The 142,279-nt window shown below is 40.0% G+C and overlaps 9 protein-coding genes across 10 annotated transcripts in view; 7 read left to right on the top strand and 2 right to left on the bottom strand.

Moving 5' to 3' along the window:
• The window catches only part of slc35e1 (solute carrier family 35 member E1), a 13,851-nt gene extending 8,428 nt beyond the window's left edge, over nt 1–5,423 (top strand). The window contains exons 4-6 of the mRNA XM_022192533.2: nt 1–23; nt 131–376; nt 904–5,423. The exon at nt 1–23 is cut by the window's left edge and continues 103 nt beyond it. Coding sequence (XP_022048225.1) covers nt 1–23; nt 131–376; nt 904–1,131 — 497 coding nt within the window. The 3' untranslated portion in view covers nt 1,132–5,423. The remainder of the gene's footprint in view (nt 24–130; nt 377–903) is intronic.
• Nucleotides 5,424–8,419: 2,996 nt separating this feature from the next.
• Nucleotides 8,420–12,038, bottom strand: LOC110950098 (prostaglandin E2 receptor EP4 subtype-like). The gene is made up of 2 exons (XM_022192501.2): nt 10,741–12,038; nt 8,420–9,615 (listed from the first exon to the last, which is right to left on the bottom strand). The coding sequence occupies exons 1-2, from the start codon at nt 11,869–11,871 to the stop codon at nt 9,283–9,285; spliced, it is 1,464 nt and encodes a 487-aa protein (XP_022048193.2). The 5' UTR covers nt 11,872–12,038; the 3' UTR covers nt 8,420–9,282.
• Nucleotides 12,039–21,248: 9,210 nt separating this feature from the next.
• LOC110950099 (disabled homolog 1-like) lies at nt 21,249–39,865 on the top strand. Its single transcript, XM_022192502.2, has 10 exons — nt 21,249–23,888; nt 24,047–24,190; nt 29,987–30,126; nt 32,849–32,947; nt 33,687–33,818; nt 34,565–34,672; nt 34,767–34,814; nt 34,962–35,024; nt 35,309–35,417; nt 38,673–39,865. Exons 2-10 carry the CDS (start codon nt 24,115–24,117, stop codon nt 38,993–38,995), a joined length of 1,098 nt encoding a protein of 365 aa, XP_022048194.2. The 5' UTR covers nt 21,249–23,888; nt 24,047–24,114; the 3' UTR covers nt 38,996–39,865.
• A 1,187-nt stretch (nt 39,866–41,052) lies between these two features.
• si:ch73-40i7.2 (FYN-binding protein 1) lies at nt 41,053–66,091 on the top strand. The gene is made up of 16 exons (XM_022192535.2): nt 41,053–41,177; nt 48,018–48,618; nt 49,304–49,415; nt 50,209–50,264; nt 50,433–50,470; nt 50,843–50,874; nt 51,442–51,574; nt 51,694–51,856; nt 61,140–61,290; nt 61,438–61,454; nt 62,386–62,446; nt 62,693–62,735; nt 63,003–63,165; nt 64,627–64,660; nt 65,214–65,251; nt 65,394–66,091. The coding sequence occupies exons 1-16, from the start codon at nt 41,175–41,177 to the stop codon at nt 65,420–65,422; spliced, it is 1,674 nt and encodes a 557-aa protein (XP_022048227.2). The 5' UTR covers nt 41,053–41,174; the 3' UTR covers nt 65,423–66,091.
• A 1,597-nt stretch (nt 66,092–67,688) lies between these two features.
• On the top strand, nt 67,689–72,126 carry pex11g (peroxisomal biogenesis factor 11 gamma). Its single transcript, XM_022192537.2, has 5 exons — nt 67,689–67,903; nt 69,183–69,380; nt 69,738–69,916; nt 70,474–70,542; nt 70,657–72,126. Exons 1-5 carry the CDS (start codon nt 67,841–67,843, stop codon nt 70,868–70,870), a joined length of 723 nt encoding a protein of 240 aa, XP_022048229.1. The 5' UTR covers nt 67,689–67,840; the 3' UTR covers nt 70,871–72,126.
• Nucleotides 72,127–72,765: 639 nt separating this feature from the next.
• Nucleotides 72,766–83,449, top strand: si:ch73-40i7.5 (amyloid-beta A4 precursor protein-binding family A member 3). Its single transcript, XM_022192536.2, has 11 exons — nt 72,766–73,149; nt 74,215–75,316; nt 76,197–76,227; nt 76,332–76,477; nt 76,700–76,786; nt 79,237–79,392; nt 80,079–80,258; nt 80,992–81,204; nt 82,019–82,138; nt 82,410–82,550; nt 82,691–83,449. The coding sequence occupies exons 2-11, from the start codon at nt 74,312–74,314 to the stop codon at nt 82,760–82,762; spliced, it is 2,151 nt and encodes a 716-aa protein (XP_022048228.1). The 5' UTR covers nt 72,766–73,149; nt 74,215–74,311; the 3' UTR covers nt 82,763–83,449.
• Nucleotides 83,450–83,920: 471 nt separating this feature from the next.
• abca7 (ATP-binding cassette, sub-family A (ABC1), member 7) lies at nt 83,921–117,391 on the top strand. 2 transcript variants are annotated; one of them, XM_051946888.1, is made up of 50 exons: nt 83,921–84,056; nt 85,220–85,318; nt 85,565–85,658; nt 86,307–86,448; nt 87,381–87,505; nt 88,852–88,970; nt 89,738–89,935; nt 90,078–90,170; nt 90,486–90,723; nt 91,026–91,165; nt 92,045–92,161; nt 92,282–92,479; nt 93,312–93,517; nt 94,834–95,010; nt 96,024–96,246; nt 96,467–96,688; nt 96,881–97,085; nt 97,597–97,710; nt 98,250–98,421; nt 98,757–98,888; nt 100,010–100,149; nt 100,269–100,406; nt 101,295–101,539; nt 101,736–101,793; nt 102,844–103,046; nt 104,748–104,874; nt 104,985–105,008; nt 105,416–105,561; nt 105,761–105,885; nt 106,068–106,175; nt 106,525–106,717; nt 106,999–107,093; nt 107,348–107,380; nt 107,518–107,623; nt 107,724–107,798; nt 108,018–108,187; nt 108,585–108,762; nt 108,883–108,998; nt 109,435–109,579; nt 109,867–109,990; nt 110,254–110,383; nt 110,535–110,661; nt 111,163–111,225; nt 111,677–111,783; nt 111,876–112,017; nt 112,769–112,903; nt 113,048–113,151; nt 113,367–113,459; nt 113,783–114,032; nt 115,345–117,391. In XM_051946888.1, the coding sequence occupies exons 2-50, from the start codon at nt 85,253–85,255 to the stop codon at nt 115,816–115,818; spliced, it is 7,155 nt and encodes a 2,384-aa protein (XP_051802848.1). In that variant the 5' UTR covers nt 83,921–84,056; nt 85,220–85,252; the 3' UTR covers nt 115,819–117,391. The 2 variants fall into 2 exon arrangements, with proteins under 2 accessions (XP_051802848.1, XP_051802849.1); XM_051946889.1 differs by lacking the exon at nt 104,985–105,008.
• Nucleotides 117,392–117,422: 31 nt separating this feature from the next.
• On the bottom strand, nt 117,423–121,396 carry LOC110950126 (uncharacterized). The gene is made up of 3 exons (XM_022192539.2): nt 120,592–121,396; nt 119,453–119,661; nt 117,423–117,584 (listed from the first exon to the last, which is right to left on the bottom strand). The coding sequence occupies exons 1-3, from the start codon at nt 121,237–121,239 to the stop codon at nt 117,446–117,448; spliced, it is 996 nt and encodes a 331-aa protein (XP_022048231.2). The 5' UTR covers nt 121,240–121,396; the 3' UTR covers nt 117,423–117,445.
• A 2,115-nt stretch (nt 121,397–123,511) lies between these two features.
• On the top strand, nt 123,512–133,597 carry r3hdm4 (R3H domain containing 4). Its single transcript, XM_022192541.2, has 8 exons — nt 123,512–123,740; nt 126,058–126,215; nt 126,611–126,732; nt 127,350–127,467; nt 127,545–127,630; nt 128,128–128,213; nt 129,478–129,533; nt 130,987–133,597. Exons 1-8 carry the CDS (start codon nt 123,697–123,699, stop codon nt 131,088–131,090), a joined length of 774 nt encoding a protein of 257 aa, XP_022048233.1. The 5' UTR covers nt 123,512–123,696; the 3' UTR covers nt 131,091–133,597.
• The last annotated feature ends 8,682 nt before the right edge of the window (nt 133,598–142,279 follow it).

Genomic DNA, 142,279 nt, shown 5'->3' with positions numbered 1-142,279 from the left:
TGTTTCTCGTGAATGGAGACCTGGTGAGTAACAGTGAAAGCCCTGTAGCAGACTTTTGCATTTACACCAACTGTCCAGCAGCATCTCGTTTGTTTTCTGGCCATGAGCAATGCCACTGCTGTCCTTTCAGTCGGACGTCTCAGAATGGACGGGTACGTTTGTCCTCCTGCTCATCAGCGGCTTCTGCAATTTCGCCCAAAACGTCATCGCCTTCAGTGTTCTTAACCTCGTCAGCCCTCTCAGCTACGCCGTCGCCAACGCCACCAAGAGGATCATGGTGATCAGCATCTCGCTGTTCATGCTGCGCAACCCGGTCACCCTCACTAACCTCATGGGTATGATGACGGCCATTGTTGGAGTCTTCCTTTACAACAAGGTGAGTCTCGTAGAGCCCCTTAAGAGTCAGCTGAGAGGGGGAAAAACAAGCTTTGTGTGAATTTGGAAGAAGAATGTGGAGAGGTGGTAGAGAACATATCCAGAAGTCATCTGTTGTTCCTCGAGATAAAAGCAGCACTGTTGACACTGCTGCAGTATGAATGTGAGGATCTCATTCTGTGTTTATCAGCCATTTCTTTACCTGAAGTTGGAGGCATCCGCGTTTAAAAATGTGTTTTAAATGTGAACATTCCTCTTAAACGGCACAAGACAGACCTCTGTACTTAATCTAGATGGCTGTGATCAGATTCTTTACACCCCCACTGACCGTTTACACTCGTGCTTATTTTCATGATCTGTACACTGCTTTATCTCCACCTGATGCCCTCTTTTATGACTTTATTTTTCCACTTGTGGAACATCAGACCCACCCAAACTATTTAGGATCAGTGGGCAGCCACAGTGCAGTGCCAACATTTAAGACACCCAATCATTTAAAATCCATTCGCCCTTCTCTTCCACCATCAGGCCAAGTATGACGCTAACAAGCAGAAGAAGCTGTTGCTGACCTCCACACAGGACCTGATGTCCTTTGACAACCCGGCGCTGGAGAAGCTCCAGACCAACGGGTCAGTGCCTTTCTCCCACGGCTCAGAGCAGCAGCACAGCTGGAACAACGTGTTGACCGACCACTTCCAGTACAGCCGGCAGACCTACACGACAAACTACAGCAGCAACCACCAGTACGTTGTGTAGAGGAGGAGTGTGTCCTCGCTCTGGGTAGCTGTCATAGACATTACTGTGTGTAGCCGCCCTCCCAGCAGCGGGTCCTCACCGCCCGCTCCAAACTCAAGACTGAAGGCAAGTGCTGTTTGTTCTGGATATTAGGAATGAGATGTGTTGGTCAGAAAAGGCCTGAGATGTGACCTCTCCCTCACCACTCCCTGTCTAAACGTCATTTTGTGGACAGCTTTGCTGTAGGTCATCATTTATTTATTACTTAAGTACCGACTGTACAGGGTGGTTTGAGAGAAAACTTTAATCAGTCGTTTTCAGACGTGTTGGTGACAGATTAAGCCATGTTATTCTGACACATAAATGTGCCACAGCAGGTGTGGGAGGTAGTTGAAGAATGATTTCTTTGTGACTGTCTGGAAATGTTTGAGTTTTGTTTTCACGACCAGCCATATTTTTGTTTGAGGTTATTTTGTTCACTTTGAAAGGAAAGCATGTCATCTGTAGCCATTTACTGTGAACGTTAACTTGCACAGAGTCAGGAGACTGTCATGTTACCTTGTGTAGCAAACGGAGTTACACAGAAGGTCTGTAGAGTTTTGGTTTAGGGCATTTCATGTATATGATTGTCATTTTTCTTCACGAGGCACTTGTCAAATTGTGGGAACAAACAAACCACTCAGTCTGTCCTCGGTGATAAAATCTTGGTCCTTGTCAGTAAAGTTTAGTACATTTGGACTGATGGGTCTTATTTGATCATAGTCAGTTTTAGCTGTGGCGGCACAGCGGCTGAAAGAGGTCACTATTTTGGTCCAAAATGACACATATCAAAAACCTGCCTGAAAACTTGGTACACACATTCTCATCTCATATCTGAATTCTATTAACTTTGGTGATCACGTGACTTTTCATCAATGACGAACATCATGTCAAAGTTTTCCTTCATCGTATGCTTTGGTTTGTGACTATCTATGAAACACGTTCAGCTGTTCTTTAAGGGCTAAGCATGCTCACCAACATGGGGAACATGGTGATTGTACCAGGCAGTCTTCAACATGTTCATAGTCATTGTGAGCACGCTAGCATTTAACTCAAAGTTCTGCTGTGCTGAACTGGATCCTCACAGAACCTCTGGCATGGCAGCAGACTGTAGACTTAGGATGCCACTGTAGATATAAATTAGACTGCTGTAGTTCTATTTTTGCACTCACTTTACCAGGTAGTTCAAAAATACAAGTTCCTGATGAAGAAAAATGCCTAAATTACAAAAACAAATGGATTCCTTTTGTCTGTCAAACATTTTGCATGTGCAGATCAATAATACTTAAGTTACCACGTGTTTTTAACAGCCATTGATAAAAACACACACAAAATGTCCACGTCTTTAAACCAAGAGTGAGACCAGTTCTGTTGTCCAGAGAGGTCAGTGACCTCTTCCAAATCTGCCCTTTTCACCAAGGAAACCCAAACGTTTCTACTTGTTATCATGAGGTGTAAATGTAAAAAGTTAGCTTGAAATTAGAATCACAAAAACAAAGCATCTTTACAATGTGGAGTACAACAGCTGTGTATTGTAGAAATGCCCTTTGTTTCATTTGTTAGACAGTCTAACCATGTAAAATGCAATAGAGATGTTGAATTTACTTGTTTTTGTTGTCACAGTTTGGAGTTAATGAATTCATTTAAAATAATGCATAGTTTTTTTTTAATTGATTATTTGGTATTTATTGATCTGTGAAGCTTCTCAGGCAGTGAGGGTTTCTCTCCTGTCAGGCAATTTTTCCGCCTGAACCAAAGCTGCTCTGTCATGTTTCTGTTTTTTTTCTAAACAGAGGCTTGTGTTGAGTTTGCACATCACGAAACAGCTAAATGCGTTATACAGACAGTGGGCGTCTGTCGCTTGACTTTGTTGTCCGCTGTTTAATTTCAGCAACAGTTTCAGCGTCGTCTGTGTCAGAAAGCCACTGGAAAGACTTGATTGAAAATGAGACATGCATGAAATCCAAGGTTTGGTTTGTGCAATTAAAGATTCAACTTTAATTTCAGGTGGACTTCATCATCATTATTGATTGCAATGTCTGCAAAACTGATAACTGATAATCATTTGTATTTTTAAAAGCATTTTTTTTTTTACAGCTCGAGGAACTATTTAACGTAGGAAACGCCGGCCTCTTGTGCTTCTCCCTGCAGGATAGCTTGTGCTCACTGATGCTCTCATCGTCTCACTACAGCAATATAAAGTCTCTACCTGCTTTTTTTTGTGGCTCAGATGCTTCAGCATCAAGTTGTAGCCTGTGAGCTGCTTTTTTTTCAGCTGTAGTCTCTAGTAGATGCAGATTAGGGGATAGCATGGTTAAACTTTAATAATACGGCTTTTTGTGTGCTTTTTGACACTTGAAACACTGTCATAGTATTTAGTCTGAAGAATAACTCCGAAATAATCTGCGAGGAGCTCTGAGGGATCAGTGGGCTTCTTCGAGACAAACTAGTGTCTCTTTATGGATTCATGGGGAAAATTTAACTGCTGACAAATGAGCGAATGAATTAAGTCGAAACTCCTGTTCTGAAATAATTACTACCTTCCTCAAATGCCTTTTTTTTAAAGTTAAGACTCCCGCTGCAGTGGGTGGGTTGATTGTTCACATTGAGGCTGTGTTTTCTTGGTGTCATTAAACTGGATAAAATATCTTTTACAACACCACAAACTGCAGCCTCAGAACTAACAAAGGAGATGAATTGAAATCCTCTTTGACTCAACACCAGCATCGATTGAAGTTTCATGAAAGTGGCATTGATCTACTGGAATATTTTAGTTTTGTAACCGTCCTGGAAACCTCAACATTTACTTGCATTACAGCAGAGAACTGTGCAGCTGAATGCTTTTACAGATGCATGTGTCCTGTAGCTTTTAAGTGTCATCTGCTCTCATCAGCTTAACTTAAAGCACCTGCGATGAACACCATATGCTACCTTCCCTGCACCAGTCACACTGAGGGACTGGAGGATAACGTAGAGCATTCAGTAGATAAAGAGTCTGATATTTCTAGGGAGGTTTTGGAGGGGAAAACAGAGCTTAGAAATGAGCAGAAGTCATCAGAGGGAAGGAAACCTATTTATTATGTCACTACAGCATCCTACTAGTTCCTGCTTTGGTTATATAAAGATTCAGATCTGTGATTATCTAAAGTATTCCCATACACGAGGAGATGCACACACACCACTTTGACTTTAAATCACATGTATTTCCATATTGTTTTATCAGGTTTGTTCGTGTATTTCAACCAGCAGCACGTGGAGCTTTGATGACATCAAACATTTTCATACTGTTGCCTCTTGAGAAACTACTTTTGCAAATATCAAGAGGGAAACCATCACTGTTAGTGCAACAGATGCTTTTGTTTTAGCGATTTCAAGTCATAAATTTGCTCAAATAAAACGTGCTCTTCAGCTCCATATCAGATTGGTGCAATACCGCACGTAAAATGCGACAGTTTGCACTCCCATGGGCGATTAGATAAACATTTTATGAGAAGAGTTAAAAAAAATAATACATTGAAGCAAATCAATGTTTAACAGCAGTCTGACAACGACGGTATGCAACCAAAACTGAAACTACTTTAAGAAGAAATGAGCCAATCAAATCAAGGATTTATTTTAAAACATCCATGTGTAGTCTGTATATTTCAGTGTTCAAGTTCTGCAGTAAGATGCAGGTTTTTGGATGTCGTAATGTGAAGCCACTGGACTTTAATCAGCCTTAGAGAGCAGTCAGTAATAGTCACATTTAAAGTGTTCATGATCCATCACACTGCCTACTGCTGAAGTTTTTAGACTCTCTGTAGTTTCTTCATGTGTTTCTTCATGTCCTTCCTCGTGTTGCCAAAAGCAGAGTGTCACGCTTCTGATGCACCACAGGATAGAGGCCTTGTTTTCAGAAAGACGAGATGTGGGACGCGTGAAGGGTTCTTCAGTGTCCTGGTTTCTGTGCACTGAGCTGACTGGGAGAACGTTTAGAGAACGGTTGATTTAGATGCTGGCTCTCTGTTGTTAAGCTTTTCACTGGGATGTAAATGTCAATGAGCGGAGAACGGGGAGAAGACTTTGTAAAACTTGTATAATCATTATTTTTGTGTGTCTTTCATGGATCTTGAGACAAAATTTTTACTTAACCGATGTTTATAGATTTTTATTTATGGTGTCGAGGTACAAAGATGTTGTACAGCCGTGCAGCTATGCACAGTCTTGTCTGCTTATGTTCAGTAAATGCTATTTTTAAATGTTGGGGGGAAATAAATGCATTATGGAATCCTGAACTTCCTGAATGTCTTTTCTGTTGACTAATAGATGTTACATATAAATATAAGTTAAGGTTATCACTACAACCATGTAGAATATGCAAAGTGAAGCATAAAAAGCTAATGTTTTATGTTCATTATGATCATGTCTTTACAAATTCCATAATTATTTATTATGGACACAATCAGTTATTAATAAAAAATGACTCTATGTCACTAAAATGTCAACTAAATAACTGTCCAAATTTACTAACAGCCACTTTCTAATTAGCTAAACAAGAATTAAATGAGCTCATTCAAAAATAGTTGATTGTGTTCTTTTTATTAAGTTGAGATCATCATGACAGATACTTCTTTTTTGGCAATATCTCAAATTTTGTATGGAAAATACCAAACTGTATTTGTGTCTGAAAAACCACTTCAACTAAGTTACCCATTACAAAAACACCTCAAAAGGAAGTGTGTTAGTTCCAGATCACATGACCTGCCCCACATGATGTCATTTCCTCCTGAAGAAAAGACCGGCAAGACTCCAAGGCTTTCTGACTTATTTAATATAAAGTATTGAGTGAGTCAAGTGTGGATTTATCACATGTCAACAGGTTTACTACTGTATCTTTTAAATAACTTTCAATTTCAATTTTACTCAATTAAATTAAAATTTTAGAAGAGTCTTTCTCTGAAAATGTCATGTGGTGTTTGGTTATAGGTGGTCATGTTGATTTTAGGCCTGAAAACAGCAAAAATGTCAACTATGATACAAAAAGTCCCACAATTATATTTTGAACAATGCCGTCTTCAAATGCTGAATTATCCTTAATTCAATAGTCTTAAAAGTATCAAAAGTAATTTTGTTGCACACATGGTGAAGGGTTTTATTATTAGCTATAACATTATAGCCAACTGAGATGGAACTAGATTTATACACAGCTACAATAAGTAAGTCCAGTGGTTCCCAACCATAGACTGTATACATAGTGGACGAAGCATCTGGCTCCAGAATTGAAGCCCACCCGGAAGTGTCAAAAACTTGCAATATCACGCCGTCCGCTAGGGTTGACTCCAAAAAGCTTTTTCTACATAGACCCCAATTCATTTTTGGAAAAAATAAATTTTGATAGACTGATTTTCTACAGCTCAGGATTTTTTTCCCGTTAGTTTTCATGGTCAAAATGAGAGATCAGGTGGCCGATCTCAGAATAAATCAATACTGAATTTTAAATAAATCGTTAAAGTTGGTGGAGCCAGGGGGCGTGGCTATACTTGATAGACAGCAACAGAAGCCTCTGCGGTAAAATGTGGGCGGGATAAGAGAGTCCTCAGCCAATCCTGCCCCTAGTTGTTCTCCGGTCCAGCCTGTTTGATGACGCTTTTTACGTCACTGGCTCCAAAAAATCCAAAACGGCGACCAGGAAGTAGCAAAATCCGGGCTTCATTTTCTCAGCGTTGAAACCAACGGGTGACGTCACGGTTAGTTTACGCCTGTTCCCAACCTAGGGGTCGGGGCCCTTCCCAGGAGGTCAAAGATAAATCTGTGGAGTTATGACAAGTTTGATCAAGTAGGACAAAACCAAAACAACTCTTTCTTCCCTTTCTTAAAAAAATATTTTCTCATATTGTCACTTTCTTGTGAAATGTTGCATTATTTTGTCTCCAGCTTTTCATTCTAAAGAACACACCTGGGGAGTTTAAAAAGCAAAATGTAACTGTGCTGGAACTGAAAACAACTCTGACATCTGAAAGCAGACAAGGGACCTAACTGCTCTGTTTTCATTAAAGCACATTGTACCGCTTGTTTAATCTGAACAATGTTGTTGTGTTTTAAGTATAACTTGTAATCATAGCTGTCAGGTACATGTTGCTATGTTAATCAGTACAAGAACTACAATAATTGCTTTTAAACTGTCGCATTGCCGAAGTTTAAGAAGACATGAAGTTCTTAAATTGCACTCTTGGTGTGGTTCTTCTGTAAATATGCTCAGGTACTTTCAGCACTAACCAGATGCTTTTTGTAAGTGAGCTGTAGAGGTTGTAAAGATTGTGAAAGTCACAGCTGCAGAAGTACTTTATCGCATTTTTACAGTCACATAAACACGACACACTGTGTGCAAATTCAATAAGAAGCCTGTAAAATGAAGTTGTATCTATCTGACTCCATTTTACCTCAAAACAAAACACTTGACTGTCATTTTATTTTCAAAACAATCATAGTAATGTGTGGTAGCTTTCTTCTTCCATTACACGCAGTGCTTTGACATTTTATTAGGAGATGGGAGACAATATCAGAACTAAAAACCCTCTTCACTGTTAAGTTTCAGTTTTTCTGCCCCCTAGTGGCACAAATTGATAAATGTAAGTATTTCTCAGATGGGTGTCGAGTGGTGAATGCCAGCATATTACTTTTTTGGTTTGTCGGGACTTTTGTGCAAACTTGATCCTGTTTAGTTTTCACATCTCCTGTCAAGATGTTTCATTTTCTCGTTTTAATGTTTTATGAACAGAAATTTTGCATGTGCTGCGTCGTTTATATAATCTTACAGGGCAGGACATTCATCTGCTAAATGTCAGTGGTGGATTTAGAGAACATTCTGCAAAGCTGACCACTCCTGAACGAATGCTACTCCGACTTTGACAGATTTTTTAAAACACAGGCATGTTCAGAAGTGACAATGTAGAGGAGATGTTTGATGCGTTATTTATTCTTCATTGATTTAAATGTATCTGTTTCAGCTTAAATGTCCACACACAGCTGAAACTGCTTCCACGTGGTTTGGAAAAGGGCCACTGCTAAGAGTTCAGTAAAAAAAAAAATAAAAAGAGGTTATAGAGCAACACTGTGAGAAACAAACTGAGCTGTGCAAAAGTCGTGACCACTGCAGCCGAGTATTCTCAGATCAGACATAACACAGAAACTCTCACCACGTAAAAATGAGGTCAACACTAACAGAGACCAGAGCAGCACGAGTTCAATGCAAGACAAAAACAGTTTACCAAATAACGGAGGACACGCTCAGATTTATTGCAAATATAAATCTTTAATACAAACAGGCACCAGCAGCATATCTTAGTCAGTGTTTTATAAAGTTTGTGTTTCAAAATGACTCCTGCAATTCAAAAATAACTCCCAGGGAGTTTCCATAGACTTGCATGTATACAGTCAAGCCCAAAATTATTCATACCCCTAGAAAATTTTGATTTAGCCTTCCTGTTGTCCTCAACTACGGGTGCTAAAAAATATTGCTTTCTTGTCTGAAAAAAAATCCAAAAGATAATAAGATGAATTACAAGAAGCATCACTGTGGAAAAAATAATTTATCAGCTTTTATTTACATTTAAAAGTAACTTTAAGTCAAAATTTGCATAATTTTGAATCATTTTGGGCTTGACTGTAACTAAGCAAGAAAGAGTCTGGATCACCTGCCCACCACAGGGAGCATTTCCTAAAAACTGCATAAAAAATGACTAAATGTCACTGGTCAGTTGGACATAAAGTGTAGGACTGACTGGTCTGGAGGAAGGAGCTGTAGAGGTGGGCTTCATGACCGGGAGAAATAACTAGAAGATAAGGGTTAGTGTGGCGGTGAGCAGAAGTCAGGAGTCCAGGGTGGATAACACTAAAAAGACACAAAAAGATAAGTTCAGTCTTGTCTTGTTATTGCACTTCAGTAGTGATATCTGAGTCAAACAGATTTTCTCGTCAGTGTTGCTGCTTCGTTCTCACTCAATAAATAATCCTGCCGCAGCTGTGAGCTCCTGTCCAGCTGTGAGTTCATACAATCATCACCATTATTCCGTCTCACAGCTCTAAAACAGAGTCTGCGGCCCACACGAAGCTGCGAAAAGAAAGACGTCCAACATGTGCTCAGTTTGCAGCGTTTTAAGTCTGGGGGAGGCTCTCTGCATCGCGCGGAGTGAATTTGACAGCAGTGGGCAGCTGAGAGATGATGTTTGCGTTGCACATCAGCTGGGTGAACACGTGGCTGTCCCTCATGATATCCGGATAAAACACATTCCTCTGCGGTGATGGAGGAGCACTGCTGCGAATGCTGCTGTTTTTCCTGGATAAGCTGAGTAGCCGTCGAAACAGGGACCTCCTGAGCAGGATGTAGATCCACGGATCCAGGATGGGGTTCACCGAGGCGATCCTGATGGCAGCCCGGTCTGCTGTGGGGTCAGGTTTCAGCATGAAGTGGTTGGCAAACACCCGCACCTTAAAGAGAGAAACAAGTCAGTCCAACACACATCTTCATGTTGTTGATAAAACTCCTCTGGTTAATCTGTGATTTTGTGTGCAGTCAAAAATGTTTCTGTCAGAATCATTCAGTGAATTATCAGCTATTTGAAGCATTAACAAGAAAAAAATAATCATTAAAGGAATGACAGTAGAATAACAATACCAGTGATTTTAATGAAGAAATAATAAGTCTGCATCATGACAATGAGAGGGAGATATCTGATGAACCATGAAATGAAGCTAAGTCTCACTTATGTCAATTTGTCATACACAGACACAGTGTTGGTAAAATGTATTAAATATTATCTTAATAGTTAACTGCTGGCAGAAGATTTCAGCAGTAAGCTGTTTTTTTATTCAATGTATTACGCAAATAGATCTTATTCTGTTTTTTTTCTTGAATTGATCCTGGACTGTCTGGTTGAGAGATTGAAGGAAAAATGGTCTAATTAAGCAAGTTTGTATTTAGATTATGCAGAATTCAGTTGAAAATATTTTATCTAAAAGCCTGTAGTCTGTAACTAAAAATGATTTTAGCTCTGGTTAAGATCACATAAAAGTATTCCTGTTTATTATTGGTGGAAAGTAACTCAGTTCACTTAATGGAGTACACTTAAAAATAGTTTTAAGTTACAAATGTTAGAGGCTACTATTTCTTCCTCCATGTGTTTACACTCAGTGAAACTTCAGTCTAAAACAGGGGAACATTATTAAACAAATGTCATTGTTCTTGTACAGATTTTTCGTGTTTTATTGAATTCCAGATTATCTCTGGCAAAATCACAGGAAAATAGCATTAATTATTGTTGACTGTTGGGGGCTTAACAGACAGAAACTACTTAGTTTCGACATCAAAATCTGTATTTTTACAAATACTAATTTGTGTCTCATAAGGCTAAACTTTTTTGTTTGTTTTACAGTTTTTAAACGTTCCAGTTTTTCTGGCACACCTGCACCTGCATTACAGGTAAACACTGAGACAAAACAGCACGAAACCAAAAGCTTCCTGATGCTTAATAACTGCTGCTGCATCTATTTGTGGAGGAAAACAGAAATCCAATCAAACCAATTACTGTTTACATCATTAATGTCTGGACTCACCATCAGCGGGGCTGAACAGGCCAGAACCACCACGGAGGTCATCACCAGCACTGCTATCATCTGCGTCTCTGCTGCGGAGGACAGAGCCCTCCATCTGTCCCGGACGCTGGCCCTGGTGATGTGCCGCTGCACCGTCCTCTGCCTCATCAGCAGCAGCGACCCGCACACCGCCAGGTTGAGCAGGATGGTGCCCAGGATGAGCAGCAGGCTGACGACGCCGTACAGGATGGAGTAGGCGGTGGCCACAGGCTCGTGTGTCTTCATGTCGATGAAGCACCAGGTCTGGGACGTCTGCAGGATGCTCTCCGCCATGCCCATCATCGGCAGGCAGCAGAAGAAAATGTTCGTGATGTAAATGAAGAAGAGGAACTTTTGCGCAAAGCGTTTGTCCACCCCCCACCGCTGGTAGGTGTAGGGGCAGCAAATAGCCAAGTACCGCTCCCCTGCCATGGCGCATATGATGCTCAGTCCGGTTAAACCGAAGAACAGCAACAAAAAGGAGTGAAACTCGCAGATATGTTGGTCCTCCAGCACCGTCCGTTTCAGGTAGGTGGCTATGGTGAGCGGGCTGGCCAGGCAGGTGCCCAGCAGGTCTGTCACCGCCAGACCGCGCACCAGCGTGAAGAAAGCGGAAGATTTCCTTTCCTGACGTGACACTGAAAGGACGATTATTGCAATTAAATTTCCAATTGCGCCTCCAGCAAACATGAAAATCGGTAAAGCTATTTCTGTGTCGTTATTGGTTGCTTGCGTGGCGTTTATGGAAACAGATCCGCGCGTAAAGTTCGGGCTTTCCATCGCCAAATGCACCCACTGGCTGGCGTTTGTTAGAGATGCTTCCTTTGGTCTGCCGTGGATGTTAGAACGCATTTCCTCTTTAAGCTCCTGCAGGAGAAGATAAGGAGTGAGCAGGGGTCCGTTCACTGGTAGTCTCATCCCCTCTCCTTTCCAGTAACCCACAAGTAAAGGCAGGGGTCGTTGCGCACAGCTGAAGGGTGGGAGGTGGGTTGTCTCTGATATACTGAACCACTCAGCAGGCTGACAGCTGGATGGGACGGATGGTCTGAGCGAGACAAGCAGAAAAAAACACGTTCGTTGCTTACAGTTTTTCTTCCACTTGTCAGGCATCATCACAGATGCGTGATGCTTGCAGCAGCCTATCAGGAAGTCAGGCTGTAGAGAAAAAACAGAGACGACTATGAGACAGAAGAGGCTTCAGCAGATTTTTCTCATTCATTTGGACGAGAGTCTTATTTGCAGACACACATCTAAAGGTCTAGTGCAGTCCCATTAGGTTAAATAAACTCCTATCACATCCCTCTAAAGGTGGTGAAAGCAATCAAATGATGATTAGTCACTGAAAAAAATCTTCAGTACTCTGCTGGAAAGTTGATCAAGTTCAAGATAAGAGTTTGCAGTTCAACAGGTGTCAACAAATAACAGTCTGAGCTTTATTTGGTTTTATTTGGTCAGAACTTGAGTCATCTGTCATTAAATCTGTGTCAACACTCGAGGAAAATGATGAATGGAATTCATATAGCACTGGCACATTTAATGTAAACAAATGCAGCAACAACATGTGTTGCCCGTTTATTCTTGATAATCCATAAATATTACTGTGAGCAGTTTTTGCTACTTTGCACAAGCATTGTTTTCTGTTGAATTACTCTAAATGAGAGGGTGCATTCTTGCTGTGAAAGCCCCAGAAGTAGTTATTAAATTGCAACTATTTGCTGCCAGATATGTCGCAACTTTAGTGAGCTCCTATGCAGTGATGCTGAAAACTCCATAGAAATCTCCAATAATGTTTAATAAATTGCATCACTAAATCACTCACTAACTGTTTCAAATGAACAGATGACAAACAAACTGTTAAAACAATAAAATACAGTAATCAAATTCATCATGTGCATTTGACAGTAATAGCTCTCCTCTATTTGTTTTTCTTTTTGGAGGCTTTGCTCTTTGGCTCCTTCTGAGTCTGGGGGATTTCTCTTACCAGAAAAGTAGCTTCTAATTTGTTTCATGTGTGTTTTAATGATTTCCAGTGAATGAGGGCAGGAAGTGGAATTATATCAGGAAAGCTGGCTCACTACAACTAAGGAACTAAGAAACAACGTGAAAACACACAAATCCCGAACAAATGAGCTGCAGGTTTGCGTTGATTTTATTGGTAATGACATCACATCAATCTTTCTTGAATAACTCAGTGATGAAGTTTCTGTTTTCTCTAAGTTGCTCTTTTTAATTGGCTCAACCTCCTCTACATGGAATGTTACACAAGTGGAAAGCTCATTAAATGTTCCAGTGCATTGTTGTGGCTGAAATTTTCCCAGTGACAGACCTCACAGAGATGACTGTAAATGGTTGTGAGGAACAACAGAGGCCCGATGGACAGCGAGAACACACGGGACGTCAGTGCACTTAGCCGTCGCCGACTCTCCAGCCATCACACATTCATTACAGGCTGACTTATGTTTACAGTGAGGAGCAGCGGAGAAGCCTCTGTCTGCAGCCGGCCTTAAAAGACAAAACGCAACACCTCACTGAGAGGTAAACCACCGCTGCTCATCTCTGCTGCAGACAAAAAGGAGCTGGCAGACTGTAAAAACAACAAACCGCTTAAGTGATGCCAAAGTCTGGAAAGTCCACGCCATCCTTCAGTTCACGGTGAATCACGGGACGTTCAAGCATTCACTGCGGGGTTCATGAAGTTCTTGAATGTCGTAAAGGTAATGCATTTATCGCCAATGTGCTTTATCATCTCTGTCTGTGGTCTTGAGCTATTAAAGGGTATATGAGTAATCAGCCCGAAAGAATGGGGAGCAAAATACCCCTAGAAGGTCACTATGAAGGTATTATTGTGTCTATAAACCTGTTGCTGCCCTCATCTCACTGATGAATCAGCACTATTCCTTCAGACAATAAATACTGATAACATTTTTGCTTCATTAGAGACCATTTGAACAGTGTTGTTACAGTTAGTTCAGCTAAAACAAACCTTGTTCCCGACAGTGGTGACACCAGGGCAGCTCTAAATACAGCTGTTGTTTAGAGGTCTCCGTACAGATGTTAATGCAGCCTAAATTCACTGAGAGCATTCAAGTCATCTTGAAAGCTGTTTTTATTATTGATTAGTTGTGCACTGTCTTAAATGTCCAAAAACTGTGAAATTCATCTTTCCTAACTTCCCATAATTCCCATGTTTTGTCCAATCAACAGTCCAATATGGGATAATATTCAGAGAGAACCTGCAGTTCTTCTGGTCCACTCGTTACCTCATTGTGTGTCTTCTGAGTGATGGATGTACAGTGGTATTCAGTACACAACAGAAGTGAGTACACCCCTGTGCAAAATCCCTTGAATGTTGAATGAATTCAAACTGTGTCACATCTTTATAATTGTTGTTTTTTTAAAGTCAGCAAGTGGAGTATTTGCGCTTAAGAACAATCAAAAACAGATACAGAAGAGCATATTTAAAATACAGCCCCCAGGAGAGAAACTCAATGCAGCAAAATTGAATCCATCTCTAGTTCATGAGGACACAATTTAGAAAACCTGTGATCCCTGAAAAACAAAATGAAGTACATCTGTGAAACGGGCCAGGACGACCACAGTGAACGCATAAGCCTGACAGTGAAGCACAGACGTGGGAGTGTGATGACATGGAGCTGTATGAGTGCAAAAGGAGTTGAGGAGATGGCATTTATAGATGCACCATGAATGCATGCGGATATACCAAAATATTGGAAGGTGACTTTCAGTCTGCAAAGCAAACCGCAAAAACCACACAAGAGATTCTAAAGCAGAAAACAGGAGAAAGCTGTGACCTGGCCAAGTAGGTCACATGAAATGAATCCAACAAAACCCCTTTTGGGTAATTTAAAGAGAATTGTTACACAACACAGCATTTCCAGCAAAGAGCAGATGGAAAAAATAGTCCCTGAAGAATGGCAGAGCTTCTCGTCAGAGATTTGGGATCCTTCATGCCAAAGAGGTAAGAATCTGTCTTCAGCAATAAAAGAAATTTAAAATGAGCATTGAAAGGCGCGCTGACTTTTGTTGCATTGGATTTCTACAATAGAAACCATGTTTTTAATGTAGCTAGTCTAGTTTGTTAGTTTTTAAGTGTTCAACGGATCAATAATGAAAATACTGTGAGGTTATATAATTTCTAATCATCCGACATCAAAGTGTTAGTGCTGAAGAATGTACGTTTTTCTGTTGCATACCGTAAAACAACAAATCCTGTCTTCTTGTCATGTGAGAGGCCTGATCCAGCATACGGGTGGTAGTCTTGTGCATTTTGCCGTTATTAGACAGTATCAGTGGTGTTACAGAGAGGAAATAAGAGAGAGGGAAACATGCAAATAAGGTATAAAAAGTCAGGCATTGCTGTTATATGGTATGTTCCAATCCCCACAGGATGTTATGCACCAATTCAAACCTCCACAGTAACATTATCATTCATTAGGACTCACTTCTGAGGGAAATATCTGACTATCTGGCTGCTGAAGAATGCTCCTCTGTTTTCACCAGCCAGCTGCTAGCTGTTTCTGTATGCGGTTTGGTTGATTTGGGAATTTGTCTCTGTGATAATAACTGCTGGCTGCAGCTCAAAATGGCCATATGAGAGCAGTAAGTTGTGAACTACAATAAGCTGTCGCCAGATGGATAAAAAGTTCGTTCTTGAACCCGCTAATGGATTTAGTGACTCATGATGTCACCCAATGGCAGGGTTTTGTGAGTGTGAAGTTTTTAATATCAGCCCAGTGCGTCATTTAATCAGCCTAACAGTGAAGTTACAGAAACAATAGGACATAATGTTCTAAATTAAAATCTATTAGAAGAAGAATCAACCCTACTTGGTTTTTAGAATGAATTGTCTCTCTGTTGTTCTTCTGCCTGTGATGCTGATCAGCAGTAAAGAACTTCATGTGATTAACCTTTGGGAAAACTATTTGTGTGACCACTGGTAAGTTGCATAGATATCTATTACAAATAAAAATACTTTGAGATTTTGCAGTCGTGTATGAACTGTGCATCAAGTCGGTGATCATTGTGATCTCATCAAACAGATCAGTCAGCTGTATGCACATCAGCACTGCAGTCGTTTTGTGTCTTTTTGTTCGGTGTAACAGCTGTCGCACTTTATTACTGTTGAAATCAAAAGTGAAATTTAATCACAAGTGATCCTTTGAGACGCCAGCGAAAGTCTAAACGCGGTCTCTATGATGCAACAGCTGGTGGTCACTGACATGTCAACAAATACGTGCCAAATGAATTTTTACCCTAAGTTATTTATTTAATTTTCTTTTCCCCCACACATATTCACAGGCGTTTAGTGTGAATGGAGTTTTGTAATTGGAAAGAGAAGGGAAACTTTACCCTGCTGTTTCTTAGAAGTGAGTCATGTTGATCTCTCAGGTCCTCAAAACCTCAAGAGAATCCAAAGTCAAGTGTTAGTTGGGGCTTACATAAACAAAGTTGGACTGATGTCGACCACAGTTAGGGCAGAGTCTGATCGACAGCATACGTGGAGAGATTATAGTGGCCACATTACTGTTGCTTAAAGAAGCAAATTAAAATTAAGAAGAAATACAATAAATCTCAGCGGGGAAAGTCCAAACACACTTACACAGATGGATAGTTTTGTTGCAGTAAGGGGCAACAAAAACACAGAGCAGCATTAGTGATTATTACAAGAGCAAAGGAGTCAGGAGATGCTGTAGAGCTGCAAAGTCTGCTGAAAAGAGAGGAGGTCAGGGTGGATCAATGGGTCAACAAAACACTGGGATTAACACAGGAGAATCATTTCTGGGTTGTTTTATTTTTTTTTAAATAACCACAATCATTCCATGCTCACTTATATAGAATTAAACCTACATGTAACGCAATTATTGCTGTTATTGAAATAAATAAAAACCGATCAGACCCAAAGCCTTTCACAGTCCAGCTTAGACTTTCACACTGCTCTATACAGTGTATTGTCGCTCCATTTAAGGCTTTGTTTATGGTCAGAAGGACATACAGAGCGTTTGGCGTTCAGCTACACTGTTGCTGTTCACCATCTTCCACCGTGGCACTTTTACATGGAAATCTGTTTGCTCATGTAACATATCTGCAAACTGAGCATAAGATGTATTGTAAATACTTTTAAATCACATTTACAGTCTTTTTATGACCTTGTAATGGACACAAAGTAAAGTGCAGCATTACTGCAGGAACATATTGATAATACAAATCATGGATGTATTCAGATCATAGCAGAAATCTACATACATTTAATCCTGTGGGCCTGTTTGTTCGGGTAAAAACCTCCAGCAGTCTAACTTCTGAGAAAGTCGGCCTCGTGTTTGACTTGATTACGGAACATTTTTTAGTTCATCCAGTGAGGTTTAGAATCTATTTCTTCTGCTGAAGAGGTCATACGGTTTCCAAACACACAGAAGAACATGTAATCCTTCAGTTTAAGTTTGAACGTGAAACACGCAACCACAGCAGATTTGTTGGCCGTTGTTGTATGAAGTGGGATCTGGGAAACACTTGACCGCAACGGCTGAAGGACTCTGACTGAGACTCAGAGGGAAGAAAGCTGCTGATGCGTTTGCTGAAATCATTTTAGAGCTCATGAGGTCATCGTCCATTCCTCTGGGCGTAATATTCCTGCATGTGTACTGTACATACATGATCATCATTACAGGATATCACAGGTCACATTATGAACACTGATGCCCCAGAGGAACTGTGTCACAGCATGACAAATGTCTTAGTATGGCCAACAAATATTCAATCCCAAGTGATTCGCTGAGTCAGTGCCGTTGATTCCTGATGCATTTTTAGTACAAGAGGGTAAAGTGTAAGTTTCTTTGAGCCAATTATGGCTGTTAAGTTCAGGGCTAGCTTTAGCAAACCGGTCCAACACTGACTGAATTTGGACTGAGAATCAGTCCTGACAGCACAGTGGAGCTAGCCTAGCCGCGCTAGACCCATGTTTCTGAAGGCACAAGGGTCTAGGGAAGCTCGACAGGGAGGGAGGCGGGCTAAAAGGTTGTCTTTCAAATCACTCTGCAGCAATTGGGTAGGTATACAACCAATCAGCTCAACGAATAGGCTGACGGAGTTCCTAGAGCACCTGCGGATTGTGGCTAAGTCCCATTAGCTTCCCAACCAGTGGAGCCAACTGGTATATTAAGGATTTGCCATATCCCGTTGACATAAGTCCAAATACGTCTTTCTTCTCAATGAAACACTTCAGTGCCGTCCTTTGTTTATCTTTCAAGTTGAATTTTAGCTTCAAATCTTTAAGGGCTGTGGCCAAAGCCGAGTCGAAAGATAACTGTTTATTGTGTGCTGGTTGTTTCTGTCTGAATCGTGCGCCTCTGTCGTCACTTCGTTACGCCCGCCTTCTGACTCTACACTTCATGGTGATTGGTCCGGCCAGTTTTAGGAGAATCCAGCCTCGAGCCTTATGGAGGGTAACTAGACCCACCCTGGCAGAGAATTAAATTCGTTGCCGTGGGTTGTCTAGCGCGGCTAGGCTACAGTGGAGCAGCTATGAGCACTGTGAGCTGACAGCAAGCAGGTCTGGAGTTTGAACCTGCAGGTCGACAGTGATGAGGCCTTTCTGTGTGGAGCTTGCATGTCCTAACTGTGTCTGCGTGGGTTCATCCCTCCCACAGTCCAAAGACAAGCATGATGTAACGAGTGTGGATACAGGCATACATGGTTATGTGTGTGATTTTTTTGTGTGTTAACCTTGTTGTGAATTCTCAGATTATCTAGACTGGACCCCACCTGTTTCATGCCTTTTTTCTCATTATTTGTCATTTTCTCTCTTGCTTTTGCAATTTTGTGTCTCATTTTTGTAATATTCTGTCTTGATTTTGTTTTTTCTTGTCTTTTTTGAAGTAAAATACTACATCATTCAGTTCCAGATGCCTGTGACTAAATGTTTTGTGCCTTTATAGATACTCTGTGATCTGTAAGTTGTAATGTTTAAATAATCAACTGAGGCATAATGTTGTTGAAATTGAATTTATTTTTCTTAACAAATTTTAGTTTGTTCATAATGTTTTGTAAAAAGATAATTCCTTCAATATGAACATGCTCAGAATGTACTTTTTTGCACTAAAACTAAAACAAAAGGAAAATTTGGGAGTAATCGTTATTTATTGATTATTTTTCGCTGATTTTACTGGTGCTTCTCACTGGAGATCAAATTGGGCTTTATGTGGCCCCTAGACTAAAATGAGTTTGACACCCTGCTGTAGAGGATGAAGTGGGGATAGCTGACTGAAAGATGGACACTTCAGCTCCAGTTAGCATCACTTGGGCTAAATTTGGACGAATGTCTGGCTGCTGACGATAAACCTGGCATGAGTTTAAAAATCTCACATTTAAGTAGATTTTTACCACCAAATGTGGGTCCTCCATATTACATTTTTAAGAATAATGTGAGTTTTACAAGCTTGAGGGATGATACAGTTCAGAAAGTTCTTGTGACAGGTATTTTATAAACTCATATTTTTAGACTCAGTTTGTTTAAATGGGACTACTTTTAGCATAAAAAGTAAAAGAGAATTCATCTTCCTACTGTACAAGATGTACCTCCAGCTAAATGTCTTGGCTTCAAAATCAGGCAGCTGAAGACAAAGCGACCAACACTAAATAAATCTCAGTCACAGCTCAGTCCTGCTGCTGCTGTTTGTGTGTCTTGAATATCCTCTGACTTCTTCCCTGTCACTGTTGGGAAATGTGAGCATAGCTGTTATTCTACTCTTGTTGTTGTTCTTGTTAAAAAGGAAACCTAAAACCCCCTCAGTGTTTTGACGACAGCAGTCATGACCTTGTCCTCTCTTTTGTGTTTGCTGCAGATGCTGATAAAAGTGATAAAATCTGGTATTCAATGTCCCCGGGTTACTAAAAGCTTCGACCAGTCTGCCAATTCTGCCATTCTGACCTAAATATTCTGAGTCTGTATATTATTTGGGCTTTAAATGAATCCTCTCATTTAGAAGAGATCTTGGGAAAGTTGTGCCTAATCTCATATAAAACTCTTCCTGTTTTAAGGGTTTTGAGCAAATTAGTCTCGCTCTCTGAGAAAATGTTTCTGCATGTAGTAAAGCCTCTTTGCTAACCTAAATACTTCATCCCAAGTGGTTTGAATCATAAATATTTGTTTGAGAAAGTGCATCAGTTGCATTTTGAACCCTTACAGCAGGAGGCGGCTGGCGAGAAAGCACTGTGACTGAGATTTCTAAGGTTTCCTCTCTTTGCTTTGCACAATAAAAAGGCAGGAGTAAACAGAAAATGCATCTGGATCACTATAATCAATGCAATAATGTGCAATCGCAATTATAATGTGATAAAAATACAATGAAGTGCAGACATGTTGTAAGTAACAAGTACTGCACATGAGTAAAGGTTCAGATTTACACTCTGCTAGGAGTTGTCCACTTTAAAGAATAGTTCCTCCAAGAGAGTCTACTTCCTATCAAATGCTTCCAAGTGTAGAGATGTTTTAAGAATTGATGACACATTTTTAGATTTTAGAGATTAGATATTTTAAATTCAATAACATCTATAAAACATTGTATCATCAAACTGATGCAAGGAGCTCCTGAGAAGTTATGAGTCACTGCTGAGAGTCCGGACAGTCAGTTGTGCTTTAAACGCATCTTACTCATCGAGCGTCGCACTACTCAGCCTGTGAAAACACTTGTATGTATATATAATATCCCCCTGTGAGTCTGGAGAGTGTCCAGGCTGAGAAAATACCCCAAATGATGTCACAGTGGTGTCATCAACATTGTCTTTGGCTTCAGTTTAAGGCCTAAACTCATCCCTCATCTACTACTCCCTATATATACCCCACCATATTGTATACTTAATTCCATAGAAAACTGATATGAGACCAGAACCGGAAATTAATTTCCCATAATCCCAAGATGCTCACAGGCTGAACGTCACTGCTCGACAGGAGAGATCAGAGGTCGCAGCTAATTCAGACGTGGCCAGAATAGAGAGGAGTAACACTGTGAAAATATAACTTTAAATGTTAGAGTTGGTGAGTTTTATGAGCTGTGATTTCTTCCTTCAGCTGAAACCATTGTAGTTTATTTCTCCGAGAATGTGGAAAGTAACCCCCGAGAACATGCTTTATTTATCCAGAAAGACAGATGAAAGAAATGCTAAAAACAGAGGCTAGACTGGATATTGTGTTGACATGATTCCTGCCTCCAGTTGTCTTCATCCATGTTCTGCATGCTGTGGGTTTAAGGTCTTACCCAGCTGGATGCCAGCCAGTGTCTCCCTAAATAAACTCACTGACCACACTGTAATTCCTACAGCACTACATTACAGTTTTCCCTGAGGAGATTGTCCTATGTTCACATTTCTACTTTTGTTTTTGTTTTTTTCTTTGTGCTATTGTAGCACTCACTCTGCAATAGTTCACTCTGTAATAGTTCATTGTTGGCCATCAAGAATCCCAACATGAACAGACACCTGCCAGTCACAATCACTCACAATCACTCACAGTCAGTCACTTCCTTATTACTGGACCTCCTCACTGTCAGTCACAACACCTGAAGCAATCACCAGCAGTCTCTCTCCCACCTGAAATCCACTCCATTCCTTTGTTTGAAGCACATCAGCTTCATTCAGTGACACACAGCAGTGACTTGAACAATGGGATCATCCCACAACACTCATTCAGGTTTTCACAAGCCTGGAAACCTGAAAATCACACCATCAAAGAGGAAGGGAGTTCAAACTCTTGCTAAGCATGCTGAAAGATGGTTGATCTCATTTCTAGTGCTTTTTCTAATACTCATGCTAATGCTAACAGGCCTTCAACTGCTTTTGGATTTCTGGATGCCACCCACCTGAACCAACATTGTTCTGAACGTTGGTGAGCAACTAATGGAAAATGTGATGAGCGACTGATGATAATAATGAAGCCTGTCTGCTGAACAGGTTAGGCTCCTGTGGATGATTTGAATTGATGGTGAGCTACCCTCGAAAGGACTGGAACAGTCTGAAAGATTCACCCCTTCAACACCCCACTCATTGGGAGGCCTCACAGCTTCATCCCTTCCCAATGGTGTGGTAGGACTTGGTTAGATTTGTTCCACCTTGTTTGGAATTGTTTGGATTTGTTTTATGGATTGATAACTTTGATCAGCACCCCACTGGCAACAGTGGACCAACATTCACCTGAAATTAAGAACTGTCGATGCGTTATTGACACTGACCATAGCACATAGTCACGTTAAATTGTTTGAAGTGTAGCTGCTTATTGTGATTTGAATTGATTGAAGGACAGGTGAAGGTTTGATTTTCTGATTCTGCTTTTCGGTTATTGTTTTGTGTTTTTCCATTATTATTTTGATCATTGTTTTGCCTTGATGCATTCAAGTGTTTTCTGCTGTTATTTCTAACAGATTACAGTAACATAATTTCTGTGTGCCTTGTCTTCATTAATCTCACACAGCTCCCGGAGCCGTACCTTTAAATAGCCAAGCCCCTAGCCCCCCTAATGGTAGCATATTTCCATTACAGATACTACACTATGCAGTGCTGTTTTCCTTCTGTGTCTCAATGATGTGGTCCGTCAACGAATTACAACACAAACAGGAAAAGCGTGAATGTGAATCTTGTCCAGTCTCTTGCAATCAATCTCCCACATACACTAAGGTGTAACTTTCAATTTACAGCAATTGTCATCAAAATTTCAGTCATAGTTTACATCAGAACATCCCTCCAGAGTACACTGTTACAATGACAACACGACTGAGCAATCTGTCTTATCCACACACAGAGACTCAAGGACTTGTTATTCTGATGCCACTGACATGTTCACTGACACAAATATTTACTTTTGAGAGCTGAACTTAGGATTTTGAGCAAGAGGCTGGCTTTTGCAGGTAATCCATGGTGTTTTACTATTTATACGAATTGTTTTGAGAAATGCACTTACTGTTTTACAAATGTCGAGAATGATTCAAGAAATGTACCAAAGCGACTGAGGAAAAACTGTAAAAGAGAACCAGCATTATAAATTCAAGATGACATTTAGTAGTTTGTGGGATCTATCCAATAAAATACAAAGCTGCATCATGAGAACAGAGTTTTTATTGTTAACTAAGGAATTTTATTAATAGGAAAGCATGAGAGTCTACTCAGAAATGTTTGAACTACTGGACAAGTTTCCATTAAAATGAATACAAATATTCATGTTCTGAAGAAGATAGCTTTGCTGATCCCGTGACATTTACTGTAGCAGCCGTTCAACTTTTTTTCTTTTAATTTAGTGACATTTTTATCTACCAGGTGAATTTGCAGGACCTTTTGATTTGCAAAGGACTTACACTGACTTCAACCCCAGTTATTTTGAGTGAAATACCTCAACAAATAGAGGTCACTATGAAATGTAATACCTACATTCATGTCTCCTTCAGATGATTATTAAGCACCTTGATCATCAAACCTGCCACTGTTGTCCTAATGAACAGATGCTAGCATAGATCTGCTGTACGATGAAAATAGTAAACATAAGATATGCTAAATATCAACGTGTCTGTATTATCCTTGTGAAAATTTCACTTAATTGATGTCCCAAAGATATCAACAATCCTATTTATCGTGGTAGACATGAAGCAGGACAGAACATCATCATCAAGTGCAGTTATTTCTGGAAGATGTCTGTCTCTCTGGAGTGTTTATGAAGCGGTATGCCTCAAAATCCTTAGAAATCTTATTTTTTTAAAGGGCTTTTCAGCATTTATTATTTTGTGGTTTCCTTTAACCATCTTTCCTGCAGAGGTTTTCAGCGAGCTTGGAATTTTTGGCAGCATGACACATTTAGTTTGGTTGTTATTTTTAGGAAAAAAAACATTCACCCAAAGTTTGCCCTTGAGGGAAATGCATGACCTTAAATTTATCATTTGTGAGGGAAAGCCCCCTTTGCCGTCTGTCCATCCTACTGAAGCCTCTTCACTCCTCTAAAAGCGTTCCCATGTCTTTTTTTCCTCCCAGCGGATGTTAATATATCACCAGTAAGTCTGCAGCCTGACCTTTGGCTGAGACGTTTGGCTTTGAGGCGATCTTAGTGCAGGGTCAGAGCCGAGGCAGACTCCCAGCAGGTGAGATGGATCAAATATTCTCTCTGCTGCTTTTTGAAGAGCAAAGATGCAAATTAATATCAGAACTTTTAATGCTTTTTTTTCTTGCATTTTAACTAAATTCTAATATCCTTTGATTTTCTCTACCTGCTCATCTGCTGCTGTGTGATCCTTTGCAGCCAACAGGTGACGGCTTCATTTTTTCACGGGATCGCTGGCCCTGAGTTTCCAAACAGACGTTGCCACGATGGAGCAAATGGCTGGAAGTTGTCCTGCACCGACCCAAACTTCTGTCAAAACCTGGCTTCCCTCCAGCACAAGAGGTATGAATTCTTGGCCGCTGTTGACTGTTAGAGTTTACTCTTCAAAAAAAAGCCCAAGTTCAGAATCATCGTACTAACGTCATTAGGAAAAGTTCCCTCCAAAACAGAGCTAAATCAAGAGAAAGGGCAAAAAATTAAATGTAGGATCCAGTGTCAAACAAGAGACTAAAGATGTGTTCAGATAGAACGAATTATTTCTTATTCTTATTTGCCCTGAACTCACCGGTTATTTCACTTCAGCTTCTTCCCTTTCTCTTCTCAACTCTGCATATTTGACATCGACTGTGCATAGAGTCCCAGCAAACAGAAACTTTTCACCCAAGTTGAAACTTTTTCATCTCAAGTCATCAGCTTCTCTTCCCAATTACATAAAATTTCAAGAAAAGTGGGTATTTCTTGAGTTCTGCTTCCTTGACTTGGACCTTTTATTTATTTATTTTTAAAAAATGTGCCTCATATGAGTCCACAAGCTATGTTTTACTTTATATAAACTATTGGTTTATTAGCTGAATAGCTGAAGATATTGTCGTTTTTTGTTTTTTTTTTACATCAGAATATTCATTCTGTAAAGTCCCACCATTTATTTTAACTTCATGCGGATAAATGACGGTTTATTCCAAATGGAAATACTGGAAATTGTTCTGATAAAACGCAGTGTGTCCGTTAATCCGCTCTGGGACACTAAGTTAATATCTGATGGGAAATTCTGCATTTTCAGGTGAAACTGTTTGTTTTGTTCTTCTTCCTTGTTCCCCCTTCACTCACCACTGGAAGGCGTCCAGCTGTTCCAGTTGTTGAAGGCACACAGTTGATGTCACTTGTTGAGTTACACAGTGGCGTCTTACTGGAAACACTTTAGACGACCAACCTCCAGAAGCTTTTGTGTCAGCTGGATAAATGTCTGTTAGTCAGCTGTAAATAGCAGCGCTTTTTAGATGTGCAGAAACAGCAACTTTATCAACAAAGTGATAAACTGTCAGTGTAAACGTAAGTGTACAGCTTACATAATCCTTTTTATACACATCTCTGATGTTAACCATTAGCTACTGTGAGCAGTGATGGTTTTATGAGAATATGGTCGCTTCATTTTGTAATTCTTTGCCTATAAAACCCAAAGTGCACCTGAAGGAGGCAATTTTATGACAAAGTACTGAACTAAGCATTTTAAGAGCAAGTACAGTTCAGAATCTTCTGCTGTCTTCTTGCTTAGGCTGTTTTTTGAGTTTAAAGTTATTTTTATCGACAAGTCTGTCCTCTAGAAAATTGTCTGGACAACTAAATAGCAAATTTTACAGTGATGTAGTCTGTTAACAATGAGGGAATATTAGAAATTTGCTACAGAACAAAGAGTTGGATCCTGAACATGCCAGTAATTCATTCACAGATAGTGTTTTTCTTCTTCTGCCAAAATATCAAATCTTTTTGTGCAATATGCAATCGTCATGACTACAGCATTGTTGAACCTTTTTATGTAACTCACAGCACTTGATTTAAAGTCTCTAAAGTCATCGATTTCATCCATAAAGCTCATCTCCATGCATCAAAATTGCAACAAAAATAACTACGGGGGGAGAACATCCACTAAAACAATCTCGAGCTGGCTTAAAATGGCTAGAATAATGATTAGGCGTTTAGATTTGTTTCTTATGAAACTCTGAGAGGAATGTGAAGGCATCATGAGACGGTCTGGACCAGCTGTCAGGGATCTAGAGACGTCTGCTGCCTCAGCCAAGTCAAACTGCTGTATTTATACCACCTGATCTTATCAAACTCTCTTTTTATTCTGCCATAGCTACTCAGCACTGGTATTTTCTCATAGTTTCGGTGGAAAATTTGAGGGACTGCTTTGTTTTCTGCTTTATTTTTGACTTAATGACAACATCTTAGGCTATTTGTAAAGTACAACTTATCAGGCTTTTTCTAAGATAGAATGATAAAGTTTATCCCCTATGGAGATGCTGAGAGGCATTTTACATCTATCCAAAAACACACAACGAAGAAAAACAATACCATGATCTGTGTTAGACCAAAAATTAGAATGTTGCCTTAGCCCGTGGTTCACGTCTCCACCGAGTTTTTATGTAATTCAGTCTGTTAGACAGGAAGACCAATCAACTACACTGAAAACATACCTCAGTTCTTGCTCAGTTGTGGGAAAAATATGAAACTGAACCATTTGCCTGATTTTATTCAAGGTTCAGGGGAGATCTTTTGAACTTGCTGTACCAGACGAAGCGTTCATTTGTGCTCAAGATGTTGTCGTTTTTCTCAGATAATGAAATGGTGTTACATTTTCCTGGAAGGCAGAAATCCTTCTGTCTGAGGTGTAAACAATGAAGCTAGAAGGAAAATAAAAAAGCAATTCAGTGTGATGTCCTCATGGATGAATCGGGGCTTTCATTGTTGTGTGTTTTGACAGCTCGGTCCTCTCCAGAGAATATTCAAATTACAGGAATGTAAATTTGTTTGATGGCCATCTGAAAGTAAACACCCAAGTCAACAGGAACTAGGGAGAATGGTGGGAATTTTGTTCAGGCCTGATGGAAAACCTAATGATGAGAATTCATGGAGTGATCCAGTCAGTCATCAGATTACAGTAGCACTATGCTGCCACCTGTTTGGTGCTTTTCTGGTTTCCTCCTCACCTTCAAAGAAATGATGGCAAATAATTGAGTTTTTGTGTACAATGACAAAAGGCTTGATAATTTACAGATATTCACCACAATGGAGTTACGCCTCTTGTTTCCAGGTGAAGCTGAGAACTTTTATATGTACAGAGGTGATATGTTTGAAATCATTCCTTGTTCGCCTTCTTGTTTCCAGTCATCAGTTCCTGGCACCTGGTTTCACAGGTTTTGAAAGGCGAGCTATGATTGGTCGATGATCAACATGTAGTCTATTGTGTCTTGTCCAAGTTAAGGCAAATCTTTATGATTTTATACTCACCTGACTTCCCACAATCTTATCAGGTGCTATTTAGTCTGACTATTGTAGTCTGAAGTATTAAAGATCCACCATGGAGTGAAAGCAGCAACAGCTCCAGGTATCTATACAGGATCTAGGGTCGCAAAAAATTTGAATCTTCGCTTGCATCCTTTTATGTTTGAATCACTTGTATCCCTGTTTGTTTTTTGGTGTAAGTCAAAAACTCATACTCTCTACATGTCCTCTGTGTTTAACATAGTGGTAAAATCACAATCTAGGAGATACAAGCACTGCATGAAAACAAAACAGTCTTCCTCTTATAGCGCGGCGTGACGACGTATTCATCCGCTCCGCTCGCCAATTAGTTCCATGTATCCAGTTTAAAAAACTGGTTTACTTTCATTTTTGTAAATGCAGTTGTTTTTAATTTGACTAATACCTTCATATATTCAACATTTTCAAAGTTTCTGTATTTCTATTGCATAAATGTGATTTCCTGTTTTAAGTTTTGTTTTATTACCATTCAGTTTTTCTGTAAAATATGTTGGTCATGTTCAGCCAGGCTGGTACAAGGAATTTGTTACAAGATTCAAAAAGTAACAACTGTAAATAAGATGGTTCAATATACACACGTGGACAAAATTGTTGGTACCCCTCAGTTAAAGAAGGAAAAACCCACAATTCTCACTGAAATCACTTGAAACTCACAAAAGTAACAAATAAAAATTTATTGAAAATTAAATAATCAAAATCAGCCATTACTTTTGAATTGTTGATTAACATAATTATTTAAAAAAACAAACTAATGAAACAGGCCTGGACAAAAATGATGGTACCTCTATAAAAGATTGAAAACTATTTGACCAGAGTGACATGATTAACTCAGGTGTGTCATTTAATTGACATCACAGGTGTTTCCAAACTCATAATCAGTCAGTCTGCCTATTTAAAGGGAGACAAGTAGTCACCCTGCTGTTTGGTGAAAAGGTGTGTACCACACTGAACATGGACAACAGAAAGCGAAGGAGAGAATTGTCCCAGGACATCCGAAAAAAAATTATAGACAAACATCTTAAAGGTAAAGGCTATAAGACCATCTCTAAACAGCTTGAAGTTCCTGTGACAACAGTGGCTCATATTATTCAGAAGTTCAAGACCCACGGGACAGTAGCCAACCTCCCTGGACGTGGCCGCAAGAGGAAAATTGATGACAAATTGAAGAGACGGATCGTTGGAATTGTATCCAAAGAGCCCAGAGCAACCTCCAAAGAAATTAAAGGTGAACTCCAAGGCCAAGGTACATCAGTGTCAGATCGCACCATTCGTCGTTGTTTGAGCCAAAGTGGACTTCATGGGAGACGACCAAGGAGGACACCACTGCTGAAAAAAACTCATAAAAAAGCCAGACTGGAATTTGCAAAAAATCTGAAGACTATCAAGGCATTCTGGAGAGAAATGTGCTGCCTAGTGTCAGAAAGCTTGGTCTCAGTCGCAGGTCATGGGTCTTCCAACAGGACAACCATCCAAAACACACAGCCAAAAACACCCAAGAATGGCTGAGAGAAAAGCGTTGGACTATTCTAAAGTGGCCTTCTATGAGCCCAGATCTGAATCCCATTGAACATATGTGGAAGGAGCTGAAACATGCCATTTGGAGAAGACACCCATCAAACCTGAGACAACTGGAGCTGTTTGCTCATGAGGAGTGGGCCAAAATACCTGTTGACAGCTGCAGAACGCTCATTGACAAATACAGAAATCGCTTAATTGCAGTGATTGCCTCAAAAGGTTGTGCAACAAAATATTAAGTTATGGGTACCATCATTTTTGTCCAGCCCTATTTCATTAGTTTGTTTTTTTAAATAATTATGTTAATCAACAATTCAAAAGTGATGGCTGATTTTGATTATTTAATTTTCAATAAATTTTTATTTATTGTTACTTTTGTGAGTTTCAAGTGATTTCAGTGAGAATTGTGGGTTTTTCCTTCTTTAACTGAGGGGTACCAACAATTTTGTCCACGTGTGTAGTTAAAACGTCTGTACGGTGCTCACATCTCTAACTTGCCTATCTAACATACAATGTACCTTTTATAGTTTTAATTTTATTTATGTACTTTTTCTGCTTTTTTTTGCATATGTATGGTTATTTGCAAGATTAAATAATTTTCTAAAAAGCATGTATGATTAAAAAGAATAATCCTTTGATAATAAAGTATGCAAACATAACCAAATACCCTACATGTTTATGGTAATGAATATCTGCCCTGACCCACATCTGAGGACCTTTTTCAGATGTTCAGTGGATGTTTAGCTTGTTACTGTACAATGCTAGCTCGTTGTGTGCTGGATTATCTAACACAGACTTGTATTTGTGCTCACTGTTAAACTAAACAGTGACTGAAAGCCAGTAAACTGCTGCATGATGCTAGTGAAGCTGTTTAAGAGGCGACCTTTGCTACAATAACACACAGACATTTCCATAATCACTGAATTACCGTCATTCCAGGAAATGAGATGAAACATTGACTAAGGATCAGTGATACACTCGTTCTGCAATTTGCTTACACACAGAAAACACATATAAACACACACATGCTTGTGCTGACGTGTCCTTTAGAAACATCAACACAAATATTTACTCGTATTAAAACACAAAACACACTGCACGCTGTGCAAATACAGACACGCAAACAAAGGCATAACAATAAAAGTTGTGCAAACATATTTAAAGCTTAAAAACATAAATTGTACTTTAATTCAATTATGGCATGAAGACAAACTAATCAACCCAAATATACACACATTTCCTTGCTGTCACACAGATTTGTCCTCATAGTTCGACCCTTTTTCTCCTTTCGTTGTTTCCCAGGAGCTATCATAGCACCCAGCTACATCACATCCCGTTTCCATGGAGACGGGGTTCGCTACAAGGCCAAGCTGATCGGGATGGACACGGTACCGGACGTCCAGGGGGAGAAGATGTGCTATGAGTCCATGATGAAACTGAAGGTAGTCTGTCTTCCACCGCCAAAATATGCTCACCTCAGTCTACTTTTAATTAAAGCAGATTCAATTTCTGTGAAACTGATCTCAGTGGTCATTTGACCCGAGAGGAAATTAAAGATAAATGCCAGATGTCTGATATCAAATGACAAGTGGAATTCAGATTTGTCATCAGTCGAGTTTATTGCCTGAAGTGGCTCAATATTACATTCCAGCTGTCACAGTGAAATGCTGTGTTATCAAAAGCAGTCAAAAGCTAGTCACAAGGTAGCCCCTCCATAAAACATAACCAGCTATGTCTTTTATTTTGACTCTAAACGGGAGCGTAATTCACCAAATGAACATCATTCCTGATTTAGGGAGATTTGAAATTAGCAAATGAGACCATAAACTTGTCAGAAAATGTTTAATGAAGTTAAAAAATGTTGAACGAGTTTCCTCACAGACTTCTATATGATTTGTTTTTGCAGCCAATGATGTCGCCCCCTGCTGGTTGTTAGAAAGAATGCAATACATCATCTGTTTCCATAGTCTGTAAACAAAGATCATCATGCCTGGGTTGTTAATGTGAACAATAACCTTTACTTATCCATTTGGGAGTTCTCTAACTGATTGTAACAACTTATTGGATCAAGCTGGAGCAGGTGTGGACCAGTCGGCACTGACAGCAGATAAAATCCTACAGTGGATGATGCTGAAAGATTCCAGTCTTAAGTCTTAGATCCAGTTTCTGCTGCTTGTAGTTTGTCACTAAGTTTTCTCTTCACTCCCTTCCTCCTTTTTTGGCCTTTTTGTTGCAAATTGCTCTTTATAAACGATGCATAAAAAGCTGCTGGTTGCCCTCCGTGTTTTTCTGGTAAAAAAGAAACATGTGAACCTAGCATTCTTGCAGGATGACAGAGCTCCAGTTATTAACGTATAGATGTTCAGTGTTGCCCCTTCAAGGCTGTCAAACACTATAAATCAATGAAAGCTGATGGAAAGAACATTTATGAGCGGTTTGTCGGTCTTTAAAGGTTTCTACAGCTGGTCTTCAGGGTTAAAGTTTTGTTCTTAAACATAAACAAATCACATAAACGGCAGATAAACAGCTGCCAGCTTGGAGTATTTCAATAAAAAATGAGAAAAAAATGATGAGATAATACCAGCAACAGCCAGAAATGACCCTTGTTGAACACTGATTGCTTCCATCAAAACATTTACCTGAATCATTGCTACTTTTCCCTAGAATTGGCGCTTTGGTGAGCAATTTGGTTCCTGCAGTTCAAAATGCAGTTGTGGGAAAATTCCTGCGGCGGAAAACCGACTCCAAATACTTCTGACATCCTGCTGACTCCTGACATGTCAATGTGACTTCAGAGCCTCTAATCTCACAGGACTTTTCCTGATCCACTGAGAGTTTGTTATCTAGGAATTTGAAACGGCTTTAAATGGAGACAAATTAAACAAATAAATGGCAAATCATCACCAGCATCATCCACAGGGGCTGAAGACTTCTCAGAGGGAGGTCAGCCATGTCTTTGAAAGAATTAGAATTAGAGTTTTTTTAACCCTCCTGTTTTTCTCATTTACAGGCACAAAAGATATTGTTTCCTTGTCGGAAAAAAATCCAAAAATTCAGCCAAAAAATTCCCCAAATTTCTGAAAATTTGCAAAACTTTCAGGTAGAAAACTCCAATAATTCCTTAAAAGTTTACCTTAAAAGTTTTATTTTTAAAAAAATCCCCCAAATTTGGTAAGAAAATTCTTGTAAATATTTTAATAAAATGAGTAAAAATCTTCCCAAAGAATACTAAAAATATCTAAAGTGATTGCATACATATCAGTAAAATTTCTAATATTTTCTTTAAGAACATCCACAAAAAAAGATTTTTATGTGACTGTTACTAAGAAACACTTTTAACATTTCTTTTTTTCCACCAAAAAATCTTCAAAGATTTCCCAAAAATGTTAAAAATGTGGACATCAGAAGTTTCACTGTGAAAATATTTCTTTTTTCCACATTTTCAACTTTCAAACGGGTCAATTCTGACCCGCAGGACAACACGAGGGTTAAACATTAAACAACATCAGCATGAATTCATGACCACTGTAAGTGTTATATTTATATGAATATTCCACATTTTGTGTATGACAGGAGTTTTTATTGGAAACTGAATAAACGGTAACATGATTGCCACCTTAAACAACACCACACAATTAGACCAGCTGTCATTTTTAAAATGGAGGAGTACAGTAAAGATTAGGTGTTGGACTAACTTTATTGGTCCTCTTGCCAGGACAAAACAACACAGCAACAGCTAAAGATAAAGAAAAGCCTTGTTGAAAGTCATATTCACGGCAAGTACAGTAACAGGTCTGTAGTCTGTATTAAGCTACAGTTCTGCTGTCTACGGACACTGTAGTTGCACATGAGAGATACAGGATGGTAGACTGTGTCACTAGTGATCATCTGTTCCATCAAACGCTACATGAAAGATTGAAAAATGTGACCGAAATGCTCATGAATTGTCATCAGTATAACAAGAATTGCAGTTTCGGATATGGCTGCTTTGTTTCACCTCACTGTGAACTCTGCTCTTCTGACTCTGCTCCTTCTTTAAACCAACCAGATGTTTTCATCCCATCTGGTCCCACAAGAGCTGCTTTGACATATTTCAGCTGCTTCCTAGAATGAAACGGCTTTAATTTCATGGTTGCTTCATATTTCTGTGTGTGTGTGTTGAAGGGCTTGGAGGAAGCAGCTAGGAAACAGGGGAAACACAAGCAGAGAGTTTTGCTGAAAATTTCCTACGGCGGCTTGAAAATAGTGGATGAGAAGACCGGGGTGAGTCTCAGCTTCCTCTGTCCTCATTGTGCCATCCTGAAGTTGTAGCGCCTCCCTCAGACGGTCCGTAAGCTTCTAAAGTTTCTGATCATTGTGTGTAAACACAACAACCACTGTGGTTTATAAGTAAACACTTTCCTGCCTGGATCAATGCCAGAGTGTGTCCTGTTCTTTTTCTTTTATCCAGAGTTGGACAATTCTTAGGATTTCTTTGGGAGGTGAAACTGATATTCCTCCACCGTACAGAGCTGGTTTAGTCCACTAATGTAATCTAATATAAAGTAAATAGCATCATGTAATTCAATGTGTTTTTCTTCTAATAAAACTCTGTGACACATTTTTTAAAAGTGCTGGTGAACCGAAAGGGGAAGCAGTGCTCCCCATATGATATTAATGCAGCACTTTTTGTGGAAGTTGGTGTTTAAAGGTTTGGTTTCACATCTTTCTCCGTTTTGCTCCCATTTCTAAATCAGTTGCTGGATGTAGTAACGCAGGAACGCTCTCAAACACTGCAGACTTTTGCTTTCACTGAACACTTCTGTGTTCTCCTGTCACATCCAGCAAGTTCGAGCTCTGCAAATTCATCCAAACCGATATTTATAGGACTTATAATCAACTTCAAGACTCAATAATCATAATGGTGAAGGACAAAAGACACAGAACCACAATCTACTCCAGCTCCATAGATACGGTGCAACATTATTTAAAGCTAAAATTCTCCTCATTCTACCATTTTCAGGCTGTTGTTCACGACCACGAGAAGAGTAAGATCAATTATTTGACAAAAGATGAGTCTGACCCCAGAGCGCTGGCCTACATCTACCAGTATACAGACGTCTCCATGCTCTTCTACATCAGGATGGCCTCCCTGGTAACAGCACACACTACTTGAGTGGAATCTCATCGGTTGTTTGTGCCTTAATAGCATATGAGTGGTGCTCTCAGTTCATATTAATAATGATTCATTGGCCATACTTCACATTATCTTCCCGTATTTACCTTTTATGAACGGGCTGCACAGTGGAGTAGTGGTTAGCACTTTCACCTTGCAGCAAGAAGATCCCTGGTTCAAATCCCTGGGTGGGCCTGGGATCTTTCTGCATGGAGTTTGCATGTTCTCCCTGTGCATGCGTGCATTATGGCACTTGGCTTTTTTTTTTAACACATAATCAGTTGTGTGACTGCCTTAGAGAAGAAAAACCCTGCACACACTTCCTGTAATTACATCCTATATTTTGTGTTGGGCTTTAGTATTTTCTCAAAGCTAATATCTGTGGAGAGGAGAGTCGGTGCAGATCTGCTGTGGCAGGAAAAGTTTAGAAAGCTTCTGTTTATTTCCAGCAGCAACAACATGCCGTGAAATGCTGAACAACCACCATGTTTCGTGGATGTGTAGATTTATTACTTCAGTGTTTAGCTGCTGGATGGAGCACAAACTGTAAAGTCAGAGAGGGAACAAGTCCAGTGTCTCTGAGTTCAACTTAAACATGGAGAGTGGAGCTGAAAGACCCTTACTATACTGTAAAGTCAGTCTAATATAAAATCGTGGCTGTCATTGTGTCGCTCTGCACTTAGTGTGTTTCATGTTCAGTGTGATGCTTTATTTGTGTCTTTCAGGCGGCTCCGGTCCTGATTGACATCATGGAGATTTGTCAGAGTGTAGACCAGGAGACGCCACAGAAACCTGTGGAGACGCCACAGGAACCTGTAGAGACACCAAAACAAGTCAGAGAAACCTTCATGAGTCTTTGTCAGTCGGGTTTTGGCTTGTTTACTTGTTTGTTTATTTGCTGTCTAATCTGTTTGTTTCTTTTTACAGAACATTCCCTTGCTGGTTATAAATGAGGGTTTAGCCACTCCGGCCGAGGTAATAAAAGAAGAATAAAGAGGCTCATTTTTAATCATAAATGTTGAAGAAATCTTTAGGAAACTTGCTTTGTTGAGGATCATCATTGTATATGTTGTTCTTTTTTTGATGAGTGGTGGAAGTCAAGTGTCACCTGTTATGTTTAAGGAACTGGATCCTGAGAGTGTGTTCAGTCCACGACCAGAAACTCCACCAGAGCCATCAGACCAGGTAGAACAAAACATATATTCATCATGTGCATGTTTCATGAAGATAAATGAAGTTCGTCTGCTAAGATCAGGAACTATGCTAATAAATTTGAGTGACAGTATTTGTATTTAAATTAGATTTCCATATATTGTTTGTACATATTTAAAATTTGTCATTCATGCTGTTATCCAGTCAGTTTCAATGGGAGCACAATAATTAAGCTCCTGCCACAAGAATAGCACCTTACTACTGGCTAAATTGTAGATTAAAAATTGAAATGCATCCGCTTGTTTTTCTCTCTGTAGACCTCCTCCACGAATGAGCTGATGGAAGTGTTTGCCCCCCCGATGAAGGAGCCGATAGTCCCCACCCAGATGTTGGAGCCTCCGGCATCCCAAGAGATCAGCGAACCAGGTTAGTGCTGATGCTGGACAAAGACAATACATTGATTATGTTGTTTTTTTTATGCTAAGCCAAGTCAATCAGATTGTCTTCCTAAAACAGCTGAGTTGAGTTAACTTTACTGCCATTAAAACAAATTGTCTTGCTGAGCTCACAGTGCAGCAGGGCAGAAATGACGACATTTAATGCAACTTACCAATTACAAAATCACAACATACATAAAAACACAAAGGATGAGATGATAACCTTGTGCCTTAAAGAGCAAGGGGTTTACAAATCAGAACTCAAATGGCACAAATATAAAGATACAGAAATAAAATACAATATTGTCATTAAAAAAAACAAACACTAAAACTTACCTTCAAGTGCCAAAGTTGACCTCAGAAGATTTAAGTTGATGAGTTTTAAACAGCTCAGATTTAAACCAGAGTTGGGTAAACAGCCCCCCAAAGAACATTTCTTCAAGCTATTAGATGAAAACAGTATTTTGTTATACTGTTAGGCTAGTTAGCTAGCTAGTTAGGACATAACTGAACCTAAGTGGAAGTGATACCTGTTAGTCAAATCTCAAGGCAAAACACAACAATTTCTTGCTTGGTTTCTCCGGCCTTGCCTTTTTTTGTTGTACATAATTTATGACAAGATGGCAGCTTTGTGACAGAGGTTTTCACAGACAGCAAAGCTGATTATACAGAAACGTTCCTAAATGTTGTGCGTTTTCGTTCTTCTTTGTGTCATTTTGCAATAAATTGTGATAAACTACAGTATACAGCAAATGTTCAGAACAAACCTTTAGTATTGTGAATGAAGAAGAGGGTAGTTTTATTGAGGTAGCATTTATTTTGAGTGATTTGAAATGATAGATGATGGTTTGAGAGTGTTTTTAACTTGATTAAATTGTGATTTGCAAGACCAGACACAAAAAATGGAGCTGCAGCTCAGAGTCCATCTGTTTGATGTCTTTCATGCAAATCAATAAGTTTAAAAACGTCAGAGCATCAGCACCTTGACAACACCCACAGCACTGGATTACTCACTATTTTACATTAAAACCCATTATTCTCACGTTTCATCACTGTTATACAAAATTATTAGGTCAAAGGAGGTGTGGTGACTACTCTGAAAAACACTAGAATGCGTCTTGATCAATTGAAACTATCAGCAACAAGTTCGGTCACTTAATTCATGTAGAAGCCTGATTCCACATCTGCTCTGAAAGTGACCTTTGATGTTTTACAATATGCTATTTTCCCAGGAGGCAGAAATGTTCATATGTTCCCATGATCACTCTGTAAGTTCCTGACCTTTTAAATGCATATTCTGGTCACAAAACCAAACAATAATTCCCATGATGGTGCTGTTAAAGAGTCCAGTTCCAGTCATGTTTTGATATTTTATATAATAAGTAAAAGAGTCAGTGACCATGAGTGCCTCGCAGAAGTCATTCCCTGACCTCAGTCATGTGGTTTTATTTTGGAACTTTATTATGCAAAAGGATTTTTGGCCTCATTTTATAATGTTCAAACAGCGCAACACACTGCAGCTGTCATACACGACAATGAGGGCAAACAACAAGAGTGTGGCATAAATAACGACCGTCATTAAAAAAACACCTAAAAGCAGTTTCTTTAGAAAAATGTAGAAAATAAAAAAGATGAGAGGAGGACTCCTGTACTTGATCAACCCTAACCACATATTAACCACTTAAAAATGTGTCAAAAACACTTAAAAATATATTACCATGAGCACGAGTTGTAACTAATATTTGTACTTAGTTACTGAGTCATTGTTTTTCCAGTGATTCATTTTTACTTTTAGAAATGTCAGAAAAAAATTAAAAAACACACTTTCAGCTTCTTCTAAGATTCTAATAATCACATCCTTTAGATTTCTTTTATTCATTTATTTTCAGTTTCTTGCCAAGAATGAGATTTAACCAATCTGACTGTTGTATCTTTTCATAAAACATAAAACCAGAGCTTGAGTTTATCAATCACCTATCAGCACCCCGAAAGCCATAAAACACACTGTATAATTTATATTTCATCTGAAGAGAATTCAGCGTAAAATGTGAAAACAGCATGTTGGGGTGTTGCAGGGAGTTTTGTGCTGGAACAGTTCCTGTGCAATGAGGAGTGACCTGATGGAGTTTTGTGGTCACTGTGAGGTTAACACATCTCTAGTCTAACCCACCAAAAGCAGACTGTGAATAAATGTGACCCAGCAGAAAACTACACATTGAAATTGGAAAGTTTAGCTAAAGATTTGGATTGTGCATCAAGGCCGCCCTGCTTCGCTTCTTTGGCAAATTATCTGTTTTAATGACACTGTTCCCCACACTAATGTGCAAGAAGGCTGTTTCTTCATACTAGTCTCATCACCTAAGATGAATAGGATTGATTTAAAGACAAACAAATAAGCCAGAGTGCTTTTGTTCTTCCACACAGCAGAATGTTTGAGGCGCAGTCAGACCGTTCTTCAGCACTGTGGAGACAAATCTGATGATATTAGAGGAGCTGACAAGTAACTAGCTAACTAACTGCAGGACATGTTGCAGCAACTTTCTAATTGACGAAACAATTAACAGACTCATTGCTATGGTTTTGTTTTGTGGCAAATATAGCTTCTGGCAAAAGTTTTAGGCACCAAAACAAAAATGAGAATACGTTCCAATGAAATGCCTTGATTAGATGTTTATTTAACTTTTAACTTCAAAGGAAAAGCTTAAACACTTGAGTGGCCACTCTGTTTAAAAAATAGCTTTTAAAACCAATTCTTCTTTGTACAGTTTTGCAGTTTTTCATAGCCCCGTCTTCTTTAAATTCTGTTCCTGTACAACTAAACTGCTTTCTCACATTTTCAGGCGGATTATGTCTGTTTGTGACGAATCACAAATACATGACTTTGGTGCCTAAACTTAACCAAGTTTCTAACAAGTAGTTATGGTTGTGTGCCAATGACATCATGATATAGACATTTAGTTTTGGTGCCCAAACCAATTCAAACAGCAAGAGATGACTGAAAGTCAACAGTGAGTGAAAAGGAAACGTAAGTCTAGGAATGATGTTCACATATGGGATGTTAAGTTGAGTCTCCTGGACTTTTTGGCTCTTTCAAAGTATATTTTAGTGCAAAATCATGTTTCTTTCAAAAACATAATAGAGGATGCCATTATTTGGGCAACAAGGTGCTTAAAAGTTGGATTTTTTTTGTAGTTTCAGATGTAAAGACTCACTTTATTTCATTTATCGTCTTGTTTTCTCTCAGAGTCTCCCCAGCCGATGCTCTCCAACTCTCAGATTCTCTCCATTTTCCAAACACAGCCAGTGGGGGGCTCTCCATACGTCTCCCCCCAATACTCTCCCACCACTGTGCCCTGGGCCCAGCAGGGGCCTCTGGGAAACCAGTGGGCCCAACCATATCCCGGCAGTATGTCAGCGTGGGCACCACCAGGCGTCGCAGCGCCCCCTGCAGGTAGTCAAGCTCAGACTCTCAGTGCAGTGACCCCTCAGCCAGGGATCATGATGGGAGGGAACATGGCGGGTTGCCCCACTCCACCCTCCCCCTTCATGGGCACCCCGTCCCTGTAAACTCCCTCCACACTCCTGCTGGAACTACAGGCCCTCCACAGTCAGCGTCCCCCACCTCCAACAAACCCTCTGATGGCGGCTTTTTTGACTGGGATGTGTTCAACATGAATGGGAATGTCTGAATTTATGCTTCTTTTTCTGTATATCATTCAGCTGTGGTTCGTCCTGCAAATGTGTTTCTAACAAGCTTGTAATTTCATTTACGGCCACTAAAAATTTGCGATTCTGATTAGCTGGAAGATCACAAACAGAACTAGACAACTGTGATGCCTTTCCCAAGTAACACATGTAACGTTGCTATACTTTAGTACTGCATGAGGTAAAAACAGCAGCAGTGAGGTTCAACTTGCACTCTTGGAGGTTGTCATGTCAAAAACAAACAGATGCTGCTCATTGAGAATTTAATTTCACATGTTTTGAATTTGCATGAATCCAGACATTCATTCTTATTTACAGTCAGATATTTCTGCTGCTTTCAAAGGAAAGAAACATTTACTGTCTTATTAAACTGGAAATTATATGGATTTGATCATTTTACAATAGAATAAAGCTACAGTTTATTATTACTTTACAACTGTATAGTAATATTAATTAAAAAAAAAACAGATGATAATAATTAGATTTCATTTCTCCGGATCACTTACACTTAAGGAGTTTGCTCATTTTTACTTCCGTCACAGGTACTCTTTGAAATGACTTCTCTTTATTAGGTTCCTGCATATTTTTATATTTGACAATACTGAATCAATTACAGTTTGTACTATTTTCTAAAAGTTGGCTCAAATACTGTATTGTGTTTTACAAGACTTTTTTTGATCTAAATAAAAGTTCTGAAAGAAAAATCATGAAGCCCCCTATGCAAGATTACAATTTGTGATGTTTTTTGTGTCCTTGCAAAATCTAGTTTTTAAAAAAAAACATAATTATGTGTCTCCAGTGAGTTAAAAGAACCACAAAATATGAGGAAAAAACACATCCATGTTTGTTTCCATGGTCCATAGATCAGAAAGTGTTTCTCTGAATGAGCTGTTCAGGTTTGCAGCCTGTTGTGATGTCACTTCAGGATAAGCCCCGCCCCCACATGGCTCCTCCTCCTCTCGGACCCAATCTGTCACTCACTAGTAGTATCCCTTCCTCCACAGTCCCAGATCTACTGACATTGAAGCATGTTTCTTGTTAGTATTGTATGTGAGGATTTCTGAGAGAACTACCCACAGATTACCAAGAAACTGGGGACATGTAAACATATTTGTCCGGCACTCACCAAAATGTACACAAACTAAGCATGAGTGCATCAAGGAAGAAGTACACCGAGAAGTTTATCGGCACTAACAGCAACCGGCTGCCCATTTTTATTTATTGGATGTTTGTAGAGTTGTTTCTATTTTCAGTAAAACATGAAACAGGATTTCCATACATTGGCAGCAGCAGCTCAGTCACATTTAAAGCTACAAACTCTGAGACAGCCCATTTGGACTAAAACTAGAGATACTGTAGGTGTTGCAAAATATCAATCTGTGGAGTATTTTAAGCTGACACACATTCTGTAGACATATGTGGCTCACATTAACTTGTTAAAAATTAGTGTAACATGGGACCTTTAAAGAGAATTGAATTAATTTGACTTATAGAGGTAAAATAAATTGCCCAGTGTATGAGAACCCCCACGTTTAATTCACTTCTCTTCATTTGTTCATATTCCATCCGATTTGTATCGTCTTCTCTTTTCTGAGTGAAATTATTTTAATCTCCTTTGCTCCTTTTTTATTTTTCTTTACTCGATGCAAACAGGCAGTAAAACAACCAGAAGAGAACATCAGTGAATGCCTACTCTGTCAATGACACTAATCACATATTGCTTTGGAAGCCACTTGAAATGAGCCCTTTTCTCTTATCTGGATACATTTTGTGTACATTATCAGACACATCATGAAAAAAGCTGACTTTTAAAGAGGAAATGAAACAAACTGATATCATGCCAATGTTTCTGAATCCCTCATTGTGTCTCTCTCAGTCCCCGTTTTGCCCACGCTGAACTACTGAGCATTTCCTCATTTGCAGTAAGTTTAGTGACACAGGTCATGTAGCTGTCGTTGCTGCAGCAGCATCAGCCTGGATACTGACTAACTGCTGGACATGGAGCACTTTATCCATCAATAAACCATCACCAAAGACAATCATGGTAAGACTTTATTGTTTACAATGTTATTTCGAAGGTTTTGTTGTTAGTTTTTAATGTATCAATCTGATCAGCAACTCTGCTTCACCTTTCACACTTCTGTTTCTTTGTAAACCAGAGTATCGTCTATGAATAACCTGACTTTTGTAGAAAGACTTAAAAGATTCACCGAGTGTCAAACCTCAGCTTCATTTTGTCCTGTGGCTATAAGAGAGTCACTGAACCACTTTTAAAACTTAAGCTGGTTTACAAAAGCTGACTAACAGTACATCCATACATCCAGTAAAACGTCAGTATGTTTAGTTACAGTTGTTCTGTAAAGAATTTGAGTAATTTTCACACAATAAAGGGGGAAATTAGTTTGAAAAAAAAGGAATGTTGATGCAGCCGTTGATGAAAGAGAGCTTTATTACAGAGCTATCTCTGGTTAATGATTCACAGTTCGCTGCTGCTTCTCCACTTATCAGTTTATCTACTGTGTAGAGAGAAGGTCCTAGGTATTTCCCACTATTCATCCTGAATTACACATGTAAATTACATTTTAAGACTCCTCAATACATAGAAAGGTGTCAAAGAGAGCAAACATTCTGTTTTTGAACTGGAAAAAGAGATTTTCATCTGCTTCTTTTCGATAGAGTGTGTACAACTTAGATCATTTTGACTCTGGGGCATCACTCAAGATAAAAATACATTTTTAGATTTTCTGCTGCTCAATGATATTACTTTATTAACTACATCAAATGTGTGTACAGATGCCGTAAATGTGACTGAAAAGCTGATTTAGGAAAGTACAGTTAGTAGTTACTCAGCATTACAGTGATACAATAATCCAGACAATGCCAATTTTAACACAGCAGACATACTCTTAAAAAATAATTCTGACTTGAAATAACTTGTATTTTATTTGAGTCTGTCAATAGTTGTTATATGTTTTGTCAGGTCCTCTCTGTAGCACACCTGCACAGTCTGTGGTGGGACCGTTTTTAAAACCATCTGAGAAAGGAGGCAGCACACACACACACACACACACACACACACACACACACACACACACACACACACACACACACACACACACACACACACACACACACACACACACACACACGCACGCACACATATTATGTTTTTCTATCATTGTGGGGACTTACCATTGACTCCCATTCATATCTAACCCCTAACCCTTACCCTAACCCTAACCTTAACCAAACCCTTACCCTAACCAAAACAATGCCTAACCCTAAAGAAACGTTTTTGCATTTTTACTTTTTTCAGTAACAACAACATGGCCAAGAAAACACTGTTTAAACTTGTGGGGCCCGAAATGAGGTCCCCACAAGTGACATAGTTTTCGGTTTTCCTACAGTTGTGGGGACATTTGGTCCCCCACAATGTAGCAAAAGCTAGAACACACACACACACACACACACACACATGTTTGTCTTTCTATCATTGCAGGGACATACCATTGACTCCCATTGAAATGTAGCCCCTAACCCTGAGCCTAACCCTAACCTTAACCATCACCAAATCAAGGCCTATCCCTTAAGAAACGTTTTTGCACTTTAACATTTTTTATTAACAACAATATGGCCAAGAAAACAGTGTTGCCACCCGTGGGGACCTCATTTTAGGTCCCCACCGTAAGACGAGTCCCCACCGTCTATGCACAGTGTCAGGTTGACGTCCCTACCGGTATAGATAAACAAGTCCACACACACACACACACACACACACACACACACACACACACACACACACACACACACACACACACACACGCACACACGCACAGGCATGTACATATGCACACACACTGTTTCCCTCACTGACTGAAAGTGGAACCCTGTGCGTTTGCGTGTGCAGCTTCTGTGGTGCAGAGAAAAAGTTTGTGACTGCTTCCTCTGTTCCCTGTAATAAAAGAGCAGCGAGCAGCGCTTGCAGCTTATTGGTGCAAGGGCGACATCAGACGGCGTTACTATGGTAACCAGTGCAGGATGCTGCCTGAGGTACAGAGGTGTGTGGTTGTGACACTTCCTGCTCTTCACCCCTCGTCTGACTTTGAAAAGGTTACAACTTTAGATCTTCAATAGATGGTGTGATTCCCTGACTGTCTTCATTTTGTCAACAGAGTTTCTGAGATTTTCACTCATTCATTTTGTTCTACAAATGTCTCCCAGTTCTCTACCTGCTAAAACATTTTAAATGTCAGCTAACAAGAGCTCTGGAAAACTGCCTCCATCTGTTGAATCTCATGTAAACTCATGTAAACCTCATGTAAATGAGGATATTTCTGTCAGTGAACTGTAGTCGTTTTCTTTCATAAAACCAGTCCGAACGCTTCATTCAAACTCTCTTCGCTCTATTGGTTCGACATTCAAACCAAATAATGTCACAAAAATATAAATTTTAATTACAGTTTTAGTTGTGACATAAAGACAGAGCTGGTAAGTGTATTCCTGTAAAACACTCTATGGTAAATACATTTTAAAACTTTGGTGACAAGTGCTTTTTTTGATATATTTGACTTCAAGGACGATGCAAATTAATTACTGATTCAGAAGTCTGGATGATTTTCAATTTCACTATTTTATACCAGTGAAGAGAAGGTTGAAAATTACACACAGAGAACAGTCTGCCATGAAGACAGCATGCCGACAAGCTAAACGTACTGAAGACAGTCCAGTCAACATCAAATGGCAAAATATTAGTTCAGTCAAACAGCAACCTTATCCACAATAAGACACATGTAGCAACGCAGGCATGGAAACAAAGCTGATCGACACTGATTATAACCACTGTGGGCACACACTCACAGACATAAACCGAGGAGTTCCAGTTAGTTGTGAGAAATCAAACAGGAAATAACATCTGACATCCAGTTCAATAAGACTGAAGAGGCCGATGTCAGTGTTTGATCACCAACTGAAACCACATGAGTTGTGATGTACTGTAAACACAAAATACAACAGAACCCTGTGCAATATCACCTAAATACCAAAGTACCATCTTACAGTAACTGTGTTGTTTCTAAGTTTAGCTTAACTGTATTAAAAGCACAGGCCTTGCAGTAGAAATTCAGTTTAAGATAAGTCAGAACACCTTTCATAATACTGAATACTGGAGTATGCTATTTCTTAATTCTTTGTCCATCTTTAATTTTGAGGACAAAAATCCTCCTTGACAAAGAAGATTCTACTTGATACGTGTCTTAAAAAATACCAAAAGGTTTTCTGCTGTCTCCCGGTCAGGTTACTTACTTGGCCAGGTCAATGGTTTCATGTTGACATGAAAACAAACTCTTGAATGATGTTGTGCTTTGGATCATTGTGTTGATGGAATAATCCTTTTCTGCCAAACTTCTGCAGACTGAGAGTCAACTTTTCAGGCAGTATTTTGGTGTATGTACATCTTTTCATGGTGCCACCTGTAAATGCCATCTCCCAAACGCTCTCCGCACTTCGCCCCATATCACACTCCCACCTCGGGACTATCCCTTCATATCAAACCCCACCTGAGCCGAATCTGAGGGTTTCATCTGACCTCGAAATGTTCCTCCAGCATTCATCAGGTATCTTTTCATGTTCTACAGTTTCATCTTGTAGTTTTGCTCCAAACAGGAAGCTTTTTTTTCTTCGGTGCTGTCCGTAGAGACTGATATTATGCAGTGTCCTTCACATTGTCACAGAAACTCTAATATCCAGGTCCTGTGTAAAGCCTGACAGAAGCCTGGCTGTTATTCCTTCAGAGTTAGGCTGTCAGAAAACACACTGTCTGTGGTGTCATTTTAGGAGGACAGCCACTGCAACTCTGATTAGTGGCACTGTGGCTTGGTCTAAACTCCTGATTACAGCTGTGACTGTGTTGTTGACTGATGGTTAGTGGCTCACAGAGTCCTTGTTTCATTTTCCTTCTGGAATTTCATTTCCCTGTGGAGTCATGATGCAGACATGCAGATAGACACAGGCCATGTTTCCAGAACTGAGAAAGTTCTGGTGTTCACAGCTCATTTTAAAACCCTATTCATGCAGTTAGACCAATTTGAAATCACAGATTCAGTTTGGTTGCTTTGAATTTCTACTTTGGGGCCCTTATTTAGCATCCAGTCTTCCTAAAGGCATTTCTTTCTAGGTGTTCATACTACTTCGCTTGACTTAAAATCCTGCAGTTACTGAGATAAAATTTGTAATTATTTGCCATTTAAGTTATATTTCACAGGGACATACTCACTTTCTAATAAAATGTGGGTACAGAACTGTTTTCCTGAGCATTTTCACCATCATGTCATGTGACTGTTGTTATAGACTCTGCTTTGCATGTTGTTGACATAATGATCTTAAATGACCTAAATATAAAAGAGCGCATCTCTCGCTGTGACTCCTCTTTAAAACCCACCCTTAATTATCAGAAAACGCATCCACCGAGTTATCAAAGTCAGGAATCATCCATTTTAGCTTCAAACCATAAATGGCATGAAACTAAACAAAACACAGTTTGTTAAATGGTGTTATGTGAATTGTCTGCTCCAAAAGTACATGGACAATCAGTTGCTGCTGTTTAGAAACAAACACACACGACAGAATTAATGAAGAACAGAATAAACAGATGACAAGAAAGCAGCAGCAACATAATATTCTAATGTTTCCATGTTTGATTGTTAATAATTGATAGACTGCTGGGTGTTGGCCTCTACAGCAACCTGCAATCTTTAGATGTTACTACATAAAATCCTGACTGACTTAAAGTCCCTCGTCCAGCAGTCGTCTTGTGGTTCTTCTGGTATCTTGAGTGTTTTATCTCTGTGCAATAAATATTTTAACCCATAAGAACCCAGACCCATTTTTCCTTAAAGGACTTGAGTTAAGATCAGACATAAAGCTTTACAAGGAAGAGACTGGGGCACTCAAAGTGCTTGTTACACTAGTGTCACCGTGGGTTCTTATGGGTTAAGTGGAGGGGGAACGTTGGCTCATTAGTCTGTTTATCTAAAATTTGAAGACTGTGAAATGTGTCGAGTTTCTGATCTGGAACGTTAAACGCTTCATTTGGTCAAATCAAGTTTTGATTTTTGTGTTGGGATTTTTTTAAAACCTTTTTGTCACGTCAATGCGATGTTTCTATATGTTGGAAGACATCTCATGGTGGATTTTGACCTTGAAAACACAGGAAAAACATGTACTCCGAGAGCGAGGGTTTCATGTGTAAGAAACTTGAGAAACCAATGGGGCTTTTTGGGTCATTTTAAGGGAGAAAGTGACTGTTTTCATAGTAGAATCTCTCAGAGTTAAATACACAAAGAGTATTTTTTTTTTTTTACCAGAGCCAGGCTTTGACATGGAGCATGTTTACGTACAATTTAAATAGCATCACTGTAGAATTATTAACCTGTAAATGTCATGACCATTGTATTTATGTATATCACAGCTATTTCACTGACTTTCTTTCATTCTAAGCTACTTTCTAATCAATGTAAAAACAAAGAAGTTGAATTGACATGCCTACTTCTGTACAGGACTTCTAAAGTAGAGCTTGGAATCAGCCCAGAAGCCCTCATATTTAAACTCAGTCAGAACTTTAAATTTTTTCCTGAATATCGTTATATCTGGCTCTGAAGTGGTACATGGTCATTTTTAAAGGTACACATCATCGATTATGGTTACATTTAGCTTGAAACATGACTAATTTAGTCATGTTTTATCATATTTCCATTCTTGTGGCTTTGCACAATCATGGAAATATATGACTGTATCATTGGCATGTCGTCGGATTTTTAAATAAGCACAAAGAGAGGACAGAAACTAAATAATGGGGGTCTGAGTATAGCTCCAGTCTGGGACACACAGGATCTATGATTATAATGGATTTAAGATTATTAATCTTTCCATCTTCCTTTTAAATATGATTCCATTCGTTTAGAGAAATTGAGTGAAAAATTAAAGAAAGTACTTTATTTTCAGGTAGCCCGTCTATGTCTAGTGGTAAATCTTTTGTTTGCTGTGTCTTACTAAGGCCAGGGGAAATATTTAATACACAGTATGCGTTCAGGAAATGAACGGTGACCTGCTGAACTATTAACCTCACAAGTAAGTTCGGTCCTGAACTGAAACTAACAGCAATGACCTCTACTGTGATTGAAAACTGAACAAACTGCATAGTTAGAGATATTTGAAGTGTACCAAACTGGACTGAATCAAACAGTTTGAATCAGCGCAGTAATCTGTAATTGTCATAGTTTTCTAAATAAGTGGAAATCAAGCTTTAGTCTACAGTGGACTGTATTTGCAAAATGTCCAGTGGGTTTCAGCTCTGATTCTGGCATTGTTATGTTAGTTGGGTCATAATGTGACTCTTTCAGTTTCTTTTTCAAAACCAGATCATATGCTAAATCATAGTATCTTCTAATGCCAGTTCTGATGCTATGATTTAGCATATGATTTTCATAAAACTCCCCGATAAAACATCTTTTATTACCTGTTTTAACAATAAAAGAAGACATTTAATGTATCATTTAGTATAGCCTAATTAGTTTTTTTTGTGATTAACATCTATTTATAGATTTACATATGCAATTTCTTCTTGCTGCTTTTGTTTTTCTTGCCATTTTGACTGCACTGGGGAAGTTTGCGTGCTGCAAAAAGACTTATCAGCTCCGTAAAGATCAAAACAACCAGGAAACTGTTGTTGCACGGTGCATTCTCACTTTGTAAAGATAGCGTAGGGGTTTGACAAGCGGTGAGTGTTGTGAGCGTGGGGGTCATGCTTTGCTATGTGCTGAGCTGCTAACATCCTGCTTCAGAAACAGAGCAGCTGCAGCTAAACTTGTGCTCCTGTGTTGTTCTTCAGGAGGAGAGCGTTGATGTAAAGGCTCTGAGGGCCAGGTTCAACAGCAAGACCAGCACCTCGGACACCAACAGCAGCCGGGACAGCGGCTCACCGAAGTCTCCACGACCTGGAAATGTAAGACTGACGCTGCCGGGGATCGCACCCACAGTTCCTCCTCCTTTGGCCGGCCTGGGCCCGGCAAGGCCTCCGAGGGCAGAACCATTGGCAGCACCCATCCCCTCCAGACCTGCTTCCTTCCCTCGGCCGCCTCCCAGTTCGGTGGTCAGAGCACCCATTCAGCCAGACTTCAGTAACGTCAAGCAGAAAGGGGAGATGCTGCAGAACATGATGCTGAGGCACCAAAAGCCTCCAGCCACCAATCCGCCTCCAGCTCAGGCTCCAGCTCAGGCTCCAGCTCCAGCTCCAGCTCCCACCTGTAGCCCTCTTCCACTCCAACAGAAGCCCCGACAAAAGAGCTCAGGGGACGTGACCCCTCTGAGGAGGCCCCTGCCGCCTGAAGGACCCCTACCTCTGAAACCCAAACGGCCTCCCTATGTCAACCTGGAGCTCTTCAAGAGGACCAGGCAAGGACCAGCCCTCCCTGCCCCGAGGAATAGCAACGGTAAGTCGTACCCGAACATGAGCCAGTATTGGACAAACTAGTTTATTTCTTGTTTTGCCATTATATTAACACATAACATTAAGAAAACAAGGCATCACTAGTAATATTAGTCATGTCTGAGATTTTTTTAGTTGCTTGATTTTAGGGTTTCTGGTGTTGTTCAGGCTGCGTCACTGTCACATCAACATTGGTTTTGAGACTATGACAAATAAGAATGCCTGCAATGTAAAAGGCCAATTAAATTATACATGTTACCATTTTTTCCATGTAGAAAAGAATTTTTAATATGTTATTGAATTAACTGATCAATAATCGCAGGTGCAGTTTTTATGGAAATATTTTTTCACCTCAGAACTGAAAGTGCTGATGGAAATTTACATGGATTATTAGTAGATTTACAGAAATCAAATACAGGAAGGAGAAACACTTATGAAGCATGAAGATGCTTAGGAATAATTGTTTGATAGTGTTTTATAAGACACTGATAAGTCACAGCGTGCTTCACCTTTGTCTGGTAATGGTAAAAAATAATAGCAGTGAAACCCTAAAAAATTGTACTAAAGAGAAAGAGAAAATCTCTGCGAATCTCTTCTGAATTTTAGCCTTTTCATTGACAGTCGTTTCGAATAATTAGGTGTGACTGCTCTTTACCGGTTACGCGTCTCATTTCTGGTTCTCCCTGCAGGTTCACCAGCCTCATCAGACAGAAAGCCGTCCTTACCAGCACCGATTACTCCTCCAAATCTTCCAATACGATCCAACAAACCCTACGGACTGCCACACCAGATCGCCTCCATGTGAGGATTTACTAGTCAACAAACTTTGTCATGTCATTTTTTCTTTACATCTTTGAGGACACTAGCAGCTTTTTAGCTGCAAAAGGCTCATCGTGGCAGGCAGAAAATAGTGTTAAAGTAAATCATGAGACACTCACAGAGTCTAATTTACAGCTCGTATAAAATAAGAAATGTGTGAGGACATTTTTTGACACTTCTGCAGTGTTCTTTTGTAAAGCAGTCTAAGATCTGTGTCACGTAACCATGATGTCTGATACACCTCACTTCATACTATTTAATGCAGAAAAAAAGAAGTATTTGTACTTTTGTGACACTTTAATTTTCATTACTTGTAGCTTTTTCTAGAAAGCATCCTCCAGGAGTTGCTCTAAATTCCATTAAATACAATAAAAGTAGCAGAGTTACCATAAACACAACGCTAAAGACACCTTAGAAAAACGAATATAATATAAAACACTGTCAGTATGAACTACAGAGTCAGAATCAGGCTATTCACATGAAGACATAGGTGCACAGTGACTCCTGACATTTTTAAATGTATCGGATGTTTTATTGTCTATTTGCTTTGGCGCTTTGTTTGTTTGTCTCGATGCAAGTGTTGCAACATTTGTGAAAATGACACTTTTTGTGCAACTAATTTGTAGCCGCGAATATTGTTTTAGGAGAAACATGCTGTCCAGATGATGGTGTTATCCGTGCAGAGTTTAGCGTTTTCGATTATCAATATAGAGATAACAAAAAACACACCGTTGCTGATTGATGACTAGAAAACATGTTTGTTTATTGATTACAGGGACATTGAGGATGAACAGGACCCCTATGATGATATTGCAAGCTTTGATAAAAATGGTAAAAAACAAAACAAAGATTACAGCTTGTTTGTTCTACAAGCTCTTCTTCTGACACACAACGCTTTATTTTAACTAACTGAGTTGTTTTCATGAATGCTTTTTATATATTTTGTTGGAGAATGTGTTTGCAAATGAACAACGTGTCTGTGTTTTGTGTCATTTGCAGATTCCCACAGCGACAACGGTTCGCAGGGTTTGGATGAGGTGAGTGCAAAAAACAGAAACTAAAAGTGTGACTTGCTGTGAAGTGAGAATGCCATCCATTTTAACAAGTCAAGGTGGCTCCTCTGAAGAGAACAGGCTGCATGTTTCCTGTAATACTAAATATAAAGGGAGTTTAGTTCCAGTTTACTCTATGTTGCTGGAAAATGGCATTTAAACTTCAGTTCCTATCAGTAACTGCATGTTATTTTTTGTTTGATTGATTAAAGCTTTGGGAAATGTATGCGGTGTTCTGTTTTAGAGTAAATTCTTAGACCGGGTGGCATCCTGCTTGAATCTGTAACTCCTGTATATGTATATGCTATGTTTGTTTTTCTTCTCTCTTTAAAAGTACTAACATCTTCTCTCTTGTAGGATGGAGATGATGTGTACGAGTTTATTGATGAGTAAGTATAGACTTTCTGTTTTCACCATTCAACCATTGTATCTGTAAAGTAACCTCTCTAATGGCTAAAAGAGGAGAGTGGCCGCGGCTGCATGAACATGTTTCGATTGTTTCTTTTATTGTCACTGTTATTTTTGTACCTCCTGCTGTTACTGCTGCGGAGTGCATACTGACAACTAAAACGTCTATGAATGATCTCAGTTATATGGTGTTACATTTAAGTTTTGGGGAGTGAAATAAAGCTTCCAAAAGATGAACTTAAACAATATCTGCCAGAGTAGATTGTTTCTGTGATTCAACAGTGTTTTCTGTTAAAGCAGGATACTGAGACGAAATTCTGGGAGGGGCTTTAGAAATGTAGGCTGGAAAAACAATCAAAAGGCTGTGAATCTTATGTTCAGCTTTTATAGTATATCACATAAATAGGTTATCATATTCTAATCTGGATTTTGGTGTGCCAATAAAAGTACACATTTCTGAGGAATTTAAAGTAATAAAACCTGAGTAGAAAATACTGGTAGGGGATTAACTTCATAAATAATTTTCTGTTTTGATCATTACTTCTTAGGGACCAGGTGGAGGTGAACAGAGCGACAGCTGAGAAGAAGAACAAGAAAGAAGCAAAGAAGCAACAGGAGCAGGAGAAGAAAGAGCAGATGGAACGCCAGAAAAAACAGAATGAGCTGAAGAAGAACTTTCAGGTAAAGAAACAAAAACACCCACCGAGAAGACACATCAGAAAACATCACTTTTAGTTTATCTTCAGTCATTATGGTCCCCCCTTTGACAGCTTTTTTTTGTTGTTGTTGTTTTTCTGTAGTTGCAAGGTGAGATCGAAGTTCTTCACACAGCCAGAGTCCGGCATGACTGGCGTGGAGGAGGAAAACTGGACCTCAGCGTTCGACAAGGAGACAGTGTGGAGATCCTCCGTGTGAAGAATAACCCAGGAGGCAAATGGTTGGCTCGCTCTCTGAATGGAAACTGTGAGTTTCAATTTAAATTTCAATCAAAAGGGTAAAATAATCCTTCCTATCTGGACCTCTCTCTTCTCGCCTTACAGCAAAGTAACTTATCTACATCAACCTGGTAGACAAAGCAGGGATCTCTGGTGCTTACTGTTGTTTTAATATTCTACATTTTAAACAGAGATGTCTGGATTTAAACTAGCATGATGTGTCGTATCACGAAACTGTGAGTTTCTGTCTGTCAATTTTGCTGTTCTTTCTTAATGTTAACCTTTCCTGTTGTCTGCTTCTTGACCGTGGTCGGGAAGCACAGGGGAGAAACGTCTTCTCCAGGGCTGAAGTAGCTTCCTTCAGGGCTAACTCCCCAGACTCGCCTCCACACTTGTTGCGGCGGTGGCACACACATACGCCAGAAAGACAGAAACCGTCTTGCTTAAGAGAGGGGCTTTTATTTTTACTAATGCACTGTTATCAGCAACTTGCAATGGCTCACTGCCTGCCCCGGTCGCCGTCCCCGTCGTCTCTCAACTACGTCTTCTCTTACACACACCGGGCGCCCGCCCGCTCGCTCCACTCGTGCACCCGCAGCGCGGCTCGGCCACGCGCACACACTCACTCACCCGCATTCACACACTGAACTGCCTGAGCTACACCTGACAAGACACATCCCACAACACTACCCCCACCATGGATTGGCAATTGATACTAATTCCATTCCATCAAAATAACATAAAACTGGTACACAATCTCCATATTGGTAGGCCTAAAAACAAATGTGTGAAGAGATAACTGTGTCCAACATATTATATCAATCGAATAGGTAGGTAGCACAAAAATGTCCATACAGTGATAAACAAAGCTCATTTAGCAGGAAATGCATGAGTGAGGAGAACATATAAATGCAATGGTCCCTAAATGAACAAAGGAGGACATCGCAATGTAACACCTATTCTTTGGCGACCGGGTGAAATACCAACTGACTGATCTTGTATCAGCACACATACATTCAAATTGAATAAAGTGCAAATATATATATAGAAAAAAACATTGTCTCTTCAGCCCCTTTCTTTTTTTTTTTTTAAACAATAACAAACTATGAAAAGGCACTTGTTTTTCAGGTGCATAGAACATTATGAACAGGACTAGAGTCCAATATAAACTGTAAAGTCTCTAATGTAAATATGAACACTTACGACTCAGCGACCCAATCCCCATACCAGTTGGGTCTTCTACGCTGACGTCTGGGCTGTGATACATGCTGGCCCTGTTGGGGTGGCTCTCCCGCTGCACCCCCTCCATGGTCAAGTATCACATGGGAAGGAGTGAGGGGAAGAGACCGGATGGGATCATTACCAGGTGGTGTAGACGGCCGGGGATTGCTGGGGCCGTCTCTGGAGGAAGAAGAAAAGAGATTATGTAGACCAAGGTCCTGGTCGGCTGGGTCCCCATCCAGGTCTGGTGGCAAGACCTCTGAGGGCGTCCAGTCCTGGGCTCGGTCCAGGGCCCAGGTGTTATCCAGGGGCTCTCGGCTACAGTACTTCTTCAGTTGATCATGGTGAACGACTTTCGGTTTGGCTCTGGTGCTCTTCTGAATCCGGTAGACTAGGTCGTCCAACTGTCCCGTAATGAAGAAGGGTCCTTCATAGGAGGGTAGGAACTTTCTGACCCTGTTCTTGACATGACGTGTTCCCTTAACAAGGTACCACACTGCATCTCCGATGTTGTAATGCATGTGGCAGGCATTCTTATCATATTGCCTCTTCGCGCGTGTAACTGACTCACCCAGGGCTTCCCGAGTGATGCGGTGAGCTAGTTCCAGCCGCTCGCGCATTTGTAGCACATACTCTGGGGCTGAAGGTGCAGGATCAGAGTCTGGAGGTAAACCGGCAACGAGGTCCACCGGCTCACTTATTTCACGTCCGAACATCATGTAATTGGGGGTGAAACCTGTGGCACTGTGTTTGGTCGCTCTATAGGCCATAACCGCATACGGACTCATTAGATCCCAATCCCAGTGGCAGTGGTCTGCAGTCGAAGCCAGAATCTTCTGAAGTGTGGCGTTAAAACGCTCGACCTGGCCATCTGACTGTGGTCTGAATGGTGTAGTATGTGTCTTGTTGATGCCGAACAGATGACACATTTCTTGAAACACCTCTGATTCAAAATTGCGCCCTTGGTCGCTGTGAAGAGAGTGAGGCATCCCAAAGCGGCACACCCATTCCGTTGCAACCACGTGCGCCACTGTCACAGCCTTTTCGTCTGGGATTGGAAAAGCTTCAGCCCACTTCGTGAAATACTCCTGTATTACCAGTATATAACGGTTTTTGCGTTCAGTCTCATTAAGCGGGCCCATGATGTCCAGTGCAATGCGCTCCATGGGAGCTCCAACTCTTACAGTTCCCATGGGCGCTTGTGGGGTTTTGTGGGGTCTGGCTCTACATGCACAGTCAGTACAAGTCCGGCACCAGAGGGCTACATCCTCCCTCATGTGGTACCAGTAGTACCTGGTCTGGAGTCTGGCAACAGTCCTTTCAACACCAAAATGTCCCCCTACCGGCCCCTCGTGCATCTGACGCATAACGTGAGGCTGCATGTTGCGTGGCAGGACGATTTGGGGATAAAACTGTGTGTCATCCAAACAGTAAAAGCGACGGACCAAAACTCCATCTCTGAAATACAGTCTTTTCCACTGACTCCAGTACGTTTTGGTGGCTGGACTGCATGGGGAGACTGTGGTCCAGGGGGGGCGGTCACTGCTGGCGTCCAACCAAGCCCTGATTGGTGCAATGTCTGTGTCAGCGGCTTGTGCCTGGCACAACTCCTCCATAGTCCAGCCAGAGAACAGTGTGGTCTCATTCGTGTTTGTCACATAGATAGTCTCTGTCTTAGTGTCTGCATTGATCAGGTTGTTTGCGCTCACCTCCACCGGACTCACAGCTGCAGTTGTCGTGCAGGTCTCCACCCCCACCGGACTCAACAACCTGGAACTGGTGTCGGAGTCCAACTCGCACTGAACCGCTTGGTGAATCATGGCTTTCTGCTGTGAGAAGGGGTCCTGCAGTCGACACGGACAGGACTGGCGGCATGGCCTGCGAGAGAGACTGTCAGCATTAGAGTGCAAACGACCTGGGCGATGAATGATTTCAAAGTCGTACTCCGCTAGCTTCTCTAGCCACCGTGCTAACTGACCTTCTGGCTCCTTCATCCTTGTCAGCCAGCGCAGGCTGCTGTGGTCAGTACGCACCTTGAAGGGCCGCCCAAGTAGATACTGCCTAAAGTGTGCAGTGAAATCAACAATAGCTAATAGTTCTCGTCTTGTAGTACAATAGTTCTGTTCGGTTTTTGCCAATTTGCGGCTTCCATATGCCAGCACACGTTCCGCACCATCTTGCATTTGAGACAGGACAGCGCCGATGCCTGTGTCACTAGCATCCGTGTCGAGTATCATTTGGCCCTGGTCTAGTGGATAACCTAAGACAGGAGCGGTGGTGAGGCAGTGCTTAAGCATGTCAAAGGCGGCTTGGTGTTCTGCACGCCACTGGAAGTGTGCGTTCTTCCTAGTCAGACTGTGTAACGGTTCTGCAATGGAAGCGAAGTTCTTTACAAATCTGCGATAGTAAGAGGCCAGGCCTATGAAACGTCTCACCTCTTGAATTGATGTGGGAGGGGGCCAAGTTTGGACTTCGTGGACCTTCTTAGGGTCAGTGGCCACACCGTGACCAGACACAACATGACCTAAATAGGTGACTTCACGGTGGAACAGAAAACACTTCGCCGGTTTCAGTTTGAGGTTTGCTTGTCTAAGTCTCTGGAACACTTGGCTTAGCCGCTGCAGCATCTCAGGCACGTCCCTGGCCAGCACGATGATGTCGTCCAGGTAGACGAGACACGTCTCCCACTACATGCCAGCCAGGACGCGGTCCATGAGACGCTGGAACGTCGCCGGCGCATTACATAAGCCGAATGGCATGACGTTCCACTCGAACAGTCCTTTCTTTGTGCAGAAGGCGGCTGCGCGGCGGGCTCTTGGCGTCAGCTCCACCTGCCAATAGCCCGAAGCGAGGTCCAGGGTGCTGAACCATTTGGCAGTGGAGAGGGTGTCCAGGGTATCCTGGATGCGTGGTAATGGGTACGCATCGGTGATAGTGCGGTCGTTGAGGGCTCGGTAGTCCACACAAAGGCGGTACGTTCCATCCCTTTTTCGCACCATGACGATCGGCGCGGCCCAGCTGCTGTGGCTGTGGTTGGCAAGGCCGCTCTGGAGGCTCTCACGAATCTGCTGGTCTGCGTGATGTTGCTTTTCCCCAGCCATCCGACGAGGGATCTGCTTCACTGGAGCTCCAGGCCTGGTTATTATGTCATGCTGTACGAGACTGGTCCGGCCCAGGTCACCAGGTCCCCTGGAGAAGACACATTCATAGGTACACAACAGGTTAGATAGTTCGAGTTTTTCACTATCACTGAGGTCTGCGGAGCTCTGGACATAGAGCTCTCGAAGGTGCTCTGGGACCGCAGGAGAGCTACTTGGGAGAGCTGTCTTTGTTGGGGTGCTGAGCGCAGGCAGAGCTTTGGCTGGATGGAGGAGGCCTGCGACAGCACCTTCTTTGATGGTGACAGCCTTGTTGCCAGGGTTAAAGAGGCGTAGTGGGACAACGTTGGTGGGCTGAGCATTGACCAGAACTCTAGCACTCAGTACTTTATGCTTTTCGATAAAGCCTTTCGTGGGGCTAAGCATCATGTCCCCCTGAACTGCTCGGTTACCATGCACGGTGCCCCTGACTAGGTACTCTTGGCCAGGCTCGACCACCACAGTTCTGGCTACTCTCACTGCATGTGACTTTTGGGCAGTCTCTGGGTGGAAGTAAGGCACTTCTTCTCCAAACAGAACTATGCGATGTCTACCAAAATCGAGTCGGGCCTCAGCTTGAGTGAGAAAAGGATGTCCAAGCAGTACATCATTGCCCACTATATCCGCTACGAGGAAGTCCACTTCAACCTCACGGCCATTGATACTGACAGTTACGTTGGCCTCACCAAGCACTGGAACATCTCCCGGTCCCACCCCAAGCAGAGTCTCTACATCAGATGACTGAAGTGGGGGTCTCATATCCTGGTGAATGGCATTATAATGGTGAAGTGGTAGCACGCTCCTCCGTGCTCCGCTGTCCAAGACTGCACACACCTCCTCCCCATATATGTGCATGTGGATGCTCATTTCACGGTTCTGCCCTTTAAGGTGGAGTACAGTGGACTGTGATCTCTCCTGGAGGGTTCTTGGAGAAAAGGTCTTTACATTTCTTCGAGGAGACGAACACTGGCTCTGCTTATGACCCCAACCATCACAATTATGGCAGCGGATGCCACCCTTATTAAAGTTCCTGTGCTGCTTTGGTATTTCTGCAAACGTGCCTGGTGTAAAACAATGGGGTGAGGAGCTCGGTGCAGGCTTAGGAGCAGTCACAGTCTTGCTCAGGTCCCTTTCTCTGACAACAGCAGCCCGGGGCCTGCGTTCATTTAGGCTGCGGGCCCCCGGTTGCATAATGCTGGTGACATAGGATGCAGCTCTCTTTGTGGTCTCATGGCGATGAGCTATCTCATAAGCTCTGGCTAGCGTTGATGGGCGCTTTTCTAAGAGTCTTTGAACTAGCTCTGCATCACCAAGGCCATTTGTAAAGACTTCTACAGCTATAGCATCTTGCTCTGCTTCTGACCAATCCCCATAAGCTATAGCCACTTTTCCATAAATGTCATCCCTAAACACATGGAGAGCCTCACCAGGTGTGCGTACTCTTTGCCTCAGCTCCACTGCCACAGCCGCTGCGTGATCTGAAGAAGGGCCATATGCTATTTCAAGTTCTTCCACCAGGCGGCGATAGTCCCACTTGGAAGAACGCGGGTTGCGGTGGATGATGGCGCCTGCTGCTCCCGTGAGGCAGAACTTCAGCTGGACTGCCATGGTCCTGGCTGACCAGTGATTTGCCTCCGCACAGCTTTCAAATCGGTGTAGAAACTCTCTCCAGGAGGCACTGCCGTCATAGTGGCCAGGACGTAGAGTTGGGACTCTCTCTTTGGGGTCGTAGTCCTCATCACTGTCCGATGGGGGAGGGTGACGGTACGCAGAGTGACATGAATAAGTGGATTTCTTTAATCGGGAATGTCCATGTTTAACAGTCTTTTCAGTACTTATGCAAGGGGACAACATGGGAAGTGTAATTTCTTCCGGTTTGGAAGCAGCTGGTGTGCTATGTACAAAACCTCCCCGGTAAGTAGTGGAAAAGGGGTTAGTGTTCGCATAATGCACCTTTGATGACACGTTTGTAGCAGGGGAAAGGGGCATGTAGACATCTGGTCCTCCTACAGGGCTGTGACACTGACCCTCAGCTCCGAGGAAGGGATTTGTGGCGGCTAACTGAGCGGGGCTGATGACCGATGTGGAGGAAACTCCCTCATTAGCATGCGTGCCAACACAGTCTTTGTCGCACAGAAAGGGGTTACAAAGTTCATGTTTTCTCTCCGCCCTGCATTCATAAACATCCACAGCGCCATGTCTGTTGCTAACGGCGGTTAACGACATAAAAGGATTGGAGTAGTATGTCTGTAGTCCGTAAACATCATCGGTGGGATAGCGAGCGGCTGCCATGTTGCGTCAGCTACGCTGCTACCACTGCTTGTATTAGTCACTCGGCTTTAGCCGTTATTGTCTTTTAACGTTCAGTGCTCACCGCTCGATAAACAATGTGAAGGTCCCTTCGTGGTCGCCAGTGTTAACCTTTCCTGTTGTCTGCTTCTTGACCGTGGTCGGGAAGCACAGGGGAGAAACGTCTTCTCCAGGGCTGAAGTAGCTTCCTTCAGGGCTAACTCCCCAGACTCGCCTCCACACTTGTTGCGGCGGTGGCACACACATACGCCAGAAAGACAGAAACCGTCTTGCTTAAGAGAGGGGCTTTTATTTTTACTAATGCACTGTTATCAGCAACTTGCAATGGCTCACTGCCTGCCCCGGTCGCCGTCCCCGTCGTCTCTCAACTACGTCTTCTCTTACACACACCGGGCGCCCGCCCGCTCGCTCCACTCGTGCACCCGCAGCGCGGCTCGGCCACGCGCACACACTCACTCACCCGCATTCACACACTGAACTGCCTGAGCTACACCTGACAAGACACATCCCACAACATTAACTTGTGTATTGAAAACTCAAGTGGAAATATCAGAAATTGAAAAAAACCTCAAATAGTGCATTTTTTTTAAAAATCAGCCTTGGAAGAATGTATGACACATCAAGAAATATGCCCTAACATTGTAGTGCCTATTCCTTTGATTGTGTGGTCCTACCTCGGCTCCTGCTTCACTAAGCAAAGAGTTAGATAGTCTGATTTATTTTATGCAGATGATGCTCATCTGTGCTTGCAAGACCAGAAAACATTGGTGGGTCCTATCCTGCATCTTGATCATTTAGGGTGAGGGTCCCTCATAGGACCCAGGACCAGGAACTCAGTAGCAGAGGAGAAATAACCGTTTTATGATGTAACAGCCTATTCTAAAGGTCTGGTTAGATTTAAAGAAAGATAAAAGCTTGGGTTAAAATAGAGGATTGTTAAAGTTATAAAATTTTCTGAACTTTCTACTTTAGAACAGAAAATAAACAGTGGTCTCCTGTTTTAAAGTTCACTGTTTTGTTGACCCATCTGTTCACTCCAACATCCTCCCTGCCCAGACTTTGTGGTTCTACTTAATCCATTTTGCATCTTTCATAATTATTGCGTTCAAAACAGTCAGTGAAATGTAACGATGAGTCATAGTAAGATGCTTGCTGCTTTATGGGTAAACCTGGACTTGAGTATCCCAGTTATTGGGTTTTTGAAGTAGTTGTTTTTGTCACATGTAAACATTATATCCTGATTTCACCTGGGCAAGCCCTTTTCAGGTCTTGTGAAAGTCAATTATGCTTAAAGAAACAGGGATACTGTTACACATATACATTTCATCCCAGTCTGTGACTACTGCCGACTACCTGTGCAGGTACAGCTACAACAGAGTGACGTAGCAGAAAATAAACTAAGTCATGTTCACTGCAAATGACTAATTAGTGCAACACTACAGCCACATTCACTAATAATGGAACTGGTGCTCATATTGTCGTTTCCTCTGGTCTCATGAAGAGTCCGACTTTAGCACACAGCTGGTAATAGGATGTTCTACTCACATGGAAATGTTCTCACGTTCTCTGAGTCCCAGAGCTCACCCTATCCCATCTGTCATGCTTTTTATCTTTATCCAGTCCTTCCTTGTCCTATACAGCAGCGGTGACAGTCAGGCATCGATCCAAATGAAGGAAATGTTCAATATTTCTTGTTGTGAATAGACGGGCCAAATCTGTGACTTAAAGTTGCTACTTAAAGTGCTAAGTCTGCTGTAAGCCAATGGGGCATCATTTTCAATAACCACAGTAAAAATAATTTCAAATTTGGACAGCAGTTACAGAAATGTCAAATGAAATTGTCAGCTTGTGTTGTAAACATTACAGAAGCCTACACAAGCAGCACACAATAATCAGGGACCAGCATGCTATTTATAATGCATTCAGGGGTATGAATAATCAGATTTATCTGTGCTTCTGAATTTCCCAAATAGAATCAACACCTATACTCGATGTAAGTGTTCATGTAAACACAACCCTTGTCTGCATTTGTGGTTAATTTGTGTTTAGTTAGGTTTTTTTTTTTTTTTAAATAAAATGACTGTTCTTCCTTGATAATATAACTTTTCTCCCAACTCATCTTCAGCAGCAATATGTGCAAAATGCATTTCACTAGCAGGGACCACACCATCAATCTGAAGCTTCATTGTTTATGAGATGTAAAGCATCGTTATGTTGGCACTGACTGAGTAGAGCCGATGTAATGTGGGGCAAAAGCTTAGTTGGGGATCAGCAGCAGCTTGGGGGTGGAAGACAGAAAGGTAAAGGAAGGGTGGGTGGGGCACAAGAGGCAAGAACGAACATGTGGCAAAGACAAAGTGGAATGTACAGACGTACGACAGGAAGCAGAGTGATTGAGGTGTGGTGCTGCTCCTGAACCTCAGCTAAAGATCCGATCTCCTTTTAAAATACATTCTGAAACTCACTGTAACAATTATACTTTGTTCTTGGGAATCAAAATCCAGCATTGTCAGAAAAACACCTAAAAGTCTTGAGTAAGACTGTTCTGTGACTGCGCAGATAAGAAGAGTCTCTGTTGACTAACATGCTGAACTGTCACGATAAAGTCTCATTTGACTATTTTTTTGTTGTATTTCCTTGCAGATGGATACATAAGTAACACGTGTGTGGATATTGATTATGAGGCAGTGAAACGCAAAGTGCTGCAGTCCAGAATGTCCGACATGTCAGCGTTACCTCCTCCACCTCCTGACCCCCCAATGATGTTAAATGTGCAGCCCAACAACAGAGACAGGTACTTTTATTATTGTGATGAAACACTTTTACCAATTCTTCTTCATGATTTGTTGCTCTGGAACTCCTCATGTCTGCTTGATTGAACTGCTGTTTCAGTTTCACTTGTTCAAGCTAACATGTTGTTTGTGTCGCTTCTAATCTGCAGCATGCTTGAAGACGATGGTGAGTGATATCCCACCGCATACAGACATTATCAGCAGACGAGGACTGACATCATGAAACATCTCAAAATTCACACGTAACTTCAAAGTTGCTTAGCAGAAACAACACAGTCATACTTATTTGTTATTCAGTTAGATTTTTTCTTTTTATAAAACCTGCACTGCAGAACCTTTGTCTCCACCTTCTGGCAGTGAGAGTAATTACACAAATACAGTCAGCAGAACTCTGGCATATACCACACTGTTGGTCGCTTTCATTTGCAATCTGTACTCTGAATGCTGGGTTTCTTTTTTATCTGCGACATCAGAAACTTTTCTTGGAGTTTTCTTGGGTTTTTCAGCCGCAGGCTTCACGATACTGTGTCACTATGGTGTCTCCGGTCTCCAGTTCTTGCAAACTTATCATTTCTGGTTGACATAAATGCTCTGCTACCGTGCACTGACCTACAAATGTTGCCACAAATAGTAGAATGTGATATAAATTCATTTCTATGCAGAAGCCTTGTGTTTAAAAACAATAAATAGCGTTTGTGAATATACGACACCAATCGTTGGTGAACGGTTGCAGAATAATAAATCAGTACATTCCTAAATTGTCATTGTTCATAAAGAAGTTCCCTAATCACCTGCAAGAAATAATATTCTACAATTCCTCTGCTATCTTTCAATATGTCCATCCTTTACGTCTAGTGAGAAGTACCAGCTCAACTCTTCAACAAAGCCGTATTTAATCTGTGGAGGCAAAAAATAAAATAAAAAATAAAAAATTAAAGTTAATGAGATCGCCTGTGTGTCCACACTTCAGGGACACTGCATTATTTTCTTTCTCACACACTTTAATAATTAGTGTTTAAACTGTTTGTTTCAGCAGATAATATTAAAACCTATTTTTATGTAAGCAGACAACAGCTTTTTTTAAATTTTGTTCTCAGATGACTACGATGATGTTGAAGCAATGAGTGAGGAATTCCCGCCACCACCACCAGAAATCAGGTATCTAGTCACTTCTGATTCAGTGAAAGGAAAGAAGTTGGCTTGTCGGCAGCGAAATGTGGCTCCAGAAACACCCTAATGTAAAGTTTTACTTATGTAGACCGATTAGTGATAAGACCAGAAGATGTCCAAGATGAAAAAGAAAAATTATTTATTTTATTTATTTTAATAATTTAAGTGGGAAAGTACTTGTTAATGAAAGTATTTGTATCGTGCTTAATTAACTAAATTGTTTTATTTTTGCAGCATCAATCCCAGAGTGGAGAAGGAGCTCAGAAAAAAATTTAAGGTAAACAATTTTTACTCTTTCACACCAGATTATTTACTTGATTGTTGGATAAAAGAGTGTGTCATCAGCATAGCAGTGAAATCAGATGGTCATAGTGTTTGTTTCTGATAATGTATGTATGTTTTTTGTCCAATGGGAGACATATATAAGGAGAAAGAACAGGGTTCTGGATTATTCCTTGCACAAGTTGCACGCAACGTAAAATGGAAAATTGTTCGAGTAGCCCCATTCCAACAAAAACCTGTGGCTGTGACTGTTGTTTCTCAGTATGAAGGGTCACTCAGGGTGCTGCACACCATGATGGTGGATCCTAACAGCGTCATAAAGAAACCAGGAGCAAAAGACCTGCAAGTTGTTCATGGAGAAATCCTGGACGTCATCCAGCTCACCAACAGCAAGAAAGCTCTGTGTCGCAACCAGTATGGAAAATGTACGTAAACACTTTGCAGTCCTCTCTGATTGTTAAGTTACATGAATGCATTTTCTTTTAAACATTGAAAAGAAAAGTAATCTCCATTCAGACAGGCATTTTAGCAGCAAGTTTGACATAGTTTTTGTGCGTGCTAACATACCTGATAAAGCATATTACACGACCAGTCACTTCACTAGTCATGTGGTTGCTGGTGCAAATATGAACAAGGGGCTGGTTGCTTACTTTTACAGTCACATGACAGAGGTGTGACGAATCAGGAAAGGACACATGGTGACTAATAAGACCTGATTTGGAGGCGAATGAGGTTATTTGCATTATTACTTCCAAAAGTCTCTGCTTCTCGCTCCTGTCAGCTCATTGATTTAATGATGTCACCATCTTTGCAGTGCCTGACTCCTGCCTTTCACCAAATGCAAAAATGAGCAAAGAGGTGGGGGTATGAACGGAGCTGAAGTGGGCCACTCAAACATCTCTAGCCATGTATTGCCCCATGACAGCACCCACCTTTCACTAAACTGCTACACCGTTCATTTTCTCTAATTTTATCCTCAATACTATGTAAATGGGTGACTTACATTAAAAAAGATAAATCACCGTCCTACAATTGTCATGAAAACTAGCTATAGAGACCAAAATGTTTTCCTTATTCCAGATTGTAAACAAATTTATTTCTGTTGGAAGGCTAAACATCATGAGTACCGGTGAAAGATTTGATATTTTAGGGGAACAGCAGCCAAAATGACTCAGTAATACCACCTGGAAAATTTCAAACAGGAACCAGTACATGTCACCTACAGCTATGGAATCTGGTAGACAAATATAACTCATCAAGATGCATGAAAATGTACCTGACAACCATGCCTAAAACACAACAGAAAGTCAGCCATTTTGAGTTATGTGTCATATTTTTGGATGATTTTGGATTCATTTTTGTGCACAGGTAATGACAGCCCTCTTCAGCTTGTTTACTTCGCACATTATGACGGGCAGTGTCCTTCAGCTCTAAAGCACTAATGTAACAAATACAAACAATTGCACAAAATGCAAATGTATCGTAAATGATTTTAAATCTGACATACTTGCATATTTAAAAACCTAATCGTATCACATGTAATGAATACAAAAACAGGATTATATTTTCTTTCTGCCTATGAACCAATAACTTTGCCAGATGACACTGGAACTTGTTCTGTTATTTTTCCTAGACTCTGATGTTTGTAATGTCCAAAAGATACTTGATTTTTGTGAGTTCACCAGAGATCTCAGAAAGCTTTAAAATCTTTTAAAATTGGGTGTTTATTTGGGGATCTATTCTGAGCAGGTAATTGTCAGTAACTGTATTTTGAGACAATAGTGCAATAAATATTACAGTACAAAAATACAGATGATGGTGCGATAAAGTCAGTGACAGTCATATCACATTAATTCTAAATGATCATCTCTGTTTTTTTCCCACAGATGGTTACGTGTCCAGATCTCTTCTTCTTCCAATGTAAGTACATTTTCCTCCATTAATATGATGCTGTAAGCATGATATTAATTTAGTCTATACTCTGCAGATACATGACAAACAACCTTTGTGTTAAAACAGGCCATTATGTTATTGTAACAGATTATCCTTGCCTTAGATTATTTGAAGATTTGCAGTGTCTACTATTAAAATAATAAGTAAATAGATATTAAATGTAGTGGTGAACACGATACAAACCAGTCTGTGAGGTAAACTGAGCAATAAACAGTTTAAAATATTTTAAAAACATATACACATATGAAATCTATACAAAAGTACAGATAAATTTCTATACAATGTGTACACACACATGCACATTATAATATATATGTGGGCTGATATGTTATCTGTCTGAGTTTGTACTGATTACCCCCTGGATTCTGTTGAGATCAGAAAATGGTAAACATTAATCTGATATCAGATTAATGTTTAACCCTAACCCTAACCCTATGATGTTACTAAGTTTTAGGTCTATTTTTTTTTCATTAATAAATCCTGACAAATAACTTCTCTGTGTCTGAATCTTCTCCTGCAGGGAAGGAGATATTTATGATGATGTTGACTATCCAGGCGGTAAGTTTGAATTTTCGTGTTCTGTAATGTAATCCATGGAAAATGTACAACAGTAATTTCATCTTGAATATTCACCCTTGTGTTTGTCTCATGTTTAAATCCATTTTAAAAGAAGATAATTGTCTTTCTCTTCTTGTTTCAGATGTCTACGATAACGACTCTCCACACTGATTTTTAAAACATGTCAAACTAAACACACACACTCACACAGTAGCAGGGAGAAACAAACTAGAAAAAAAACTATGAAGTTAAGCTGTATTCAAACTAAACCCGGATGTTACAAACTGAATGCCAAGTGAAGACGGAGAACCTTTTGGATACAAATGTTTTATGTGATTTTACAAACTGCATGCAAATGAAGAAATCTCACAAACTCACTGATTTATTTTGTCGATTTTTTTGTGCTGTACAGAGGAAACAAACAGGATTTCTATCCACCTCTCAGACAAACAAACTAAGCATTGTTAGAGCTCAAACTAATTATAGCTGTACAAAACTGAACATGAAAGCAGAACATGGAGAGATCCATGTGAAGACACACACAGTCCTGTTCACCGGTTCTGAGACGTTACACTGATTTCCTGCAGACTTTACCTAAACCTGAATTCTTGACCCTACAGTTTAGTCATGCTTTGGACAACATGGCCGTGTATATAAATTAATGTCTCCACAAAATGAAACATACAGATGCACACACACCCACATATAGAAGAGAATAACATTGTCACCACTGTACTGTTTGTCAAACTGCTTGTGTAAAAATAAATACACTATCACTGTTGCTTTGTGTATTTCTCAGGCTCAGAGATTATTTAAAATAAAAATATTTTTTTCTGATTAGGTGCTTGTTTTGTTTTTGTTTTAAAAAGAATAAATTCTAACTGCTGGAAATGCATTGTTTGGTACAAGGTGAGGAGGAACATGAATCTATTTACCAGTTTGTGAAAGTGGCCATACTGAAGGAAAAAACTGTCAAAATCCTGGAAGGTGATGGTAAGAAACTTAAATTAGCAGGCACAGTTTGTCACTTCTGTTGGACCAGAAACAACAAATTGTACAAAAAAACATTAACAGCCGAAGGATTAAACTAAAGACCTATAATCTGTCATTTTAGAACACAATATTTGCTATAATACTGTAATTTGATTGAATTATGAGTCTGGACAGACGTAGACCTTAGCTGCAACTTGACTGTTTTGTGGAGGGGCAGTGCTCTATTTTTCTACTCATTCATTCTTTCATTTAGTCATTATAATGTCTGAGACAAAAACTGGAACATGGACTGTGCATAAAGTCTGATGATCTTGGTTTGTACTGTACTGGTATATTAGCCCGTGCAGCAGGGGTGTCAAATATACGGCCAAAAGCAGTCCGCCAGAGGGTCCAATCCGTCCTGTGGGAAAATTGTAGGGAAGACATTAACTGCAAATTGTAAATTTGTAAAACTGTAAATGTAAAATAATTTCTAGATCTTGGCAAGTTGTTATCACAAAGTAAAATCCCAGATTGTTCAGTTCCAGATACCTGAGAATAATTTTTTTCTGCCTTCATAGACTCACTGTGATCTGTAAGTTGCAATGTGTAAATCAGGGGTGTCAAGCATACGGACCAAGGGCCAAAACCGGCCTGTTAGAGGGTCCAGTCTGGCCCTTCAGATGATTTCACAAAGTGGAAATTCTACAGAGAAGGGGCTTCCCTGTGACTCAGCCCATTAACAGGGGCTATAGTTCCTGATGCAGTGATCATGAGTTCAAATCCAGCTCATAGCTTTTTGCTGCAGGTCCTTCCCTCATTCTTCCCACTTTCCTGTCTCTCTCTCTCTCTGTCTCTCACTGATGTCCTGTCAATAAAGTCGAAAAAGGCCAAAAAAAATTAAAAACTGAAGAGAAGACATCAACTGCAAACTGTAAATTTGCATATAGGTACATTTTTAAAACATTCTAGACCTTGAGAAGTTGTTTTGACCGTGAAATAAAATACTAGATTGTTCAGTTCCAGGTACCTATAACTAAATGTTTGTGCCTTTGTCAATAAACTGTGATCTGTATTGTGTAGCTCAATGATAAACTGAGGTATGAAATTGTTGAAATTTGACTTATTTTTCTTTCTTTCTTTCGAAATTCCAGGTTGTTCATAGTGTTTTGTAAGAAGATGTGAACATTTTCGAAATGTACTTTTTGCGCTAAAACAAAGGTTAAAAAATAGGAGTTGCTGTAGGTTATGATGCTCTGATTTAACTGGTCCAGCCCACTTCAGATCAAACTGGGCTGAATGTGGCCCCTGAACTACAAAGAATTTAACGCCCCTGCTGCAGAGACTGGAAACAGTTTAGAGGCAGAGGAGAGCCAGAAGAAGGCAGCAGCACATCATCGTCATCTCTGCATAAGAATGAAAAGAAGAAGAAGTTCGATTGACTCGGCGATCCTCTACTCGAGTCTTCTCTGGGCACACTTCCTGTTTCAAAGTCCAGCTGAGAGCTGCTGCAGTGGAAACAGTTATAGCTGGAGATGTGCAGAAAATTCACACTTTAGCTTTTGTTTGTTTGTTTGTTTGTTTGTTTGTGGTTGTTGTGTGAGTGTGAGAGCAGACATGCAGCAGTCTGTGGAGGCTCTGGTCCGACTGCTGGAGTCCTACAGAGGAAGAGACAAAATAGTGAGTATTTACTGAATTACAGCCCCGTAAACAAAATAACTGTTTGTCCCTACCAAGTTCATGACACGGTTAGCTCGTAGGTTACATTTCAGTGTCAGTGCGGTTTTAATCTTGGTTTAGTGATTACTGTCAGCTGTATTTAGGCTTTACTGTTGAATTAGTGACAAACTGTGACATTACATCTGTTTATTTTTAACATATGTTTTATTGTTATGTGATATATTTCAGAAATGTAATACTGCATTATTTCAGTTAAACAGATCTAGCAGTTAGTTAGTAGTTATTTAGGACTAATCGGCTTCTTTACTGATACTTGTTTAGTTCTGTACTGATACTTGTTTAGTTCTTTGGGTAATTTTTTCGAGACAAATAACAAGCTCCTTGCAATGAAATCACCATGTGAGGGATACACAGTATTCATTTTTGACAGCTTGGTCAATATTTGTGCAATACTTCTGTCACTGCAATAGGAAATGCGCTTTTAAGATGCATTTTACGTTGAATTTTTATTGCACAAAATTCCTTTTTTAATGTTGAATGCAAACTTTTTTTTATTTTTCCCCTCATGGTTATTGTCTTTACAGTACTTTTTATTACATATATACATTCAAGCTCACAAGTTGTGAGCTTTTGCTGCTTTTTCTTGTCTTACATACTTCTAAGATAAATATTTTTTGTTTTTTTGCTCTTACAAACAAACCTAAATATGCTATTTGAGGACACCACATTTGACTCTGCAGGCCTTTTTGCCCTGATGTGTTGCTGACCAAGATTAGCTTGCAACCCTTCTAGGTAGTTTGATTTAAAATATGAAGAGTTTTCACTTGTAGCAGTCCATCAGTTCCATAAAAGTTGTAAGTGTTAAGTGGTTATTTATAATACAAACAAATATGTATTATAAACACACTATTGTCTGGATGCTCTCTCCTGCAATATAAGTTATCAAAAGGCAACCCAAGTGTTTACGTTGAAAACTGTTGGTAAATGATCTGTCAGTGCTGACTGTGTTACAGCGTTACTCAGGAATATGAATCAAGCCATGCTTTTTAAACTGTGCTGCTTTTCTAATGTTTTACCTCTTCGTTATTGATGTGTTAAAAACGTGTTTGTATTTCAGAATTCTTCTAATATTTACATCTGTACTGTACGCCTGAGAGATTTATGTTAGCTTTCATCTTTCACTGCGTCTCTCATAAATGCTCCTGACTCCTAGAAGTGTTTTACCGCCTCACCCTGTGTTTAGCCTCTGTGTTTTTTTTCTCTGCGTTTGTCTTTGCAGATCAGGACGCTCTGTTACGGCTCTCAGCTGGTCGGAGGAGCTCTTTCCCGGAAGGCAGAAACAAACGCTTCATCCCAGCAGCTCGGGAAGAGTCTGCTGCTGTTTTCTGCTCAGCTCAGTCACTGCCGGACGGTGCTGAGGTTGTTTGATGACCTCTCCATGCTGGCCTACTCCCACAGCTACGGGCTCGGAGCTGAGGTGATTCACGCCGCGACACTATGCTCACTTTTTGTTTCTCTCGCAGTTCTGATCTGTCAGTGAGGGATGGATCAGCGTTTGTTCAGCTGAAATTTCAATATATGAAAAGTAGCAAAGATAAAATACTCTCGTTGATTCATTCGAAGTAACAAAATAATTGTAACTAAATGTTTTTAAATAAAGAGGTGCATACATTTGACCTGCCAGTGCTGCAGTACAAAAAGTAGCATGTTTTTGATCACATCACTACTTCTTTTCTCTGCACATACAAATAATCTGACCTGGAAAGCAAGCAGCCGATGAAACAAATGAATGCAGAGCTCTACTGTGTGTTCCGATGTTGCGTGTCTTTCCTAGGAGGAGGATGCAAGCGTTCGCTGGATATCAGTGCTGACCAATGTGGCCGACCAGCTGTACTACCCCTGTGAACACATCGCCTGGGCCGCTGATGCCGAGCTCATCAGAGTGAAGTCTGACAAGTGGTGGCTGTTCTGCACGGTGCTGTGGGGAACCTCGCTGCTGCTGGGAGTCCTCAGGTGAGATCGTCCGTCCACAAGCATCAAATCTCACCTACTGACTGGTGCACTGATGAAAAGCTGCGATCATGGTATTAGGTGATCATCTAAATTTACTCTGAGTTCATATTTATCTACTGACAACAAGTTTTATAATATATCTGTCAAAATTTTGACATTTGTGTAAAAGTAAACGTATAGCAATCATTTTAGTTGCTGTATCCTTTGTCTCAAAGTTTATCATGTCTTTTTATCTTTGTGCCATGAATTCTGTCCCAAAACAGTTTCAAATACACCACTAAGCAGTTTTTTTTCTGTAACTGTAAATACTTACCAGCACGTATTAATCCCTAACTAAAAATAATTCCCAAAATTTCACCGATTTGAGTTATGTTTGGTAATATCTAATCATTTTAGACATTATTTACCTTTTTTAAAAATGAAATGATATATTTGTGATTTCTATTGAATTGTTTCTGTAGTAATTCTGAAGCATTTTGTAAGTTTTAGTCCCAGCTAACCGTCAAACACATTCAGCCTGAGTCTAAGTGTCATCTCATGAATCTTTTGTTCTTTAGATCACTCCGAGTTCTGATGCTACTGAGGAAGAAGCTGAGGAAATACGAGAAGGAAGGAGAAGGCAGAAGGTGTTGTGTCCACAGTTTTCTTGACACATGTCTTGTTTTTCTTTGCATTTAAATATAGACAGGGGTTCTTTTTGATGCAGTGGCAAAGTTATTTTTTTGTGTTTTGTCCTGCAGTCGCTCTCAGCTCCGTAAGCAGATGCGAGGGGAGATACTGTCCATCCTCAGCAGCATGGCTGACCTCAGCAACGCCGTTCACTGGATGCCGCCCGGCTTCCTGTGGGCGGGACGGTTCCCCAACTGGCTGGTGGGCCTGATGGGCACCACGTCCTCTCTGATCGGTTTGATCCAGATGAACTCTGGTGACAGTAACCAGTCATGCAGCACGTAATCTTCACCGCAGTGAGGAAGAATCTGATGCTTTGCTGGATAAATGTGTAAAACTGCTGAATGAGTCAAAGCAGATCTCTGATTTGATCAGACTTTAATCAGACTGATGCTGATTTCAGTCTTGTAGCTTGAAATACAAATAAAATCTAAATCATCTTGATCTATCACTGCATACTAAGTGAATAGTAATATAGTAATAAATTCACTCATCCATGCACTTAAGCTGTGGCTTAAAGCCTCTGGAAAAGACAAATAATCTTCAATTTAGTGGAGATGATCAATCAAATATTCTGTTGTTTAGCTCTTACTTTTAGTTAGCTGTCTGTTTTTTTTTTTCAATTTATGTGTAATTACACACAGAGGAAAGTTTTTATGAGCCACTTTAGTAGTGTAGAAGTTTTCAGAAAACAGGTTTCAGATCACATGTGACAGTTGAAGCCATAATGACTCTGAGGTTAAATGGAGGCAGCTTATGGTTTAAGTCGTCCTCAGTGCACACTTCTTTTGCCTAAAGAGTGTAAGACTCTGGACAAATGTGTTTATCAGCGTGAAAAGTCGATCCGAGACGACAACCTCTTCCTCTCACAGGTCCCAGATCAGTTCTTGCAACAAACACAGTGTTTAACAGCAGGTTTAAAGCTCATCTTGTTCAGTCAATCACTTTGAAATTCAGTGCTCACGTAGCTCTAACATGGATGATAATAGTTGGGATCAGAAAGGAAAGTGATGCTTTGGAATGAGAAGTAAATTGTTGCCTCAGAAGCACATGAAGTGCTACTGGATTTAAATCATACATTGATTCATAAACTGAGTGCCTTGTTATAATTGTGATGCTTGGTCAGCTGGAATCCTGCAAATTCATGCTTAAAAATTAGTTCAGTTCTTAAGATACACTACAGCAGCTAGGTTTGTGAATAAATAAAGTCCTCTGTTGTTGAAACTGTTCTTGTGAAATTAGCTGCAGTGATATCTGATTTGCATAAACGAACCAGTGCAAAACTGGTGGATTGTGTTTAGGCTAAACCTGAAGAAGTTTTGAATTATAGCAAAAATCATTGTTTAATGTTTGATGGCATTACAGTATGTACAAGTTCTAACATTTTAGATTGTGGTATGATGTTTTGTAGAGAGCAGTCTGTATTACTGATGAAATTACACAAATGCTGCCTGAAATATATTCAGAATCAAATGTAAAGTAAGTGTAGATGGTGTAAAAACAAACTAAAGAACTTTTTAAAATAAACTTTTGAATTGACAGTCCTGTCTTGGATCATGTATACCCAGTGGGTCGTGTACAGACTGAACTTACTAGAAAAAAAGAAGTTCTCTGTTTGCTGATGACAGTACAACATGCGTTGATGAGAAATTCATTTAAAACATGGTGTAAACCTTAGTATGTTTAGAGCACACTGATGAAGGTTTATATAGTAGGAGTCTTTATTACGGTTTTCCGTCAGGTAAAAACTGCCTGAAATGTGAATTGTATAAAGTGTAAAAAAACAAAAACAAAAAAAAACTTGATCATACAAATAATATGAAATGACTGATTCTTGTCTAGTTTGCTTTTCGATCGACGTTTGATTGAGCGGGACTTGAACGTTCAACACGTTGGCTCTTGACGTATCCGACTGTTGCCTTCAGGTACCAACAAACGTATCGTAATTACCAATCTACTGGCCGTTGTTGACCGTGTATAAGATGCCACCTCTCCGTTTCATTCCACCAGAGTAGAGTTTGCCAGCCTCATTTAATCTTTATAAATTGTTATTCTAGATACTATAAGAATATCCCCATTATGTATAAGTTGGATTGTTATGTTTTTTAAAATGTGATACGATATTTAATTTTGAGAAAATAAAAGTTTTGCTTGTAAAACAGAAAGGGAAATTGTTATGTGTAGGTGGTGGTTCAGTCATGTGTACAGTCGTGCAGAAAGACGTAGAGAAGAGGAAGAGGAAACCAAAAACTGCTAATTGTTAAGAAGCTACGTGAGTACGTGAATGTAGCACAACTGCAGAGTCAACCAATAAATAAAGGCTGTCAGTCGATAGCAGCAGCAGTAATGTGGGGAAAACTCTGCTTTACACTCTGAATGCTTTAACTACCGGAATATGTGAAAATACAACATTTAACCGCTCTGCTGTTGTTAGTATGACGAATAAAACGACACCAAAGTTTTGGAAAAGGTTCAAATTCCAAACCACGTCAACCCATCTGTCGTGGCAGCCACAGGAGTCTCTGTCTGGACACAAAGAAACCGAGGAAGATTTAAAACATCAGGTGAGAGCTCCTCTAATTGCCCCTGAAACTTACACGTTTAATATTACCTATTTAATCCCGACGTCTTCTTAATGCGGCTGCTGCAGTTTCAGTTAGCATTAGCTAAATAGTTAGCTTCAAGCTACTTCTGCTAACTTCAGTTAGCCAAACTCAGCTGTGCAGTGTGAAAGTAGTATCTTTTCAGGACTTTTTTTTTTTTTTTTTTTAAACCTTTTTAGTTGAACATTAATTTTCTCTGCTGCCAGCCCAGTGTAATCACCTCCTCTTGAGTCTCCTTGTAGTTTGTTGGTGGAGTTATGTGCCACTTCCAGTTTCCATTTAGATTTCGTCTATTTTAAATTAGCCTGTTGTTTAATGTCCTGCAGCCATAATAGCCAGCTGATATATTAACATTATCCGGTCTAACAGTTCATTCTTCACCCCATTAAAGCTAGTAAACAGATCTTAGCTCCGTGCTCATCCATAAGATGTATGCTTCATGTCTGGTTCTGTGGGTTTTTCTGCAGTGAAATCACACATTAGTGAGTGCTATGAAGCGAGATTAACAAATACCAAAACTGAGATTTCTTTTAACATTGTGCTTCCTGGTGAATCATTTCTTTGCCGAATTTACTAAAAGACCTAAATGTAAAGGATGCCGACTGTTCAGCCTCGTTGGTGGCAGTACTATTGAAGAATAAGGACAGTATTCTAAAATGTAACATTTTTGGAATGAAGTATGGTGTGTTTATCCTAAAAGCATTTCAGCAGGATTACTTTGCCACTATGCTGTCCATGTTTTAGCAAGCAGATGGTTTTTTCTTTAAGAGTATGTGAAGTGTGGTGTATATAAAAAGTCTATTAGGTGTTTGCACATATAACATTGTGCATGTTATTCGTGTACTTTGAGCTTTGGGCTGTTTTTTTCTAGCTTGCTGATCATGGGGATGTCATCAGGACCAAAGGGTGAAATATTATATGTCAGCTAATGCTTTTTTTGACTGATGCAGCCACACCTGCTGTTGTCTTTTGCTCTGCTCGGATCAATAATAGCAATAATGTGCTTTTTTATCTATTTAATTACAGTGTCATTCAGGTGCTCCTGATAATTCTGCTGCATTGTGACCTCAGCAAGGACTCAGCACAGTTATGTCAGTTTTCCTCTGACAGACTTTCTCACAAGATGGACTCAGACTGCTGCCCTGTTGATCAGTCAGCCTCTGCGCCCACAGCGTCCACACCGTCTGACTCAGTCCCCGCTAATGCAGCCTCTGAGGTTGAAGTCAGCAGTCTGACAGTATCCGCTCCACAAGGTTCAGAGGCAGAGGATGTGGATACCTATAACCTGATTGAGCCTCCTCCGTTAGACTGGAGGTCGGACTCCTCCAGTGAAGTAGGTTCAGCAGATGATCTGGACGACCCCATCCTGCCTCCCTCGGCTGACAGCCCGAACAAGGCGAGTCTTGGTGAGTCAGTTTTGTCACCTTTGGACATGAGAGATATTTTGATTCCACTCAACGTGAACCAGCGGGAGCTTGTGGCGGATATTGCTGAGCCAGTGCAGCATGCTGAGGTGGAACTGGAAGAAGAGGATGAAGCAGTTGAGATAGAAGTGAGGGCTGATGGCTTAGAGGGTGAAGAGGAAGACCAGGAGGAGGGGACATTCAGAGAGACTGAGAATATCATCAGTGAGGAGTTTGAGGTTGCTAATGGAAGATCAAATGATGAAGACCACAGTCGCATCCACACCCTGCTCAGCCAGCTCCAGCTAATGGGTGAAGAGCCTCATCCCAGTCACCAGACACCTCCTCGTCGTCACTATTCCAACCTGTCAGAGCTGGAGGCATGTGCTCCTTCCCTGCTAGCAGGCGACGGCGGTGAAACCACGGGGCTTCTGTTCTCTGAAAGCCACCAGAGAGACCTGCTGGGGCTGCTGCAGTGCACTGAGATCGGCACTACACCTCGACCCACCGGCCTCCCCCACAGAGGGGAGGTGGACGCCGTGGTGTCGGTCTCCTACAGCCAGGAGGACACTCAGAGATTCTGGGGTCATTATGGGAACCATGAACAGCAGCGACACAGGGACGACTCCCTGACCTCCCTGCCTGAAGAGGAGTATCCCGAGCCGGTGTGGATGAAGCTGGGGGAGGAGCCTCCAGAGAGAGAAGCTGCTGCAGAGAACGAGCAGGTCGGTCAGCTAAAACACAAATTAATTACTAGAGCTGCATAATAGTTAGTGTCAACAATTAAGATTGTATTGGCTTGAGTGATTTTTTTTTTTCAAGCTAAAAAAGTCAAAATTCCCTAAGTCCAGCTTTTTAAAACTTATTGTCTTCTGGTTAATTTACTGATCTGTGACAGTAAACTGAATATTTGAGGGTCTGAGACTTCGACAACTACTTTTCTACATTTTTCAACCATTTTTGACATTTTAGAGATCAAACAACTAAATCTTTAATTAAGAAAATAATAAATTAATGGATTAATTGTCAATGAAAATAACCATTTTTTTGCAGGACTGTTAATTTTGTTTGCTACAGCAGACCTCGTTCCCGATGTAACTCATAATTTTTAATCTATTTTAAAAATTGTATGCTTTAAATTTGCAGCAAAAGATCTGTGTTGGTGCAAAAAACAAAAATTAGGATTGAATTAAAACAAAATAAATTCCATGTATTTGTCGTGGAATGTCGAAGTTGCAACCAGTAATATTTGTTTTGACAAGTTAATTAATCCAATGTGTGCTTTTTATTGTTTCATCCGTTAATTATTACATCTGCGTATCATCAGGTAATAAAAATACTCATCACTAGTTACCAGATTGTCAGACTTATTATTCAATAACACTGATTCCTAAGTAAAGTGACATAGCTTACGTTTTGTATTTGTGAACCTTCAAGCAACAAATAAAAACAGGTTCCTTTGTGTTTGTTTTTAACCCAACTGTACTTAGCTAAAATTAACTTTCTGTGCTTCTACTATCCAGTTGTTTAGCTCATCGGTCTTTTCATAGCATGCGTTTGATCCTAGAATTAAATTCATTTGTTATCTTTATGCTGTCTTTGCAGAGTGCTGATGAACAACCTTCATATAAAAACGGTACGTAACTTCACTCTGTTTCTTTTTTCACTGAAGAATGATCTGTCAAATATCTCCCTGACAAGTGAAAGAATATTTAAATATTGTTGTGTGCTGCTTTTTAGTGCCTGGTCCTTGTGACCCTGAAGACCTGCTGGATGGAGTCATATTCGGTGCCAAATATTTGGGCTCCACTCAGATCAAATCAGAGAAGAACCCATCGACTAACGCTCGCATGGCCCAGGCTCAGGAGGCTGTGGACCGAATAAAGGTGAATTTAAAAAGACAGACGTACCAAAACTGTTGGATTACCCTGAATAATGCTTTGAAACAGAAGCACACCACCTCAACATGACACCATTTATTAGACTGGTTGTGCTGCATTTTTTGATTTGTGTTTCTTACTAAATGTATAAATATTATTATGACAAAAACTAACAAAGACCATTGTTGTTAAAGGACTGCATTCGACTTCGTGCTTTGTCTCTTTTAGGCTCCAGAGGGAGAATCTCAGCCAATGACAGAAGTGGATCTTTTCATCTCCACTCAGCGAATCAAAGTGCTCACTGCTGACACACAGGTACTGTCAGCTCACCACATACATTTAGTCTTTTCTGTTGCCTGTTGCTCACGTTTATAATTGCATCAGTCTTTTCTTGTGACACTTAAAGAATCGCTGTCACTCAAAATAAATCAGTGTCATATATTAGTAATTGTTACCATTTTGTTCTCATGTGTACAGAAGTGTTCCTGTCTTTTTCCCCAAACAAGAACTGATGATCAGTGGGATCTCAGTTTACTCCTGGATGTTGGATGAAGTTTGAATCCAGATGTATATGGTTTTATGTTTCAGATCTTCAACTTTTAGGACAACTTGATCTGAAAATCCGTAAGATTTTTAGTAGTGTCTGTGAGTTAAGTGTGTTGTAAAGTAGAGCTGCACTGTTTGTACCCTGGCAGCATCAACATCACCGTGTGCAATAGTCAAATAAATACATAAGAAAAAAGAAATAAAAAGCTGCAGGATGCATGAAGGTTTTTATTTGTTTATTATTTTATTTAGGAGACACAGTTTGTTGACATGCGGGGGCTCCATGTGTGTATAGCAAAGTGAGGGAGGAACAAGAGAGAAATGACTTTCTAAGATTTTTTTTTTTAACTTTTTGCCTTTATTATATCGGACAGTGGAGGGGGGGGGGGGGGGGCAGGAAATGTGGGAAGAAGAGTGGGGGAATGATATGCAGTGCATGACTCAAACCTGAGCTGAGCTATCTAGGTGCCCAAGATTTGGCTTTTAGGAGAAACGCACCTTCAGTTGTATGAAAATAGTCAAGGCACAAGGCAACAAATTTGACTATTTAAATCAGACCTTTGCATGATGAGTGCAAGGCCAGATCTAAATGACATCTAAAGCAAAAGCCTCTTTTTGATGCATCTGGCTGTGTTGCACTATATTAGAAAAGTTCCAAAACACTTCTTACAGCTTTTAAAAAATCTCTCTTTCATACAGATACACTCCCCTACAAAGTCACCATAATCTTTCTAGAATAATCTTTACAAGTACAGTTAAAAATGTCATCTGGTGAAAATTGCTATATTTTTTATGTTGTAATATGTTTCACAGAAAAGCAAAATATTGCAGTGTGACTTTTTCCAATATGGACCAGCAGTATTACTGAGAAAAAGAAACTAACATACTGAGTGTTTCAAATATATATTATTCCTTATTAATTTAACCTCCCTGCTCTGTAAGCATTGACATAAGGTAGACGTGTAAGACCTTATTCGATTATTTAGAAAAAAAAAATTTTTTTACAAGGAAGCATTACATTTCTAAAGGTTCACCTTCGAGTTGAGCTCTCTCAGCAGCAAATCCTTAATATAGAACCGGGTGGTGATTTAATACGAGGCCTCTGCAGTAATGTTGCAGTAATAGTGGAGTCTATTTTCCTCCACTATGTGATTGAATTGTCAGGAGATTCAAAGTGGGTCAGCTGCTGTCATCTCGTCTCTTTGCATGGCCGAGTGCTCCTCACTGAAACAAGGACGTAAAGATAAACGCACTTTCCTTTTTTAACATTCTTGTTTACAAATTATACATTTAATTTTTGAGCCATATAGTTTTCATTTTTACATTCTCTCTAACATCGGGGTCCTGGGGTTTCAAAATCCTCTCTCTTGTGGCATTAGAAACCATATTTTAGATTCAGTTGTCAGCTTCTTTACAGCAACACTTTCATCAGATGAAAATTTGTTAACACTTTTTTTTTTTACATTGCTTGTGAGTCCAGCTTTGAAGAGTGTTTTGGTCAAAGTTATGAATGAAATCTTTCATGTCAGAGTTCCAGTTTGTCCTGGGTGTTGAACCAGTTTGAACCAATATGCTAATTTACTGCAAACCATCTTTTTATGCCAGAAGCCTCTCGACAAGAAGAATAATCTTGATTAACTGGAAAGTGCACAAACCTTCCTGCTCTGTTTCAGGACATTAGTTGGAGGACTAGCTTTTGTTCAACATGGGGAGAACATGTTTATCAGATTTTATTTCAGCAACATAGAGACTAAAAACACTGTTGCCAGTCAACAGTAAGTGTTATAAGGCAAAAAAAAAGCAGAGATACAAGTCAGATTGGCCGGAAATATAATCAGAGGTTTATAAATCCCCAAAAATAATAGAAATACTTTCAGTGCATAGGAATGTGCAAATGCATCACCTGAAAATGTGCAAAGTTACATCATATGTAATGTAACAGCTTAAATATGCAAAATGGTAATAATAATCCTATTTAAATTAATTCTTCAGTCTGAATCTCTCTTAAGGGAAGGTTTTAAATGGTCTCTGCTCTGAAAATTTAGTGCCAGGCAGCTTACTGACAAATGCAAAAACAGGTTTGTCATTGCTCATTGTATTCTCTTGATTACCTTTCTGTCTCCAGTAAATTTCAAGTCTCAGCAGGTTGTCGACTAAAGCTTCCCGTCTTTTCTCTGTCTCTAGTATTTTTAACCCCTGTGTGTCCCGTTTCCCCTCAGGAAGCCATGATGGATCACGCTCTGCAGATGATCTCTTACATAGCTGACATTGGTGACATCGTGGTCCTGATGGCACGAAGGAAGCGTAAAGGGCAAGACGGTGATCCAGCCTCGAAGAAGTGCTTAATGATCTGCCATGTCTTCTCCTCTGAGGATGTGAGTTGGTCCATTTCTGGTTTTTATATCTTCTTATAGTGGAGGAAAGTTATAAGAATGAAATTCTAGACTTCAGCGACTCCTGTGATTTGATCTCCTGCTCTTTTTGTCATGTTCATACAATATACTGCAGACAGGCTGAGGATTCAACAGAATATCAGGGCGTCTTTCACAGCACACAATGTTGCATTTCACATCAAGTGTGCCGTTTTCTGCGGGACAACAGTTTCAGCCTCACTTTGGCCTGATTTCCTTCCCCCAGACAGTGAGCGAGTTCTCCTGAATATAAAAGCGGCCTGGCTGTCGTCCCAGTTTTCCAAAGTTGGCAGCAGTGAATAGGAGGAAGAAGAGTTTCTTTTAGTAACTAATTAGCTGTGGGATACTGAAGGCCATGAGGCCTCTGCTTCTCCTGACCGTGTTTCCCAAGTGAACTCTTTCATGTAATATTAAAACTTTTATTTAGAATAAGTTTATGAACATTCCATGAAGTTAGTTTTACAATGGACATGAACAAGTGAATAAAACAAATTGATAAAACCGCAAAATACAGCCTTTATCAGTCAATGAAGAACTGTTTTTGACTTGTTCGGTTTTTGTTGGTGCTTTACTCCCAGGCTGTGGGCATTTGTCTTCACTTTACTGTTTAGTTTGCTGCAAATAAATCCATTTGGTTTGTTTTGTTTCAGGCTCAGGTCATAGCCCAGGCCATCGGGCAGGCCTTCGGAGTGGCTTACCAGCAGTTCCTCCAGGCCAGCGGCATCAAGGCCAGTGATCTGAGGCCGGGCGAGTACAGTGACTACCTGGAAAGTCAGGAGCTCTACAATGGAGATCTGGCCCACTTCTCTGACTCCCAGAACCTCCGAGATGTAAGCAGAGTGATCGTGTCTACATGTTTTCACACAAAACTTTGCTTAGTAGTGGTGATGGTTTGTCATTCACAAAACTGTACCTGTGAGACAATGGTGACAGGTGTAGCTGCTGAATGCAAGAAAAAAATGTCTTTAATCTTAGAATATTAACCAAATTACCTCAAAATCATGTTTCAGCTTTTCCACATAGACACATAAAATCCATAATGAAGTCTAGCCATCTAGTCCTGAGGTGGAACAGGATTAAAGCCAGTTTGCAAATTTAAAATCAGAATGTTCAAATAAGCTTTTCATCATCTCCTGTGGCATAATCTGTGCTTACACTTTGTCCATCTGCCTGTTCAGTACATTCCTGTTCACATTTTGCCTGTCTGAGTTCATCATCCTTTAATTAGAGCATAAAATGAATGGTGCAATATGTTCAAAAAACATTAAGACATTCTTTTTGCTTAACTCCAGATCACACAAAAAAGAAACGTATAAAAAACCTCCACCTTCAAAGCTTTTACATGGTTAAAAAAAAATCTGTGCCCTGGCTGCTTTATTGGTGGTTAAAGGTGAGATTATATGTTCTGAATCTACAAATCCGCCCACACACTGACTGCTGCATGAAACGTATAACTTACAGGATAATCCAAGCATAAATTAAACTAAATAATGATACCTTTGCAGTGTAGATACCTGGAACGAAATCACTGATTTACCAGATCTCTGTGTGTCTGTGGTTCAGATCGCCATCACCAAGTCTCCTGGAGATATCTTGGGACTGGCAGTGGTGGAGTCTGGCTGGGGCTCCATCCTGCCCACGGTGGTGGTGGCCAACCTCCTTCATGGAGGTCCGGCTGAGCGCAGCGGTGAGCTCAGCATCGGCGACCGCATCATGTCCGTTAACGGCACCAGCCTGGTGGGTCTGCCCATCACCACCTGCCAGAACATCATCCGGGTAAGAAGGGGAACAGAGTTATAATCCTGATGATGTTAATAAGGGGAAGATATCAACAAATAATAGCTAATTTTATAAAAGTAGTATTTTGCTCTAGTTCTTCTGGGAAAATGCTTTTAACCTAAATGTAATCACTGTATATCCAAGTAAGCTTTCTTTTTCACAGAAGGTGTGCTGTCCTTAGGATGCACTAGGTGGCACTCTGTTTCCATACTGTTCAAAGTGGGATATTGGCCTTGTGTGAACTCCATAACATACATCCTCTGTGTGCTTCTTATTATTCATATGTTTACAGACACCATTAGGCTGAATGTGTAATTAATTTCACTGTGGTGGAAAGTTTCATTTCAGTTATTCTCCTTCCATTGCCTTTTTGACCTCTTCCTAAACCTAAATCATCTTCCCTACATCTGCAGAGACACATCCCTGCATTTGTTTTTTCCCCCACTTCAATATACCACCTTTAATAGTATCTTAAAACAGTATGTATTGAACATTCACGTCCTAATTATTATTATTTTTTAATCTGTATTGACAGATTCACATAAAAGTCAGGCAAATGTAGTTGCAAACTGTAAATTTCTGTCGAGGAGGCAAGTGGTGAAGGCATCAGCTGAGCAAAACTAAAACATCTGCAGAAGAATACAATCATGCAGTTACATCAATGAACTAGTTGGCAACGAAAGATACGTTATAAGTCAGCGATCAGTAAGATTTAACTAATTAAAGAACTAAAAGTGCATGAATAAATGTTCCTAAGGCTGGATTTATCCCCCTATCTTGTTGTTTAATGTGTATTTTTTTCCAAATCCAGGATCTGAAAAGCCAAAAGTATGTGAAGCTCAGCATAGTCCACTGTCCTCCGGTCACCATGGCGATTATCAGGAGACCAGAGCCCAAGTTTCAGCTGGGCTTCAGCGTGGAGGATGGAATTGTATGTCTATTTTCATATTGCGTGAACCATTAACTTCTCAGTGACCAATTGTAGAAGATGACAGTGATTTTTAGTGGTTACCATTGTGATACGAATGTGTGTAACTTTGTGAATGTGTTTAGAAACCAGAGCCCAGTGCTCTGTTAACTTCTCTTTGGTTAGTCAAGAGGAAAACTTATTTTACCTGGGAATCTTACTAAATAAATCTACAATAGATACCAGGTCCCTTGTAGCGAAATGGAAACTCAAGAGTTTCTCTCTTTTTTTGCAGATCTGCAGCTTGATGCGAGGCGGTATAGCGGAGAGAGGAGGAATCCGTGTCGGGCATCGTATCATTGAAATCAACGGGCAGAGTGTGGTTGCAACACCACACGACAAGATCATCCAGATCCTGACAAATGCAGTCGGAGAGGTGAGAAGCGATGAAATGCGTACATACACAGTTAAATGCCTTTTTGTGACGTAGCATTCTTTATTTCACTCTGTTTGTTTTACACTTTAAAATGCCCTAATATTACCAGAGTTTAAAATGTGACTTCTCTTCCTGGACAGATTCACTTGAAGACGATGCCGGCCTCAACGTATCGACTCTTAACGGGACAAGAACAGCCAGTGTTTCTTTGAGCACCTCCTGCTTCACATGAACAAAAATACTGCACAGTGTTAAAGCTACATATGCTTTTGCCAAACTCAGAAAATATTATGCAATTGATCGTACAGCATATTTTAAGCTGTTGTCACACCACTGAATACCACAAAGTAGACTAGTTATATATTTTTAAGGTGTAAAGTACATTTGAAATGAAAGCATAATTTAAAATGACAGGGATAGATGATAGTTTTCCATTTATATTTATCAGATATTTAACTATTCAGGTAGTAGCTGAGATGCTATAATGCAGAAGCGCAATATTTTTTGACTTCACTAACTTGCATAGTGGTGAATAGCATCATGTATACTCCCCTTCATGAGTCTTCCAGCCTTTGTGTGTGCTGCCTGTATGCTTGAGGTAAACGTGTTGGAAGATGGAACCTTATTGAATCAGGACAAAGGGTCTGCGTATTGCATTGTGATTTCATTGTACTTCCAGTCCCTCACACATGCATACATATCTACGAGTGTTTGCCAGGAGCTTCAGAGACGGCTATTTCCCACAGTTCTCTGGTTCATTCGCACATGCTTCACTGACTGTGCCTAACATGAAGCAGATATCATGCAGAATTAAAGGTAACTGCCTTATTTGATAGAGAGATGCTTATATTTTTAAGAATTTCTTGTTTTGGTTGTTCATTAAACAAATCTGTAAGATATCTTGTTGTTATTTATTTAGAGCTAGTAGTTGCTGTATAAATTTCAGATGCATTTGGGGTTTTTGTACTATTGACTTTATATATAAAATTAAATATTTGAAAACAAATGGCATACATATACACTGATGAACTGGGTTAACAATATGCAATATGTCTTGGAAAAATTGTTCAAGTTTATAATTTGCTTTTAGAATATTAAAGTATCGATTGCATTGATAATATCAATATTTCAGCTTGTTTTTGATTAGTTACAGGTGTAGTATATAATAATGCGCTGCTTGTACTAATAAATACTGCTTTTTATTACTTCTAAAATCGAAGAATACAGTTCTTATTATCTAAGGCACTGTGAGCGTGTCAGTCCCCTGTCAACGCTTGGCCAATGAACACTTCCTCCGTTACGAAAACATTGAAAACAACCAATCAGATTGTTAACCGGCTTATATGACTCCGCCCTGTACTCTGCATCGTGGCCAATCAGCGCGCCACGTGGGCGGGACTTTCTCCAGCTAACACCTGCTGTTACAAACACTGGAGAGTCAATGTCAAGCTACCGGCTGCTGCTGTGTCTGAAGAGGAGTTTTAAAAGCACTTTTATCACAGAAAGGTAATCATTAACAACAGTTTTGGAGTTAGTAACTTGATACGATTGCTTATTGTTTACGTAATAAGTCCTTGTACCCAATAACAGCATCACTGTGTAAAATGCTAAGGAAAGGATGCTAACGTTACACCAGAAGAATCTGGTTTTTACTGTTTTGCTTCCTACTTGGCTGTCATCACAGCAAATTATTTTCATAAGCAAAGCCGTGCTGCGAAGGAAACTGCTAATTAGAGTACCTCAATTATTTATTTACTATACATTTGTTTGAATAAGTTGCTTCCTACAATAAATGCCGAAATGCTTTCATTTTGTTCAATCAATACAAAGTTGTAGCTTATTTAAAGTGCGCAGTTTGTATGATGTCAAGCGGTGAATCATTACATTAGCCTGCTACGTTACCTGACAAATATATCACGCTGAAATAACAGCCAGCTAATGTTTTCCTGCTTTAGGCGAGGCTCTGAGAGAGGAAGTAGACACATACTTAAAGGAGGGTTCACATGTCAAACGTTTGTAAGCCTCAGTGGTCTCTAAAACTGAATCATGACAACTGCTGAGCTGGAAACATATGAATGCAGAGACTCTGGTAGATTTGCAAAGGATATTAGTCTGGGCATTTCTTTCTAGCCTGGCACAAAACCCAAGCCTCAGATTGTTTACTACAAGTACAAGAGACCGTATTCTGCAGGAACTGGCAGAGCAAAAGTGAATGTCTCAGAGTGAAACAGGTAAGCTGTTTGGATCAGGAGGATTTCAGGATAAAGCAGGGGATTGTCTGTCGTGAGCAGATCACAGCAGGCACAAAAGACAGCCTTTACTTATTAACACACACACACACAAACAGCCTGTTGGGCCTCTCTCCTGCAGGAGGTTTGTCTTTCTCCGGCATATTTTGTTGAAAGAAAAAAGTGGAAAAGAAGAGTTTTAAGACAGATGAGAATTAAGCTCAAAAGTCCTGTCACTGAGAGTAAAGGTCAGGGTCAAGTTTTTCATCACTGCACATACTGATGATTCTTTTTTTAAACAGACGAAACAGAAAGACACAGAGAATGGCAAAATGCAATAAATGTCTCCTGCTGTTGAAACATGTGTGACCTGCACAGTTTGGCAATTAAGATGCTCTGCTGAACTCATCTTTCTTTGCACCACATCTTGCGTGCTTTCAGGATCACATTATGGCCAGGTAGCTGCAGGGAGCGATGGGGATTTTCCGACAGCTCTACCTCCTGCTGTGGAAGAACATCACATACCGCAGAAGAAACAAGGTGACCACATTTTCGCTCTCCAGAAAGAAAAACAATAGTTAGCTGATTCTGTAGGAAACATAACATGTGACACAACTTATTATTGGTATACACGGCATAGCATGACATACTACGTTGCTATAACAACTTCACCATGTGAAGTTTTATGTAAAAACATGTTTCATTTATGGTCCTGCTCACTCGTCAGTTAAGATCGCCGATCATTTAATGCACCAGTGACAGCTTCCAAGTTCTCCTCTTGTGCAGATCCAGCTGGTCATCGAGCTCCTCTGGCCGCTCTTCCTCTTCGTCATCCTCATCTCTGTTCGTCATTCACACCGTCCTTACAAACAGAGCCAATGTGAGTGATGTTATGCAATGCGTGTCTTTTTACACGTATAAACACACACTTACATGTCTGAAAAATGGCCCTTTGCCAACCCCCTAAAGAGGATTAACTCAGTGACAGTGATTCTTGTGTCACACATGGACATTTTCTGACCTTCATTCAGAGGTCCTGCGTCAGATGATATAACATTACACGTTAATGTAAGAAAACACAACATTCTGTAAGCCAGTTAGTCGGTGCGTTACATGTTCTGGGAGAGCAACACACTGGGAAAATTTATTTACTGAATGTTTAATTACTAGAGGGACTTGTATTCACTATACATGCGTGGTTTTATATAAAGAAATACTTTTTGTGGATTTATTGTGTATGTTTTCCAGACATTTTGTACATAGACAGAGAGGAACATTCTTCATCTCTCTTGTTTCTGTCTTATTTAGATTAGTCTTGCATGTAAACATCAGATTTAGGATTGAAACAAAAAAATCCATACAGTAGTTGTTCATATGATGGTAGCTTGAATTATACTACAGTTATTGTTCAGTCGGGTGCTGTTGGACTGTATTTGAGGTCACATACAGTGTTTTCATTGTTTTGTATCTCAGGCTAATCTCCTGGTGCTAAACTCTTCGTGTTTGTTTCTCTTTCCTTTGCTTGTAGGTCACTTTCCAAACAAAGCCTTGCCTTCAGCCGGCACCTTGCCTTGGATTCAGGGCATTATCTGCAACATCAACAACCCCTGCTTCCACAGCCCGACGCCGGGGGAGACACCAGGCCAAGCTGGCAACTTTGACAACTCCATGTAGGGAGACTGGAAGTACAAACAGGGCTGACTGTGTGCAGTGGTGGAGTTTGTGGGAGGAGTGTTGCTCACAGGATACAGTATTCATTTTGATAAACAGACCAACTGTTTGTGAGGGTATCTGTTAGAAATAAAAATGTTCCTAATTAGTGGTGTTGTTGTTGACTTTTGTTGTTACTGTTAGGGTTACTCCCTGAAGGCATATTTAGTGTAATGAGTGTAATTTTTCACTGTAGGAAGTCGCTGAGTGGAGTGACATTATCTGTGCACTTAGCATGGCTTTACATGAGCAGAACTTACAGGAATAGTTTGAGTTGTTGGAAAATACCATCTTGCCAAGAATTAAATCAGAAGGTCGACACCACTTTTATCTGTGTATGTTAAATATGAAGCTAGCAGCTTAGCTCAGCTCTAGAGACTGAAAACAGTGGAAAGAGCTAGCCTGGCTCTGTCTACCAGCACCTGTACAATTCAGCAATTAACAAGTTGTCCTGTATCTTTTTAGTTTATTCTGCACAAACCCTGAAATTTTAATATAGTTTGTTGTGGTTTTGTGGGTGGTCATGTGTTGAACTATTTCTTAGTCAGGGGCAGAATCTTTCTGGAGTTTTGTTTTTACTGTGAGCCCTTTTCCTATTTTCATTCTTTAATGCTCATTCATTGATTTTGTTATTAAATTATTATTGCATGACAATGAGGCCCTGAGAGCTAATGTTATTTTTTGTTTTCGTATAGGATATGTGTGTCAGAACAGAAATGATTGTAATTCCAAAAAGAACCAAAATGACATTTCTTGAACTGACCCGTGTTAAATATTATGAACAGTCAGTGGTTTTTGAGTGAAAAGTCTGATAAAACACAGCAGATTCATAAAATTGAACTACATCTATTTTTCCCAGTAAAGATTCCTCTTGTTTGTCCTTCTGCTGCAGACTGTCTCGTCTCTTTGTGGATGCCCAGACTGTTCTGTCCTACAGTGGAAACCGAAGCTTCTCTGGCTTTCAGGACCTGATGGAAGGCGTCCAGAATCTAGGAGAAAGAATTGGAGCCTGGCCAAGTAATACAGTTTATTTGTATATTTCTATCATCAATCTGTAGGAATACATTGCCAGTATGACACAGTGACACTTAAACACAGAAGAGGAAGCTTTGTAATGTGACACCTTTTTTGGCTGAGAATTTACTTCCTGATTTAACACCATGGGTGAGCCTCCAAGTTTGATAGATTTCTCAGACTACAGATGGCATGAATGTGGCAGAGATGCACACAAAATGGACTTGGATATATAGCTTGCTTTCTATGAAAAAGAATAAATAATGTATATGAAGAAACTCAATACAGCCCTGGCTTCTGTCAGAGAAGTTGTAGATGTGGCTTAAATGAAGTCACTGTGTGGTGGAGGACAGGAAGTCAAGAACGAAAATACAAAAAAGACATGCTTACAGGTACACCAGGAGAAGGTTCAGACATAAAGAAAACATAGAGATGCATACAGATATATTTTAAATCATTTCTGCTCCCACACAGTGTCTGTTCTGTATAAGCAGCTCAGTGTGTGTTTGTGAAAGTGTCTGCTCAGCCTCTCCATGTTGTTGCAGGATTGAATTACATGACTGCCTTTGGCAAACAATTGAGTGAATGAAGGCAGGTTTTCAGTGTTTTTTTTTCTACAACAAACCTCACAATAACATGGTTTTTCTAAAAGTCCTGATGAAGCTAATATATATTTGTTTAAACTATGAAAGTGCTTCATAAGTAAAGGAGATGTTTTTTTTTTTGGATTAAAATTTTTCTTCGTCAATTTGGGAGGAAGTAATGATTGAATGGTTTCTTTAAAACTCACAGGAGTAGTCAGACACAGTTTTTCCTAAACTCCCAAAGATAAGAGAGAAATAAAGTACTATGATGAATCCTGTAGCTGTGGTTTGTATAAATAATCAGTTTTCCATGTTTAATGAAGCCATACAAGCCACCTGTTCTACCAGATGAAAGTCAGAGCCAGAAATTATTGTATTTATCAGTTAACTGAACCAGAGTATTTTGCCTCTGTATCTGAGTGCAATTTATTCTCATCAGTTCTCAATGGTAGCAGATTTTTTACACTAGAAGAAAACAGATTTGAAAACTAAATTATGGCGTGGTGGCTACCTTAAAGCCTAAAGTTAGCCACTCCGAGATATAAAAATGGGGGAAAAATTAAGAAATAAGTGTGTATATTCTATATTCTCTGAAAAACCACAAATTTACTACATGTACTCGAAGTTTTAAAAACTGTATATTAGTCTCCACAGCACATAAACCTAACATAACCTACGAACAGTGTTTTTTGTGATCTGTTCTAGTTAGTAATTCTAGTGTTGACAGTTGTAGTACTTCACCTTTTATTTGTGTTTCCACCGTAGATCTCCCAGTGAGAGAATGCCTGAGGGCCAATGAGACATTTTCCACCTTCCTCCTGACCAACGTCAGTCTGTCGTCTCCGGCTATGGACCAGCTGCTGAACGCTCGTCTTAATTTATTGGTCAGCAACCGGCTTTAATCCTTTTTTGACAAACTTTACTGTGTCAGCTTATGTTGAATAATGATCCGCTAAAACTCTGAAAATTTGAGTTTTCTTATATTTGTTAATCTGTTCTGACAAACACGGAAGATACAAAACCCGTTTCATTTTCGGATAGTAACTAAATAAATGATTGTAATTAATAAGGGGCAACAAATTAGATTTTGGGTCACAAATAGCAGGGAAAGAAAACAAATTTTTCTCTTAATTGATTTACTTGGTTCAGTAAAACTCACTTTGAATTCAACAAAATGAAAGAAGAATTGAGAAGAATGATGGAAATGGAAAACAATGTGTCTAGAAAGCACAGGATAATTACAAGAACATGTTTTGCAACAAAGAACTTAACTTTTTATCCTTTATTTCATTAAGACTGGCCCTGTTTCAACCTGGTTTATATCACCAACAGGTCTGAGTGTTTGTAGAAAACTGTAATAAATGACCCACAAAATTAAAACCACTGATAGATGAGGTGAATAATTCTGATCATCCTCTTACAATGCAATGTTCTGCTGGACAACTTTACTTTAATATGGACCACACAGCTAAACACTGAACCAGACCAACCAGTGAATGTCACTGGTTACAGGTGAGAATTTGTAATTCATACTGCCTCATATTTTATTATGTGAATTGGTAGTACAGAGTTTAGTGCTGGGTCAGGAATAGAGCATTTTTCTTCCCTGTTTAAAATATGTAAACATATGTAAAGTATGTGTCCTTCCCAGCCTGTGCTAAGTGGAGCTCAGATGCAGATGAAGGACTTGGTGTGCAATGCCAGCATGTTGGGACAGTTGCTGATAGTAGATGGAGGAGAAGCCGCCATGACTGATCTTCAGACTCAGCTGTGTGACCAACCCGCTGACGTCCTGCTGGAGGCTGAGCGCCTTTTCCTGTCTCAGCTCGACTTGACCAAGTTCGCCACAGTAGGTGTCATTTGGCGAAGAAACCTGTGCTTTGTTCACAGTACAACATTCGCTGAATTCACGTTTAGTTTTCTGCCTGCTTACTGTGACTCTGAGGTGCTTGTACTGTATCTGATGAGCTGCCGTCTGTCCTCCCTGTTAGAGAGAGCGTCTGATGGCCAACGCCGGAGAGCTCAGGACCATCAGTCAGGCCGTCACCTCGGTTTCCCAGGAACTAGCTGTCCTCATGGATGACGTAAGAAAACACATTATTTCTCCTGTATTTCTAAGTTGACGTAATGGACATACTTTTTGTAGAGCTGCTGCACATTTGGACTTTTATCAGTAAATGATGAGGCCAACTTTGGAGCTTTTAATGGCTTCGTTGTTTCCTCTACGTTTTTTCCTCTTGTTGTTGCTGTGCATTTGTATTGTCTGAAGTCTGTGCTTGCACAGTGTTTTTCATACATTCAAATGGTCCGCTGATGGTTTCTTCCCTTTGTTTCTGCTCTCCTGTGTTTCCTTTCTCTTCTTCCAAACCTTCTGCTCTTACTTCTCTGTCCCCCTCCAGTTCTCCAACCTCTCCAGTTTTGCAGAGATGAGTGCAGCTCTTCGTCTTCTGTCTCCAGAAAATCGCACGGCGCTGCCCCGAGAAAGTTTCAGAGCTTTTACAAGAATCATGTGCGGTCACCCTGAGATTGGTGGCGAGCGCATCCCATCGCTCAACTGGTATGAAGACAATGACATCAAATCCTTCTTGGGCAAAAACGGCACTGAGGATCTGGACTTGGACCGCAACAATAACACGAGTAAGAAGCTGTGCACGTCAGAGTTAGTGTGTGGTTGTTTTTATGCCAGTGTACAAACAGAAATCCGCTCAGATTGGGTTAATGAGTTAATAATTTGCTTTTTAAAAATATAACCTGGTAAGACCTCTTTTTCCTTGCTACCTGTTCAGGTTATTTGCATTTTGCATTCTACTTTAAAAACAATAAAAATGTACACATAACACCAATCAGCACCATATCCCTGAGAATTCAGTCTCAACTCATTCTGTGTGCGCTGTTTATATTAACTTTTTCCTGTTTTGTCGGCTCTTTACTCCTGGCAGCTCCGTTCTGTAAAAGTTTGATCCAAGGTCTGGAGTCCAACCCTCTGTCACGCATCGTGTGGCGAGGAATCAAACCCCTGTTCATCGGAAAACTCCTCTACACGCCAGACACTCCAGCAGTACGGCAAGTCATGAAAGAGGTACATGAAACCAGAGCTCACTGACTGACTTTGAGTGCCTGTTGTATGTTTGATATATAATCAGTGATGGTAGTTAACTTTTTATTCACAATGACAACATCATCAAGACTGAAAACCTCACTGATATCACCAACAAGTCCTCTAGCTGATAACTGATTAGCGCCCTCCATAATTATTGGCACCCCTGTTTAAGATGTGTTCTTTAGCTTCTAATAAATTCAGTTTTTTTTAAAACAATATAGGACTACAGTGAAAAAAGAGGAAAATCCAACCTTTAATTCAAGTGCATTTATTCAGTGGGGAAAAAAAATCACACGTTACAAAATAATTCTTTTACATCAAATCATGTCAAAATTATTAGCAACCCTAATGTTAATATTTTGTACATCCCCCCTTTTGCCAACAAAAGAGCAGCTAAGCTTCTATAATACATTTTCCAACAATTTTCAGTGTGAGTATGCTTCTACAATAAAAATTGAATTAGTTTAAGGCTTTTAACACATCTTAACCAGGGGTGCCAATAACTATGGAGGACGCTGTATTTGCTTGTGATAAACTGCAAAATTGGAAGACACATTTATTAGTTTTTACATTATGCATTAAAATCATGCCTCATTGCTACTGAAAGCTTTTCTTTCTGAAATCAGTCAGTACAACTTGTTATACACAAATGTGATAGCTTGTGATTCAAGAGGAAGCATTTTCTCCGGTCCTCTTCTGCTCACTCATCTAAAGAAATCAGAGGAAGCACAACTGCAGTGAACGTGTACCTAAAACCAACTTTTTAAAATCTTAGTGGTCTTTAGATTGAATGTCGAGTCTGCTGTCCTGCTTGCTGTGACTCGTCTGCTTCAGCTAACTAAGTTGTGTCTGCTGAAGGTGAACAAGACTTTTGAAGACCTGCAGATCATCCAAGAGCTGAATGAAGCCTGGATTGAGGTGGGACCACGAATAAAGAACTACATGGAGACCAGTGTTGAGATTCAGCTTCTGCAGGTGTGACTGAGTAGCTGCTCTCCCTCAACAGGAGGGATGACTGCATTATGATGCATTTGATACCTTCAAATCTCTTTTCATTGACAGTATAGTGCCTGTCTGTGTGGTTGTGTGAAATAGGATATGCTGAGGCGTCCAGAGATTGCCGTGCTGGTCAACCTGCGCTTGGAAAACACGCCCTGGACGGCCTCACGGATCGCACGTTTCCTGTCCACCCCCTCACCAGACGCTCCAAGGCAGCCCGGAGCTCCACCCACCTGGCTGGACTTCTACAATGACGTCAACCATACGATCACTACTCTTGCACAAGTCACTGAGGTTTTGACTTTTTTTATTTTTAAATCTATGCTGTGCTCAAAACAGAAAAGAAACTCAGAAATTCCAGCCTTCAAGTTGTTCAACAAAAGTGATTATTTTTATTTAGAAAAATCACAAATACTTTTAAGAAAATGTGTTATAATGTTCAAATACTTTCAACAACTATGTGGTAAAGATATAGTTTGAGAATATTTTACTTTGAAAAGTGAGTCCGCTTTTTGCCTTGGAGGATTCTACAGTGGGCTGCTCAGTGGAGTAGTGGTTAGCACTTTCGCCTTGCAGCAAGAAGATCCCTGGTTCGAATCCCGGGGTGGGCCTGGGATCTTTCTGCATGGAGTTTGTATGTTCTCCCTGAGCATGCGTGGGTTTTCTCCGGGCACTCCGGCTTCCTCCCACAGTCCAAAAACATGCTGAGGTTAATTGACTACTCTAAATTGCCCGTAGGTGTGAATGTGAATGTGAGTGTGATTGTTCGTCTATGTATGTAGCCCTGCGACAGACCGGCGACCTGTCCTGGGTGTCCCCTGCCTTTGCCCGAGTCAGCTGGGATAGGCTCCAGCACCCCCCGCGACCCTAGTGAGGATAAAGCGGTGTATAGAGGATGGATGGATTCTACAGTATGCAGTTCAAAGACAGCTCAGATATAATTTTTATTTGTTTTTTCTTTTTTGTGACTGCTGCTGTTGTTGTAGTTTTGCAAAGTAATGATAGAAGTGAATGAGATTTTAAGCTACAATCAGTTTCACTTACTTTACAGTTTTTCTGATTTAATAGCTTGTTGTCCTCCTTATTTAATGTCCATACGTTGTGCGTTTTTTATCCTCTGCTGCAGTGTTTCTCCCTAAACAAACTGGAGGGGCTGGAGACTGAGGGTCAGCTGATTGAAAGAGCACTGGAACTGCTGGAGGACAGGCAGTTCTGGGCAGGTGTGGTCTTCCTGCTGCCCAACACTTCATCATCTCACCTGCCTCCTCACGTCACCTACAAGATCCGAATGGACATTGATGATGTGGCCCGAACCAACAAGATCAAGGACAGGTACTGAAGTCTACCAAGATGTCTCTCTTAAAGCCTTTTTTTTACAGTAGTTATAGAGCTTTCTGTTGGAATTGTGAGGAAACAGCTTTGATTTTATGTAATTATGCATTCACACATAGAGACGTACAGCGTTAGAGCATTTAATTACAGTTTCACAAACCCTGCTGAAACACAATCTAATTTAAAGAAATCAAGAAAGGAATGAGAAATTTTCAGCTTTAAGATAATTTAGCTTTAAGTAAATATGCATTCTTCTATGCGACTCGTTAATCTGAGGTGAAAAACTAAGAGCTTTTGTCATTATTAGTGTTGAAAGGATGATCTGGTCCTCTGTTAGAAAATCTTAAATGGACAGTTAATGAAGAAACTACAGTGCAGGTGTTGGCATAAGCTCACAGAGTATTGGATCCAGAAGCTTTACCAACAATTTATTCAGGAAAAAATGATGATGGTTGTACGGAGGGTTGGAGGATATTTTTAGACATAAATGTGATATCAAACACATCATATAATATCTGTCTAGATTCTCAATCATCCCGGTCATGGTAATCCTAGGAGCTTCAGTGGAAAGCAGCTGGACTTTAGATTCTTGAGGACAATTTATCTCTCGGTTCTCACTGACTGATGGGGAATTTCATAATGTTAATGGGCCATTAGCCCCATCAGCTGAAGTGACTATAAAATTCTGAAGCTCCCCATCAATCACTTAGAGCTCAAGAAGCCTCTTGGATGAGAGATTAATTGTCTTCAAGAACCTTAAAGAGAAGCCCAGTTGATTTCTACTGCATTTCCTAGCTATTACAGTGACATTATTCCAGCTTACCCATTAATATCTCCATGCGCTATCTTTGCATTTCCGTTGTCTTCAAGGTATTAAACATAGGAATCTAATACAATGTCATGCAAAAAAGAGAATTCAAAACAAGCGTGAGGCATTCATGACTGCTCATAGCTGAATAAACAGAATTTTCTTAGAAAGTCTATTCTTTAACTTACAGTGGTTCTCTCTTTGTTCTTGGTACAATGGTTTGAAGGTAAAAGGTCTTTGCAAGACAGATGGGTGGGGTTATATAACGCCCTAGGAACGTCTGACAGGATGACAGGCTGTGTCCTGCAGAGTTAACAGTGAGCACATTAGATAACAAGATGTATATAAAGTTGTGATTTTTACATGTGTGTTTATGAAATCTGTGGATGTCTTATCAAAAATCTATATTCTAATAAAGCTTTAATTTTCACTCTCTGGCATTTAATTTGTCAGGAAAATAAATAGGCACCTTTCTTTCATATTAAACAACATGGTGTTTTTCCTTCAGGTTCTGGGACCCTGGTCCAGCTGCCCACCCGTTCAGTGACATGCGCTACATTTGGGGCGGTTTCGTCTACATTCAGGACCTGGTGGAAAGAGCCGTGAGCCTCGTGCTGACTGGAGTTCAGCAGACGACCGGCATCTACATCCAGCAGATGCCCTACCCCTGTTATGTGGACGATGTGTGAGTGGCATGCAGTTACTAACTGTATATTGTTGTAAACAAAGCACACAGTGAACAAACCAGTGTAGCCACAATCTGCCGTTCAGTGACTTATGTAATCAGCTGTAGATGAAGCGAGGCTGTTAGTCTTTATTAGTGTCCACCTGACCTGTTGGTCAGAACAAAACTGACCTTGACCTTTCAGACCTGTTCCTGTGGTTTTTGTTTTGGTGAGTGTGATTCAGTAATCATTACGTATTCCTTATTGGGAATCAGTGAGTCACCATCAAAATAGAGAAAAGCTGAAAAGAAGCTGATTGTTATGAATTCTCTTTACATTCCAACAATAATTTGCAACCAGAGAAGCAGTTTTTGCACTGCTTGTGCTCTCTGCTTTTGTCACACATGTGGAATAGGTAAGCTAATTAAAATATCAATGGTTTCTAGTATAAAATGCATTCAGTATTTAGTCACATTAGTCCCATACATGTTATTTACCAACATGTAAGTGTTTAATAGAAGAAAAAATAAACACACTTATAGGATTTTTATTATGATTGCGAAGTGAATATATAAGGGATGATCTTTGACAGATTTTTTTGTAAACTAACAGCTACACCACAGCAGGGTGTTAGAACCTGATTCTGTTTTCACCGAAGATAAAATAGATCACCAATGGTATAAGTAGAAAGTGTTAAAATGGTGCACACACACAGAGGTAGTCATAGTTCATCTGCAGGACGAACCTGCTGAATAAAGGAGACCAAAGCTAAACATGAATAATTCCACAATAATCAACTACTTTTATTTATTTAACACAGTTCAAAAATTTATTTTAACAAATCTGTTTGGAACATCAGGTGTTGTCATTGAAGGGGTTCTGACAGGGTTGTCAGAGTACCTAAGACAAAACGGATAGGGAACCACTTGATGTGTTTTAATTTGACTCATGTTTAGAAACCTACACCAGTCGCTGTCTGCCACATCATTTTTTTCCGGCACATACATTTAACTATTGATAATCCTTCCGACAGTTTTCTTCGAGTGCTCAACCGCTCCCTGCCGCTCTTCATGACGCTGGCCTGGATCTACTCGGTGGCCATGATCATCAAAGGTGTGGTGTACGAGAAGGAGGCGAGGCTGAAGGAAACCATGAGGATTATGGGTCTGGGAACAGGAACGCTGTGGTTCAGCTGGTTCATCAGCAGTCTGGTTCCATTCCTGATCTCTGCAGCTCTCCTTATTGCTCTGCTCAAGGCAAGATGACCGGCTCTGCACAAAATAAATTAAAATTACATGTTAGATTACAGTGCAGTAGGCTGGGCATAAACACAAAACAGACTAAATGTTGGTTGTCAGATTTGTAGAAGTAATGAGAGGACAGATTATAAGGTGGGAGATGTAACAGGTTTAGATGCAGTAACATTTGTTTGTAATCAGCTCCTCTTCTGATGCTCATCCTCTCTCTTCTTTGCAGTGGGGTGACATCTTGCCATACAGCGACCCGGCTGTGGTTTTCTTCTTCCTCATGGCCTTTGCCACTGCCACTATCATGCAGTGTTTCCTCATCAGTACTTTCTTCTCCAAAGCCAACTTGGCTGCGGCCTGCGGGGGGCTCATCTACTTTGGCCTTTACTTGCCCTACGTACTGTGTGTCGCCTGGAGAGACCGCCTTAACACCACACACCGAGTCTTCGCTGTGAGTGAAGTAATTATTGGTGCAATAGAAAAGTTAAAAATGTCTCTGAAGTGTCCATCCTAAATCATCAAATATGACATTTTGGAGAAGTTAGGTGTGCTTATTATACACGAAACATGAAATTTAATGTAAACAAAATCTGGTAATGTCAGAAAAATATTTAACAACTTCTAATGTATCTGTGTGTTTCAGAGTTTCCTTTCGCCTGTGGCCTTTGGCTTTGGCTGTGAGTATTTCTCTCAGTATGAGGAACAAGGCGTGGGCATCCAGTGGTATAACCTGCGCTCCAGCCCTGTGGAAGGAGACACATACAGCTTCACTACCTCTATAATTATGCTTTATGTGGACGCCTTTATCTATGCCACTGCTGCTTGGTACATCGAAGCAGTGTTTCCAGGTAGGACAACTGGAGCTTTAGCTTGGCTACTGATATTTTATGTACGATTGTGAGAAAAGCTGCTGTGAATGCAAGATGACAATAATCGCTTTTCAAAATACAACTTTTAGTTTGGTTGACCCTCTAAGTGTTCAGAGACAGGATTAGAGATGCAAATGAGAAGACAATTATAAGTTAGAATGAAAAGATATGAAAATTTAACAGCCACTACTTGAAGCTAATTTCAAGTCTCTTTTATACCTTGTATAAAGGTAAAATTGAAACTCTGTTCTGAGAATTTGTGCAAAGACAAATTCAGATTTGTCTTAGTTTTGGCCTGTGGATTAGGATTATTGCCGCTGGAATTACAGTAACAGCAGATATTAGCGCTTAGTGGAAAACAGGTGAACAGAAGAATGTGAACTGGTCAAACTGGTTCTTTCATCAAAATCAAAAGCTGTTTTTTGTGCTTTTTTCTGAAGTACAAATATTTTCCTTTTAATAAACGTTTGCCTGCGTTTTTGTACACCAGGTGAATATGGGATCCCCAGGCCTTGGTACTTCATCTTTCAGATCAACTACTGGGGTGGAATTCCTCTTGAAGCAGGCATGCCGATCCCACCTGCACCTACAGAACAGGGTGAAGGTATAAGATGCTGCTGCACATCAACAGCTGTTTCTGCTCTAAATTACACTCTTTGCTCTTACAATTTTTAGAGAAGAAGAAACTGTAGTTTGTGAACAGAAGCCACATGATTGATAAGTAGTTTGTTTATTGGACAGATTTTGTTGGCGGGTGGAAGGCTGTCCACCGTCATCAGTCCTGCTCTTAATACCTGTCTGAAGACCATACCGGCAGTTTTGTCATCTTACGACCATTTAGTGCAAATCAAGTTAATGAGCTGAAATTATAAGCCCATTTATTACATGGTTTGAGGAAACAAGGAGACTGCAGTGCAAATTTAGCATCCGTCCAGACTTCACGTTGTTCTGCAGACAGACGGATTGTCTTGGTCCTGAATGCCTGTCATGTGAAGTTTTTTTTCTAAATTTCATTTGTGAGCATTGCTGCAAACTTTATTATTTCCTGATTATCTTATAGCACAATCAGTTTTAAACATTTAGCCACGGATATCCCCCAGCATGCTCATAGATTTTATATTGTCTCTTTTTGTCTGTAATTAGATCACATTGAAGCAGAACCCAGTAATCTGATCCTGGGTGTCAGCATCAGAAACCTGGTGAAAATCTACAAGAAGGGAGGGAAACTAGCTGTCAACCATCTGAACCTGAAGTTTTACGAGGGGCAGATCACCTCTTTCCTCGGACACAATGGAGCCGGCAAAACCACGACCATGTAAGAGCTGTGGGCAGAAAGAGGAAAATTACCAGCACCGATGAGCTCGGTCATTATTTATATCAGGGCAGTTTTATATTTACACATAAAATTAGAAGCTAAAATAATCTGACTGACTGTGTGAGACTTGCCCAATGTTAAATATCTGTTCCTGTATGTGAAATCATGCACACAATCATCATGTTAACTTTTTTTATTATAAGGTCATTTGATAATCACAGTAAACAGATGACAGAACACATTCAGTTGCATTCACTCTGTGATAGGGATGAGATAATTATCCACTGTTATGCGGAAAATGTGTCAGAAAAACTATTTCTGTGAATGTTTGCCAGATCTGTCCTGACCGGCCTGTTCCCGCCCACCTCTGGGACTGTGTACATCAAAGGGATGGACATCCGCCACGACATGGACATCATCCGAAAGACACTGGGAGTGTGTCCACAGCACAATGTCCTGTTTGACATGTAAGACTGTTGAAATTCCTGCTAACAACTTGTCATGTTTTGTTTAATGGCTTTGTCTGTACCTTAAACTTTCTTGTCACTGTTTGTTACTGATCATTTAATGAAATTAGCACATAAGTCACATTATTAAACAAATGAACAACTACATTTTATGCTAAACACCAGTTGCCCAAATTTACAGCCACTTCAGAAACTATTCAACACCTTTCACTTCATGCACAACTGATTGTCCTTAAGATTTTTTTTCTCAGTTTTCCATCAGTCTACAAATATTTTAAGAGTGTAACACCTGTGTATATATATATATATATATATATATATATATATATATATATACACAGGATCACATAAGTCACACTGCATGTCAGGACAAAGAACTCAGCTCTGAAATCTATGAAACTTTGGTGGACCTTTACCATAACACTGTGGTGAGCCACTGATCATTTATAAAACAATTTTTAAAACTCCGAGTGTTCCCAGGAGCATAGTGTCCTCAATAACAGAAGAAATTTGAAAGACTGTGAGATATAAAAGTCTTCTACGGAGATGAACCTCCTGAAAGGCAACCTTCTAAGCAGTACTTCATTAAGCAGGCTGTTATGATAGAGCAGCCTGTCCGAATAAAAGACACATAGCAGCACTCTTGGAATTTTTCCAAACTGTATCTAAACGATCTTTAAAGCACAAGTTAAACGATTCTCTAATCTGATCAGTCAAAGACTGAACTGTTAGGGTGGAACCTGCTAATGCCGTTCCTACAGTTAAGCAGGTTGAAACGGCATCATACTTTGGAGGGAGACTGCAGCTACAGAGAGCTCCATGAAGAAAACAAAGACCTGAGACTGAGAGGATAGTTCACCGTTTAGCACGTCAACGAGCCAAAGCATGCATCCAAGACAACACTTCCACTCTTATTGCCCTTAAGGGTTTTATTACTTTTGTAAATGTAAAATTTTAGAAAGAAATTTGCAAAAACAATATCAGACATTTTAAATTAAATTTGCAACACTTAAAAATGTACATAAAATGAAGGGGCTTGAATGCTTTGGGACGTGGAATGGATTGATTTAAACAGATTTTCATATTTTCTCTGTGTGTCTGTGCTCCCCTCTCCCTGTCAGACTAACAGTGGAGGAGCATGTGTGGTTTTATGGCCGTATGAAGGGTTTGTCTGAAGAACAGGTGAAGGCTGAGCTGGACACTTTGCTGGATGACGTTGGCCTCCTGCATAAACGACACGACCAGACCAAAAACCTCTCTGGTAAAATCACTCATTCACCTCCAGTGTGTGAAACTGTATTTATGTGAAGGAGTCCCCTCTGTTGTGATGAATGTGTTCTCTTTTAAACACTTAAAATCATCCCTCTATGTGTCTGTCAGGCGGCATGCAGAGGAAGCTGTCAGTGGCAATAGCGTTTGTTGGAGGCTCCAAGGTGGTTGTCCTGGATGAACCTACTGCTGGTGTTGACCCGTACTCCCGCCGAGGAATCTGGGACCTGCTCCTGAAATACCGTAAAGGTGTTGTGAAACTGTGGATCTCAAAGTGTTTTTTTGAGTCAGGGGGACGAGAGGGATTCATATTTTAAAGGGCCACAAGCCAAAAAGCTACTCTCTGTAAATGGAACTGCCAAACCAACAATGCTGTTTTGGAGTGTCAGCCTTATCACTTTATTTGTCTGTGCAAATGTTAGCAAAGCACAATAACTATAGCCTAGCCGCGCTAGACAACCCACGGCAATGAATTTAATTCTCTGCCAGGGTGGGTCGAGTTACCCTCCATAAGGCTCGAGGTTGGATTCTCCTAAAACTGGCCGGATGAATCACCATGAAGTGTAGAGTCAGAAGGCGGGCGTAACTAAGTGACGACAGAGGCGCGACGATTCTGACAGAAACAACCGGAAACAACTAGCCTAGCCGCGCTAGACAACCCACGGCAACAATTTAATTCTCTGCCAGGGTCGACAACAAAAACGACAACAGTCGTTGAGCTCCATTAGCACCGACTCTGAATAATCTTTGTTAACATGTCTGTAATATACTTGAGCTTCACCCATTGACTGTATAAATAAGGCTTCACCGAACTACCGCATCCTCTGATTTCCGGCGCTCTAGGAGCCTATTCATTGCGCTGATTGGTTGTATACCTACCCAATTGCTGCAGAGTGATTTGAAAGACAACCTTTTAGCCCGCCTCCCTCCCTGTCGAGCGTGCCTAGACCCTTGCGTCTTCAGAGCATGGGTCTAGCGTGGCTAGGCTACAATAACTATGAAACCTGGGTAAACTTTTCTTTTTTGATTCTTATTTATAGAACTTTACTTCCACCTGCCCAACATGAGACTCACAAAGCAAAGACAGGTTAAATAAACCGCCAATATGTGTGTGTTTATGTTGCCTTTCTCCGTCAGACCGCACCATCATCCTGTCCACCCACTACATGGATGAGGCGGAGCTGCTGGGTGACCGGATCGCCATCATCTCCCAGGGCAAACTGTGCTGCTGCGGCTCCCCACTCTTCCTGAAATCCCGACTGGGATCTGGTTACTACCTCACTGTGGTGAAGAGAGAAGGAATGGACACCAGCACTCCCAGTAGCTCCAGTATCTGCACCAGTACCAGCATCAGCACGAACAAGCTGCCTCCTCTTGTCAAGGTTTGCGTTTGTTTTCACACAATTTCAGTACAGAAATGAGCACCCAGCAATCGGTTGCATCGCTTCAAATAGTTTACTTTTATTTTGTGAAAAGTTGACTTGGTCTTTGGGATACTAACATGAGTTCAGGAATGAAACGAAGAAAAAAATATTAATAATTCTGAGTATATATTGCGACTGCTGCTTTGTGTTTCAGGACAGCGAGTCATCTCTGAGTGAAGATACCGGACTGGGAAGTGAGGAGAGTAGCTCATGTGAGTGTTAAATTGCTGTATTACCCTGTCATTGAGCTGAGGTGGTTAAAGCTGCTGTCCGGAGTTTCCATTTGTTTTCAATTTATGTATCATTTTTTAACAAAGCTTAAATGTGTTAGTCTAGTTCGATACTATAATATAATGTTAGTATGACGCGATATGAAAATTTATTCATGAGGTCCGCCTTCCTCTCATAGACCCCCATGTTATTCCAAAAAGCGCCGGTCGCTGCCGACCAATCAAGTTCGAGCTTCAGCTTTGTCATGCTGTCAATCAACGGTTACGCGCACAGCCAGCAAGCCCATGCAGAGGTGGGCGAGCTACGCACTACGCAACTGCGCGCACATTTGTTTTGCTTGTGGAGGAAAGAGCATCAGGGATCAGCAGCTTCCAGAAAAGTTACCAATCCCACGGCTTGTCAGGCCAAGAGACTGCAGGACGTTTTTTGGCTCGGGGTGCTCGCGTCGCTCCCCGACCACGGCCTCCATAGCCCGCCTGACGGCTTCGTTTAGATGCCCGACCTCTGGAGGAAGATGTTGGGGCGTCTGGGACATACTCTTCGTCAGAGGAGTCATGCAATTCTGAACTCTAGATAGAAATAAATAAACAATGTAACACATATACACGTGTAAATGCACTAAGTTTGATAAACAACGTCATCGAGAGGGATACACGAGTGTAATCACATATTGAAACTTTACTCGTTCGTCCTAGCAGATTCATGTTATTTTGGTATTAGGACAAGTTAGACTCAATGCAGCATTCTAACGTAATTCCTTTATTATTTACTAAATGTACTAAATGTAGAAGAGGGGAAAACAGCAAAACAGGCGAGATGCTGCAGCACTCCGGGCACTCCTGTCAGGTACTGCGCGCGTGCACAAATAAAGGGGCGAAATCAGACGGAGGGAGGGACCAACAGCGTTTTGGGAGACGCTGCGATTCACACTCCGGACAGCAGCTTTAATTGTTAATAAATTGTGATTTGGTGCATCCACACTTTCTGCAAGAGCCAGTTTAATGTCAGACTCTTCATCATCTCCATGACAGACCTGGCAGCTTTGCTTGCCCTGGTGCAGCATCACGTCCCTGGTGCAAGGCTGGTGGAAGAATCTCGGTCTGAGGCGGTGATCAACCTGCCGCAGACAGCCGCCAAGGACAGCAGCCTGGCCCTCTTCCTGTCTGACCTGGATCAGAAACACACTGAGCTGGGCATCAAAAGCTACGGCCTGTCAGACAGCACACTGGAGGAGGTGAGATCCAGTTACATTCACCCGCTGTACAGCTAACAAGACAGGAAGAAATACGCAGCTACCGGAAAATAAAGAGACAGTCGGTGTTTCCGTATGACTGGCATAAGCAGGTTTAAGAAATAATCTGCCTTCATTATGCATGTAAATAGATAGCTAAAGCGAACGCACTTCTACAAAGGTGAAAATGAGCACTTTAAAATTTTTACTGGAAACAAATCAGACTTTTTATTTATTAAATTCCAAGTGAGATGTGTCACTGGCCTCTATGAAAGAGCAACATTAACTCCCTGTAGGAGTACAACAGAGAATTTTCATTTAGCATGATGTAGCTAGTGTGTTTTAGCTCGGATAGAAGTAGACTGATAACAGAAAAAATAATTAAACCAGAAGACACAAGATGAGTGAAATAAGAAGTCTACACCATGGCTGAGCAATTCCAGCTTGAAACTGTAATGGACTGATGACAATCTCAAGCACATGTATTTAGACTTTAAATGTAAAAAAAGCACAAGTAAATAACCAGTCCTGTTGAAGGATGGAGCTTTCTTTATCGTTATTCTTCTACAGAATCTGTTTCCAGTGCAAACATGTACGGTTGAATTGCTCATATATTACAACTTGCCATTTTGTAGTGCAGAGTGGTTTTACAGTTGTAGATACAGGAAGTGATGTGTTCATTCATAATAGGAGATGTAGGATTATACAGTTTGGTGCATCGACATATTTTTTTAAACTTCATCTTGTTCATTCTGTAGTTATTTTTGTTTTTTCCTTTTTTTCAAACTTTTGTTTAATTAATTTTTATCAGTAGTAGTCATTGTAGTAATACGAAGCGTTATTGTTTATTCAGTATTTGCTGAGTCTTTTCAGGATTTGATTCATTTCCACGTTTTGTACAATACTTATTTTTATGCCTTATTACAAATGTGCAGTTTTTTGTCAAATGCAGGGTTCCTACTTTTGTTTTAGTGCCCTCTATGTTTGACAGCCTCATGTGTTGACTAGCCCACCGGCTGCTATGTGTTTCAGACTAATTATTTTGTGCATTAGTCTGTTTGTTTGCATATGTGTTCAAAGAAAACAAACATTAATGTTATTTCTCTTTGAGATAAACAACGTAAGCAAGACTTCCTGCGTCTTGTTTTTCTTTCTTTTTACCTACCCCACCAAGGAGCACATGTAAGCCATCAGAACCTGCAAACCTTTCTTCTTTTTGTATTTTTGTATGTGCATGACAGAGTCAGGATTTTTCAATCGCGAGACATTAGTCATGCCACCACTGTGGTTTGTTGCAGCTCAGCCAGGTCTTATCTGGAAGGCTGGATATTTGTGGAGGAGCCGAGTTCATTATGGGCTTAACGTTGCCATCAGATTAGCGCTGATAGTGGGCTTGTGGAGCCTGATAAGTTTACTCTGAATTTGCCAGTCAAATGCTGTGTGAAGATACTGGATGCTCTTTCACTGCCACCTGCTGCCTGTAGCTTTCTAACTTTACATGGTTGAATGTGTTCATTAGAAATCCTCCACTCCGTCTTGAGCCTGCTACGGAGAGGAGTATCATGTCTCTGTTAAATATGATCTTGTACATTTATCCTTGTTTCCACAAATAGAATTCTTCACCCATTCAAGGGATTTCTTTTCCCACCCTGTCAAAAAGTAAAATCACATCTTTTATAATGACGATCCTGTTTTTTTTTTTAGATCTTTTTGCGGGTGGCAGAGGAAACTGGCGTGGACAGTGACCCAGGACAGCAGGCTGAATCCCCCAACAGGCAGCAGCCGTCAGTGCAGACAGCTCAGGGGGAACCAGCAGAGGAACCAGAGACAGGTGAGCACACACTCACACACACACTGATTTGTGTACACACCCTTTATCATGAACAGTCGGTCTTCTGTTTTGTGTCCCACTGTGACTGTTTGTTTCCATAATGCTGCCAGGAAGGAAAAGACTTCATAAACAAGGTACCCTCGGTTTACCACGTGCTGACAGTTGTCATTAGACAGCAAACGTTTTTAATCCCTTAATTTAATTCACAATCTATGGAAAATGTATTTTCCTGTGCTTTTTATGCTAAATTATAATAAATAATTGTTAAAAAAATAACTGATTATTGGTGTTTAGTGTTAGCACTGGAGCATTTTGTGCTGGTTTGAGGAAGCAGACACCACAACTGTTCTCTAGGAAAAGGGAAATTAATTTTAAACAAGTAAAATGACAAATTGTAATAGAGACAACAATGTCAGGTGCTTTGTCAAGTTTTCTACTCTTGTTTTTTGTCTCCATCGTGTCAAATCTGTCAGTATCTTTGTTAATGTCTGTATTTATCAGCCACGTATGTCAGTTGTCACCCTGTTTGTCCTGACGGCAGAACCTCAGGAGACAGACCTGCTGAGTGGAGACGGTCGAGGTGGCATCCCTCTGACCGGCTGGTGGCTGACGTGGCAGCAGCTCAGAGCGCTTTTCATCAAACGCTGGCTCTACGCTCGGAGGAGCCGCAGGGGATTCTTGGCTCAGGTTAGACAGCTACGTTCAAAGCCACCAGTCGGCAGAGGGTTATTTTTTCCATAATTAGACAACTAATCAATATTAGAGGGATTGTTAACTATTATTAAATGTTTTGCCTGTGGATTGCTCATATTTTTTTTTGTGTAATTAGCTGTTAGTCATTAGAGAAAGACGCGTCATGTCAAAGTTGATCTGGTTTGTGTTTCAGATTGTTCTGCCCGCTCTGTTCGTGCTGATCGCTCTGCTCTTCAGCCTCATTGTTCCTCCGTTTGGAAAGTACCCCGCCCTGCAGCTGCAGCCCTGGATGTACGGAGAGCAATACACCTTCATCAGGTAGGACTGCTTACAGCTTTCCTCCTTAACATCAGTCTGCACAGGAAAAGCTGATCCGCATTCATTTGGTCTGCTCGCTTACAAAGAGATAACCAGACACAGAGTGAAAGTCTAAAGCTATGAAACGGCTCAAATTTTTTTGCACTAAATTCTAACAAATTCCCTCATTTCTGATGACACAGCAACGATGCCCCGGGGAACCCAGCAATTGAGAACTTGCTGGAAGCGCTGCTGGACCAGCCAGGTTTTGGTACCAAGTGCATGGAGAAAGAGCCAGAGGAAAACAGCACGTAAGACGAGTTCTGTAAATGCAACACTTTGTTTCAGTGGCATTAGAGAAGGTCATAGTAAAGAGAGAGGGACACATGATAGACGACCAGAAACAACAACATTCATTCTGCTTTCCTTACTAAAATAATACAAATTTGGATAGAAATATGTAGGCATGTTTCCCTGGGTTCATTAAAAAGTGTAATTTAACAACTTCCACTGTTATTCATGAGAAATTGCATCATCTGCTATTAAAAAACACGTGTGAACCTGTACACCTTGTCTAAAAAACATTATTTGTTAATGCACTTCAGTGTAGTATCAGACATTCAGACGGGCGTTCAGTGATTAAACTTATTATCCCTGCAGGAGTCCACAGTGTGGAAGTGAGCGCAGTGGTTCGTTCATGAGGCCACAGGTCTCCTTCTCCACCTGGCAGATGTTCAGCAAAGGCAACTGGAGCAGAGACAGACCCTCACCTGAGTGTCAGTGCAGCACAGAGAGCGTCCGCCGAATGCTCCCCGAATGCCCAGAGGGTGCAGGCGGGCTGCCACCTCCACAGGTCAGTGTGGAGTCTGATCAGGGTCAGTTTACTGTATGAGCAGAATTCATCGTTCATGCTGCATCTGGGACTGCATTTTGGACAGAAAATATCACCGGTGCACTTTCAGTTGGCTTGAAATTAGTCTACAGGCAAAGTTAAAGTTATCAGAAGTGTTGTAACATTTTAGTGAACTGTTTGCTTTTTATAGTCGTCGATGGTGAAATTCTCCATAGTATGTGTCTGTAGAGTATCGGGCCTTACTGCTCTCAGCTTAACAATTTTAAACTGTTATTTTTCAGATTAAGAGGCTGACTGGAGACATTCTCCAAAACATGACAACTTATAACATTTCTGATTACTTGGTGAAGACTTATTCTCAAATCCTCAAGAAAAGGTACCTTACTAACTCAGTACCATAAGTTGTTATTCAAGTTTTTATTGTGTTACTTTTTTTGGACAGGAGGATAATAGTTTACATTTAATTGTCATTTATTTGCATAAATAATGATGAATAATTCTAAATGGATTTTTTCTGTATCTGCCTTTCGGGTGATTCTGGAAACTTTCACTAGCTGACATTTTTCCATCATCATTTGAAGCCTTCATTCTTTGTAATCTGAAACATTTCTGCCTCTGTGTCACTAACAGCTTAAAAACCAAGAAGTGGGTAAATGAATTCAGGTAAGCTGTTAAGTTTCAAAATGTCTGCATTACTCACAGCTGTAATAAAAGTTTCTTGAGTCCCTTGTATTTTTTTTTAAGTTTATTCTGGTGAATTTCTGTTATACTGTTTTATAAAGGTCATTTCTGTGTTGCAGATACGGAGGCTTCTCCCTCGGAGGCAGCGCCACTCAGACTGTATCTCAGGTCCAACATCTCCAAGAGTCAGTTATGGGAATCAGGACTCGTTACAGAGTCCCACAGGTACTGGGAGGTTTCAAGGTTGTTTAAATACCATGTTAATGCCCTTTATATGTTCCCTACTTAATGTTTTTATGCCCTAATGTTCTTTAATCCCTCACAGAACAGCTCACTGGATCATCTGCTAAACAGACTGCCAGGTTTTGTAGGAGGACTGAACAGTCAAAACAATGTCAAGGTGAACATTTTTGAGTTTTTCTGCTTGTTTTCCACAACCTTTACAGATCATACCTTAAATGCTGCCACATTTTAGATGCAGATGTCAATCATTTTTGTTGTCTGTTTATTAGACTCTTTATAAGTTAACTGTACTTATCTGCCTTTTGTCTAAATAAAAAACATTTTCTTCCAGATGTATCCATCAGCTTAAATGTAATTTCTTTTTTCACTGACTCAGGTGTGGTACAACAACAAAGGTTGGCATGCCATGGTGTCATTTGTGAACGTGATGAACAACGGCCTGCTGAGAGCGAGTCTGCCACCTGGTCCAGAGAGGAGGAAATACGGAATCACTGCCTATAATCATCCACTCAACCTGACCAAGGAGCAGCTCACTGAAATGGCCATGTGAGTGCATAACTGTGGGAATTTTAGAAGGATTCTGATGGATTTGTATTCTTTTGCTTTTGATGTTATCATTTTTTGTCCCAAGAGGTAAATTCAGTTTAGTCAGGTACCTGACACTGAAGTGTGATGGATTAAAATCTGAAGGATTTAGACTTTAAAAGACTGTGGTGTAAAGTTCATCTTTACACCAACTTGACAAGAAAATAGTGTTTTTCTGGAAGACAAATAATGCATACATTATTACTGCATATTAGGATGCACTGAAAAGAGTCAGCAGTAAATGGACCAAATATTTTTCAGTAATTGTTGATTTACACATTTTTGAGTTGTAACATAACAGATTTACAACAATGTTCTGATTGTGCTAACTTGTGCATTTACCTGCTCCCCCTTTCAGGATGACAACGTCAGTGGATGTTCTGGTTTCCATCTGTGTGATCTTTGCCATGTCTTTTGTGCCGGCCAGTTTTGTGCTTTTTCTGATTGAGGAGCGAGTCAGCAAAGCCAAACACCTGCAGTTTGTCAGCGGAGTCAAACCGATCCTCTACTGGATGGCCAACTTTGTCTGGGACATGGTCAGTATTCAACAGAAAAGAGACGATATATTTTCCTTACTTTGTCAGTGATGCTGCCAGATTTGGCTCAGAAAAAATATTGGGCTCTCTGTACTGAATTGGTTGTTGGTATTTCCTCAGTTGAACTACACTGTCCCAGCCACCATGGTGGTGCTGATTTTCATCAGTTTCCAGCAGCAGTCGTACGTCTCTGAAACCAACCTGCCTGCTCTTGTCCTGCTCCTCCTGCTCTATGGGTATGTTTAAGCAGACTTCTCTGATTTCTGTCCTGCTGTCACACATTTCAAGCAACAAGATTCAAAACACAACTGACCAGAATAAAGAATCAAACTTCATGTTAGTTCCAGGATCTGCTCTTTTCTTTTGCTCTGATTGTCTCAATACTTTAATCTAATTTCGCTCTCATTCGACACAGTTAATTAGTTCTACTTACCAGCAAATTACTTTTAACTGGGATTACCATCAGAGTCTGGAAACACCATGTGCTTGACCTTCTCTTTCAATCATTCATCTTTTTGCTTCCTGCATAACTACAAACATTTTTAATCTGTAAATCAGCTCAGTGGTCTGTTTCTTTGTGAACTGTCTGTTGTCCCACTTCACCATTTGGATGATGGTCTGTAACAAAAGCAATACATCTGTCTTAACTTTACGACTAATTATCCTTTCCAGGTGGTCCATAACTCCTCTAATGTACCCAGCATCTTTTGTGTTCACCGTCCCGAGCACAGCTTATGTTGTCCTGACCTCCATCAACCTCTTCATTGGAATTAACGGCAGCATCGCCACATTCGTCCTGGAACTGTTTGTAGATGAGGTACAAACTGCATTTTGATCTGCACAGGATGGAGAATGGAATTACTTCGTGTCTGCATCATAAAAATAAATGAATTTAAATAAGACCCAAATACATGTAAGATGGGACGTTTGGGATTTCCAGGCTTTGCAGATTTATGAGGGAAATGTTACAGAAGTGAGGTAAACCAGGCGTCATGATATAAGGAGCAGTCATCAATGAATTATTCTGTGCAATGCAACTAAAAATGACTTGAATTAACGATGCTTCACCTAGTCTGTGATTTGTGGATGATTTTGTCTTTCCAGCATCTGAATGAGGTGAACAGGATCCTAAAGAAGGTGTTCCTAATTTTCCCTCATTTCTGCCTGGGACGAGGACTTATTGACATGGCCAAAAACCAGGCCATGGCTGATGCCTTCCAGAGACTGGGTATGTCCATATTGGCCTCTAAAGACATGTCTGCTGTCCAGAAATCTGTGCAGTATTTCAAAATTGAAACCAAAACTTGTCTGCTTTTAATGCTTGCTGCTCACTTCTTTTCTTGACAAGGAAAGTTTGTGTAGAGGGTCATGGCCTGCATTTTTAAACACCTAAACTCCGTGTTAGACTGCATTAAACACACAGAGCTAAATACATATATATGTAATTATGCTGTATATGTGTGTAAATCATGGCTTTGTGTCTTCCTGCAGGTACTAAACAGACTCTGGACCCTCTTGAGTGGGACTTTGTTGGGAAGAACTTGTTTGCGATGGCAGCTGAAGGTGTCATCTTCTTCATCTTCACCATCCTCCTGCAGTACAAGTTCTTCATTCGTTTCAGGTAAAACTACCTTCCTCCCTTCATGTTTTTCGACATTAATGAGTAACATAAATAAACATGTCTGTGTAGAAACGTGGGATAGATTTCATAGTTGCACAGTTCCACAGTAGTAAATCTTAATAAGACTGATGGATGTGGTCTTTGTGGTCAGGCCGTGGTGGGTGGAGCCTGAGATGGCTCCTCTTGGTCCAGAAGATGAAGATATTGCCAAGGAGAGAGAGAGGGTCAAAAGTGGTAAAGCCCAATCAGACATCCTCACCATGATAGACCTGAGCAAGGTACCGGCAGTATACAAATGTAAAACTGAAATTGTTTTTTGATGTAATTCACCTTTCTAAGGCTAATGCAGTTAGACATCTGCAACTCTGGTTAAAAAAATAAACCGCACAAAACATTCAAATACTTACATAGGTCCTATTTGTAAGAACTGTGCTTGTGTGTTTTTGTTAGCTATGTAGTGTGACATCATGCCTGATTTCCCTACTGGAACTTAGAACCAATGCGTCATGTGTCTGAGAAGCACAACATAAAAACACACGTATGAAGTTAAGCAACAACTACTTCTTTGGTGATCTTAACGTTCACACAACAAGAGCTACAGTCAGCCCTCCGGTCACCAAAAACAAAACGCTTCAATACATGGGAACATGTGCACTCTGGTATAAATTATACAGCCATTAATGTAGCTGAATTTAATGGAATCAGCACAGATGCATATATACAAGATTTGTTTTTATTATCTGAATTTGATCAAATAATAGAGGACTTTTTGTTGTCAGGTCTATAAAGCAGGCAGAAAGCCAGCGGTAGATCGACTTTGTCTCGGGATTCCCCGCAGTGAGGTGAGAGATTTACACACCAAACACTGATTATGCCACAGTACCGTGAAGAAATTCACACGTTTGTATCTCTAATCAAATCAGCTCTGTGTTTCTTATCTGTCTATCAGTTGTTATCTGAGATCATTGCTAGTTATCATCATTCAGGTAATTTATTTACAGAAATTATGTTGTGATAAAACTACTAGTATTATTGCTACTATTGCTTCACACAAGGCTCCTACATTGATGTTAATGCTATTAATGTTTCTACAACTCATGCTGTAGGTTCTACAAATACCCTTACTACTTACTACTACCACTGATATTCATAATACTGTCTCAGCTACCACTACAGTAGCTTCTGCAGATAGAAAGTATCTGTTAATTTTTGAAGAAGTAACTTTACAACGTCTCTTCTGCTGTGCTTGTAGATATATTTGTAAACTGCTGCTGTTGTGTGTCTGCCCTCCAGTGTTTTGGCCTGCTCGGGGTGAACGGAGCAGGGAAGACCTCTACATTTCGCATGCTGACTGGAGACACACCTATCACACACGGAGAGGCATTCCTCAACCAATACAGGTACAGAACTTCTCCACAGATGCAGTCACTTCAACCTCTACAAAGGATTTATCATCTAAACCTCTGTCTTTAACTGTTTGTGTGCTTCTCAGTGTGCTGACAGAGATGGAGCGAGTCCACCAGCTGATGGGTTACTGTCCGCAGTTTGACGCCATCAGTGACCTGCTGACCGGCCGCGAACATCTGGAGCTGTACGCCCGCCTGCGGGGGGTGCCAGAGGAGTCTGTCACCAAGGTAACTTAATGTTAAAGAAGACCCTAAAACTGAAACTAATGAACAAGGATATGCAGGGTTTCTGCCGGGCATAACAAGCATTAATAGTCATTAAATGGATTTTGCAAAAATTAAGGCCTTAAATGGCATTAAAGATCATTAAATTTGATTCTCAGTGGCATTAGAAATTTTGTGCCATTTTCAAGAAAAATATTTGATGATAATATATAATTATAGACTGTGATTCGTCAGATATGTGCATCCGCATAAACATGCCAAAGCATAATTGCTGTGGCCGGTCAGGTACAGTTGCCAAAAATTGCATGTTTGGAAATTGGAGGAGAACTGGAAAATGGGGAAATGCACATTCCAGCAAAAATGGCAAGAAAACATGGAATTCAGAGAGTGACTGCAGCCCGTAGGTGATCCGGAGGGGGGGTTCTGGATTCAGAAATGGTGAAATGAAGGCAATTTTTTCATATAAATATCATCTTTTACAAAAAAAACTAATTTGTGGAGTTCACGGTCACAGCATTAAAATTTTTACAGTATAGCATAAAAATGGCATTAAATTTGACTGGCTGACTTCTGCAGAAACCCTGATATAGTGATGAGATGCTGCCTTTATTTAGCTTCAACCATGTACTGCGTCAAAACGTAATGAAACGGCTCATTCTAAAACTCAGTGTTTAATGTTCTGCTCTTCATAGGGGAATTTCAAATGTTCCACCAATACAGTGCCACAGTGAATAGTTTCTCTGCTGTTCTGCAGGTGGCGCAGTGGGGGGTGAAGAAGTTGGGGCTGGTTCAGTACGCAGAGCAGGAGGCTGGAGGCTACAGTGGAGGCAACAAGAGGAAACTCTCTACAGCAATCTCCCTCATCGGGGCTCCACCTGTTATTTTCCTGGTGAGGATTAAATTCGTTCAGCAGCTGAGAAGCAACGCTGAGCTTGATTCTTACCACCAAGGATGATCCTTTAAGAAATGACCATAAAGTCAATCATCTTACTGACGTGTTCCTCTTTGCTTTCACATCGGTGTCTCCTGATAGGATGAACCCACCACTGGTATGGACCCAAAAGCCAAAAGGTTTTTGTGGAACTGCATCCTCAGTGTTACCAAAGAGGGCAGAGCAGTTGTACTCACCTCACACAGGTAGGAGGAGAGGAGGAGATGGATACGAAATTAACACGGACATACATAAGATGAGGGGAATGTAATCCAAAAGAAGCCCATAATGACCAAGACAGGGGAAGATGCGCTTCTTGTTCCATCAGCGGAGCACTAAAAAGCACGACGACACAAATATTTACAGCTGAAGGTTTCGTTAAAGGGATGTTAATGGTTTTATTCTGTATGTGTTCGATCAGTATGGAGGAGTGTGAAGCTCTCTGCACACGGATGGCCATCATGGTCAACGGCAGGTTTCAGTGTCTGGGGTCTGTACAACACCTGAAAAACAGGTAACCACATGCTGTCTACACTTAACTATAAAGACATATTTAAATACATGGGTCAGTGTTGAAAATGTAAAGTATTTAGTGCATGTCTCTGGTTACTACAGAGAGTAGTAGTTTCTTCTGTCTGTAGGTATTATAGCTTTGTCAGGCTGCACAAAAGACACGTTTGAGTTCTCTCTACTTCTAGTCGTGGTTGTGCTGTTTCTATAGCGGTGCAGGACTTAATTCTGTTGTGAAAACGAGCCCACAGTGAGTAAAAATGTGACAGGGAAGACCGCTGAGATCAGAGAGGTAAACTGCATGTATTTTTTCTGTCTATCGTTCAGGTTTGGCGACGGATACACCATCATCCTGCGTTTGGCCGACACCAAAGTCGATCCGGACTCGTGTCCCGTCAACGCCTACATGATGAAGTCTTTTCCCAGCCTCCAGCTGAAGGAGCGGCACCAGAACGTGCTGCAGTACCAGCTGCCCTCACACACCTGCTGCCTGGCTCGTGTCTTCGATGTGCTGGCCAACAACTACGAGGAGCTGGGCGTCGTCGACTTCTCGGTCTCACAGACGACGCTGGACCAGGTGAGGGCGATGATGATGAAGGGTGTTATGGTCATGATGAGGTCCAGTAATGATATTTCACGTTAGACTTTCCTCTATGTATGTTAAATTAACAGCTAAGAGCAATTCACAGGTAGGGCTCAAAAGAACCAGCTGATCTGTTCACTGATGCACCAAGTAGTGCCATAAGATTTAGTTTCCTAAAGCATGTTTCTGTGACATTTAATCTCATCTGTATCTCTCTGCTCAGCTCTTTCTCAAACAAACTGACCAATTTGATTCTTCTATACACAGAGGAGTTATTTAGTTGAAGGACTCTAAGGTCTTTTACAGTAATAGCAAAATAAAAATAGGGTTCAGTCAAAAAAAGAGGAAAAGTATCAGCAATCCAACTCCACCTGGTTAGTCTATCTGAATTCATTTTAAATCTAATCCATTTGCATGTTAAATGGAAAAGTTACAAAGATGTAAAATATAGATTTGATTTGTAGTTTCAGAGATTATAATGCAGGGTTTCCACGTTCTGTACAGAAATAGAGCAAGACTTAACTCCTGATTAATCTTTGAGTCTAGTTTGCTCGGCTGTCATTTATTTAACCTTTACTTAAACATTTGGAGCAAATTCTCTTTCACAAGGACACCATGAGGACAGTATATACAACAAAACGGCACACAAAAGTTAATGTATACATCACCAAATTATACAACAAACAGACCAAGGACATCAGCTGAAAGGATTTCAGGGGATTTAAAGCTAATAGCTTCTCTGATTTCAGTAGCTTCTGCAGATTGTTCCACTTATGTGCAGCACAATAATTAAAAGTCAGTTTCACAGTGTTTGTATTAATGTGATGCTTGAGGACCTAATATTTCTGCACCACAGTACAAAGTGAAGTTGATCTATAATTAAAAAGACGTACATGACGACCAAGAAGTGTGCTTTATATATAAATACTGTTCTCTTTACGCTGTCATCAACCACCATCCAATCATCCTTTTTCTTTTATGGAAAACAACGTGTTCTTCATCTGTCCTCAGTTTTTAGCTTAAGGACAGAATGATAAACCAAATTTAATAGAAGTTGCAGAATAAATGCAAATAAATTATACAAACATTATCTGTAATGGATAAAAGGTCGACTAAACTGTTTCTCTAAACAACACAGGCCGTTTTTCTATTTAAAAATACCAACTATAGGGCACAGTTTGCCATGAGGCCAGAAACCAAACAGTTTCCTAATTAGTCTGTTTAAAATTGTCAAACTTTAGTGAACGTTTGGTTAAACTTGTAAACACAAAAACGCTGTGACACAAAAGCTACTTCATTTTTGTAGGTGTTTGTCAGCTTTGCCAAGGAGCAGACTGACGACGACCGTCTGACAGATGTGGTCGTCGGCAACGGGACAGCACAGCCGAACCTTCCCGGCCGAATCGACCCTCCCACCGTCACACCGCAACCGCCGGTCACACCTCCGCAGCCGAGCAAGTCTCCGCAGCTGCCTCGGAAATCACCTGACACCAATCCAAAAGCAGCCAAACCGAAAAAGGCAAAAGCTGGCAAGGTCAAATCTAATAAAGAAAAAAGCAGCAGCATGGCAATGGAGAGGTTGTCTCGGCCAGAGGAAAAGGCCCCGGAGACGCCTCGGATGCGTCGCAGAGGCAACAGCGAATCAGACAGCAGCAGCAACGGCAGCCTTCAGGAAGTATCCAGTAAACCTCGAGGGTCTAAACACAAAGCAAAGAGCTCAAACAAAGATCCCTCTGTTCTCTTTATAGTCGGCAGCACCTCACAGGACAGTGAAATGTGAAGTGGACCGATGCAACACAAGTGGACCAAAGACTGACTAGAGCTTGTTAACGTTTCCTGTATGTTCATTTGAACGCAGCAACGGGAGCTCTTAAGAGTCAGAAAGAAGTCAACAGTGGAAAAAATGGACTCAAGTGTTACTGTTAGAGAAAATGAGTCTTAAATGGTCAATTTAACCTCTGGAGAAAGAACCAAAAGTCCTTCATGATTGTGGCTTTGGCGTTTTATTCACCTGTTCACGCATCTGTAGCTTTCTACCTTTACATGGGCTGATGAATCTGTGTCTTCTCTCACCTCTATCAGCCCCATCTGTCAGAGGCAACGGTTTATTTTTCTTTAAAGCATATTATGCAGGACTCAGTGTTCCTCAGGACTCAAATCATTAGACCTCTTACAATCTCATCTTTGTTTTGCAAAAAGCACTTTACAAACAAAAATGCTGCAAATGTGTTAATCAAGATGATTTTATAGATCAGAAAGTGTTGGACGGGTTGTTTCAGAACAATACACAGTATCTCTAACGGGGAGAGAATTACAAGTTCATTGTCAAATACTCCTTAAATACTTCATGATGAGCTTTACAAGTGGTATTGTTTTGTAAATCCCCAAATTATTTTGTCTTTTGTCTGTAAAAAAAATGTTTTTTTTTGTTTGTTTTTGAATTCCGGCATGTTGCTGGTTAACAGTGTCGCTGGCCACTGGAGGCTGTCATGTCTGAGGGGAAACGAGTTTGTCTGGTCGTTTGTTGTTTCGTATTGAACTCATGTTTAGTTTTCACCTTTCAGTGTGGCCGTTTGTTTAGCAGTCAGACGTGCAGGCTTCCTGCTCTGGACCTAAACCTTCTGGAAACCTCACTGAATTGTGAAAATCTGAACTCGCTGAAAAAGCTGCAGACACACAGCCGTGACTCTATGGTATTGTAGCTGTAGCATAAATTCAAATACAATATGCCAAACACTCCAAACTATGTCATAGAAGCAACATTGAACAATCAGCGACACAACAACATTGCTTTTGGTCAACGGTTGTTTTTGTAATAAACTATTTATTTGTTTGTTTCTGTAAAACAAAAGACACGACGGATTGCTGAATGTCTAAAGCAGGTTGTTACTGCACTGTAATGCACTGTTCTATATTTACAGGATTGTTACTATCGTAGCTGTAGGCATGAAGAAATATAAATTATATCAGAAGGGTTTCATTCCAAAATGCAAACAGTTTTAAAGATGTGGGGCGATGTGATGACTGACTGCAGCAGGTGTCATGAGGGCTGAAAGGCTCTCAGCAGCTCTGGTTACTCGCCTCTTTCCCACATTTTCTGCCCCCTTCATCTGGTTAAATGTACTAAAATGTGCTGAAATAACGCTCACCCGAAACTTTTTGCTGGATCTAACGAAGCTGGATGTCTCATTTTGGAATGAAAGTCTGTACCAGTGAATGTACAGTTCTACTTGAACGTTTATTTATCTATGCATCATCAGATGTGTTTTATGTCCTGAAAATATGCTCATATAGAAAACAGTGTCTGTTGTGAATGTTTTATCCTGAAAGAAAATAAAAATGTTTGATTTCCAGTACCATTTTTAAAACGTTTTATGAATTCAGTTTGTTGTTGTTTTTTTGTCAAGTCATTGCAGCGTGTTGGAAGTCAGGAAGTTTCTCTTGGTCATGGTGAGGATCAGTGGAGGTTTGACTGCAGGAAAAAGTGGAGGGAGCCTCTGTCTGTTCACTCTGCAGCCACCAGCTGATGCTTCTGGAACAGCTCCTCTGAATAAAAAGACAAATCATATTTAATCCTAGCACTGAATCATTTATTTGACACTGTTAGCTATCAATACATTAACAAAACTCCAAAATTTGGAGCAATAAATATCATTAGATTGAACCATTTCCCCAATAACACAACATATAGCTGATTTGTTGGGTTTTTTTTAAGTATAAGGTTGTTTGGTTTATGAGAGAGGACATATTGCTGCTTTTAAATGAAGTCTTAGATAATCATAGTAAATAATAACATCCACACATTTCCATCAGACCAAGTCCAGTTTTTCCCATCTTATTGTCGAGGCTATTAACCCTTGTGTCATCCTGCGGGTCAAAATTGACCCATTTTAAAAATTGAAAATGTGAAGAAAAAAATTTCACAGTGAAATTTCTGATGTCCACATTTTCAACATTTTTGGGAAATCTTTGAAAATTTTTTGGTGGATAAAAAGAAATGTTAAAAATGTTTCTTAAGAACATTCACAAAAAATCAACCAAAATGCAGCGAAATTTGGTGGATTTTAGTTGATTTTTATGTGAATGTTCTTAAGAGAATGTTAAAATTTTACTGATATACATGTAATCACTTTAGATATTTTTAGGATTTTTTTAAAAGATTTTAACTCATTTTTTGAAAATATTTACAAGAATTGTGACAAATCTTGACAAATTTGGTTTTTTAAATAAAAATTTTAAGGGAAACTTTTACGGAATTATTGGAATTTTCTTCCTGAAGGTTTTGAAAATTTTCAGAAATTTGGGGAATTTTTTGGCTGAATTTTTGGATTTTTGTCAGACAAGGAAACAATATTTGTTAGTGCCCATAAATGAGGACAACAGGAGGGTTAAATACAGAGTATTTACACCTCTGTAGAATAGCTGACATTCTAACGATGGCTTCAAATGCCATGAAAGAGGTTAATTTCTACTTGTACTGAGCGAAATTTGGAAGACAAGAGGCAACGTAATTTTCATGTGATTTTCATGTCATGCAATGTCATTCATCTATAAAATACAATAATAAAATGTCGGGTCCTCAGTAGAGGTACATCACCAAGAGCTAACATTTGGGATGTTCCATTAAACATGAATGGGTCAATGCATAATTGTGGGACTTATTGTAACATAGTTGACATTTCTGCTGTTTTCAGGCCTAAAATCAACATATAACCAAACACCACATGACATTTTTCGATAAAGATTCTTCTAAAATATTATATATACAGTTGAAATTTAAAGTTAATAAAGATATTGTAGTAAACATGTTGACCTGCGATAAATCCACACTTGACTCACTCAATATTTTATATTAAATAACCAAGGAAGCCTTGGAGTCTTGCCGGGCTTTTCTTCAGGAGGAAATGACATCATGTGGAGCAGGTCATGCGATCTGGAATTAACACACTTCCTTCAGAGGTGTTTTTGTAATGGGTAACTTAGTTGTAAGTGATTTCTCAGACTCAGATACAATTTGTTATTTTCCATAAATAATTTGATATATTGCCAATAAAGAAGTATCTGTCATGATTATCTCAACTTAATAAAAAGAACACAATCAAAACAATTTTTGAATAAGCTCATTTTATTATGATTTAGCTAATTAAAAGGTGGTTGCTATTAAATTCGGACGATTACTTAGTTGACATTTCAGTAATATCCAGTCATTTTTATGAAGTGATTGTTTCCATAATAACTAATGATGGAATTTTTTACTTTTCATAAAAATGTTTGCAAGATGTATCCGAAGTCCCTCACTTATATATTGACCCAAATAACTCTGTGATCTTAGCAGAACACCTCTATATTCCACCTAGAACGTACAATAAAGAACAGCATTCAGCAGAATTGTACCAAAAATCCACCAAACATACAGTTTAGCTACGTTTCCATCCTGCTGTCTGACGCTCGTCTCTCTGAAATGTTGTTCTCTAACAGCCAATAGGAGGCTGTCAGACTGGACTGGTCTCCACAGAGCTTCATCAGTGCCTCTCCTCTTCCTCCCCAGTTTCTGAGTGACTGTCTGCAGCAGAGCGTCCAGGCTAGACAGGGAGATGTCAGGAAGACGGAACTCAGCAGACCTCTGCACACAGAAGAGGTAAAAAAAACAAAACAAACACCTCATGCTCAGTTTTACAGCAGAACTCAAATGATTTTTTTTTTTAAATTCACTCTGTGTTGTTCTAGTTTGCTTGTTTGTGTTTTTGAAATGTCTCAGAATATGTAGCTGCTGTTGGTGGCTTGAATATACCATCGTTTCTGTTGTTCGGTATTATTTACTGTCCATAGGTTTCATTTTAAACCCGGCTTTAAGAGTTTGTTATGAGCCATTTAGTTACTAATGTCATCTTTAACATTTGTACACATTTAATGGTAATAAATGCAATAAAAATCCTTGATGTTTCTTAGGATCTGTTTCAATAATCTAACCAAATTAAAGGACGAAACAGAAGATCCCCACTGCAATTCATCACAGAATCTATGTGTGGACATGAATCATTGTTCAAGAAGCTGCTACGATGTCCAGCTTTTAAAAACTACTTCTCCATGCAAACTTTATGAATCATGCCAGAAGTGGTTGTTGATAAAGACTGATATGATTTCTTCAGGGAATCCCAGGGACTAATTATTGGACTTCCAAATTGAGAGACAGTTTAAAAAAAAAAAAAGGGAACAGGAAAGCTTGAAATATCATGTGCCCAAAAACACTGGATCCTACACAATCCAAAACACAACTGTCACTGTCTTTTAAACTCCACATTGTAGTTTCTATTCCAGTTTTTCTTTTTTCCAGTCTTCAAATTTAAGCTGAGATATCCACTAAAACAACCAACACTCTGCAAAGGTTCTCCACAAACTGACCTTGATGAGTAAACTCAGTGGAGTTTCCGTTTCATCTCTTAAAGCTGAGGAACCTCACTGTCTGTCAGGATTTAAGAAGCAGCTAAAAGGCATTTCTGATAAGAAACATGACACTAAACATTACAAGCCGTCTGGTTTTTAGGTGACTCACACTTTTAGAGAACAGAGGATTGTCTATCCAGGGCCTGCTGTCTGACACTTCTCTACCTGCTCCATCACTTCTACAGTCGTTTGTTGTAACGGTTCCAGAGATGTGTGTTTCTTGCGGGCATGAAACGATGGGAGGAAGTGGTGTGTGACTCCTCTTAATCTTCTGACATTCACAGCACCCAGGAGCTGCTTTTAGTTGAGTCATTGGCGGCAGCACAAACCGAGGACTCACTGATGGTTTGGTTTCTGTTGTTCCTCTCGAAGCTAATCCTAAATAAGAATCTCCAGAATCGTGTTTCTGTTCCTCTGATTTGCAGACAGATGGCTCTTTCTTGCTGCTGTTTTCTGCTTCCTTTTCACTTTGGCAGCTGTTGCCTTCTTCTGTCTCTTCCTCCTCCACAGGCTCCTTAGCTGAGGCCAAAACAGACATTAAGTCGACACAAAGCCTCAATATCTTCCCTGATGTCTCACATGTAGTCGGACCTTTGTTTGAGGTGGACCTGCTGTTTGTCTCTTTGATCTTCTCCTTTGACTTCATAGTTCTTGTTGATTTCTTCACTTTGCTCACAATCAGTGGACCAGAGTCTGGTTCAGGTTTTTCTAATGTTACCATCCATGTCTTCTTCTCTTTCCTCATTCTAAAATTCATGTAAAAATATTGTTGAGAATCATCTCCGATATCGTCCAAACATCTCTTTATAACTTTATAAAAACCAAAAGCCTCTCTCTCATATACCTATCCGGCCAAGCTCCCTTTCTGAGAGTGAGAAACATTCCCAACAATCAGAAGACTGAGCCCTATTAAACCTGCTGTTATGGCAACACACACACACAAACTCCAGTCACCCTTAATGAGAAGAAAAAAGTCTAGTTAAATCAAAACAGGAACAAACATCAGAATCAGAACCAATCCAAGACGATGGATTTGAAAGATGATGGATGTGGCAGAAGCTTTATTTTGAAGTTTAACTGGAATTTTTGTTTGCTGAGGTGGGACAAAGATTGTCTATTAGCAAGATGACACACTCAGGAGATTGAAAAAGCCTCATCCACTCTGCTCATACATCTTTGGATCTCTGTGTTAGATTTAAAATGCATGACGAGCCAATTAAAAAAAGAAAAAATGACATTACCCTGTTCATGTTGATTATTAGTGAGAGGTGGGGAATTCTTCAAAGGTACCAACAACTCCTCAAATAAAATAAATTCTTGTTTCAATTCATCTTCAAAACGACCGGATCAGTTTCGTAACATCACAACATGTCAGTGCAGTCTGTGGCCTGTTCCGCTGCCATTAAATGACTAAAAAATACAGTTTTAAAACTGAGAAGTAAAATGAATAAGACTACCAAACCCTCCACTACCAGATTGGTTGAATTATAGGTTTTCTAATACACACAAGAAGAAGAAAACAAGCAGAATCAGTGATTTTCTGTCTAGTAATAGGTTTATTGTTCACTACACAGAGAGTTTAAACAAACTGAACTAGACATAGTCGCAGAATTCATTAACTTATTCTTTATTCTTTTGTTTTTAGTCTTTTTTTTCTGATTCTCTGCTCATGGTCAGGAGCTACATGTCCCGCTCATATTAAACCCACCTACAGTCTCTGTTCTGTCTTTTGTTATGAACATTCTGGCCTTAAAAAATATCTTCTGAGCAGACAAAATAACCTTTACAAAATAGGTTACATGAAGAATTTCCTCACAAATCTAGCTTATGTGATTATGTATTTCTGCACACATATTGCATTTATGTAAACACATAGTTTAAATTGGCCTAAATAGCTCTACACTTCATTATATTTCACTGACATAACTTACCACTAAAGTATTTCATGTCAAAGATTGTTTGCAGGTCTTTGTGTGATTTGTGTGCATGTAATGTGGTCTTAAATATACATTTTCTAGTATAGTCTCAATGTTTTTTATATTAGTTGTTAATAACTCTGTTTTATGTCTACTTTTATTTACCATTATGTTTCTTATTTTTGATGTAATAATAATAAAATACAGTTAAACTAAAAGTATTTGCTACATATACAGTTGTACATAGTACAGTACATAGTAAAATGTTTAGTGTATGTGATCTGGCTTGGACACACAAACAAAGTAGGAGTGCAAAAGAGACAAAACAAAGAGCCTGCATAGGTCAAGATACCCAGCATAGCTCAAGATATCCAGAAACTTCAGTATTTGCAGCCTGGAATCGGTATTTAAAACCAGAAGAAGGAGCGCTATCACAGGTCCTTCATCCCATCTGCTGTAAGACTGTACAACATCAGCATCACTGGCTGATGGTAACATAAATTGGACTCGCATCATAACATCCTAACCCATAAAATTTGCACGGCAATTCTTGCACTGCTGCATCTTTGCACTTTTTAAGACTTGTTTTTTACAAGCCACTTTATATTGTGTTGTTTACAGTGTGCCAGTACCGTACTTATTAATTTTCATTGATCATCCCTGTACATATTGTTAATATTATTACTATTTTATTATTATGTTATTACTATTACTGTGTTTATTGCTAAATAAGCTTACTATAACGATGTGAATTTCCCCTTATCGTATATCAAAATGTACATTTTTAAATATAAAATGGCTACAGAATAGAATTCAAATATGAAGAGTCTCTTGCAGTGTTGTTGTGATGTATAAATATAAATATGTGAGTGTAGAATGTGTAGGCAATGTATGTAATGATAATAACAGTTGTTATAGTTATCATTATTATTATCTTACTACTACTACTACTACTATTGCTACTACTATTCATAATGATAATAATAATTAGTAGAAGAAGAAGAAGAAGAAGAATTCAATAAATGAATAAATAACACATCTTCTGTTGATGTTGAGTGGGACAGAGTGAGTGCTCTTACTCTTCTCTGTGTTTGTGGAGGACAACGGCTATTTCTGTGCTGCTGATTCCGCCCACAGTGAAGCTCGCAGCCAGCCAGCAGCTAGCTGCTAACCTGAGAACCTGCCGAACACTGCCACTGTTTTAACTTTTGTTTTTCGCCACCAACTCTGCTCGTTTTTTACACTTTTCTGAAACACGCAGTCGCTGGGACCTTTCCGTTTGTTTTTGCTTGAATAAGATGGTCGTTTTGACAAACAGCAACAATGAAGAGCAGGATTATATGTGAGTGAAACACACCAGTTCTGTTACGAAAGCAAGCTAGTTAGCGTTAGCCGGAACTACTACTGAGTATAACGTAAATAGCTAGCTTTAGCTTCGGGAGTTGTAGTCGCTTTTCGCTGGGGTCAAATTCAGTCAGCTTGCTGTTTATCGACATATTTTGGCAAACTTTCATTTGCTGGTTTGTTCAACGTAAATATTCAGATTTTAACAGGCAGTTTAACACTGTCCTTGTTAGCATTTAGCAGCTAGCTATTAAGCTGACCTGTTCATATTGTGGAGGCTTTAAATCACTACACTTCCACCATATCACAGTGTTACTACCAACATATTTAGCTGACAAGCACTGCTCGTACTCAAATCACGTCCACGTTTCATTGCTTTTTGGTTCAATGCAAAAATCAAGTTGCAAAGAGGATAGCATATGTTTAAAGGGCAAATGCTAAACATGTTGTCCAACCTGTGTTTAGCTATCTGCTTGCTCATTAATGTCAAGTTTGCTGAGGTTTACACGTCAGAGTGACATTTTGGACACACCTAGCTAACCCAGGCAGAGGTTACATCATATGATATAGCTGATGACCTGCAGGACACAGGCGAAAAATTGCATCAGCTGGCCAAGTTGGCAACTGAGAGGCAGAAAACCCAGCAGAGGCGGTCCTCACACAGCACCCACTGACCTACATCTGAGGCTGCTGCAGGATGCTCTGCTCCATTTAAACACTGCAGAGACAAACCAGAGGCAGCAGAGAACAGAAAGGGAAAAATATCCATCCCACTCGAGCTGGTGATCATCAGCTTTCATCACTGTTTGATGTAGTCATCCTGTCTGTTACCTAGACCCTCCAGAAAAACGCGATTATGCGATCGCATGAATTCCCGCATTAATCACCAAAATGCCGCTGATTATGTGGGGGTCAATTGTTTCCCAAAAGGCCGCATAATCCCCGCAAAACAGCGCATAATTCCCGCAAAAATCTCACATTTCCACGAAAAAAGAGAAATATGCGGGTCCCGCTTGATTTCACAATTTCCGCATAAAATGAGAAAACTATAACCAATATAAATGGAGTTGTGAGTGAGTTTTTATGTGACGCCCGGCCTGACGTCATCAGTTCGCGCATTCACACACACACTAGAAGCACGAGCTGATGCGGAGTGTTGCGGCGCCAGTGTTGCCAACTTAGCGACTTTGTCGCTAAATCTAGCGACTTTCCAAAGCGTCCTAGCGACTTTTTTTGTCAAAAGCGACTAGCCACAAATCTAGCGACTTTTTCTGTCGTTTTGGAGACTGACAGGAAAACTCGGATCATTCTGCAGTTACTGTGTTTTCAACAAGCAGCAGGTGCTGCTGTGAGCATCTCCCCCTCCCAAAGCACAGGCTGTCAGTCCAGTAACCCCGCAGTAGTCCCAGTGTCTGATTAGAGGACACATCCCTCCGCGGCCAGACGACAGGTGAATTGCGCATATTTTTGCATATTTCACAACTATTCGCATACTTTGCAACTTTCCGCAATTTCCCCGCATAAATGGCATAAAAACCCCGCATATTTATTCGCATAATCAAGGATTTTAGCCCGCATAATCAAGGATTATTGCCCGCGTTTTTCTGGAGGGTCTAGTACCGATTACACTGTAACATTCAGTAGCTATGCTGTAAATAAGCTCTTGTTGGCTTCAAAGCAACAATGTTTGGACTGGGCAAAGTAGGAACAACAATTATTCATTGAGGTGAATAAGAAGTAGGTCACAACAACCTCTTTATCTGTACACCCTGCGCTAGATTTTCTGAAATGTAAATGCATCAAAATCCAAGCTGGAAGGAAAACAGAAATCTTCAATATATCTTACTTTGGGCTTAATATTTCTGAAGTATCTGAATACTTTACGAAAGGTCATTGTTCAGTGTCCTTACAAGAAATACTGTGATTTCTGACATTTGTCTAAATTATGTGATTCTTCACAAGTTGTAAGCATGTACCCTCAACCTTAACAATATGCAGAACAAACCAGATGGTGATTATTCGACAGATGTGGCAACATTGGTCATGATTTTAGTTTGAGTGGTAGTTTTGTCATTTTTTTCCACTAAAGAAAAACACATGCAAATGTTTTTTGCTGTTTTTTTAAAATTAAAAGTAGAAATAACAGAAAGACAGAAGAACCAGTATGAGCAGCAGCAGTTTGCAGAAAATGGCTTAACTTTCTCTTTTAACATGTCAAACAGCTCACCTTAATCAGATATGAAGATCTAGTAATTTCCTTTAAGGGTGTGAGACTAAATTCAAGTAATTTGATATGTTGTCCTTTATTTTCCCAGCCTGATAGAGGAGCGGAAGTGCTCCTCACTGCCTAGCTCTCCTGCCAAGCGAGTGTCTCCCGCCAAAAGGAAGCAGTTCTACATCAACCAAGCCATCCGCAACTCTGACCTCACTCCTCGGGCCAAAGGCAAGAAGAGCCTCCGCCGACAGGAGAACAGTAAGCTCTCATTTCATGTGATCAGATTAGAAGATGCTGGCTTCCGCTGCAGCCTGAACAATGCTGGAAAAGCAGTTAAAGAAGGAGTGCTTGCCGTTTATACACATCATTGTCTGTTTGCTGCGTCGGTGGAAAAATTCTTTCATGAAGCCTTTTGTGGCTTCCAGAGGTGAAAGATGAAGCCTGGTAAATTAAGCCAAGTAAAGTCATTAGTGCACAAATGAACTTTGTGTTGGAACTGCAAATAAAGTGCCTCCAGCAATGAAAGTAGCATTTTCAATGACTATGCTAAAAATGTATGTCTGATTAGCAACACTTGAAATCCATAAATCTGTCCCTACAGTTTTGCCTATATAATCACTACCATTCTGTCTCTGCTCTCCTCTGAAAATCAGCACGCTTTCTAACTAATCTACTTGAGAAGGATGAGTGCTCCAAAGATGATCTGGAGGTCTGCAGTAACCCGGCCATCCCATCAATCTTCACTGAGGCCTGCACCAACGGAAACTACATAGAGGTACACATCTGCTTCACCCATCAGTGACCCTGGGTGCAGATTTGACATTTTTCCTTGCAGGACTAGGAACTGTATAGGGGCAGATGCATCCAGTCAGCTCATAATGTCCTTAAAATGTTTATGTACTGTGTAAGTAGGAGGTTTATGGATGTGGTTAAAGAGGACATGAAGGTAGTTGCTGTGAGAGAAGAGGATGCAGAAGACAGGGTTAGATGGAGGCAATTGATTCGCTGTGGCGACCCCTGAAGGGAACAGCCAAAAGGAAAAGCAGAAGAATGTGTAAGTAATGGTTTAATCGACAGCTTCTACATGAAATAAAGTATCTGTGTTGATCCTCAAGGAGCTGCTTTAAAAATCAGTTTTAAAGAAATGTAAACTGTGTTGGTTTCACTCCTGAATTGGAAATCGTTTGATTTCAGTCTTGGCTGAGCTTTAGCAAGTCTTGGTGCCATCCTGCAGATTGTTAAATTTAATTGAAAAATGTTTGTTGACTTTGGAGATTTCTGAGTGAAAACATCCTACGACCATAGTGACATTCTGATTAACTAATTTTTTTATTTTTTACCAAAGACATAAGTTTCCATACTGACTTGTTATTCGTCGTCCTGTTGTTTCAGCCGTGGAATGACTTCATGAACTGCTCCGGTGAGGAGCAGGAGAGGCTGCTGTCTCTGCTGGAGCTGGAAGAGGCCAAGAAGAAAAATGCCAACCGACTCCTCAAGGACCAGAGGAATGGTGAGCGTCTCAGTTTGTTGGTTGGCTGCTTGTTTCATGTGCGGCTGTTTGGCTGACTGTCATTTATCTCTCCACAGTAAATCCTGCCTTCACAGCTCAGGACTGCTTCCAGAGAATCGATCGCAGGCTGCGAGCAACTCTGAAACGGAAACAAATCCCCATGGTGAGTGTCATCTTGTCTTCTAAACTGTCACTGTGTTTGAAATGTAAACATTTATTCACTGATAACTGCTTGAAGAAACGTTAACCTCATGATTTCTGTCACATTTTTACTCGTCTGTCCTCCCTCTACATCTTTTGTTTCTTCTTTTAGATACTTTAGTTGTTTTCATGATTAAGTGTTTTTTTCTTTGTCTGATAAAATTACTGAAAGTTGTGAAAGACTTCTTACATCCTAGTTTTCTAGAAAAAAGGAGATTGTCTTTAAATATCATACTTTGTTCAATAATGGTCCAAATCCAGATAATCTGAATGTGAATTTATAAATGCAGTTGCTTAATTGTTTTGAATGATGGAAGATGATATACAAACACGTGAGAGCAGGAAGGAATGGTTAGTCACGGACGCCCACTGCTGAAGTTCAGTATTTTTTTTTCGAGCACAAACCCGGAGATTAAACCTCCTTCCTTCCACCCACTCTGTTTTCTTTCCTCCTCACAGGGAACGCTGGAAGTTCTTGAGGGAAATCTTGTGAGCTTCTTTAATGCTCATCCTCACTCTGTTTACACAACCAACCTCACCAGCAGGTAGAGATTTTCCTTCTTTAACGATTCTGTAATCTTCTTTCTAAATACTTAGAAGGCATTACAAAGTCTTAAAAAGTATTTGTACGCGTTTCTTTTTTTTCTTTTTTTTAAACCTATGGAGATGCTTCAGTTTGAACTACCAGAGTAGGTATTTTATGACTCATGACCTGGTGGAGTTCACTGAACTTGACTGACTTGCAGTGAAAAACAACAAACTCAGAAGTGGAAAAACAGCTCAGACAGCAGGGGAGCAAAACAGAGAGTTAATTAACTGAACTGACACATTATTAAAATTGACTAACAATGATGCAGTGCATAAACGCACAGTTCCTGCTTTTTGCTTTTCTACAACAATGATTTTTCTTCCTCAGTTACACTAGTGTCGTGATGTGTCATAGATGAATGTCTTACAATGTTTAAAGTGTCACTGAATCACTGCATTTTAATATTATGACACCATTGTTATCATTAGCAACATATGGCTATATTATTACATCATGAGTTACTCTGTAATTCCACACCCTTTCTAAAGTAGGGGAAAATGTATTCAGCATTATTGCTATATACTGATGATTTATGGAGTGTATTGAAGTCTGTGTTTATTTAAAAGCTCTTAAAAAGGCTCACTTTTAACTTGGAGAATCCTGCAGAAGTACGTTCACAGGTTTCCGGTACATAGAAACAAATAAATTCTATCCAATTTAAGTTTTTGAAAATGTAATCAGAGGTCTAAAATGTGCAGAAATGATATGTATTAATGAACATTAATACATATGGAAGACGTTTTAGTCTGTGTGCTCAATTTTAGCTCTCGTCCTTCAGCGGTGGTTATGATAAAGATGTAGAACCACATCTTTGGCACCTGATAGTCCTCTAAACTTATAAATGTGTTAGTCAGACTTACTTCCTGGATCATCTTTCGTGTCCCATCGGTGCTTGAAATAACAAAACCCCACCTACGCAGCGCTTTGGATTACATTAACACACTTTAATGTCTGAGCCCCTGACAGGTATGCAGGCAGAGAGGCCAGACTGATGGATCCTTGTTGTGTTTCTCCACCTGGAAAACCAGTTTATATTTGATTACATGAAATCCTTAATGAGTCACACAAACAAGTGGAGTCACTGCAGTAGCAGGAAAACAACACAAACAAAAACAAGATGTCATACTTAGTTTAAATCAAGCTGATTGTAAATGATTGCAGAACACAGAAGAGGCGAGGAGTGGAAAGTCATGTTTCTGCTGTTTGTGTTTCTCAATCAGCTTTGAAAGACTGCTGCTTCACGCCATCTGCCAGTATATGGACCTCGTCTCTGCAAGTGAGTAGAAATAATGCACAGCAGATACATTGAATCAGTGTCAGTCAGAGCGTTCCACCATGAATACAAATCTTTTTAAAACATTGAAAGATCAATCCTTAAGTCTGGTTGTGTGTGTGTGTGTGTGTGTGTGTGTGTGGGGGGGGGGGGGGATCTCATTACTATGTCGTATGTCCAGTGATGCAGTTTCTGAATTAATACTCTATTTAAAAGCAGTAATGTTTCCCAAGTGTTAAATACATGTGTGGTGGTGTATTCTGAGTGGCTTCTTCTAAATGATAGTTTAAAAATTACCAGGACAGAAAATATGGATTTTGAAAAATTTGACAGAAAATACCAGCAGGCAAAAATGTTATAGAGCAGGGATGTCAAACTCATTTTAGTTCAGAGGCCACATTCAGCCCAATTTCATCTCAAGTGGGCCGGATCAGTAAAATCAGAGCATAATAACCTATAAATAACCACAACTCCGAACAATTTCTCTGTTTTAGTGCAAAAAGGAACATTCAGAAAATGTTCACATTTAAGGAATTATCTTTATACAAAACATTATGAACAACCTGAAAACAAAAAGAGACAAAAAAGTTGCAAAACATTCAAGAAATGGACAAATGGGACAAAAACGAGACACAAAGCGACAAAAACGATACACAAAACAATGAATGAAGCAAAACACAAAATGACAAAGTAAGACACAACAGACACAAGCGAGACAAAAAGGAACCACAAAACAACAAAAATGAGAAGCAAACCGACAAAAACATGAGAAACTACAAAACTGAGACAAAAACTACAAAAACAGGACAAAACATTACAATAATCAGACAAACTGACAAAAACGAGTCACAAAACGGCAAGAGCGAGAAACAAAATAAAAATGAGACGACGCAAAGCAAAAAAAGAGACAAAAATGAGACAAAAAAAGACACAAAATGACAAAACTGAGACAAAAAATGAGAGGCCAGAAACAAAATGGACAAAAACATGAGACAAACGACAAAAGTCAGACAAAATATAACAAAAACAAGCCAAAATATTACAAAAATGAGACAAACATGGCAAAAGAACAATGAACAATGTAGTAGGCTATTTTACTGTATAATCAAAACAACTTGTCATGGTCTAGGAATTATTTTAAATTTATAGTTTCACAAAATTACAAATTACAGTTAATGTCTTCTCTGTAATTTTTACACTTTACAAAGTCGGATTGGGCCGGACTGGACCCTCTGGAGGGCCGGTTTTGGCCCACGGGCCACATGTAGACACCCCTGTTATAAAGTATTCTGACATAACCAAAGAACAGAAACAATTGTACTAAAGCGTTGGACATTTGAAAATATTTATAGACGCATCTCTATTTACGTAATCCTGTTTGCATAGCCTGGCAGTACTGACAAAGCCAATAGAATGTGTTATGAGAGTGATCACAGTCTGTTTGTTGGACTTTCAGGCACCGACTGCAATGGGTCACGTCAGACCGAAGTGGTCAACAAACAAGAAGAGTTTCTGCCTCCTCAACATCTGCTGTCTGCCTACCTGGAGCAGATGTGCTGAGACGACCAGGATCTGTTTCCACACTTCCTCCACAAGATTCTGCTGCAGGCAGGAGCTCTGTGAAATGTAGATATGATGTGCAGTCTGTACGCAATGTCTGTAACGTCGACTGACCTCAGCAAGCGGAGCAGAAAAGATTCCTGCTTCCGTTTTCTCTGGTTGGTCTCTGCCTGTAGTAAATTTCCCATTAATTCTATACATAAACAAACCATAGTTCATCATAACAAGTTATAAGAAGATTGAAAGTTACATGTCTAAAAGTTACATTTACATAAAAGCATACTAACTGTAGGCTTGTATGTTGGTTGGAGTTAGTGTACAACTCTTAGCACAGCATCTGAGGCTGATAAAGTATAACTTAACCTGATAAAAGTCTGTCAAGCTACTGTGCACAGAATAACCCTTTAGCTGTTGGCTACTTGACCTCTCCTCTCACACCATCAGGCAGAATTTTACATTTTCTGCCCTACTGGTGAAGATTTAGAAGCAGCAGGGATGTCAAAACAGATTTTCATCCACCGAGCAGTGTTTTCTGGTGTTACAGCATCACTGAGCTCATGAGTACAATTACTTACCTTTCGCAAGTTGTAGGCCTTACTCGTACAGATATAGTGAAGCTCACTAGCTCTCTGGGACAATGTAAAAGTAACTTCTTTCAAATTACACTTGCTGACAATGATTGAGAGTTATTTATGAGCTGTTAAACCTCAAAGCAGGAGGTTAATAAACAAGTTGGCTCAAGCTGTCCCTTTTCATAATGCTAAAAAAAAGCATTTCACAGCCTTGTCAGTGTGACGTACTGCTTTATAACTGCACAAATGTAAAGTAGTAATGACGGTCTCACAGCTGTCACAAGTAATGAAATGATGATTCTTTAATGAGTTTAATACCTAAATGATGTCAGGGTAGCCAGCTGCACATCCACCTATCTATAAGCTGTACCTGCTTTATCCTGTCAAGAGGGGCAGCGGTGGACCAGATCATATCCCATTTGAGTTTTGGGCAAGAGGCAAGTCAACAGCATCACATCACTTGACAAAGAAAGCACAGTCTGTACCGACAATAATACCTAAAAATGCTAGAAAATTTACTGTATAAGCTCCAAGATCTGCAGCTGTGTCTGTGCTGTAAGGAGCTTGTAGTGCTGATAACAGATCGCAGCGTGTAACGGACCACTCTTAGCTGAAATCCATCACTGCCTGAAAGATTCGTCTGTAGGATTTGTAGAAGTAGTGAGGTATGAAGCATGAATATTAGTAATCTCTCTATATGCACACACGTCCCTCATCATAGGTAAGAAGTAAGTGTCTCTTTGATATTGCTTGGGAAGTAAATTCACAATCATTTGTATGATGTAGAAGACGGATCTGCTTTGAGGATTTTTAATGTTTTATTTCTGCTTTCTTTGTCTCTGCCTGGTACACCGACACCCTGTCTGTACTGGACGTGCTGTAGTTGTTACTTAACAAACGATGCACGTACAGTTAAACCAATCATACTGTCTTTATCAAATATGTTACGGCTGTGAACCAACTGACTAACAGCGGCCACAGGCTTCATGTAAAAGTCTGGTACACATTAAGCCCAGTAGCTGGTGCTGTTGTGTTGCTTCTTTCACTGCTCGCTGGCGTAGACAAGGTGTCGGTGTTTCTTTCTGTAACAGCCACTATTCAAAGATAAGGAACTATATTACTGTTAGAAACTGTAAGTGTCAAAGTACATGTAGATGTATTCAAGGATTTTTCTCAAAGCGCACAGTGCTCTCTCAGTTTACATGCAACTGCAACTTTTACAGCCTCTTTTGTGCATTTGTGTGATTTACAAGTATACTGTATACGCAGTAGATGTGTTACACTGACACAAAAATAACATTTTAGACTTTTTTGATGGTTAAAAAACCCGCTGAGCTTTGACTCAGGTGCATTTCATCTCAATAATAACATTTACAACCCCGGAAAGCACTTCTGCCTTACAAACACAACTTTCTATGTTTTGTCTGTACATATATTTCTACATTTGTACTTTACAGGATTTTGGAAGCGCTTATCCAGGTTATTTAAAATTACAAACTCTAATCCCTAGTTTCTTTTTATGCTGCCGTCGACAGTGTAACAAAACTTGACATGTTGGTGCATTTTGTAAACAACCAAAGTTTGTGTGCTTGTTGAGTGGAAATCCGACTTCTCAGGCTTTCGACTTCTCACTTTGAATGTCACGTAGTGGTTTCACATGGTGTAATTTTCTGTGTACTGTATCCTCTCTCGAGATGAGCTTGTTTGGATTATGTCCATCCCAGCACCCTGGGGCGCTGCCAAATTTTTAAACCGTAGAAGTAGTCGTGCTGTAAATATAAAACCTGATTAACGGAGTTGTGCCAACGTTTGGATTGAAAATGCCTAAATAGTCTGAGAGCTTTATACACTTAACTGAGACGTCTTTGTGTATACATGATATGTGCGTATTTATAATTATCCCTATTAAAAGACTTCAGATATTTTTTCCTCTTATCTCATGTCTGTGTGCTTTTTTACTTCAAAATGCTGAAAGCCACGTCAAAAAAAGCTTTTTTAAAAAATGTTTAACTCATCTGTAACTTCATATATAGCTACCAGTCACATCCTAATTACAAGTAAACATTCTGCATTTATTATTTCATTCTGTTCATGAAGTAAAAGTAGGGAAGTATTTCTAAAACTATCAAACAAATGTACTATAAAACGAAGCCTTTTTTGTGATTGATGCACAGTATTAACTTGAACCATAAACCTGCTTGCCATCCACATATGAACTGACTGAGGCAGCCGTGCTACTGCATTTTCTTCAGTTATCACATATTATATGAAATATGGACAAGCAGATGCTCATAATTTTCAGGGACACCTAAAGAAAGACTGAGGCAGTTTAAAAACATGAAACTTTACCAGTCTGTAAGCTATATAAAAGATGTCAGAATCCAGCTGGAAAAAATTCTGACACAGCAGATCCTTAAAATTAGACAACATGCTGTTTGGAAAATATAATTCAAACCGGGCAAATGCTCAGGCAGAATGAAGGAGAATGATTTAGAAAACCTAACTGCCAGTTAATGTGATCGGTTATTTAGGTTTGGTGTGTGTATGAAACCATGAAAATCTGAATTAGTGCTTTTGTGACTGCCTCTTACTGCAGTTTGAAGGTGGAATTGCTCAGTCATGGTGTTTATTTCACTCAGTGTGTTGGAGGCAATTGATTCGCTGTGGCGACCCCTGAAGGGAAAAGCCGAAAGGAAAAAAGAAGAAGAGGATGTGTTACTTCTATATACTATAAGGGCTCTTTGCATACATGTTTTTACGTTGTTTTAAATGCAGGAAGTATTTGCTTTAAGATCTTGTGATTTTTTTCCCCCCCAACTGACAGATATGCTACCAGACGATGTAAATACAGTAAACAAGTTGGGTGAATTTGCAGGAAGCGCACGTTTGCTGCTGAAGATGTATGAAAATCAGCACCTTGAGAATCCTCGAAATACAAAAAAAGAGGCCAAAGAGGTTTCACAAGTGTAAATGTATGAGCAGCGTAGCTTTAAGTACTCTATTTCCTTTTCATTTTGTGTTTACTTGCTTGACACTGTGCATTGACGGTTAAAATTGTTATTAAAATTTCAAGCTGAATACTTTGAGGAATTTGTAGTTTATGAGCTTATTATGAAAGCATGAGACAGAGATGAGGCATGAAATCTATTAAACAAACAACCCAACTATTTTCAGTGAGTCACACAGTCAATAATTACATAAAAATAGAAATACTAATTATTATTTTGTTAACAATAATTAAGCTGAAGTGGTTACGACTTTATGTTTGTGTCTAGTTGCTTAATTATTTCTAGAACTCAATTTTTGTAGTTGTTTTTTTGAACAGCTACATCATTGTGGCTGTAAAGGTAGTCATTTCTTGCCTGGACCACGCCCTGGCAGAGGTTCATTTAGGCTGAAACGCATCAGTCGTCTTTAATTATTTTGGTATCACATGTGAAATTATAGCCGTCATCGCCACAGAGGCCCATTTGATTTTAATTTCATCTCTCAGTGTGTTGGGGCAATGAGCACACGTCTGCGCTGGATCCCGTTTCATCTGATGAGGCAGATGGAGGATCGTTTTACTGTTTTAAATATCTCCAGCTCTGTATTTTAGTTAACAGCTGCAACCAGCTACCAACCAGTCAGCACTCATGGCTCATTTTTTGTTTTTATCATGGGTAGAATCATACGTGGGAGCAGAATAGGTGGCCAGAAGCTTTAGGAAACTGTCTGCAATTCAGACATGAAGACAGAAGTGACTAGTTCATACAGCAGGTTTATTTAACTGTGGCTGAAGGGCTTATTTTCTTTTCTTGTAGCAGTTTCTTTCCACATATTTTAGCCAATCTGAATGCGTGAGTGCTATATTTACATTGTGGTTGATCATTTTTCCGTTGTCTGATGTATCATTAATGGCTGTTTCACATGGGGGCTGTTGGTAGGTGATAACTAAACACCAGGATTCTGAGCGCAAAAAATGTGTTGGTGTGCCCATGGAAGCCCATACACACGTGGACAAAATTGTTGGTACCCCTCAGTTAAAGAAGGAAAAACCCACAATTCTCACTGAAATCACTTGAAACTCACAAAAGTAACAATAAATAAAAATTTATTGAAAATTAAATAATCAAAAACAGCCATTACTTTTGAATTGTTGATTAACATAATTATTTAAAAAAACAAACTAATGAAACAGGCCTGGACAAAAATGATGGTACCTCTATAAAAGATTGAAAACTATTTGACCAGAGTGACATGATTAACTCAGGTGTTTCATTTAATTGACATCACAGGTGTTTCCAAACTCATAATCAGTCAGTCTGCCTATTTAAAGGGAGACAAGTAGTCACCCTGCTGTTTGGTGAACAGGTGTGTACCACACTGAACATGGACAACAGAAAGCGAAGGAGAGAATTGTCCCAGGACATCCGAAAAAAAATTATAGACAAACATCTTAAAGGTAAAGGCTATAAGACCATCTCTAAACAGCTTGAAGTTCCTGTGACAACAGTGGCTCATATTATTCAGAAGTTCAAGACCCACGGGACAGCAGCCAACCTCCCTGGACGTGGCCGCAAGAGGAAAATTGATGACAAATTGAAGAGACGGATCGTTCGAATTGTATCCAAAGAGCCCAGAGCAACCTCCAAAGAAATTAAAGGTGAACTCCAAGGCCAAGGTACATCAGTGTCAGATCGCACCATTCGTCGTTGTTTGAGCCAAAGTGGACTTCATGGGAGACGACCAAGGAGGACACCACTGCTGAAAAAAACTCATAAAAAAGCCAGACTGGAATTTGCAAAAATGCATGTTGACAAGCCACAAAGCTTCTGGGAGAATGTCCTTTGGACAGATGAGACCAAACTGGAGCTTTTTGGTAAGGCACATCAACTCTATGTTCATAGACTCAAAAACCAAGCATACGAAGAAAAGAACACTGTCCCTACGGTGAAACATGGAGGAGGCTCAGTAATGTTTTGGGGCTGCTTTGCTGCATCTGGCACAGGGTGTCTTGAAAGTGTGCAAGGTACGATGAAATCTGAAGACTATCAAGGCATTCTGGAGAGAAATGTGCTGCCTAGTGTCAGAAAGCTTGGTCTCAGTCGCAGGTCATGGGTCTTCCAACAGGACAACCATCCAAAACACACAGCCAAAAACACCCAAGAATGGCTGAGAGAAAAGCGTTGGACTATTCTAAAGTGGCCTTCTATGAGCCCAGATCTGAATCCCATTGAACATATGTGGAAGGAGCTGAAACATGCCATTTGGAGAAGACACCCATCAAACCTGAGACAACTGGAGCTGTTTGCTCATGAGGAGTGGGCCAAAATACCTGTTGACAGCTGCAGAACGCTCATTGACAAATACAGAAATCGTTTAATTGCAGTGATTGCCTCAAAAGGTTGTGCAACAAAATATTAAGTTATGGGTACCATCATTTTTGTCCAGCCCTATTTCATTAGTTTGTTTTTTTAAATAATTATGTTAATCAACAATTCAAAAGTGATGGCTGATTTTGATTATTTAATTTTCAATAAATTTTTATTTATTGTTACTTTTGTGAGTTTCAAGTGATTTCAGTGAGAATTGTGGGTTTTTCCTTCTTTAACTGAGGGGTACCAACAATTTTGTCCACGTGTGTATGCTTCCATTATGAAATGCTCTTTGTGTGCTGAAAGTTTATTTTACGATAAGTACTCTGACATAGCTGCGGTTCGCAGTAGTGTCACAAATAGATTAGGACATGGGATTTTGAAACCTGAAAATGTGAAACAGGAAAAAAAAAAGCAGGATGAAGTTTGAGGTTTAGTTTAGATTTTTATGGCAAGTGAATCTGTAAAGTGTACTTTCACACAAAATATTTTGAGGCAGGCAGGTTGTCGTCCGTGACAATACGCATGTAACTTCTTTTTCTGTGTTGTGGTTGACACCCGTAAAGAAAGCATGAGATGCTAAAATGCAGAACTTTGCACTATTTTTAAAAATCTTCTTAGCACAACACACCATGCTCCAATCACCTCTGAAAAATTGCCACACTAATCTGTTTGGTCCAGTCTGGCATATGGTATCCTCTGACCGGCACTGCCTAACTGCACCAGGCTTTCCAGTGGGGAGAAATAGTGCTGCAGCAAGCGAGTGGGGTGGGGGGCATTTACGTTGTGATTGGCCCACAGTGGATTAGAAACGTATGGTCAGCGATCAAGTTCAGGTTTTAAAAGGCCTTCCTTTGCTTTTGCATAATGTTGACTGGACCTAATGAGTGCACTCCTTGTTATAAAATGCGGTTTATGTGAAGACGTTTTTTTGTTGCTCTTGATTTGAAGAACTAACGAATGGGTTGTGCTTTTGTAGAAATTTCTGTCATTTCCCATCAAAGGGACATGTTGAAATAGCAGCAGGCCTTGACATGATTGATCAAAATATAAAACTTTCCCTTCACATGTTTTTGATATTAAACTGTCCCAGTTAAAAGCTGCATTAGTTGTGTAGGACAGGTTTGTAAAGTACATCTGTTGAAAATGAACATCTACGCATGGCTTGATCACCTTATTGCAAACACTTAGTGATTGGACACATTTTAGCTTGTCAATATTGACTGTTTTAGACTGCTGTTGGCATTAACTGATGTAAATATGAATATGTCAATATCTAAAGTAGTATTATCTCAATAAAATGTTGTTTGCCTTGAAGGAGTTTGTTCCGTAAAGGAAATAAACGTTCACTGAATAATCAGTAGATCTAAGAATATATTTTTTAGGAAAATTAAATTAATTAAAATGTAATGCAGTGCTGAAATTGCTAGTCATCTTAAAGTTAATCAAAAACTGCTGTGATAATGAGCCGAAATCAATCATTTATTAATAGGAAATGCCCAATCCTTAACAGTTTGTCCTATTTTAGAGATTGTACTGCGTTTCTTGTTATTGCTAATTGACTACATTTGGGTTTTTAACTATTGATCAAAAGAAGACTCAAGTCTGAAGACATAAGACTGTAATGAAACAAGGTATTTGAAGCCTGACAGTAATAAATTTTATATATATATGTCACAGGCCAAATTAGAATCCAGGCAGATTTTAAATCCGCCTAGGCAGAATTAGAATTTTGATTTCGCCGAGGCGAAATCAAAATCCTACCATGGTTGTTGTACAGATTTCAATCTTGATATATCAATAGCCTGTATATTAGAAATAATAACCCTAACCCTCTAATATAATTTTGGTATACAGTAAATGAAAAAAAAACCCAGAAACTACTTTGACAAAATAATTTTTTCCCTGTTTATTTTGCCAAGTGTTGAGGACAAAAGTTGACATTACTTCTAAAGTAATTATTTACCTTGTATCTAAAACCAAATTTCAAGGTACATAATTTTAGAGAAAACAAATAATTACATTAACAGAGCATATCATATTCAAAAATTGAAAATTTCAATCTAGCCTAGGCGAAATCAAAATTCTAATTCTGCCTAGGCGGATTTAAAATCTGCCTGGATTCTAATTTGGCCTGTGACATATATATATGTATATATATATATATATATATATATATATATATATTTTGTTTGTTTGTTTGTTTGTTTGTTTGAGTTGTTTTTTTTAGCTGTTACAGTTCCTTCTTTTGAGTCTCATTTGTAGCTACCATACTGTCTTTCAAGCCATTGATAAACTCCCCTCATATCATAACCCACTATCAGCTTGATATTGGTGTTGCTGTGGGTGACTCATGGCCACGTCTGTCTTCCCATAGCTTTGGTTTCTGGTGATGTGTCTACATTCTGTCTCACTCTAGATATGGTGTGCTCTTCATTCCCCAAAGTATATTTGCTGTGCCTTCCTTTTCTTCACATGGAAACTCTTCTCTAACCAACCTGGTGTTGTTGTCTGTGCTGAAACCCACTCAGGTTTGTGTTGTAGTCATGCTCAACCCATATAGGGCTCTTTGAGGGATTTGTGTTGTTTGTAGATTCACACCGCACTGCGTTTCAGTTTGCTCAATGAATAAAGATGAGGGGCTGCTCATGTTGTCATTTAGAAGCAAAAGTCCAGACAGTTTCCTGTCATCACAGATGCATGATCTGAGCCCAATATTTAGGATTTTTTTGGAAGGTTTTTATTCATTTTTAAAAAAAAATTTACATTTTTAATTTTTTTTAATTTCTTGCCAATTTTGGAGATTTTATTTTAAAAATAAAACTTTTAAGGGGAATTTTTAAGGAATTTTTGGAATTTTCTTCCTGAAGATTTTGCAATTTTTTTTTTTTAATTTGAGGGATATTTTGCTGAGTTTTTGGATTTTTCTCAGACAAGGGAACAATTTTTTTTGGTGACCGTAAATGAAGACAACAGGAGGGTTAAGTGAAAGGTCTGTGGATTTGCTTGGACATCTTCCACTAGATGGCACTACAGCACAAAGAAACACCTATCATTAGCAATTGCAGGATGTGTTACTTCTATATACTATAAGGGCTCTTTGCGTACATGTTTTTACGTTGTTTTAAATGCAGGAAGTATTTGCGTTAACATCTTGTTATTTGTTTTTCCCCAACTGACAGATATGCTACCAGACGATGTAAATACAGTAAACAAGTTGGGTGAATTTGCAGGAAGCGCACGTTTGCTGCTGAAGATGTATGAAAATCAGCACCTTGAGAATCCTCGAAATACAAAAAAAGAGGCCAAAGAGGTTTCACAAGTGTAAATGTATGAGCAGCGTAGCTTTAAGTACTCTATTTCCTTTTCATTTTGTGTTTACTTGCTTGACACTGTGCATTGACGGTTAAAATTGTTATTAAAATTTCAAACTGAATAGTTTGAGGAATTTGTAGTTTATGAGCTTATTATGAAAGCATGAGACAGAGATGAGGCATGAAATCTATTAAACAAACAACCCAACTATTTTCAGTGAGTCACACAGTCAATAATTACATAAAAATAGAAATACTAATTATTATTTTGTTAACAATAATTAAGCTGAAGTGGTTACGACTTTGTTTGTGTCTAGTTGCTTAATTATTTCTAGAACTCAATTTTTGGTTCCGACTGTTTTTTGTAGTTGTTTTTTGAACAGCTACATCATTGTGGCTGTAAAGGTAGTCATTTCTTGCCTGGACCACGCCCTGGCAGAGGTTCATTTAGGCTGAAACGCATCAGTCGTCTTTAATTATTTTGGTATCACGTGTGAAATTATAGCTGTCATCGCCACAGAGGCCCATTTGATTTTAATTTCATCTCTCAGTGTGTTGGGGCAATGAGCACACGTCTGCGCTGGATCCCGTTTCATCTGATGAGGCAGATGGAGGATCGTTTTACTGTTTTAAATATCTCCAGCTCTGTATTTTAGTTAACAGCTGCAACTAGCTACCGACCAGTCAGCACTCATGGCTCATTTTTTGTTTTTATCATGGGTAGAATCATACGTGGGAGCAGAATAGGTGGCCAGAAGCTTTAGGAAACTGTCTGCAATTCAGACATGAAGACAGAAGTGACTAGTTCATACAGCAGGTTTATTTAACTGTGGCTGAAGGGCTTATTTTCTTTTCTTGTAGCAGTTTCTTTCCACATATTTTAGCCAATCTGAATGCATGAGTGCTATATTTACATTGTGGTTGGCCATTTTTCCGTTGTCTGATGTATTATTAAAGGGGAACTTCGTTTTTTTTCAACCTGGGGTCTGTTTTCATATGTCTTTTCATACATGTGAGTGATGGAGAAATGAATTTTCGACATAGCTCCAGTATTTAGCCAGGCAGGCAGCTTAGCAGCTCAGCTAGCAGCTCAGCTAGCAAAAAGTATGGGGCAACATACAACGTGCTTTTTTTCCCACACTGACCGGCTCGGATAGTCTCAACAAGTGTCCCACAAACCTCCACATTACCTGGCGATCACTATTTGTTGTGGTCTGTATCCAAATCTCAGGACGCTAGAAAGCAAATCTTGTTCTGAAATTGCGCGATAGCTGTGGCGCGAGCTATCGCACGATTTCGGAACGAGATTTGCTTTCTGGCGTCCGGAGATTTGAATACAGACCACAACAAATAGCGATGGCCAAGTAATGTGGAGGTTTTCGTTCACTTCTCATTTCTAGTATGTTGTGGGACACTCATTGAGACTATCCAAGCCGGTCAGTGTGGGGAAAAAAGCACGTTGGGACAGACTTTGATGCGGGGGGACAAGTTGCCCCATACTTTTCGCTAGCTGAGCTGCGAGCTGAGGTGCTAGCTGAGCTGCTAAGCTGCCTGCCTGCCTGGCTAAATACTGGAGCTATGTCGAAAATTCATTTCTCCATCACTCACATGTATGAAAAGACATATGAAAACAGATCCCAGTTTGAAAAAAACCAAAGTTCCCCTTTAATGGCTGTTTCACATGGGGGCTGTTCGTAGGTGATAACTAAACACAAGGATTCTGAGCGCAAAAAATGTGTTGGTGTGCAATTTAAAAATTTAGTGCATCTAGAACAAGGGTCTGCTCTGAATGGTTTATATATACTAACATAATAAAGACACTCAATATGTTTAATTCAGTTTATTCAACTTCAAGGTAATAATGAGGGTTTATAATGCTGAAAAACACACAGCAGAATGCAGGATTTTCAACATTTTAGTGTCACATACAACATTCAGCTTCCATC

The sequence above is a fragment of the Acanthochromis polyacanthus genome, chromosome 4 (genome assembly GCF_021347895.1).
Source record: "Acanthochromis polyacanthus isolate Apoly-LR-REF ecotype Palm Island chromosome 4, KAUST_Apoly_ChrSc, whole genome shotgun sequence".
Taxonomy (NCBI): Eukaryota; Metazoa; Chordata; class Actinopteri; family Pomacentridae; genus Acanthochromis; species Acanthochromis polyacanthus.
The sequence above is the reverse complement of the archived record's forward strand: the minus strand, read 5'-3'. Positions and strand labels throughout refer to the sequence as shown.

Bases quoted from the DNA above. Each gene is read 5' to 3' on its own strand.
- LOC110950098 (XM_022192501.2), bottom strand. From the start codon at position 11,871: ATGATGCCTGACAAGTGGAAGAAAAACTGTAAGCAACGAACGTGTTTT. The intron at 9,616-10,740 runs GTGAGTCCAGAC...TCTCTCTTTAAG, and splicing joins CCTGTTCAGCCCCGCTGATG to GTGCGGGTGTTTGCCAACCA.
- LOC110950099 (XM_022192502.2), top strand. From the start codon at position 24,115: ATGGAGCAAATGGCTGGAAGTTGTCCTGCACCGACCCAAACTTCTGTC. The intron at 24,191-29,986 runs GTATGAATTCTT...GTTGTTTCCCAG, and splicing joins GCTTCCCTCCAGCACAAGAG to GAGCTATCATAGCACCCAGC. The intron at 34,673-34,766 runs GTCAGAGAAACC...TTCTTTTTACAG, and splicing joins CTGTAGAGACACCAAAACAA to AACATTCCCTTGCTGGTTAT.
- si:ch73-40i7.2 (XM_022192535.2), top strand. The intron at 51,575-51,693 runs GTAAAGAAACAA...GTTTTTCTGTAG, and splicing joins AGCTGAAGAAGAACTTTCAG to TTGCAAGGTGAGATCGAAGT. The intron at 62,447-62,692 runs GTATCTAGTCAC...TTATTTTTGCAG, and splicing joins CCACCACCACCAGAAATCAG to CATCAATCCCAGAGTGGAGA.
- pex11g (XM_022192537.2), top strand. From the start codon at position 67,841: ATGCAGCAGTCTGTGGAGGCTCTGGTCCGACTGCTGGAGTCCTACAGA. The intron at 69,381-69,737 runs GTGATTCACGCC...TGTCTTTCCTAG, and splicing joins GCTACGGGCTCGGAGCTGAG to GAGGAGGATGCAAGCGTTCG. The intron at 70,543-70,656 runs GTGTTGTGTCCA...TTTGTCCTGCAG, and splicing joins AAGGAAGGAGAAGGCAGAAG to TCGCTCTCAGCTCCGTAAGC.
- si:ch73-40i7.5 (XM_022192536.2), top strand. From the start codon at position 74,312: ATGGACTCAGACTGCTGCCCTGTTGATCAGTCAGCCTCTGCGCCCACA. The intron at 76,478-76,699 runs GTGAATTTAAAA...TGTCTCTTTTAG, and splicing joins AGGCTGTGGACCGAATAAAG to GCTCCAGAGGGAGAATCTCA. The intron at 82,139-82,409 runs GTATGTCTATTT...CTTTTTTTGCAG, and splicing joins TCAGCGTGGAGGATGGAATT to ATCTGCAGCTTGATGCGAGG.
- abca7 (XM_051946888.1), top strand. From the start codon at position 85,253: ATGGGGATTTTCCGACAGCTCTACCTCCTGCTGTGGAAGAACATCACA. The intron at 103,047-104,747 runs GTGAGATCCAGT...TTTTTTTTTTAG, and splicing joins CAGACAGCACACTGGAGGAG to ATCTTTTTGCGGGTGGCAGA. The intron at 105,886-106,067 runs GTAGGACTGCTT...CTGATGACACAG, and splicing joins GAGCAATACACCTTCATCAG to CAACGATGCCCCGGGGAACC.
- LOC110950126 (XM_022192539.2), bottom strand. From the start codon at position 121,239: ATGAATTTTAGAATGAGGAAAGAGAAGAAGACATGGATGGTAACATTA. The intron at 119,662-120,591 runs GTGAGTCACCTA...TTCTGTGTGCAG, and splicing joins ATCCTCTGTTCTCTAAAAGT to AGGTCTGCTGAGTTCCGTCT. The intron at 117,585-119,452 runs GTATGTTTGGTG...CTTTTTATTCAG, and splicing joins GATGGAAACGTAGCTAAACT to AGGAGCTGTTCCAGAAGCAT.
- r3hdm4 (XM_022192541.2), top strand. From the start codon at position 123,697: ATGGTCGTTTTGACAAACAGCAACAATGAAGAGCAGGATTATAT. The intron at 127,631-128,127 runs GTGAGTGTCATC...TCCTCCTCACAG, and splicing joins AACGGAAACAAATCCCCATG to GGAACGCTGGAAGTTCTTGA. The intron at 128,214-129,477 runs GTAGAGATTTTC...TTTCTCAATCAG, and splicing joins ACAACCAACCTCACCAGCAG to CTTTGAAAGACTGCTGCTTC.